Source organism: Chelonia mydas, chromosome 2 (genome assembly GCF_015237465.2).
Source record: "Chelonia mydas isolate rCheMyd1 chromosome 2, rCheMyd1.pri.v2, whole genome shotgun sequence".
In the NCBI taxonomy this organism is placed as follows: domain Eukaryota; kingdom Metazoa; phylum Chordata; order Testudines; family Cheloniidae; genus Chelonia; species Chelonia mydas.
This window is the reverse complement of record NC_057850.1, coordinates 180,296,531-180,440,709: the sequence shown is the minus strand read 5'-3', so window position 1 is coordinate 180,440,709 and position 144,179 is coordinate 180,296,531. Positions and strand designations below refer to the sequence as shown.

General features: G+C 46.0%; 1 protein-coding gene and 2 long non-coding RNA genes across 7 annotated transcripts; 2 read left to right on the top strand and 1 right to left on the bottom strand.

Annotated features, from left to right (window-relative positions):
* Positions 1 to 36,154: 36,154 nt before the first annotated feature.
* On the bottom strand, positions 36,155 to 102,597 carry LOC102946590. Of its 5 annotated transcripts, XR_006288892.1 has the most exons (7): positions 101,012 to 102,597; positions 75,862 to 76,048; positions 74,738 to 74,893; positions 68,086 to 68,260; positions 45,068 to 45,546; positions 39,550 to 40,858; positions 36,155 to 37,338 (listed from the first exon to the last, which is right to left on the bottom strand). It is a non-coding gene; the product is annotated as an uncharacterized LOC102946590 (long non-coding RNA). The 5 variants fall into 5 exon arrangements; XR_005223967.1 differs by lacking the exons at positions 68,086 to 68,260; positions 74,738 to 74,893; positions 75,862 to 76,048; positions 101,012 to 102,597 and adding exons at positions 51,465 to 51,501; positions 58,390 to 58,444 and having other exon boundaries at positions 37,005 to 37,338; XR_006288890.1 differs by lacking the exons at positions 36,155 to 37,338; positions 68,086 to 68,260 and having other exon boundaries at positions 39,582 to 40,858.
* Positions 76,399 to 78,315, top strand: CX3CR1 (C-X3-C motif chemokine receptor 1). Its single transcript, XM_007070684.4, has one exon. The coding sequence runs from the start codon at positions 76,399 to 76,401 to the stop codon at positions 77,455 to 77,457; it is 1,059 nt and encodes a 352-aa protein (XP_007070746.1). The 3' UTR covers positions 77,458 to 78,315.
* On the top strand, positions 94,583 to 97,344 carry LOC119565374. The gene is made up of 2 exons (XR_005223965.2): positions 94,583 to 96,043; positions 96,748 to 97,344. It is a non-coding gene; the product is annotated as an uncharacterized LOC119565374 (long non-coding RNA).
* Positions 102,598 to 144,179: the final 41,582 nt, after the last annotated feature.

Genomic DNA, 144,179 nt, shown 5'->3' with positions numbered 1-144,179 from the left:
ACTGGTTTATGAATGTTATAATTCTTGACATCTGATTTGTGTCCATTTATTCTTTTACGTAGAGATTGTCCAGTTTGACCAATGTACATGGCAGAGGGGCATTGCTGGCACATGATGGCATATATCACATTGGTGGATGTGCAGGTGAACGAGCCTCTGATAGTGTGGCTGATGTTGTTAGGCCCTGTGATGGTGTCCCCTGAATAGATATGTGGGCACAGTTGGCAACGGGCTTTGTTGCAAGGATAGGTTCCTGGGCTAGTGGTTCTGTTGTGTGGTATGTGGTTGTTGGTGAGTATTCGCTTCAGGTTGGGGGGCTGTCTGTAGGCAAGGACTGGCCTTTCTCCCAAGATTTGTGAGAGTGTTGGGTCATCCTTCAGGATAGGTTGTAGATCCTTAATAATGCGTAGGAGGGGTTTTAGTTGGGGGCTGAAGGTGACGGCTAGTGGCGTTCTGTTATTTTCTTTGTTAGGCCTGTCCTGTAGTAGGTGACTTCTGGGAACTCTTCTGGCTCTATCAATCTGTTTCTTCACTTCCGCAGGTGGGTATTGTAGTTGTAAGAATGCTTGATAGAGATCTTGTAGGTGTTTGTCTCTGTCTGAGGGGTTGGAGCAAATGCGGTTGTATCGCAGAGCTTGGCTGTAGACGATGGATCGTGTGGTGTGGTCAGGGTGAAAGCTGGAGGCATGTAGGTAGGAATAGCGGTCAGTAGGTTTCCGGTATAGGGTGGTGTTGATCAAGAACAAGCCATCAAGAACACTATCCCCGATAATGTCACGGCTAACCTGGTGGCTGAACTTTGTGACTTTGTCCTTACCCATAACTATTTTACATTTGGGGACAATGTATACCTTCAGATCAGCGGCACTGCTATGGGTACCCGCATGGCCCCACAGTATGCCAACATTTTTATGGCTGATTTAGAACAACGCTTCCTCAGCTCTCGTCCCCTAACGCCCCTACTTTACTTGCGCTATATTGATGACATCTTCATCATCTGGACCCATGGAAAAGAAGCCCTTGAGGAATTCCACCATGATTTCAACAATTTCCATCCCACCATCAACCTCAGCCTGGTCCAGTCCACACAAGAGATCCACTTCCTGGACACTACAGTGCTAATAAACGATGGTCACATCAACACCACCCTATGCCAGCAGGAGAGTGAGTTTGTATGTGTGTGTGGGGGGGGGGGGAAGGGTGAGAAAACCTGGATTTGTGCTGGAAATGGCTCTACTTGAGGATCACTTTAGATAAGCTGTTGCCAGCGGGGGAGTGAGGTGGGAGGAAGTTTTGTTTCATGGTCTCTGTGTGTATATAATGTCTTCTGCAGTTTCCACGATATGCTATGCATCCGATGAAGTGAGCTGTAGCTCACGAAAGCTCATGCTCAAATAAACTGGTTAGTCTCTAAGGTGCCACAAGTACTCCTTTTCTTTTTACGAATACAGACTAACACGGCTGTTACTCTGAAACTTATAAAGAGTGTAACACATGGCCGGAAAGGGTTAAGCATCCTGCAGGCTAATTAACCCAACATCAGCCTGTAGAGACATGTTAGAAATGATAATTAAGGCCATTGGATGCTAGATAGGCTAGAACTTTGCAATGCAAACCTATCTTGTTAAAGTTAGGGGTGATACTAATTGTATATGTGTACTCATAAATGTTAGCCATGTAAACGGACAGTTTCTGTCTGTCACTATAGCTATGGATTCAGAGATCAAAAGGGAATATGAACATTTAGATGAATCTTGGGTGAAGTAATGTCATTGTCTATATGTCTCTGAAGTTTGTGATAGACTGTCTAAATGACTAAATTGCCCTATGTTAATTTGTGTAACTAATTACTGGTGGTGTTTGGGAAGCAGAAGGTTACATCAAAAGCCTATTGTTTGCCCAGGACTGTATGGTCAAATGGATGCTAGAACACTGTATAAAAAGACCCTTGAGTCCTGATCATGTCATCTCAGATCTGCTTGATGCTTGAACGCAGGGAAAGCTTAAACCACAAGATTGAGATCCCAGTGCTGACTGGTCCGCCCTGAATATAATATTGGACATTGGACTATAACCTGTGGACTAAAATCTAAAAGAACGCTTTGCTACTATAAAGCTTACCATCTCTGCTATGACTCTGAACTTCATGTATATTGATCTTTTAACCAAACTCTCTTTTCATTTTAAATAAATTTTACTTTATTTAATAAGAATTAGTTGTAAGCATGTTTTTGGGTAAGATCTGGAATATTCATTAACCTGGGAGGCAATGTGTCCGATCCTTTGGGATTGGTAGAACTTTTTCACATGATGAAATAAGTAGGGCTGTCAATTAATCGCAGTTAACTCATGCGATTAACTAAAAGAAATTAATCGTGATTAATTGCACTGTTAAACAATAGAATACCAATTGAAATGTATTAAATATTTTTTGGATATTTTTCTACATTTTCAAATATATTGATTTCTATTACAACACAGAATACAAAGTGTACATTGCTCACTTTCTATTATTCTTTTTATTACAAATATTTGAACTGTAAAAATGATAAAAGAAATAGTATTTTTCAATTCACCTCATACAAGTACTCTAGTGCATTCTCTTTATCATGAAAGTGCAACTTACAAATGTAGATTTTTTTTTTGTTACATAACTGCTTTCAAAAACAAAATAATGTAAAACTTTAGAGCCTAGAAGTGCACTCAGTCCTACTTCTTGTTCAGCCAATCCCTAAGACAAACAAGTTTGTTTACATTTACAGGAGATGCTGCTGTCTGTTTCTTATTTACAATGTCACCTGAAAGTGAGAACAGGTATTCGCATGGCATTTTTGTCACCGGCATTACCAAGTGTGAAATACCTAGTTCACCACTAGAGGTGTTATTTCCTCCCCAACAAAAGAAGGTTTACAGGCATCAGACAAGCCGGTGTGGACAAAAGACTTTGGGCTTGTCTACGCTGCAAAGTTTTGTCAACAAAAGTTATGTCTACGCTGCAAAGTTTTGTCAACAAAAGTTATGTCGACACTCAAAAAGCGCTATAATAAAAATTGGTATTGCATGTTCACACTCGCTCCCTCTGTCAGCAGAGCACATCCACACTTGGGGCCCTAGCATCAACAGTGTGAGCAATGCACTGTGGGTACCTATCCCACAGTCCAACTCTACACCTTCTGCCACTAGGTCTTGTGGGAAGGTGAAGCAGATCGCGGCGCATCTTGGGAGTGGGATCAATGTCCTGGGATGCACTGCTTTCTCTCCCAACATTCCATGGGCTTCTGGTTTTCTTCTGCAGCATTTTTCAATGGCCCTTCTTTGCTATGCACCCCGGCATCTTCGTGAGAAGGGATGGACCCCATACTGCTCTCCTATGCTCTGATAACTGTCATGAAGACATCGCAGATGGCAGGGCAGTTAATCGCGAAGTTCCTAACTGAAGAAGACTTCCAGTTGCCTGACATGCTGTGTGATTAGGATAGGAGCAACTTTAGATTACATTTGACATTCACAGAACAGCTGCAGAGGGTGGACCATCGCCTTTGGGCTCAGAAAACAAGCACTGAATGGTGGGTACCTGTCGTCATACAGGTCTGGGATGACGAGCAGTGGCTACAGAATTTTCAGATGTGGAAAGCCAACTTCTTGGAACTGTGTGCGGAGCTTGCCCCAGAACTGCGGCACAAGAACACCAGAATGAGAGCTGCCCTATCGGTAGAGAAGCTTGTGGCAATTGCTGTGTGGAAGATGCCGACTCCAGACTGCTACCAGTTAGTCGCGAATCAATTTGGAGTTGGGAAGTTAAATGTTGGGGCTGCGTTAATGCAAGCATGCAAGGCAATTAATTGCATCCTGCTACGAAGGACCTTGACTCTGGGAAATGTGTGTGAAATAGTGGATGGCTTTGCAGAAATGGGTTTTCCTAACTGTGGAGGGGCGATAGATGGCATACATATTCCAATTTTGGCACCAGACCACCTTGCGACAGAGAACGTCAATAGAAGGGGTACTTCTCCATGGTGTTGCAGGCACTTGTGGATCACCACGGGTGTTTCACTGACATCAACGCAGGGTGGTCTGGGAAGGTGCATGACACATGCATGTTCAGGAATACTGGCTTGTATAGAAAGCTACGAACGGCGACTTTCTTTCCAGACCAGAAGATTACAGTAGGGGATGTTGAAATGCCCATAGTGATCCTGGGAGACCCGGCGCACCCCTGACAGCCATGGCTCGTGAAACTTTACATGGGAAACCTGGACAACAGTAAGGAGTGGTTCAACAACATGCTGAGTAGGTGACAGATGAGTGTGGAATGTGCCTTTGGCAGATTAAAGGCACACTGGCGATGCCTTTATGGCAAGTTACACCTCAGTGAGGAAAATATTCTCATGGTCATAGCCGCGTGTTGTACGTTGCATAACCTTTGTGAAGCTAAGGATGAAAGGTTTGCTCAGGGGCGGAGTGTTGAGGCAGACTGCTTGGCTGCTGATTTTGGCAAGCCAGATACCAGGACTATCAGAGGAGCTGAGAGGGGAGCAATTTGAATCAGGGAGGCTTTGAGGCAACACTTTGAAAATGAGAACCAGTAAGTATATCTCTGTGATTGGTGCTGCAATGTTACATTACATTTAGTTTTCCTAGGAAGCGATGGTGACATCTGGGGCCTTACATTCCAGTAAGCAAACGATTAAACTGCCTGTGTATGTATTGATAGTGCCTGCTATCTCAATGTATAGGAAACAAATAAAGATGAGTTACCATTTGGAATCTTTGCTTTTATTGCACAAGAAACAACACACACACATGCACACACAAAGATGCTTGGTGGGAAAGGAGGCATCAAGGAAGAGCAGACTTTCAGAGCTGTGTGTAGGTCCAGCTATCATTTGGAAAGTTGTCCGAGGGGGTGGAGTGAAAGGGAAATCGAGAAGTCCCGGAAAGCGGAAAGGACTGTGCGGGTGGAGTTTGGGGGAAGGGCAGGCAAAAGAGTTCTGAATGTGCTGCAGGGAAGGGCGGGCACACATCTGGTCAGTCTGCAGCATTATTAAGGACTTCAGTATCTGTCTTTGCTCCTCCATGACTTTAATCATCCGCTCAGTAGCATTCTTAACAAACTACTGATTTTCTATTCTGTCCTGCCTTTCAGCTTCCCTCCACTCCTTGCACTCCCTTTTCTCTGCATTGGAGAAGTGCAGTACCTCCTGGAACATGTCTTCTTTGCTCCATCTTGGGCGCTTTCTTATCTGGCAGAGACACTCGGCCGGTGTGTGTGGGGTGTTCCTGAAGGCTACATCTGCTGGAGCAGAAGGAACAATGCACAGAAGCATGATGGTAAAATTCAAGCACACCATTGAAATATTTCAGTAAAATATACCTTTTGTAAGATAACAATCACTTTCTCACTGACCCTTGGCAGGCGCACATCTCAGCAAAGACCCAGAGTATGGTGAGTGTTGGCGGGGGTGGTGGGGTTGCTCTACATGGGGAAAAGAACACTCTGCAAGGGTTGTGGTGCAGCTGACTAGGGGAAAAATTCTAGAATTCTCCCACACTTTTCCACAGGTAGGGGTCATTCTAGCAGATATCTCACTGCTAAGGGTAAGCAGGGAAACAAGGGTACATCTGCTACATGCTTGTGGCTTCTGCCCTGCTCTGTATGTTGCTCACCTGTGTGCACTTTGGTCCCTGCACAAGTGATTGCCGAATGGCACAGAAAAGTTTCCTACATTGGGGGGAGGAACAAAGCAGCACTGCCAAGGAACCTTCGGCAGAGGATTAGCTAGTACCTCCAGGAAGCTTTTCTGGAGATCTCTTTGGAGGATTCCTGTGAGCTCTTACTGATCAGCTACACAGGGAAATGTCAGAACCACAGCCAGCCTTCTACATTTCTATACTCTGAACCCACCTCTGCACTACACAAACCACAGCCATTTACCAGACATCTCCTCTCCTGCTTCTTGCTCACCAGAGAGCAACTGCTGAGACTGGCTAGACACCTCTGGAGTGGTGACCAGTTCTTGGTTGCCTACCCCACTGGAAGACTCCCCCAGGAGCTCCACATCGTCGTCTAATTCCACCTCTTCATCAATGACTTCGCCCTCCAGGTTAGGTCCTCTTTCCACCGCCTCCAGGCCTGTCAAAATCTCCACGGGGCTTTTGGCGATGGAGGTGGGGTCACCACCAAGGATAGCATTCTGCTCCGTATAGCAGGTCTGAGGTGCAGCACCAGAGCGATGGTACACATGCCTTGCCTTATGGTACATATGCCTCAGCTCCTTTATCTTCGCTCTGCACTGCGGTGTGTCCTGATCATAGCCCCTTTTGCACAAGCCTTGAGAAATCTGCCTGTAGGTATCAAAATTCCTATGGCTCAAGCACAGATGGGACTGCACAGCTCCTCTTCAGCAGATCTGCAGCTGTCCACACAGGACAGCGTTTGCTGCAATAGCCTGCCATGGTTACCTGGGAAGATGTGATGAGACCTCTCCATGCTGAGCAAACACAAAATGGAATTTCAAAAATTCCAGGGGCTTCTAAAGGGGAAGGGCAGATGGTTGTTTACCTGGCTGCAGGGCAGTGGAGTTCAAACTCCGCACACACCCCTGAAGAGGGTATGTGGCTCAAGCCCTCTTCCCATCATAGCTTCAATGTTGGGGGAAGAGAATAAAAATGCCTGTTAAGGAGAAATGTTATTCATATGCTGCTTGAACTCTGAGGGACGAGGATTTCTAAGCATAAGCAAGGAGTCCCCAGCTGTTTAGCTTGGGTTAGCCTTAAGAGACTTATAAAGCATGAATGTTATAGCAGCTACTATCATCTTTTGGCACCTAAGACCATATCTCTTTTGTGTGTGTATCTTTACCTGCTTTAAACTTGTCAATAACTCTAGTATTTCTTTTTTTCTGGTTAATAAACCTTTAGTTATTTTATTACAGGACTGGCTACAAGCATTGTCTTTGGTTCGAGATCTACAGTATAGCCAACCTGGGATAAGTAACTGGCCCTTTAGGACTGGAAGTAACCTGAATATTGTTGTGGTTTTTGGTGTAAGCGACCATCTGTCACAAAGTCCAGCTTGCCTGGGAGGCAAAATAGATGGAAGTGCCCAAGGGGAGTGTCTGTGACTCTATGGTAAGACTGTTATAGTGCTTTAGGTGTTCACACTTGTCACTGGACTGGTGAAATATAATTATAGAACATACAACCGTTAAATGTTAAAGATTAGCCACAATGGGTGAATCACAGTCATATGATTGTCTTGAGAAAAAAAGCCCTTGAAAAGTTATGTAAGGACAGGGGAATATCCCATAAAAAGAAAACCCCATATCTGGAACTGAGAGCTTTGCTCATAAGTTCTGACCAGGTGTCCAAGGACCTTCCTGCCCTGGTGACACAGAGACCACTGCAATGGAACTGGCCCAACTGCAGCACCTGAGAGCCTGAGAGGACCAGGATCACAAGAGCCTGATGGCAGAAGGTCGGATCACAGAGACCAAAGAAATCAAGGCAGCAGAAGAGAGATCCCAGAGGATGCTTATGGAAGCTCAAACAATACAGCTCAAAATACTGGAGCAGCAAATACTCTCCATCCAGTGAGTACACCCCCCCACACACTTTCTCCCCAGCCCACAACACACAAAGGTATGGGAGAAAGTGTGCCCAATTTGCCAAGAGACTGACAATATAGAAATGTTCCTGTTCTCCTTTGAGACACTGTATGGGATCCACAAGATCCCAGAGGGTAAGTGGATGCCTATCCTCTTGGTCAGATTTAAGGGGAAGGTGGGACAAGTTTTTAATTATATGGAGGAGGGTGATGCTATGGTGTATAAGAAATTTAAAGAAAATGTACTGGAAAGGTTTACCATTACCCCTGAAACCTATCGATTGAAGTATAGAGATCCTAAAATGTTTGACCACATCACGCATGTTGAATGTGTGGATAAGAAGTGTAATTTTACGAGAAAATGGATAATGGGGATAGGGGCTGAAGGTGATTATGAAAAACTGTTTGATCTGATGGCCCAGGAGCAATTGTTATGGATAGTTACAGATGAGGTACAAGCAGCCATCTGTGACAAAAAACCTTCCACCCTTTTGGAGGCTGCAGAAATTGCTGATGAATATGTTGAATCAAGGATTAATGGAGGGCACAAATCCCAGGGGAAGGGAAGTCTCCCTATCCCCCAGGTTAAGAGGGAAGAGAGGTCTGGGCATAAACTTAATCCCAACTTTGATTTAAAAAAAAAAACAAAACCCAAGGGAGCCCAGGTTTTAAAACCCCCTACCCTAAAGGAAGGCAGGTAGTCTGCTATCACTGTAGGGCTCCCAGCCATATAAAATCCAAATTGCCCAAAATTTAGAGGAACCCCACAATTCACCCCCGAGTGTGAGTGCTGCTACCATAGCCACAAACATACCAGCAGAGAAGGTGGAAGACCCAGTGAACTATATTAAGAATGAGTCTTGGGAAGGTGGTGAAGAATTTATTAAGGCTACTGAAGTAAATGGCATAGATTGTAAGAAGGGACACAGTGTCCCAACTCATTTAGGTCAAGGAAAGTTTGGTAAGGAAGGAAGATAAACTCCTTAGAAAGAGTTCAAATATTTCAGCTTTGGCTGAATTCGGTGTAACTGTACTTCTGGGTGAGGTTCACCTCAAGAGGGAGGATTTTAAGGGAGATGTAGGCATCAGAAATCTGGTTCCTATGGATATTTTAATGGGCAACAATATTTTAGCCATGTGTAAACAGGCTAACGTCATAACTCATAGCCAGAAAGAGGCTAGATCGGCCTCACCTGCTTTATCTGTGGACAGCAGGGAGGGCTGTGAGGGGGAGGGAAATGCCCACAGTCCTTTGTCAGCTGAAGGTAGCAGCCTGTTCTCAGAGGAGAGGTTTGAAAATTCCACTGTCTTACCAGAGTCTGCTCTGAACTTAAGTGAAACTTAAAAGGAGTTTCAGGCTCAACGTGCTGATTGTTCCTTGCACCAGGAGAGAGTTGCTGCTTAGAATACTACCTGGTGGGGGAAGGGAAGGGTAGATTTTTTTCTTGGAGGTTTGTTGTACTGAGCTGCTCCCAGAGGTAAAAAGAGGCATTCTGGTGAGATTTGCAAGTAGGTGCTTGTGCCTGATAAATACAGAACAGAGTTGCTGCAGTTAGCCCATGAGTGCCCATTTACTGGACGTTTAGGAGTAGAAAGAACCTGTGACAGGTTTAAATAGAATTTCTATTGGCCTCACATGTTTGAGACAGTAAAAAATTACTGTAAGAGTTGTGACTTATGTCAGAAGCGTGAGAGGTTAAAAGGACCCTACAAATCACCTTTGCAGCTATTGCCCATCATTAAGGCAGTGTTTGCCAGAGCATCTTTAGCTATTGTAGGGCACCTCTCCAAACCTTCCAGGACTGGAAAGAAATATATACTTGTGGATTCTGCCACGAGGTACCCTGAAGCCACAGCGCCATGTAATATAGCAGCTGAGACTGTGGCTACTGCCCTATCCATCGTTTTTAGCAGAGTAGGTTTCCCAGAGAAATCATGTTAGTAGTTTTCAAAAGTTATTGGAGTTGTGCGGAGTAAGGCACATAAAGGCTGCCCCATATATTTTAAGGTTGCAGACGCAAAGTTAATTCAAAATAAACATTTAAAATTAGACAGTCATCAATTAGTGTTATAAAATCTGCATGACAATCAGTCTATAGAAATCAGTGTCACACTGGTGCTACTTTCTGCATCAAGCATGGGGAAATCCTGAAGCAAATTCGGTAAATTCTGTGACATTTAAGCCGCAGCGACTAAAAATATATTGACTTATTTTTAATATGCCCATAATCAACCAGAAGAAGGTCCCAGATCACTGCTTTAACATAACGCTATCAGATGCCTGAAATCTCATTTTTTCCAAAACTTTTTGGTGTGTTTTATAAAATAAAATTGGGAATGACCACAAGATTTATTATTATTATTATTAATAATAATAATTTGTATTGCAGTAGCCTCTAGGAGCTTCAGTCATTAACCAAACTCAGTTGTTCCCGGCACTGAACAAACAGAACAAAATAACAGTCCCTGTGGAAAAGAGATTTCAATCATACCTTGGCTGGTTTCTTCTTTTTTACTTGATATTTAATGCCAAGATCTTCAAAAGCAGGTGCCTAAACTTAGGTTTCCAAATCCATAGTTAGGCCCAGTGTAAGAGGCCCGATTTTCAAAGCTGTTGAACCATCCAGAACTTCCACTGAATTCAGTGGGAGTTTCTGAGTGCTCAGCATTTTTGAAAAATCAGCCTATTTATTTAGGTATCTAGGAAAATGCCAGCCTAGAAGTCTCACTTTTGGAAAATCTTGGCCTAGCAAGCTTAAGCATGCGCTTTAATCACTGTGCTTTTTAAGAAGCGAACTTTACATTAGCAGACTCTGCATTTACTGGGCCCAAGTCCTGACCGCAATATGCAGACGTTCAGTTCCACTGACTTCATTGCAGTTGCCTGGGTCATACTGCAAGCTTTTGCTGATGCTGTGCTACACCAGTGACATAGGGCTTTGGTTCTAGTTGGCTGTGCACATTTGTACATTCTAGAATAAATGTACATTTCTCTTTACCGCTGTTACGTCACAAAATGTACTGAGATGTGCAGCAGAAATCCCCAACTTTTGACTCAGAAGCCAGCATTGATGTGGCACTGATTCCACAACCTCTGCTGATTATAGATTAGAGGCTACTCCTGGCCCAGAAGTTTCCTTGGTGGCTGGTGACAGAATTTGCCATCTTGGTTCATCTCTCCTCTGAGTCAGTGGCGTCAATGGAACAAAACAGGTGTTAGAGGACACTCTGTTCCACTGGCCTTAACATATAGTACAGCACAATACAAGAATGATACTGCTGAATACCATGCAGCGTTTGAAGTATTCTCTTGGCACAATTTGTATTTCATGACTATGGTCTCATGCTGTTCTTATTAATCAGGCAAACTCCTGTTGAAGCTCTGGTCTACACTACAGAATTTCTTTGTTATAACTACATTGCTCAGGGGTGGGAATGATCCACACCCCTAAGCAAACTAGTTATGCCAACCTAATCCACTCCCACTCCACCCCGCGTGTAGACAGTGCTATGTCAACAGGAGAGCTTCTCCTGCCCACATAACTACCGCCTCTCAGAGAGGTGGATTAACTATGCTGATGGAAAAGCTCTCTCCCATTGGCGTAGAGTGTCTTCATTAAAGCGCTACAGTGGCTTAAAACATTTTAAGTGTAGACCTGCCCTGAGAAAAGCCTCAGTTGCTAAATTTGATTCACAGAGTGTTGATGGTTTTGTCACCCCGTCACTCCCAAGCATCATTTCAACATTAATTAGTAACACCATAGCTCTCCATAGGCCCAATCAATGAATGTGACATCAATGGGAATCTTTGCCCACTCCTCTGCTGCTGTTTCTTGCCACAATGCCAAATCCCCAAATCCTTTGGAATGTCTTTGGAGTTGCCGTGCATGTCTGCTTCCTCCCCACCCGCATCTCGCTTCTCCTCATCCCACCCCAACACACACGATGCTCAGTCACATGGGAAGCAGTGGTGCTGCAGTCTTCTTAGCAAATGCGCAACGTGCCTCAGGTGGTATGTGACCAGGATTAATCCCTGCATTTGGTCTGCTGGTTGGATCACTAGCTTCACCGGGCCAGGCTGGGTACTGATGGGGAGTGCAATGTGAACGCTGACCCATGCCCTCCATGTGCAGCAGTCAAGGTAGGGTGTGGATCAGACGATCCAGTACTGAGCTGGGAAAGCAGCAGCACAGAGGAAGGGAGCTTCTACTTCTCTCATTCCTACTGGGTCCTACCACTTTCAGGTTTTGCTGAGGTTATTTGATTCTGAACCAGTGGGATGTGACCAGTGGGATGTGACCCAATGACCACCTCCTTGAGCCACCTTTGTGTGGCATCCCACTTGTGGGGAAATAGCCGGTACCAAGCAAGGCCACAGTCTAGTGTTAGTGGGTCCCAGAAAGTGGGAGGTTCTTCCTGTCATACAAAAGATACAAAACCAAGGTCCTAGCCTTTAACATTGGTCCTTTTCTCCAGAAGAGAGATATCAACCCTGGAGTTCTGTCCAGGTTCTCTTCTGTGTAATCACATTTTGCCTCCCTAAAGTTCTCCAGGATGTTGTAATTGGATACAGTATATAATGCTTCATTTTCTGTTCTAAACTACTGCTTAGAGTTTCTGTGGGCTGTTAACCCTTGAGCAAGTCACTTTATCTCTCTGTGCCTCAGTTCCCCATCTGTAAAAATGGGACTATTATAATGCTACCTTTCTTGCTTTATTTTATTTCCCTTCTCCCATTCTTTGTCTGCCTTGTGCAGGGCAGGGATGGTCTCTTCCTTGTGCAGTGCCTAGCACAATGGAGCCCCAATCTCACTGAGGACCCAGAGGCCCTACTGTAATAATAATCATAAACAACTGCCATGTTCCACACCAGAAGTGACTGCATTTCAGAAGTGGGTGAAATGAATCACTTATGTGTATACATGACCCTTTTTCAAGCATAGACGCCTTAAAGGACATCAACACTCTGCAGGCAGCTGCTATTCAAAACTGACTCTGTAGGCATGTAAAATAGACATTTAAGCTCTTGCTAAGTGTTGATCAGTCCAAGCGCAGAATCTGGAAATCCTACTGAGACGTTCCCATTGAAAACTGAGCTAATGGCTTGTAAAACACTGCTTGGAATTCTTCATAATTAAAGGCAATATAAGACATTAAGATGGGGGTGAAAAGAATTGGTTTATTCTGATGAGAGCTCCTGAAAAAGAGACATTACCCATTCCAAAGATTTTAACCAATTTGAAGAACATGGAGATTGACACCAAGAAAGAAATAGTGTGACATTTATTAATAGTAAACGCTAGCAGGAAATCAGGCAGCAGACAACAATGGTTTTTCTTTACTGCTTATCTACCTTTACATCTTTCACTGCAACTATCATCAAGAACACCTCATAACGAAGACCTTTGCAGAAGACAGCAAAAAGAACTCAGGTTTAATTTTAGCAGGCAAGGCTAACTTAAAATTTTCAAGGACTGACCAAAGAAAATCTATCTTCTCGACTCATTAGTTTTGGCAGAATGGAAAAACATACCTATCCTGGAATGGCACTAGTTGGTGTTATTTTCCCCATCTTCTACTTGTTCTATTGGGAATGTTGTGTTACAAAGGTGAGCTATAGCATTTGCTGAACTGTAGCAGGGAATAAAATAAGCAAATATGGCTAGCATTTTGGTTGAATATAGTGCCTGATTTCTGGTGATGCTTTGTACACTATACCACAGATAATCACACCCAGAGAGCAATAGGCAGAAGGACAACATTACTGAAACCTGCAAAGACATAGTTCACCAAGAACACCCAATAAATAAATTAACTAAATAAAACCAACACAGTAGCTTCAGAAAATAGAGCAGTACAAGAGAGGCACATAAGTAACTAATCAGAACTATTACCTAGGTCATCTGTGGGAACATGAGCTGGTAAGATCACACTGTTCACAATGACAGGTTTCAGAGTAACAGCCGTGTTAGTCTATATTCGCAAAAAGAAAAGGAGTACTTGTGGCACCTTAGAGACTAACCAATTTATTTGAGCATGAGCTTTCGTGAGCTACAGCTCACTTCATCAGATGCATCCGATGCTCAAATAAATTGGTTAGTCTCTAAGGTGCCACAAGTACTCCTTTTCTTTTTACTGTTCTCAATAAAAACTAACCAAAATCCCTTTACAAGCAGGTGTGATGTTGCCTCTCAAAAAACCAAAGGTAGTTGTCATCCTGAACAGAGATACTAAAGGGATTGGTATTCTAAGCAGAGGCCATTTCAATGACTATAAAAGAGCCTGTAGTAGGAAGAGAGCCTGAGACTTAAGCCCTTGTATCAGAGGCCTGGTCTGAGGCCTGGGCTAAAGTAGTAGTCAAAGCTTCACTGATATAAAGCAAAGACAAGCTGTGAGTAAGAGGCAGGACCTGCTCACAGGATCTGGCAAGAACAAGGCCGATATTGCAGAAATACACATTCCTAAGAAGTACTAGGCACAGAGTACTCATGCAAACACATCCTGATATCAAGTGGTATTAGAACATCCTGATATCAAGGATGGTACAAAAACATTCCCCAAGGATAACAGGAACACTCTGACTCCTCCTAAAAGATAAGTGTAAGCAGAGTCAGGATGAGCTCCACCCTGACATCTGATGGTGAGTTGTGGCAAGTTGTGGAAAAGAACTTCAGGGGCTGATCTCATTTGCATAGGCACACCCACCCTGCCTAGAATGAGCCCATAGCTGCCCAAATGGTCACTTTGGCTGCTGTGGGATCCCCAGTGTCTCTGTTATTGGGGCAGGAAGAATAAATTGTTATTGTCCTGATTATGTGAATCAAGGACAGTGGAACTGTACTTGGCCTTTTGTTATGATGGAGGGACTCGCCATCATCTAAATAGCACTCGCTAGGCAAGGGACATGCGTTCCAAAACTCAGTGAATTGAGGGGGGTGGGGGTTAGTTCCAGTTCCAGTTCCAGTTCCAGTTCCAGTTCCAGTTCCAGTTCCAGTTCCAGTTCCAGTTCCAGTTCCAGTTCCAGTTCCAGTTCCAGTTCCAGTTCCAGTTCCAGTTCCAGTTCCAGTTCCAGTTCCAGTTCCAGTTCCAGTTCCAGTTCCAGTTCCAGTTCCAGTTCCAGTTCCAGTTCCAGTTCCAGTTCCAGGGGTCCTTTTGTGGGGGCTTGAAACATCAATTGCACCTCTGTCTCTCTCCACTGTAGAATATCAGAGCTAATTTTGGGTCTATTAGGAGTCTAGCTACAGGTACTGAGCTGAATTTGCTTTGGGTTTATGAGGCACCAGCACTGAGGCTCCCACTACTACAAGCTGAAAGCACTGTGTTAAGTAGTGGGGAGCCTGAAGATCTATTGCTGGGCAGTGAGGGAGCTGAGCAGAGCAGTTTGCAGGATGGCTGGAGTGGCGAGCAGAGCGGAGCAGTTTGTGGGATGGCTGGAGAGGCTTGCGGACTGGCTGGTAGAGCAGTTTTTGGGGTGGCGGGAGCTGCTTGTGTAGCAGAGCAGCTCACAGCAGCTCGTGGGATGGTGAGCGGAGCATCGTGAAGCCCTGTGGAGCTGTGGGGCAGTCAGCTTCGGATCATGTAAGGTGCCCCTTACCTCTTTCCCCCCCCCCCCCCCACACACATTTTCACCCAGATTTGGGAGTAACATTCTGCAGATGAACTTTTGAACTCTGGGGCTGGGCTTTTGGGTTGTTGGACTTTTGGGACTTTGGGTGATTTTTGGGTTGCTAGACTCAAGACATTTGGGTTGTTGGACTCAGGAACCAGAGGGAAAGGACATGGCCCAATTTGCTGGGGTGGGTCTTTGCTCATGGTTTGGATGATGAACCCTAGTTGTGGTGTTTTCCCAATTTAATGCTGATGTCGTTTACCTCATGTTATTAAAGATTCTCTGCTACACCGAGACTCTGTGCTTGTGAGAGAGGAAGTATTGCCTCTTTGAGGCACCCAGGGGTGTGTGTAAGATTCTCCCAGGTCACTGGGTGGGGGCTCGAGCCGGTTTTGCATTTGCTTTGATAGGGAACCCCCTGTGTACTGAACCCAGCCCTTGCTGCTATCAACTCGGCCTGGCAGAAGGGTTGCATAAGGATGACAGTACATAATAGAGATGTTTTGATCAAACCAACATGTACAAGGAGATGAGTGATAACTAGCCACGTCAGGGGGCAGTAACTAGCTATGTCTGAGGAGCAGTACGTAACTTGTTTGTATTGGGGTATAAAGATGTATCTCAGAGAGAGTGTCTTTGTCTAGCCTAGGGAGGAACGGGAAGTCCTGCTGTTCACAGAGTGGGTCCATTGTTACTTGTATTAGTGGTCCAGTAGAGTCTACAGGATACAAGTACCATGCTTTGTTGACAATAAACCTGGCCTTTGTACCTTTACGAATCTTGTGGTCATTGGGCGGTTTGCTTGAGGTCTGCTGTGCCGGCTGTCTGTACAGAGCTGAGGCAGCACACAGGCGAGTACAGAGAGAACACATCACATGCAGCCGAATATCTATCAACAGAGCCCTCTCCCTTTTTCAGATATTAGGTCTGCTTCAGCCCAAGAACTTCTATGGAGTTGTACCTGCATACACGTGTACTGAATTTGGCCTGTTCTTTGCAGTTTACTGAGTAAACAAGTACATTAATGGAAATAACTTCAAGTGACTAGATGAGAAGTGGGCAGGAAAAAAACTACCTACTGATTATCAGAGGAATTTTCAGTTTTTATTTAAGGAAACAAGTGTAGGAGCTTGGTGCAGAGCAAGAAAGAAAGCTGTTACCAAGTCACTAGGCAGCATTATGGAGATTTTAAGTATCTTTCACAGTGGGCAACTTCAAGCTACCATCATGCAGCTCAACGTTACACCGCAATCTTCCTAACTCTGACCTGTCATGGTATTGCGTTCAAATGTACTGAATAATGTATACTATTATGTATTAATTGATTAGAAGGAAATGGAGACAATAAGATCATTTGAGGATTTGGTTGTTACTCAATTTGCCAGCATGGCCTACTTATCATTAGCACATGTGTCACTAGCACCTCTTCTTAAATAAGATTTCTGCTGCTGGATTTCTGGAAACATGCAGCTTAAATATGTCTAACGTTTCTGTGTGCTCTTGACTACAGTGTGCCATTTTCCACAAGAGACCAGTGTCAGTTCTTGGAGAAGTGATTTCTGCATATAGTTTGGGGTCTTTCTGGATGAAAGATGCTACCTAAATGTGAGATATTATCTTCAGTAATTATTAAAGTACACTTCAGTCCTGCATAGGGTAGTAGTGTAGCAATAGGAAGAGATCTGGATCAGCAGCTTGTGATATCCATGGTACTGGAGAATTCAAGAGGGGACAATAGGCAGGGAGTAAGTACATGGATTAGCAAAGCAAATTTAAGGCTTGATCCAAAGCCTATCAAAATGGATGGGAGTCTTTCCATTAACTTCAATGGGTTTTGGATCAGACCCTGAGAGATGATAACCCTGCTTCAAAATAACTTCCAATCGGTCTGATCTCTAACTTCAGCTCATGATGTGACAAAGTGAAGATATTATTTCTAGTGCTCACTGGATAAAGTCACTACCCCCTCATTTCTGACACCTTAAATGTTTGACTGTTGCGGTTATTCTCAGTCAGGAAGTCTGGTAAGTGGTAGGAAATATGTATATTAGTGCACTGGTAGTACATGCACATGGGTGATAAGAGTGTTAAATCTATTTGCTGTATTGTGATTCAAGAGGGGTGCCATCTGGAACCTCAACTCTGAACCCATTTCCCACCTGTGAAGTTCAGGAGAGAAGCATGATTCAGCTCCCTGTATTCTAGCTAGCCCATACAATTTAAAGTTCTGGTTTTGAAATCTGCATTCAAATCAACATTTTCTCACTTCTGTTTCCATTTTAACACATCTGCAGTTAAAAACAGGCTTGACATGCTGGTACTGCCTGGTTTCTATGGAGATGCTTCATAACAGGACAAATTCTGCTCGAAGGTGCATCAGTGAAACTCTGGTGAAGGTTACACTGATATAAACTGAGAACAGAGTTGGACTTACTGACCAGCCACATTATAGGGTCTCTTTCCTTTCAGGCATCAGTAATAACTCTCTATGTGTGTATGGAGCAGTGCCTTTCTCCTAAGGAGTTCAAAACAGTTTACCAATATCAATTAACCCTTACAAGACTCCTATAGAGGTAGGGATTGTTATCATCATTTTACAATAGGGATAAAATGACTTGCTCAAGGAGATCAGTGAGTTCATGGTAAACTTGAAACAGAACTCTAGATTCCTCATCCCCTGCTCATACCATTAGACCACAGAAGGAAAGGCCTGAAGACATTGTTCAAGCTAACTCTGTCCTTTGTATACATCATCAAGTAGAGAAGGAAAGTTCATTACTTGTACCTGTCTGTTATGTGCCTCTCTCTGCCTGATGTGCAAATGACCAGAAACTTGAGTAGAGAAAGGAGCAATGTCAGAGAAAAAATGGCTGTAGCATCTCCAAGGGAATCTAACAAGGGGACAGAGTTAAGTAGAGCTTGTGAAGATGTAAAGTATTATTTATGGTCCATTTACTGAAAAGTCTGCGAAATCTAGTGAAGTAGATTTGGGGGAAAAAGAGATCCAAGTGGATGGACCCTGAAGGAAACTTGGGCCAGTGAATGTTATAAATTTCTATAAAGTCCCAAATAGTCTAAGATCCAGCAGTCTCAGAAACCATCTTTCTCCTCCTTTGGCCCCTGACAGCTGCAGGACTCTGGCTGTTAGTCCCCTTGATTTAGTTTGTGTTCTTATAGATTGGGTTATGCTCACCAGTTTCAATGAGGTTTAATAGCTGCCCTTCATTCGGGATAAATGTGAAAAACAATTTAGGGACCTCAGACCACAAGCCGGGAGAATGTCACTGCCCAAAACCAAGGCAGATGTGAGTCTGTTCAGGATTTAGAACTCTGTGGGTGGAGGATTTTTTGCTGGGTATTTTTTGGCGCAGGTGTCTGCGTGGGGGAGAGAATCACCAGAGAAATGTCAAGGAAACTCCAAACAGCGTGAGCAAGCACCAGTAATGTGGCTCTGAGAAAACCCTAGAGAAAGAACCGTTTTGGGCTGAGTGCTGACTGAAAGGCGCTTGGAACTGTGAGCAAAGAAACTGTCACCTGCTGTTTGGTTCCTGCTGTGTTCAGTGAAACAGGACTTTGGACATTCTTTGTAAACAGGATTGCACCAAAGACACCTGGCTGCATCATCAGTTTCTCCTCCTAATGGAAACAACCTGCAGGGCCCCAAACTTTGACTAACCACTTGGGTCAAAAAGGGGTTAAAGGATTTTTTTTTCTGCTCCGTAACTTGTTTCCTATCTGTGCCTCAGAGCTCATACAAGGGCAATTTTAGGGGGCTGGCAAGATGCATCTTTTTCAATTGTTTCCTCTTGGATTGTTGTTTTCGGTTGAATGAGTATAGTCTGTCAGTGACATTCACTGTGCAGAAAGCCAATACAAGGCCTTGGTGCCACTTTAAGACCTTTGGATTTGCTGAAAAATTATATGGAATTTAAGTATCAGAGGGGTAGCCATGTTAGTCTGTATCCACAAAAGTAATGAGGAGTCCGGTGGCACCTTAAAGACTAACAGATTTGTTTGGGCATAAGCTTTCATGGGAAAAAAACCCTTTCAGATGCATGGAGTGAAAATTACAGATACAGGCATAAATATACTGGCACATGAAGAGAAGGGAGTTACCTTACAAGTAGAGAACTAGTGTTGACAAGGCCAATTCAGTCAGGGTGGATGTAGTCCACTCCCAATAATTGATGAGAGAGTGTCAATGCCAAAAAAGGGAAAATTGCTTTTCTAGTGAGCCAGCCACTCCCAGTCCCTATTCAAGCCCAAATTAATGGTGTTAAGTTTGCAAATGAATTGTAACTCTGTGGTTTCTCTTTGAAGTCTGTTTTTGAAGTTTTTTTGTTGAAGGATGGCTACTTTTAAATCTGTTATTGAATGTCCAGGGAGATTGAAGTGTTCTCCCACTGGCTTTTGTATGTTACCATTCCTGATGTCTGATTTGTGTCCATTTATTCTTTCACACAGAGACTGTCTGGTTTGGCCAATGTACATGGCAGAGGGGCACTGCTGGCACAAGATGGCATATCACATTAGTAGACGTGCAGGTAAATGCGCCTCTGGTGTCACTAGAGTAGATATGGGGACAGAGAAGGCAACGGGGTTTGTTATAGGGTTTGGTTCCTGGGCTACTGTTTCTGTGGTGTGGTGTGTAGTTGCTGGTGAGTATTTGCTTCAGGTTGGGGGGCTGTCTGTAAGCGAGGACTGGCCTGCCTCCCAAGGTCTGTGAGAGTGGGGGATCATTTTCCAGGATAGGTTGTAGATCATTGATGTGCTGGAGAGGTTTTAGCTGGGCGCTGTATGTGATGTAATAGAACAGTGGTGTTCTATTATTTTCCTTGTTGGGCCTGTCCTGTACTAGGTGACTTCTGGGTACCCTTCTCGCTACGTCAGTCTGTTTCCTCACTTTCCCAGGTGGGTATTGCAGTTTTAAGAATGCTTGGTAGAGATCTTGTCGGTGTTTGTCTCTGTCGGATCAGAGCAAATGTGGTTGTATCTTAGGGCTTGGCTGTAGACAATGGATCATGTGATGTGTCCTGAATGGAAGCTGGAGGCATGTAGGTAAGTATAGTGGTCAGTAGGTTTCTGGTATGGGGTGGTGGTACATTTTTTCCCCAGCTGCATCTCTGTGCTTTAGTCTCCTTATCTGTAAAATGGGGCTAATGCTTTTTACTGCATCACAGTGTTCTTTTGTGATTTAATTTGTTCATGTTTGGTAAGCTCATTGGTATTCTCAGATCAGATGGCAGGTGTTATACTTTGTGAGTGAACTGAACCTAATGCAGCACAAAGCAGGATCCAGGGAGAGGGAAATGCACCCGTGACCCATGCTGCTCCACTCTTAATGACATGACCCAAGTGAAATGCATTAACGGCCGAAAACCGCAGCTGGGAGTCATGGAACCCCAACTACTGCATGCAGCACATACAGTGCTTAATTAGTGCCAGGGCTGAGCCCCAGCATCTCTAAGCTTGGCAGTTCATCGCCCCGGCAACTCTGGCGTGAAATATGAAAATAAAAAAACTGCTTGAGCCCCAGCACCTTTTTCATTACAAATTAAGCCCTGAGCACCCAGGGTGCAGAGAGAGTTCTGCAGGGGGGAAGTTGTGTTCGATATGGGCCGACTAAATCCTAAGCTGAGCTGTGGCAATAGCAGCCTGGGAAGCAGTGTGGCTCAGTCAATAAGGCCTTTGATTAGCACGCAAGAGGCCTGGGTTTTAGTCCTAGTACTGCCCATGGCCTTCTGGGCAATTGAGACCTTGAGCAAGTCACCTCACTTCCCTGGAGCTCCATCTGTAAAATAGGGTAATGATACTTACCTCCTTTGAGATAAACAGGTTCCAAAAGCACTGCACAGGAGCTAGGCATGTGTTTGGAGGGGTTTTCAAATGTGAGTGATTTGAAGATACAAAAGTTTTGTGGACCTGGCCCTTGTATATATTTAACCCTTTGAGCCTTTTTACTGTGGATTCTCTCTTGAGAGAGAGAGAGAGCATTAAGGGTTGCATTTTCTGCATTATACAGAGTTGTACCCTACAAGCGTCTGCTCTTTTCAGCCTGATGCCTGTGGAGTAAAATGCCTTCTCACCATTTAAGGTTATAAGATAAGAAAACAAGAGGAGTCGGAAGGCTGCTTTCCACTTTTACCAGGCACAGAGATAGAGCAGTATCGATAGCACGCTGCTTCCATCCAGGCAGGAAGTGACCACTCAGACCCATTCTTGTTAACATTTTTAGATATTCTGGGCCAATTTCAGCCATCCCTGTGGTGTAGATCTGGAGTAACTCACCCCTCTGGAGTTACTCCAGATGTACAGTGGTGGAAGTGATGGGAGAATCTGGCCCTGTGTCTTTGGTTCTGACTTGGAGGTGATATTAATGGCACTGTATCAGTGGAAATAATCTTTCCCCTTGATATATTTTGTCTATCACCCACTGGTGCTTCTGTTGTATCGACATCTAGACGTATGGGGACATTTTCCTACCACAGTAGAATTAGTGACACATTGCCGTAGGTTGGTGTCTAACATGGATACCTCATTTAGATGCAGCTGGATGAATTTATCCCTGTGGCATAGTGTCAGTGTAGTGGGTGGCTTTAACATAAAGATGAATTTAGCCTATTAGCATAGAAATTCTATGATACTTAAAGAACAATTGATTATTATAAACTAGAGGTGGGCCTGAACCCCACAGATATAAACATCCCTGGATTGGGCCAATGAGCTGAACCAAACCCTCCATCTGATTACCCTCTACATTTGGAGTGTTTGCAATCCACGCTGGGATTTAATCTTTCTGTCGTGATCTGTCAGCAATTTCATTGACTTTAGTGGTATGACAACTATTTACTGTACACTAGATGCCTAGGGCACTTTTGAAAATCCCTCTAGGTGCCTATCTGCGTCTTTAGGAACCTAAATACCTTTTAAAAACTTTTTTCAGAGGCATTGAGCAGACAGAATTCTAACGGAAGCCAGTGGGAACTGTAGGTGCTCAGCCCCTCTGAAAATTACGTCCAAGATGTATCTGTTCAGGCACTCCAATATAGGGGTACATAAAATTAGAGTAATTAGGAAGAAAGGACAATATTCTTTGATTATCCCAGCATTTCAAATAACATCCTCCAGATGCCTTCAAAGTTACTATCAGCCTATGAATGCCTTTGTCATATTTGAATGATTCTGCAAGGAGATAAAAGCTATTTTTGAACTATTGGCTGTCTGATCATTTTCTCGTGTTTTATTATTATTTTCTTAGCAACCAACATGATGAGAACCACCCAGGTAATGCTGTCTTTTGTTAACCATTATATTTTAGTTAGATTCTGAAACAGGCAGACATAAGCAATACCAAAATATATGTACTCGCTTGCAAGATCTCTGTAAACTTTGCATTTCTATAGTACCTCCCATCCGAGGACTCTGGGCACTTTACAAAGATTAATGATTAATCCTCACAACCCCACTCCCCACCCCTGAGGTAAAAAAATGATCCCCATTTTTTCAGATGGGGAAACTGAGGCACACAGTCACACATGGAGTCTGTTAGCGAGCCAAAACAAGAGCCCAGGTCTCACCTCTCCTAGTCCTTTGACCCAACCTATTACTATCCCAGGATCTTCCATCACCCAGGCATTCCCAGATTTTGGTTGATTTTTCAGATGACTCCTGGATTTCTGCATGGGAGTCGCTATTCATACATTCCCCGACTGTGCCTGAGCTCAGCCACTAGGGGCAGGGAAATCAACAGCTAATGGCACCTTCCAAGCTCACAGATCCCTGCTGTTGTCCCTCTCTCCCTGAAGGTGGTGCTGAAACACTGTGCTTTGGCGCTAACATCATGAGTGAGGACATTAGACTCATTTCCGAGTAGCAGCTGTGTTAGTCTGTATTCGCAAAAAGAAAAGGAGTACTAGTGGCACCTTAGAGACTAACCAATTTATTTGAGCATAAGCTTTCGTGAGCTACAGCTCACTTCATCGGATGCATTCAGTGGAAAATACAGTGAGGAGATTTAAATACACAGAACATGAAAAAATGGGTGTTACCATACACACTGTAAGGAGAGTGATCACTTAAGATGAGCTTTTACAAGCAGGAGAGCGGGGGTGAGGGGGAGAACCTTTTGTAGTGATAATCTAACATGGATACCTCATTTAGATGCAGCTGGATGAATTTATCATTTCCAGCGGTTAACAGAAAGGTCCGAGAAGCAGTGGTGGGGTGGGGGAAATGAACATGGGGAAATAGTTTTACTTTGTGTAATGACACATCCACTCCCAGTCTCTATTCAAGCCTAAGTTAATTGTATCCAGTTTGCAAATTAATTCCAATTCAGCAGTCTCTCCTTGGAGTCTCTTTTTGAAGTCTTTTTGTTCTAATATTGCGACCTTTAGGTCTGTAATCGAGTGACCAGAGAGATTGAAGTGTTCTCCGACTGGTTTATGAATGTTATAATTCTTAACGTCTGATTTGTGTCCATTTATTCTTTTACGTAGAGACTGCCCAGTTTGACCAATGTACATGGCAGAGGGGCATTGCTGGCACATGATGGCATACATCACATTGGTAGATGTGCAGGTGAACGAGCCTCTGATAGTGTGGCTGATGTGATTAGGCCCTATGATGATGTCCCCTGAATAGATATGTGGGCACAGTTGGCAACGGGCTTTGTTGCAAGGATAGGTTCCTGGGTTAGTGGTTCTGTTGTGTGGTGTGTGGTTGCTGGTGAGTATTTGCTTCAGGTTGGGGGGCTGTCTGTAGGCAAGGACTGGCCTGTCCCCCAAGATTTGTGAGAGTGATGGGTCATCCTTCAGGATAGGTTGTAGATCCTTGATGCTTTGGAGAGGTTTTAGTTGGGGGCTGAAGGTGATGGCTAGTGGCGTTCTGTTATTATATTTGTTGGGCCTGTCCTGTAGTAGGTGACTTCTGGGTACTCTTCTGGCTCTGTCAATCTGTTTCTTCACTTCAGCAGGTGGGTATTGTAGTTGTAAGAATGCTTGATAGAGATCTTATAGGTGTTTGTCTCTGTCTGAGGGGTTGGAGCAAATGCGGTTGTATCTTAAAGCTTGGCTGTAGACGATGGATCATGTGGTGGGTGTGGTGTGGTCTGGGTGAAAGCTGGAGGCATGTAGGTAGACTCAGCAATTCATTTCGTGTCACCACAGTGTGACAGAGTCAGAGAAGACATACATATGAGCCCTACACAAAAAAAGGGAAAACGAAGGCATGAACCAAACAACACTGTGGTGAAATGAAAAGGCTCGAGGTTTTTCTTAAGAACAACACCAAAGAAAAACAAGCACCTTAAAAGAAACACATTCCAGCACCCAAACTCCCATAGCCTGAGCATACGCACAGGCATGTGACTATAGAAGGCACATGTTCAGCTCATTTTCAATGTCTGTCAATACCTGATTGTGCTCAGGCTTACAGAGTTTCTTACAGGCTTACAGCAAAACTATCGGACTGTTGCGGATTCAATAGTTTGCATGAAATAAACACGGCCCCAATTCAACCACAGGTCGCTGGTCTCAGTGCAAGAAATACTGGAACAATAGTCGTTTACACAGGTGGTCAGCTGACAGAAATAAAGCCCCAGTATCATTAGCCTGGGGAGCCCTACATTTTGTGACCCTAATGTTAAGGTCCCAGCTGGTAGGGATCCCAGGCAAGGGTTAGGGTTGCACAAAGTAGGGCTAGGCTTGGGCTGGTATTTTTCCCTGTGTTGCCGGCACAGAGTGCCCGAGGCAAACAGCTGGGTTCGTTGCCTGGTGTGCGTCGCGGCAATGACCACAACGGGGTGGAGAAGCAGAGAGATTTATTTGGAGCTCCAAATAGGGCGCAGGGAGACCGAGCTGTTTCAAATCCTGCAGCAATGCAGCAGATTCCAGTATACATTTTATACCTTTTCCTACTTCACTACACAAGCTTATGCAACCAATTACCTGTTGCCCCGTACAATACCGTAGCCAATCAGCTAAAGCAGCCAGTTGTGTTTTTCCTCAGTAGCATTGCCCGAGCCTTGCCTTATTTGGTCCTATTTGTTACCAGTTTTTGCTAAACATTTCTGCCTTATCTATCTGTTTCCCAGGCCGAAGCTGGCCTTGGCTGGCGAGCCGTGTGCAAACCTGTCTGTCTGTGTGCTAGCTTCCTCAGTGTTATGCAGGATCACAGAGCGTTCGAGAAGCAAAGGGGCCTTGGTTTATCCAGGCCTAGAGCAGGAGGGCTTCATCGACACTCGTGGTCTTCCACCCTCCTGAGTTACCTAGTGCCCAGTGTCCCCAACACCTGGGCTAGGCTTAAAGAAGGTGCGATGCCCTGGACTTAGGTTAGGGTGAAACAGGATGGGATCCAAGTCTGGGGTTAGGGTTAGAGACCAAGCACTCCTGAACAAATTAATTGCTTCCAAATGCATGTACAGATACGTCTACACTTTGAACTGGAGGGGCCATTGCCAGCTTGGGTAGACATGCATGCTTTAGCCTTGATCAAGCTATCTTGCTAAAAACAATGTAGCCACAGTGGCATGAGGGGTTAGCTACCACCCCAACCCAGGAAAGGTCAATCCTGTCCGAAACCCTAGGTATGAATTTGGGTAGCAGGCCCCTCCTGTGGCTGCAGCTATGCTTCTATTTTTAGCAGGCAAGCTTGAACAAAATTAGCATGTGTATGGCTACCCAAGCTGGAAATGGCACTTCCAGCTCAAAGCATAGACAAAATGCACCTTGGGTCTGATCTAAAGTCCATCAAAGTAAATTGAAAAGATCCTATGGACTTCAGTGCTATCCCATGGACCAAATACAATACAGCCCTGTGAGGCTGTGCGTCCGTGCAATTGCACCCCCTCTGGACAGGCATGGCACGTCCCCTGGGCTCACGTGGCCTAGTGGGGCTGTCAGTCTATTCCTGGTGCCCAGAAGTCTGAAAAACCCTTTCTTCACTCCCAAGTCCATCAGGTGGTTGGCAGGGAAATCCAGGCCCACCCACTCCACTGGATTCCAGCTCAGGGCCTCGAGCTAGATAAGCATGATCATGGTCTTCGACTCTGACAGTGCCCTGTGCTTCTTCCTCCCTACCCCTGGGTCTTTGCAGGCTCTCCAGCCTATCAGGCAATTCATCCCCTCCTGGGCTGTTGTCTCTGGGCAGCTCTTTCATAGCTTGCTGGCAGGAGCTCCTTTCTCCAGACTGCTCACTCCTCTGGTGGCCACCACCCCCATACCCCGCTTCCCAGCCCTTTTATCCTCCCAGCTATGAGGCTTACAGTCAGCAGTGGCCAGCAGTGCCTGTATTAACCCTTTGGTCGCTGGGCCAGCATGGGGTTCATACAGCCCAGGACAATCCCCTTTGAAGTTCTGGACATTCCAAAGGGCCATCTCAGAATTCCACAGACAGCCCGCAACACAGTCCAGCACTAAAGGAGTTAATTGTAGTGTAGGCCTTTCCTCCCTCAGATTGCGCTACATTGGGAGAGAATCCTAAATCAGAAATGCTCATCAGGCCAGATTCTCTATCTAGTAATAGGTCTATTCCAACTATTAATATTTCATGATTTTCAAAAACTAAAAATGGTAAGAATGAAAATAGAGATCATTATATGTAAGAGCTAACCTTGAACAAAGGCATGTTAATGAAGTAGTCATGTATCAGAGGCCAGAATAATGTTTGAAGAACAAGTCTGTTTCAGTGTGCATCAGAAAAAAGGGCCGGATCAACCCTTCCAGCAGGAAAGCCTACAGTAGATGGTTTGAAGGGGAAGGAAGACTTGCTGCCATTCCTCACGGCCTCACCAGCCACTCGTTCTGCTCACGGCCTCACCAGCCACTCGTTCGCCAGCTGACTGTCAGTCACCTTCTGCTGCCACCTGCCTCTCTGCTGTGACTCTGCACATCAGTCTCTTAGTGATTTTCAGCTTTTTGCAGGTAGGGCAGAAACACTGCCCCACCTCAAGTGATTTCAGCGCTCAGTGATTGTTAGCTTTTAGCAGGCTGGGCAGAAACATAATCCCAGCACGAATGATTTCAGCTCTGATTGAGCACTTAAAATAACAGAGGCTCTTAATGGAGCCTATTTAGCTCTTTCTTTGAACAGTGGGGAGAAACAGGTTAAACCAGATCAGGGATGCTTTGGGAGAGTCAGCATCTGCTAGCTGGGACACCTGTCCTCACCCCTCTTACCTTCTCGAATGCCAGAGCCTTGTGTCCTTGGCTTAACGAGGTCTTTTCAGCTGCTCATTTGGGGCAGGTTAAGCAGAGTTTTGCTCCCCTTTATTCATACAATAATGACAACAACATTGATAACAGCATTTCACTACCCCTGCATTCAGTACTAAAGTGATTTGTAACCCAACACCAGCCAAAGTTGATTACTTTGAGCAACACTGCTCTATCAGCTGGATATCTAAGCAGAGTAGGTGTGTTCATGTAAATACAGTTTTGCTCCTCAAGTCTTTCCCCGTCCCAGCTAGCTGGCAGGAGAGAATTCATTCAGACCCTGCTTACGTCCTCCCACCAGCTGAGAATTTGTCATCCTGGCAAATCACGCTCCAGATTATACAAACTACATGAGTTCTTCTCAAAGGGTCTGAGGAAACCCACTATGGCTGCCACAAGTCTGTGAGCTAAGTGTATCACTTCTTCACTAACTACTCCAGGTGCATTGTAAGTTAGCCTGTGTCATAAATATAAAGGGAAGGGTAACCACCTTTCTGTATACAGTGCTATAAAATCCTTCCTGGCCAGAGACAAAGTCCTTTTACCTGTAAAGGGTTAAGAAGCTCAGGTAACCTGGCTGGCACCTGACCCAAATGACCAACGAGGGGATAAGATACTTTCAAATCTAAAGGGGGGAAAAAGGCTTTTGTCTGTCTGTGTGATACCTTTGCCGGGAACAGATCAAGGATGCAAGCCCTCCAACTACTGTAAAGTTAGTAAGTAATCTAGCTAGAAAATGCGTTAGGTTTTCTTTGTTTTGGCTTGTGAAATTCACTGTGCTGGAGGAAATGTGTATTCCTGGTTTTGAATCTTTCTGTAATTTAAGGTTTTGCCTAGAGGGATTCTCTGTTTTGAATCTGACTGCCTGTAAGATTGTCTTCCATTCTGATCTTACAGAGTTGTTCTCTTATCTTTTTTTGTTCTTTTAATAAAGTTCTGCTTTTTAAGAATCTGATTGGGTTTTTTGGGTCTTAAAAATCTAAGGCTGGTCTGTGCTCATCTTGTTTATTCTCAAGCCTCCCCAGGAAAGGGGTTGTGGGGCTTGGGGGGAATATTTGGGGGGAATAGGACTCCAAGTGGTCCTTTCCCTGTTCTTTGTTTAAATCACTTGGTGGTGGCAGCATACTGTTCAAGGACAAGGCGGAATTTGTGCCCTGGGAAAGCTTTTAACCTAAGCTGGTAAAAATAAGCTTAGGGGGTCTTTCATGCGGGTCTCCACATCGGTACCGTAGAGTTCAGAGTGGGGAGGGAACCCTGACAGCCTGTTTACTGTCCTTATAATCCTGTCATGCTTATTGAGAGTGGGCATGGCAGGGGTGGAAGGGACTTCTTCTTGGGTGGAGACATGTGAAGACGGGTGGATGCCTAGCTAGTGCCACCCTAGTTATTCTCTGCCACCACCTTTCCCACACACAGATGCACCCGCTTCTGTATTTTTCTAACTACACCCATCCTCCTCTTGCCTGCCTGAGAACAGCTTGCAGGTCTGATGTGTGTTTCTCTTTCACTACTTGATAAAGTTCTATGGCTTCTGGTGATGCCAGCAGGCCAGGTGACAGCTCTTGCCAAGGCTGCAGGCACTATCTAAGAATGAACAAACTCCTAGCTGGAGACCAGATCAGTTCACTTGTGTGTTTTGAGTTGCTCAAAATAAGTATCAGTCTTATAAGAATGTATGTAGTATTTAGAGTCTATACAATGCTTGTCAGTTGCATGCATTAATCTCACTTGTACTGTCTGTATTCCATGCTAGAAGGAAATATGTAAGTTTTGCTATATAGCTTTTTGAAAATGTTTGTTTTAAACCTGTGAACTCGGATGGGAAGAGTGATTCCCCTTGCCTGTCCAGAAGAACTATCAACATCAGGTGGGCCATCAAGGACCAGCACAATACAAAGGATTGGTTAACGGCCTATCACACCTTGGAAATGCTACATGCAAGGAAGCTTGTCCTATGGACTTAGAGACTGAATGAAGGAAATAAAACAAAGACACAGGAAAATTTTCCATCTCTTTGCTATTTGAACTCTCACAGGGCCAGAGACACTAAACTGAAATCAGAGATCCCCAGGGGTTACCCCTGGGAGCTGCTCTGAAAGACACTTTGATTTGATAAATCATTACAACTGTGTCACTCTTAGGATTTAGATTGCACTCATTTGTGTGTATATGTTTGCTTGCTTTAACTTTATTTCCTTTCCCTAGTTAATAAACCTTTAGATAGTTTATTACAGGACTGGATTCAGGAGTTGCTTTTGATATGAGATCTATGGTACCAATTGATCTGAGGTAAGTGACTGGTCTGTAGTGTTGCCAACCCTCCCAGATTGGCCAAGAGTCTCCCAGAATTGGCATCCATCTCCCGGTGGCTACTGAAACCAATTCAGGAGATTTTAGGCTGCTAAAAGTCCAGTGGGCGGCACAGCAGGGCTAAGGCAGGCTCCCAAGTACCTATGTGGCTGCGTGGCTCCTGGAAGTGACTGGCATGTCCCTCTGGATCCTAGGTGCAGGGGCAGCCAAGGGGTCTCTGCATCCTGCCCCTGCCCCAAGTGCTGACTCCACAGCTCCCACTGGCTGGGAACTATGGCCAATGGGAGCTGCGGGGGTGGTGCCTGCAGGCAGGGGAGCACGCAGAGGCCCCCTGGTTGCCCCTGCACCTAAGAGCCAGACATGCCAGTCACTTTCAGGAGCCATCTGAGGTATGTGCCGCCCAGCAGAAGCCTGCACTGCCTCTCGCACCCCAACCCCGAGCCCCCTCCTGCACCCCTCACCTCCTCCCAACCCCCTACCCCAGCCCTGAGCCCCCTCCTGCACCCTAACTCCCTCCCAGAGCTGGCACTCCAAACCTCTCCGCCCCCACCCCCCAGCCCAGAGCCTGCACCCCCTCCCATACCCCAACCCCCTGCCCCAGCCCGGTGAAAGTGAGTGAGGGTGGGGGAGAGCGAGCCAACAGAGGGAGGGGGGATGGAGTGAGCAGGGGCGGGGCCTCGGGGAAGGGAGTGGGACACGGGTGTTTGGGTTTGTGAGATTAGACAGTTGGCAACCCTAGTTGGGATGAAAAGCAACATGAATATTTTGGGGGTGGGTTGTTTTTGTTTTGTTTTTGGTGTAAGTGACCATTTATCACTAAATCCAGCTTGCCTGGGTGGCAAGATAGACTGGAGAGTCTAAGGGGATTGTCTGTTTATAGTGATCCAGGAGCTCTCATTTGTCCCTAACTTAGTGACACCTAATTATAAGACACACCACCAGTTTGGGGGTGTCTGCCCTGTTTTTGACAATCTGCCCTGAGGCAGGCAGTCATGATCGTAAGCACCTTCAGACAGCGTGATAACCCCCGTCCCCCCTGCCACCACCACCACCAGCAAACACCACACATGGACATCATTCGATGCAACCGCAGGGCAAGCAATTCAAGGAACTGAACCAGGATTGGGATGAGAGGAAGCATCTAGATCCTGTGTTTCTGAGTGCTCTCTGAGGGTATAGCTACACCATAATAAAAAACCCTGGCACTGAGCCTCACAGCCCATGTCAGCCGGGGGTCTTTTATTGCAGTGTCAACATACCTTTGGGGTCTAATTCAGCTCATGTTGAAATCAAGAGACAGGCTCGTTGACTTCAGTGGGAAGCGACTTGGAGCCTAAATGTCTGAGAGAGGGAAATAAAGAGGAGAATGAGGCAAGAGAATAAATGAGCCCAGAAAGTGCAAGTGGCACTGTGGCTGACAGACTGATGATATCAGTGCACAGGGACCTTGGGTGACTCTGGCCCCATGCAACTGCATTTGTAGCATAGTCACAAAGTGGCTGCTGCACCACTGGCCCAGGCCCACCTTATACCATTACGTGTACTATGATCACGGATTCAGCAGGTGCAGTTAGAACAATCTAGTTTTTAATAAATCTTGGGAACAGTATGGAAATTGTCAATGTGAAAATGTTCATTTATAGCCTGTGATATACAGGAGATCAGTTAGTTTAAAAATTCTAGATGGGCTAAAAGTGTACATTATAATATTGTAAAGTGTACATTGAAGTTGTAATATTGAATCTGGGACACCCATGTTGTTCCCCTTAGCACTAATATAGAATTGTGACTTCAGTGCAGGATCAAGAAGCTAGATTGTGAAGGAAGAGGGATCTTAAACACACACCCCCACCTTCAGTAATAGGAGGAGAACTTCTGGTAAAAGGCAACTTATGTTGATTTTTTTTAGATTTTTCTTTCTAGTTTGCCAGAGTATGAAATGTCCTCTTTTAAATTTATGTAATTTGGGAGACTTGTTTTATTTTAATACTTCCACTTTCAAACAGGAAATTCAAAACAAGCAGAAGATGGGTCCCACAGATGAGTCTCTACTAGTTGGACACCATAATATCATCACAGATATCGCTACTTTCCAGACTACTCAAGGGTTTATAGTAACCTCATCAAGAGCTGGAATTGTTAAAGTGTGGAAGTAAAAGTTGCACTAATGTATAGTATGTAAATATTTGTAATAAAGAATGTTATACTGACTTTGAAGAACATGAAGGTGACCACACATCAGTCACTATGATTATTATAAGCTTGTTTAAAGGCCCTTTCAGTTATTTTATTACAGCTGCATGGTTTCTGTAGCACTTTCTGAAAGTAACAAGCAGAAGCAGTTTATGAAGAAATTGTGTTTAGCCGAGTGGTAACTATACTAGTCTTCAGGAACCTATAAGAAAATAGTTTATAAAATCTCATGTTGCAAATTATAAACATAATGAAAGCTGCTAACTCCTACATAGACAGTATTTATGAAGTCTGACTTTTATTACATTGTATCTGAGAAGGGGAGTGAAAGAATTTGTTGCACTCATGTCCATGTATACTCTGCTAAATATAGTTAATACCAGAGAATGAACTCCGTTTGAGCTTACTTGTACAGTAGTTTTGTCTGCAATATCTATTGTCTCTTTATGTCTATGATGTGCTGAACCTTGAAACCTGCCAGGCTTCTGCTTTACTGTGTCACACTTGCAGGCAAATGTCATATTTATTTGAGCATGTTATAGAAAAGAGGATTGAAAGCTCAATTGTACGGGGGGGGCGAAATACCTTTTAAGCACTTCTTGCTACTTCCCCACACTCTCTTTGGCTGTAATGAATGTGTAAGCCACAGAATGAGTGCTGCATAATGTTTTCTTATTCCATTATACGCTTTTTCTTGCACAAAGTTGGTGTTTTACCATCTAAAGGGGAGGGGGTGGGGGTGCTGCCTGAGCCTGCTTTGTGTAAAAGGGGGCTTCACGCACAGGGCTGCCCCTTCTAAACCCTCCCACCCATCCAGTTCCCAAGGAATGAGTCAGTGTCGCCACACTGGCCTCTTGGCCCCTTTTACAGCAGTTTGCCTCTCCCCCCCCCCCCCCCCCCCGCCCCCTTCTCCCTAGCCATAAAGCACCGTTCACTTCATTTGGCCAGCCAAACAAATTCCCCCCCTCCCCCCGCCACTTAAAGATGCAGCAAGGTTATTTTTAAAAAAACCTGAGACAAGTGTGAAACCACTAAGCAGATCTGAATTATTGTATTCAGTGCAATATGTGTAGGTGGCTCTCAGAACTAATGCATAGTATTTTGTAATATATAAAACAACTGCAAGCCTAAATTTATGTGCTTCATACTCCTGTGAGAAGTCTTGTTGTCTTCAACAGTGCTATTTGGAGTGACATGGGGATCTGAATTTTGGCTCACCTCTAACAGTTTGGTGTTGCCTGACAAGGCTGACAGTTTCAGCAATTCTCTTTTTCAATTCCTGATTTCATGGCACTGTTATTTATAGATGTAACCCTTCTGCCAAGCTGAGTTGACAGCAGCGAGGGCCAGGTTCCGTACATAGGGGTTCCCTTTCAACAATACAATGCAAAACCCGCTCAAGCCCCCACCCAGTGACCTGGGAAAATTACACACACACCCCTGGGCACCTCAAAGAGGCAATACTTCCTCTCTCACAAGCACAGAGTCGCAGTGTAGCAAAAATCTTTAATAACATGAGGTAAACAACACAGCATTAAATTGGGAAAACACCACAACTAGGGTTCATAAACACAAACCAAGAACCAGAAGACCCACCCCCAGCCAGATTGGGGCATGTCCCTTCCCTTTGGTTCTTGAGTCCAGCAACCCAAAGTCACTCCTCCCACAGTTTCTGCCCTTAGTCAATGCAGGCCCCCGGCAGAGTTCAGAAGTTCCTCTGCAGAGTTTACTTCCCACCATGGGCGGAAGGGGGGGAGGTATGGGGGCACCTTACGTGCTCTGCTGCTCGTGTTGACAGCCGATTGCCATGCCTCTCCATGGGGTTCTGCTGCAGACTTCACCGCGAGCTGCTCCTCTCCGCCAGCCGTCCTGCTAGGCCCTGTCCCCCCACTTAACACAGCTCTTAGTAACTTCAGCTCTTTAGTGATTTCAGCTGGTAGTATGGGAGCCTCAGTGCTGGTGCACCATTAGCCCAAAGTAGGTCTAATGCTTAGACCTAGGTATCATGATTTCAGCTCTGCAGCATGTAACAAGACTCCTAATGGAGTAAAAATTAGCTCTGTGATTACACGCTCTACCACTGGAGTTGGGGCAAATGGTGCTTTGCACAAATGAGCTCTGCAAGACAGGCAGAAATCAGGCAGGAGGGGAATTCTGCATCTGGTTTTAATTATAAATTTTAAAATCTTTGTTGCAGTTCTATATGGTTTTCTTTTCTTTCTTTTTTTTTTTTTTTTTATAATGGCATGTTTGGCTGATACCTTTGATGACAGAAAATGAAATTATTACCCAACACTAAGGTCCCAGTGCAACTACTCACATGCATAAAGTGAAGCACATATGTGTTCACAGGTTCAGGGCCTTTGATAGGAATCCATACCAAGGAGAACTTCTAGGCGCTCTCATCAATTTGCCCATATGTAACAAGAAGTCATCATAAAATAAGTATCTATACTCAGAGAGGTCATTAGCCCCTTGGCACACATACTCGTTTCTAAGGGCATGGCTACACTTGCAGATGTAGAGTGCTATGAGTTAAACCAGCCTTCGGAGAGCGCAGTAGGGAAAGAGCTGCAGTGTGTCCACACTGACAGCTGCAAGCGCACTGGCGTGGCCACATTTGCTGCACTTGCAGCAGCATTGGGAGCGGTGCATTATGAGAGGCTATCCCACAGAGCCCCTCCTCCCATTCTGGCGCTGTGGCTTGTGCGTGGCATTCTGGGTCCTGTCCCAAAGCCCCGTGATGCATCGGTTTGCATCCCAGCAATCCCTGTGCTTCTGTCCACATTTGGCGCCATCTTTCAATGTTTTTTGTACTGAGCGCTCTGTCTTCCTTTTCTGTCTGCGGGACTGGAGCCTGAACTGCTGAGGAATACGCTGACAAGTCTCGCCAGCATGTCACGTTTGGCAGTTGAGTTACTCCTTAAGATCCAAAGTGACAGTGAGGATTCCGACAACGATATCGAATCGAGTAACATGTATGACACAAGATTGCTTGTGACATTCACGGACATGCTCACCACCGTGGAACGCTGCTTTTGGGCTCGGGAAACAAGCACTGAGTGGTGGGATCACATCGTCATGCAAGTCTGGGATGACGAGCAGTGGCTACAGAACTTTTGCATGAGAAAAGCCACTTTCATGGGACTGTGTGAGGAGCTCGCCCCAACCCTGCAGCGCAAGGACACGAGATTGAGAGCTGCCCTGACGGTGGAGAAGTGGGTGGCTATTGCAATCTGGAAGCTGGCAACTCCAGACAGCTACCGATCGGTCGCTAACCAGTTTGGAGTGGGAAAGTCGACCATTGGAATCGTGTTGATGCAAGTTTGCAGGGCCATTAATCGCATCCTGCTCAGAAGAACCATGACTCTGGGTAACGTGCATGACATTGTGGCTGGCTTTGCACAAATGGGTTTCCCTAACTGTGGAGGGGTGATAGATGGTACGCATATTCCAATTCTGGCACCAACCCACCCAGCCTCCGAGTACGTTAACCAAAAGGGGTATTTCTCCATGGTTCTCCAGGCGCTTGTGGATCACCGTGGGCATTTCATTGACATTAACGCAGGCTGGCCCAGAAAGGTGCATGACACATGCATCTTTCGGAACAGTGGCCTGTTCAGGAAGCTGCAAGCCAGGACGTTTTTCCCAGACCAGAAGATCACAGTAGGGGAAGTCGAAATGCCCATTGTGATCCTTGGAGACCCAGCTTACCCTTTAATGCTGTGGCTCATGAAACCCTACACAGGAAGCCTTGACAGCAGCAAGGAGCGGTTCAGCAACAGGCTGAGCCAGTGCAGAATGACTGTGGGGTGTGCTTTTGGCCGTTTAAAGGGCCACTGGCAGTCTCTGTATAGGAAGCTGGACCTGGCCCATGACAGCATCCCCCCGGTTATATCCGCGTGCTGTACCCTCCATAACATTTGTGAAGGGAAGGGTGAAAGCTTCACTCAGGCATGGAACTCGGAACTCTGGAGGCTGAATTTGAACAGCCAGAGAGCAGGGCTATTAGAGGGGCCTAGCGTGGGGCTGCAAGGAGAAGGGATGCCTTGAGGGAGCAATTTGAGGCTGAAAGCCACTAGTAATATTTGGTGCCCTGCAAGGGAGTGAAGTGCAGTGGTTCCAATGTTAGCTGGAATCTGTGTTTGATACGCTGACTTGCAGTGCCTGTTGCTTTCCTGGGCTAAGGTATCTTTTACTTTATGCAATAATAAAGAATGTTTTCAAAGCCAAAAAATCCATTTATTGAAAATAAAATTCATTTATTGAAAAGAAACACAACTGCTTGGGAAACAGAAAGGGCAAGGGGGTGGGGCAGGGAAAGGTTCAATCACAGGTTTGCGTATGTCCTGTTACCATACTCAGGCTTCCTGTCTGGAGTGCTGTGCAATGAGTGCTGCACTTCAGGATGGCTCTACTGCATGGTGATGGGGGTTGAGCGCAGTGGGTAAGGGTCGTAGTTTTCAGGGCTCGGTGGTGAAGCTACAGGTGTCGGAGGCAGCTGGTGGCTGCATGCAGCTAGGGATTCTGGGGTTTCTTCCTCCTCAGCACCCTTGCTCCTGCTTTCCTCCTCCTCCTCCTGCCTTGTTGAACTTGACCATGTTGAACTCGGCTCTGAAGTATCCATGGTGGTACTAGGAGTGGAGGTGGGGTCACCCCCAAGTATCGCGTCCAGCTCTTTGTAGAACCGGCAGGTCGCGGGGGCAGCACCGGAGCAGCTGTTTGCCTCGCAGGCTTTGCAGTAGGCATTCCGCAGCTCCTTCATTCCACAGCATCCCAGTCATGGCCCCTTTCCATCATGTCCCTTGATATCTGCTCGAAGGTATCGTAATTCCTACGGCTGGAGCGCAGCTGGGACTGGACAGCTTCCTCCCCCCAAACACTGATAAGGTCCAGCACCTCGCCATTGCTCCATACTGGGGATCGCCTGGTGCATGGAGGCATGGTCACCTGGAAAGATTCGCTGAGAGCACTCCACGCCGGCTGAGCAAACAGGAAGGGGAATTTCAAAATTCCCAGAGAATTTAAAGAGTGGGTCTGATGGTTGGTCACCTGAGGGCAGGGCAGTAGAGTTCAAAAAGTGATGACCAGAGTGGCTAGAACAGGCACTGTGGGACACTTCTGGAGGCCGATCACAGCGCACTAACAGAGCAGGGCGTCCACACTGGCGCCCCGGCGCTCCAGCGGGGGCGCATCAAGCGTTATTCCACTGGCCGAGGTGGATCACCAGAAGTGCTCTAGCTGCGGAGTCCGGGTGCTCTATGTGACTTGCCAGTGTGGACACATCATGAGTTAGGGCGCCCGGAGCTGCTTTAATGCGCTCTAACTCACAAGTGTAGCCAAGCCCTAAGAGCTGATTCTGTTACAATTTCTCCTGAGTGCTAATGGGGGATATTTGTTGATTGCACCTATCAAGAAAACAAGACATAGTAATTAAATGTATCAACTCAAATGCAATTTGAAACCGTTTTCACACTTTTCCTCTTCTGCCCCCAGGTATCTTTTTACCAAGACAGACTTCATTCAGCCAGCATGGTTGTACTAAACACTGAAACCAGTAAGAAGCATTACTGGTAAAGCCTGCAAGATCTTATACTCCGCTTGTATTTCTGTTTGGATGTAACACAATAATTTTTGGATGTCACATCCAAGCGATTCCAAAATCTCCAGGAATATTCTAGACATCAATGGGCAGAACCCTGTTGATTTTGGTGAAAATTGGAAGCGGGAAAATGGGGGCAGAGGGAATGCCACATAGTTCCTGACATCTTATTGCAGACCTAGCAGCTTCAGGCACCTCTGTAATTGTCTACAAATCAAAGAACTACTTGATGGCCAGCATTAACAGTTTCCATCATAATAACAATACCCCCACCCCACCCTCACCTCAGCTCTGCCCATCTTCCCAATACAGTTTTAAAATGCTGACTCCTTGAAAGAGAGAGAGAAATAGAATCAGAATGAGGGGGAGGGGGAAGAATGGGGGACCCTGGAATGGGGACACAGGCGGCCCCTGAGATGGGGCAAATTAGAGCTCCTGGTATGAAGAAGGGGACTTGCAGGGAGTTTCTGAAATAGGAGATAGGATGGTGGCACACAAGGATCCTGTGTGGAGGGGAGGGGGAATGGAGGGATACAAGGAGCTCCTGGTGTGAGTTGTGTGCCTGGACTATAGAAGTAACAAGTGCAACTCTCTAGTATGCTTAAGCTTTAACAGTAATGTTGGTACATTAATTATAACATTTCTTATAGCACACTGCTCTAATAAGAGAATGAGAGCAGGGCCATCGGCAAACTCAGTTTAAATACCTGCTGTTTCTTTATGCATTGGCACCATTTTTTAGACACATTCACACCATAATACTATTACAAGCTATGAGTAATTTATAGTACATTTGTTCTCTCACCCTTGCAATTCGGTCTCTCAAAAGCTTACTTTTGCCTTGGGAATCTAAAAATAATTCAATTTGTCTACGTTAAGGTGAGGACTTCAGGATGATTGTCCAATTATACTTTGCAGCCTCCTCCAGTATCATTCCATCAGCAAGTCTGCAAGGTCTGATGTGATGTTTAAGCAGTATATATTGTACTAAATCTGCAGGTTCTTCTGATGTGTAATCAAGTGACCCAAGAACACCACAACTTTTCTGACATATTACTAGGTTGATCTACTACTAGGTCAGCATTTTCTCTGTTTATTCAATACATGGAAGGCCCAGGGAACTGATAATAGGACATCAAGCCCTCAGCCTAGGTCACTGGTTCAAGCAGCGGCAGAAGCTAGAGGTGACCTAAAGGCACTGCCATATGATAGTTGATAGGAGGTCTATGTGCAATAAAGTTGGTGGCCTTCGTTCAATTCCTAGTAGAGAGGTTTCCCATCATAAAACCTATTGAGAGCCCCGGTGTTGATAGTAGTCTCATTAGAGAGCCCTAGGAATGAACAAGCATGGAATTGAACCACCCTTTCACCCCTGGAGGATTTAAATTGTTCCACTGAAGACAGAACTGAGAGACTTTGGAATAGAAAACTTGCACTGAAGTCTCCAAGCTTAACACATTTGTGGATCTAATTCACTGAAGAACAATGAAACAGCTTTAACATAATAACTTACGCCTGAGGAGACGCACAAATGGTTTCATAAACCTCACTACATATTCAAGTTCAGGCTTGTGAACTCTGCCCAGCTGAACCAAATGATGTTCAAGGGGAATACTACCCAGCTCTTCCAATTCTTTGTCATTATATGCATGTCTTAATGAAATTACAAACAGAGCGTATCCTTGGCACTTGGCTCTTTTGTTACCTACACACATTAGGGCACCCCACCTTTTCCCATTGTGTAGGGTTCCAGGTGAAAATCACCTACCCTTACCCAATTTGTAGGGCTAAGGGCCACCCGTACCCAGTTCATAGGGCTCAGGGTTTAACTAACCTGGTCAATTTAAGAAGCCACATCCTTTCCCAATATATAGGGCTCTGGGTGTATACTACTTCTGCAGGTGTGCAGGACCTTTTACCAGTGAAAGAGCCTTACACAGTAATATCCTACGTTTATAAGGTCTATTTATTAACAATCACCAAAACAGACTGCACACGCTACACATACAGTGCTCACCACTCCCAATAAGACAGACAGATGAACTTTTCTTGATGGCCAGTCAGGATTAGGTCCATCTTGGGGGCTCCAGTTTCTGCACAGTGTCATTGGCAGAGTGCTGAGGTCTGGCAGCGCTGATCTTTGGGGCTGTGTCCTGGAGTTGGTTCTCAAAGAACTTCCTTTTGGACCCCAGTTTATATACTGAAATTTGAGTCCTTTTTAGCTGTACCTTAAACAATCATTATACTAAAATTTTACTAAGCAATCCTAACATAGTGTAACAAAATTCTTTAACCAATCCTACCCCACCACCTTAATTAATTTACACCTAGCAAAATTAATTATGTAACAGACAGAAACAATTAAAGAACCAGACAGAGACCATACAGATAAACAATAGGGAAGTGGGGACCATAATGACAAAACAATAAAGAGATGAGGATTTCACAACCACAACTATAGATAAGTGATATCTTGACAGACCATACAGATAAACAATAGCAAACTGGGGACCATAATGACAAAACAATAAAGAGATGAGGATTTCACAACCACAACTATAGATAAGTGATATCTTGACAGACAGGATGCTATCAGACTAAGTTTTCTTTAACCATCTTAAGATCTGTATCTTTATCTGATGATAGTGGGTGCTATTAGGACAGGGTCTCCTTCTTAACAGCCTGATATCACATTTTTTTAATGTAATTTAGATGGAATGTGAGGATGTGACTTCCTGCTTCTCAGCTAATGGTGCTGCTCGGCTGCTCTTTTAATCTGGCTGCAGATGAAGGCCTTAGCCTTTAGGCCTTACAATATGGCTGCTGACAAAGGCCTTATCCTTACGTATTCTTTAATGTTTCTTTGTCCCACTGACTTGTTTCTCCAGCAGATATAACAATAATAGCCTTGTGTTATCTTGGGTGGTGTGCAGTTAAGAAAATATTATCAACTGTCCTCTGTATGGCATGGCCAAGAGCAGCTGCTCCATTCAGCTGTTGAACATAGATCATTGGATATGTCTTTTCATTAACTGTCTACTGCTGTAGGTGACAAAGTCAAACTCTGCCTTTACACGGCTCCTCCCTGTGTGGGGTTTGAAACCTGGTGGAGCATGGCTCACCAGAGTCACCCTATCACCTGTGGAAGAAATCACAGGCTCAGAGGAAATGTCAAAGTTATCAAGTACTCTACCCAGGAAGTCTTTCACTTTCTCAAATTTGGCACCACTCATTTTCTGTGAGCTATCCAAAATGAAAGCAGCATCCACATATGCCGGTGGTGATCGGGATCTGCGGCGTTCACAAGTCATCTGGTCTACATTTGTCTGCAAATAAACAGAAAATTAGTTTGTACTTCCCTTTTGAAGTAACTGAAAGTGTGACAAGAGAAATGTCATCTGAGCTCTCAGTTCTGGAGAGGATGAAAGAGCATAACCTTAATCTATTAACAACAATCTTCTACCTCTGTGAAAGTTAATGTATAATTAAAATCAGAAAGTTAAGGGCCTGATCCTGTGAAATAATCCTCTCCTCACAAAATTAGGCCTTATTACATTAAAATTCCCTCCCATTCACTTGTTCTAGGAGACTGGTGACATTTGTGGCAATATTTACTTTGATGCAAATTTAGAGCCAGAAGCCACTTTGTAATACATATAAATACCCTAAAACACAATACTCTAAAAACAACATTTATCTCAGCACTGAGAAGTATGTAAGGAACTGTTCAGAGTTCATTGTAGCAAAATATACATTGGAATTCTACTAGAAATTATCACTGAATTGTTATTTGGGAAAAACGTGTAAATTTATTGAATGAGAAATAACTAAAAGGAGAAATTTCTTTGTTCAAAGAATACCACACTGAGTGTTCCAATAAGCACTCTGGGTGCAATTTTCCATGTAGATTCCCACATTTTGATCATGCAGGATGCTGCACACCACACCTCCTGTAGAGCTAAAGGTGCTCAGTACCTTACCGAATTACATACTAAATTCCAAAAAAATCATCACCAAGAAATCTAAAGTGCCTCTTAATCAGTCTTCTTTCCAGTGGAATAAGAAGTCACTCCACTGACAAGGCATGCACATTGAAAACTGCTGTAACATATACCTCCTAATCTTATTATTATAGAAAACATTATAAAATACCACACGAAGTGTGAAGGCAGGTGTGTTGCCTGAGTCACACTGAGTCACGTGTGTCAGCTCTGCTGATATTTCATGCACTTTACATTTCTCAAGGACCATTCTAGGACCAGATTTTCAGATTTGTAATCAATAAATTTATTTTAATGTTTATCCTTACCAGTGAGTTTGACTGAAGTGCTGAGTAAATCTGCTCAGCTTACAAAGGCTGGTGTATGTCCACTTTCCATTGATGAAGTGGTGAACCAATAAACTTACCTTGCTCAAGAAAGGGTCTTGAGCAGTGCAAGAGGGTATATTCCTAGGGTACAAGGCTGGGACCTGGGGGGATTTGGCTAGTGCCTTTCTTTGTGTGATCGTGAGTGGCTCTGGGAGCATTCATGCAATCCACTGGGTGTGGGATTCCACATGTGGTTGTACTGAGTGGCAACAGCACTTGGAGGGATTTGCTGCTTGCCACCAGTAAAGCATTGTCAGAGACAACCCAGAATAGTGAGTAAAGGGGGCACAGTGGTCCCACGGTCCCATGTTGCACCCTGGGGGGTCCCGTCACAGTAATATAACACAAGTTAGGATTTATTATGTGAAGGGACAGTGACAAAAATGGGGAGAAGTGATAGAGAAATGGGTGAGTCAGAAAAATTCTATGCCCACTTTCTGGGATTGCTTAGGAATTTTTATTCTTAGCCAAAGCTGATTTGTCAGATTATTGGGTCTGACAAATTAAAGAACGTCATGTATCCCTGAACTACCAATTTCTTACTCCATGCTCCCATCTCTCACCCTTTAAACTACTCTTAAGCTAAAACCTGTAGGTTTAAAAAATAAAACAAAACACCCTGTCACAGGGTAACACTGGCTCTTTACTAGTGAAGAGGCCAGTGCACCTGTGACTGGTCAGTTAACCCCCCAATTAGGCTTAAAAGAGGGCACCTCAGCTTTGGCCTTAGAGGGGAGAGAGACCCGGTGACTCAGAGCTACTCAAGAGCACTGACTGAAAAGGACAGAGAAGGGCAGGTGCGAGCTGCCTGAGGAGGAGAGGAGAGAGACAGGGAGAAACAGCAGAAATGGAGAGCTGTACAGAGAGCCACTGGAAGGAGCAAAAGGTCAGTGGTGGGGCCTGGCCAGAGCTGGGGAACTCTGTGGAGCTAAAGGAGAGCTCATGCAGAAGCCCCTATGAAGAAGGGGAAGAACCAGGCTGGTTGGGAGAAGCCGAACGCAAAACAAGAAGGGTTGATGCTGGGTCTTGGATCCTGGGAGTAGGGGTAGAGGTCACAGTCAGAGAGGCCTGTGTGAGTAGAACACTAAGGGAAGCCCCCTTGCAGCAAGCCTGAGAGGAGGGCTGCAGGAAGCAGAGCCCAAAACAAGGGGGTTGTCCTGGAGGGACATTCCCTGAGCAGGGGTAGGACTCTCAGGGAGGGAAGCCTGGCTTAGTGGAACATGACTGAGAGTTCTGTCCCAGGAGACCTGCCTTGGGGCTATGGGAGAAGAGTTGTGGGTCTTGGAACACCCAGGTAGATGCCCCGGAGAGTGGGGCCCTGGAACAGGGGCTAAGGGAACTGGGACAGAGTGGTTAGGGACTCTCGGCTGTGTGACTGGGGAATGGTGACCTTCGCATGGGATTGACGAGCTGCTGCATTGTAACCTTGTTTAACTTCGGGGATTTGAGAAGAACTATTTTACTATAAGGGATCTGTGGACTGTGCCTCTTTATATTAATAAAAGGATTTGAATTTGCCACTGAGACAATGTTCCTTTGCACAGGTTGATTCCAAGGGGAAACTGAGGCACATGCAGCATCCTGCTGGATGGCTCCCGAAGTGCAGGCTGTCCTACCCCACATCCATTTGTTAAACTGATTTCTCTTAATAGTGTCTTCAACTATATCTTTGTTTAGCTTCTAGTCTTTCTCCTTAATAGAGATTACTGGGTTTCCAAGGAAATCCATGACAACATGCTTTATTGTAAAGTAATTTTTACCATAACATCAAAGCACAGAATGGCGAAGCTGTAAAATTCCAACTGATTTTTCTCCCTTCCAACAGAAAATGCTGCAAAAAACCAATCTCTTCATAGAACATACTGCAGCACAACTAAGCACAGAACACACTTTTAGACACCGAGTAATGAGTGCTGTAAGAGGTCGAATCCTGCTCATCTTGCTCATGTGATCAGCATTTGGGCCAAGAAAGTGTTATCTTATAATCGTACTGTGGTAACTGGAAGTGTCATCACAGAACAAGTTAGATAGCTCGACAGGAACTGTACCTAATATTAGGCGCCCCAAACCACGTTAGAGCAACATTAAAGTTGCACTGACTGTTAAAATAAGAAAAAAATATAGAAAACCAAAACTTATTTGCCTATAGCTATGCAAACTTTGCCACATTGCACAGATCTGCTCTTTGATTTTTGTTGTTGCTAAATCCAGAGCTTAAATTGCTCTGCTACCCTAAAAAATGACTAACAAGTGGGTTTCCATATTCAGTGTGCCTCAGTGATTTTCATACCAAGTCTGCACAGTTTGCAAGAAGATACTTTTTCTGTCTGGCCTCCCACCAACTCAGTTTAGTTGTTGACAGTCAACTTGGGTTCTTTCCATTTCACACACCATCAGCGTTAATCAAGATTCTGCAGGGTAAATTATTCCCTCAGTTACAACTATGCAACCCCACTGTCATTAGATTATGTAATCAGTGATACCTCTGCAAGCCACCATATAATTAAGACTCCATTTTTTCTTCATAAGCTACCCGACTCTTGCTACCATTTCTTGAGTCAACCACTGTTATTTGGAGTGTTTTCTTGTCACAAATGCTAATAGTTCCACAAAGACATTGCTTTGGTAGTGAACTCTACAGTTCTCAAGCACACTGGGTTTGACTCTCCACTGCCTTGCCCCTTGTGTAGTCGTCATTTAGCTCCCCCAAGCAGAGTGAGTGGAAAACACCACTGTTCTGGTTTGGTACTGTTTTACTGCCATTCCGCGCTCACTTTGCACGGGAGTAAATGACAGACAATGTAAGGTGTAAGGCAGTGGAGAATCAGGCCGGTTTTCTTGAATTTAAGTTTATAAAATACTCCGATTAAGCACCAAGTCCTAGAATCCTTACTCACAGGATGCACAGCTCTTATACAAGTAGTTCTACTGACTTGAATGGGATGACTAGCATTAATAAGAACTATTCATGTAAGTGCTGCAGGATTTGGCCCCATATATAATCTCAAATAGCCAATCCAATGAGCCAGATCTGTCCTGGGTGTAACTCCACTGAAGATAATGGAGTTACACCAAAGGATGAATGTGGCACACTGTGTTTTGAAGGCTGTGAAATACAAAGTCTTGTTTCTCAACATCAGAATGAAAATGTTAGTGGACTTCTTACCGCGAAAGCATAACTGATGTGGGGAACTTCATTAAAAGCGAGAACGACTGAAACAATGTCAAATGCAGTGTACTCCAGAACTGCTGTGTTAATAGAAAATTCATCTGCAGACAGTCATTGCTGAAAAACACTGCTACTTTTCTCACATTAGGACCTTGGAGAGTTTGCTTGAAAACATTCCTGGCAATGAATCACATCACTCTGCAATATCCCATTCACTTGAGGATCTCTCATAAGCCAGATTTTTAAGTTTGTTGAGGAGCTGATTCTTCTTGTAGAACTCGGAGAAGCGAATCAGATAACGAGTATTGGAACAGTGACTCTAGCTCCCACTGGGCAGTTGCTGTCTCTAATTTTGGTGGCATTCACTACTGATATTGCAAGCTCTCTCATTCTTTCAAGTAACTGGGGTGTGACATCCTGGGATATGTCCAAAGCAAACACTAGTTCTGTTGGATATACTGGGCATTCCGGTTCTCCTAGAAGATAAAAACAGTTGTTATACAAATCACACAAGATAAAAAAATGCAAGCTATTTTGCAGTGATTAATAACTATTTAATTTTGCTTTCCCTAGATAGCATGCAATATTATATCGGGCTATCTAGGGACTCACTATGCAGAAAATGATACAAGGGGAGGTCGTGCTGAGGCACAGTAAAGGAACGCAATGAGACTTTTTCAGACACTGCACTGAGGAGTGCATGTGCTGGACACAACTCTAGTTCCTGTACTCCTTCGAACAGGGGGGAAGGGAGCGGCAGGCAGGGGGAAGCCAGAGTCATACTCTTGCCCCCTACCATGCCATATACAGGCTTGCAAAGCTGGCGGGGTGCAGAGGGGGGATTATGGAGCACTTCCCTTCCTGTCTGGAAGGTCCAGAAGGGATTGCGTTTCCTGAGGCACAATCACTCCTGGAGCGCTCCCGGTGGTAACGTGGTTCTGTACTGCCCCCAGCTCCATGCTCATCAGGCACAATGGGTCCTACCATGTCTATTGTACTTTACTTAAATGCAACACTAAGCCTTGGAAAAGCATGGGGTGCATCTATGATTAAATACATTTCAGTGCTTTTAGTGACTCCAAATGGTAATAGAGGCACATGATGTTCGGAAAGACAGCTGAAAATAAAGCCAGTGAATGGGAAAGGAATTGTAATCTAAGCTCATGGTACAGGCCATAAAGAGGACCATGATGGGACCCAGACAAAGGTTGTTATAACATAAGAGGAAACTCTGAGAAAAGAGAAACACCAACATGACTTTAACAAACTAAGAGAACTGGTAGATAAGGTCCCATGGGAAAAAAAAATCTAAGGACTAAAAGAAGTTCACAAAACAGTTGGAAGTTTCTCAAAGAGATAGTACTAAAAGCACAACAGCAAACTAGCCTCATGCGAAGGAAAGATAGGAAGAATAGTAAGAGGACAGCATGACTCCATGAGGAGCTCTTTAATAGCCTGACAGTCAAAAAGGAATCCTACAAAAAATGGAAATATGGAGAAATTATTAAGGATGAATAGAAAAGAATAGCACAAGCATGTAGGGACAAAATTAGAAAGGCTAAGGCCATAGGCACTGACTCCATGGGTGCTCCAGGGCTGGAGCACCCATGGAAAAAAAATTAGTAGGTGACTACCACCTACCAGCAGCCAAGCTTCCCCCCTCCCCTCAGAATCTCATGCCCACCGGCAGCCCTGCCTCTCAACTTCTCGCCACCTTCCAGCGCCTCCTGCACGCTGGGGAACAGCTGTTCACTGGCGTACAGGAGGCACTGAGAGGGAGGGGGAGGAGCGGGGATGGGGCGTGCTTTGGGGGAGGGAGTGGGGAGAGGCAGGGAAGAGATGGGGCAGGGGTGGAGCAGGGTGAGAAGAGGCAGGGTGGGGTGGGGCTTTGGGGAAAGGGTGGAGTAGGTGGAGCCCGTTTTGCTTCAATATTCACTAAAGAGGTAAACTGTGACCAGATACTTAACACAATTAATATTAACAACAAGGAGAAAGAAACAGAGGCCAAAATAGGAAAAGAACAAGTTAAAGAAGATTTAGATAAGTAAAATGTATTCAAGTCAGCAAGGCCTGATGAAATTCACCCTATAGTACTTAAAGAACAAGGCTGAAGCAATCTTGGAACCATTCGTGATTACCTTTGAGAATTCATGGAGGTTGGATGAGGTCCTAGAGGACTGGAGAAGGGCAAGCACAGTGCCTATCTTTAAAAAGGGGAACAAAGAGGACCCGGGGAATTGTAGACTAGTCTAGTGGTTATTGGACTAATTGGATCTGAACTTATTGGATTGCCCCTCCTCCTTTGTGTCTGCAGTAGTTTACACCCCCCACTCCTGCCAAACAAGTACATATACCAATTAGAAAACTCAACATGCAGCTCTCACTAAATATCAAAAACAGTAAAGCATTGATTCAAACAGCCAATGATCGACTGTAATAAGAGCAAAGGCAAAACTGTGATTGTGATCGATGATTACAATTAAATGTGCACACCATGTCCGAGCAAACGGATTAATATACAGAGGGCAACAACTTTTGTATACTGCAATGCAAACTTAACATAAATCCATTAAAATGCACAGATGGGGGGAAGCAATACACGTGATATATCTTGATTTTAGTAAGGCTTAGTCCCACATGACATTCTCATAAGCAAGCTAGGGAAATATGGTCTAAATGAAATTACTATAAGGAGGGTATATAACTAGTTGAAAGATTATAGTCAAAGAACAGTTATCAATGGTTTGCTGTGAAACTGGGGAGATATATCTAGTTGGGTCATGCAGGGGTCTGTCCTAGGTCTGGTACTATTCAACATTTTCATTAATAACTTGAAAATGGAGTGAAGAGTATGCTTATAAAATTTGCAGATGACACCAGCTGGGTGGCGATGCTAGCACTTTGGGGGACAGGATTAGAATTCAAAATGGCCTTGATAAATTGGAGAATTGGTCTGAAATCAACAAGATGAAATACAATAAAGACAAGTGCAAAATACTACCCTTAGGAAGGAAAAATCAAATGCACAGCTACAAAATGGGGAATAACTGGCTAGGTGGTGGTACTGCTGAAAAGGATTTGGGGGTTATAGTGGATTACAAATTGAATATGAATCAACAATGTGATGCAGTTGCAAAAGAGGTTAATATCATGGTTTTTTGGGAGTGGAATGTAAAGCAGCAAGGAGACGTGGAAGCAGGTGAAGATAAGAACAAATAAGGAGGGTTGGAAAAGGAGAGTGTGACAGAATGTACCCTTGTGTCCACACACAATACTGTATTGTAATAATCTTTGTACAAAGTATGCTGTGTGAGGTATCATTTGAAAACTCATAATTTGCTGGTCATTATTGTCCTGATTAAATGTGTGTGGCAACATTGTATGTCACTGTATGTTATAAGATTCCTCTGTATGGTGTTAACACATGTTCCAAACTGAGATTGGCATACAGGTCTGTCTCAAACAAAGGAATCTGTGCTCTGCTTAATTTGCGTTTAAGCAGTAATCAGAGTCATCACGCAGGAAGGGAAACAAAGGGCGCTAAAAAAGGTGACTAAGGTGCAGCAGGGAACATCCTTCCCTATAGACTCTGTCTCCTGAATATCAGCTGGAAATGTTTTCCAAGAGGGGGGCTAACACTATAAAAAAGAGGGACAAACACCCCAAGACCTCCCCCATCCCTGTTCATCACATTCATGGCAACAGAAACAACAAAAGAAGCATTTGTGGGAGTGGAGAAGGGGTCCTGACCTAAGAAGTTTCATCAGTAAGACTGCTGAAAGCATGTGATGAGAAACTTTGCTTGAATCTGATATAGTTTGCAAAGTTAGGCACCAGTAGCATTTGAACTTTATGTTCTTATAACCATTTCTGACTTTTATGCCTCATTACTTGTACTCACTTAAAGTCTCTCTCTTTGTAGTTAATAAACTTGTTTTATTGTTTTATTTAATCCAGTGTTTTAAATTGAAGTGTCTGGGAAATGCCATTTAGGCATATTATTTGTATTAAAGCAATAACAGACTATATATAAATTTGGATTGTGCAGGAGACGGCTGTGCAGTACAAGACATACATTTCTGGGGGGGGAATATAAGACTGGGAGTATATTGGGGTCACTCTGAAGTATAAAACCAAGGCTGGTAAGAGCCAAGATGTGGCTGGCTGGCTGCAGCACACACACACAGCTGGGAGTGGCTGGCATGCTGGTGGCTGTTTGTGAAGAGTCCAGGCTGGAGGCTACAACAGTAAAATATTGCAAATGGCACTCCAGGTTAGAGGGCAGGGGTGACACAGCTACTCAATCTGGATTGTAACCTGGGTATGTCACAGAGTCAGAGAACAAAATTCATCAGCAGTTTGAGGAAGTGAGGCACTGTTGGAATGTGTAGGGTCAGGGAGTGTAGCCCTGTCTGTGTCCCTGTCTGAGAGATTAGAAAAAGAAAAAAAGGAGAGAGAACAGCACAGGATAGCAATATGACAAAAGATACAAGAGAAAGAAAAGATACAAAAGAAGACTATATACGGCTTTGGAACTGGTAATAGTAACATTCCCAGAGATTAGCTATACAGGGCTTTAACAATATCAAAGACGAATGATGCAAAGGCTTGAGGATGCTAAAACACCAAGAAGCAAGTCGGAAACATGCAAGAAAAGGCCAAGAAAATATAAGCTGAAAACATTCATACAATGGGAATCAGTGATACACTGGACCATAAACTTAAAAGATTTGTGGAAATTAAACTAAAAGAAGAATATATCCTTCTTTTTGATTCAGTGCATGATCCTACCAACTCCAATGCATCTGAAACTGCAAATATATGCAGACTGTGAGGACAACAAAGTCTTAAGTGTGAATAGTTGTGAAGGCTAACATTCGACGTGAAGAAATTCTTGATTAAAGGAAGAATATTGGTTTCTCACTCCTGCTGTGGACACAGAGATTTCAGGGCCTTGGGAATATCACAACACATACCAATCATTCTGACCAGTTAAAGAGAAGCACTGATGGTGCCTTTCTGATCACACGTCCAATCCCCTTTATCCCACAGTGCAGGACTCAACGTAGGGCCTTGAAAATTGTGACTATAAAAGCAGCACTCTGAGAAGGTCAACGGGAACTTCTGGGAGTGAGAGGAAAAGAAAACAGTGGGGCAGGTTTGCCCCCCAAGGGACCTGATGATCATCTCCAAGTATATTTGTTTGCAAAGTTGCCTCAGATGCTAGATACTTCATCAGATATTGAGGAGGACGAATGGAGTTTTAAGGCCAAATCATCCTGCAATTCTCACAAACATGAATAAAAGTTTTACCTCTGTTGTTCTAAAGTCAGTTGGACGGCTCCCATGACAAAAGTTACTCATGTGAGGACTGCAGGGTAAGTGACATAATTCGCAGTTTTAATTGTTAAAAGGCAAGTAATCCAGAGAGATGCGCCCTAAGTATCTTTACAGTAATGACCTAAATTTCAGAGATGCTGATCATCCGCATCTCCCACTGCCTTGAATGGAAATGCAGAATGTTCAGCACCTCTCATTGGTTTCAGTGGAAGTTGTTAGGTGCCCGGGGAGTTCAGCTTCTGTTCCTTAATTTGCATTGTATGTTCTTATTGTAGATTTCTATGGCCTTGAACTTTCTAACAGAGTTTAGGGAAATAGATGTAACTCAGCAAATTATCCAAACTCCTGAGTTTTGGCAAATTTCATGGTTCAAGACACTGGACTGAAACATTCTAATATTGTCCCAAATATTCTCTGCTTAGACAAGTTCAGCTGAAGATCAAGACTAGTCACATGAGTAAGGGTCCATAATCTGTATTTAAGACTGATTTACAGAAAATAATGTAATTTACTCACTTATCTTCCCTTAAGGACACTCAGGGAATCTTCATTATTCATACAGACACTAGCCATTTCCAAGTACCCCATGCACCTAATTTCCATGAAGGTTATTATATACACAACAAAGGGAACACAGATCCCAATACAGCTATTGCCATTTAAAATAGTCTTATATTTCAAAAGAGGGTTTTTTGTTTGTTTTGTAATTTGTGGACTTGCAAAGGAAATCAAAGAAGCATGTTAGAGATGATCATGCAGAGTTACCAACTGATTACTAGAATCAACAGACATTTGCCCATTTGCTTTGTACACTCTATAAACACAGCTAAAGCAGCACCATAAAAAGGATCTTCCGTGAGCAAAATATACTCTTTCTGAAATGAAGTCTGTTTAGTTGTCAAGCAGTTACTCTCTTTTTTGCATGTACATGGCAGATAAGTCTGGATATTGAAAAGTAAGTGATAGGTAGAACTTGATTTTCTTCCCCTAAAATATCACTTTAACTGCTGACCCTGTGGTGATGCAATTTTATAAAGCAAGATATAGAACTTACATTCGTGGTTGTGCACATAGTTAATGAGTTCACATGGCTGCAGAGCAGAAACAAGAAAAGGAGAAAGAAAGGAATTCTTAGTTGATGAAGTGTTTTATTTCTAAATGTATATAGAATATAGAATATGCCAGAGATACATATGGAAAAAGGTGCTTTCCCTTTGTTCCTTTAGCACCCTAGAAGAACAGGATTGCAGATTACTAGATAATTTCAAGCTTTCAACTGTGTGGATAATTATGATAATTAAAATGCAAGAAGAAAAGGAGGACTTGTGGCACCTTAGAGACTAATAAATTTATTTGAGCATAAGCTTTCGTGAGCTACAGCTCACTTCATCGGATGCATTCAGTGGAAAATACAGTGGGGAGATTTATATACACGGAGAACATGAAACAATGGGTGTTACCATACACACTGTAACGAGAGTGATCAGGTAAGGTGAGCTATTACCAGCAGGAGAGCTCTGGTCAGGGGCCAATGGGGGGAGAGGGAGGAGCTGGGCCCTCTAGACATCCCCCCGACCATTGAGCCACTGAAATAGAGAACACATTTTCAAAAAAGAAAAGCGGAGTGAGTCATCCTGTAAGGCTAACAACAAAACACCAACCACCTTAATGGAATTATCAAGCAATCAATGGAAATTAGGTGCATGTGTGCTTGTAAAAGTCCCATCAGGAGCCTATCTGCATCTTTAGGCACCTAAATACCTTTAAATCTGGTCCTTTGGGACTTAGGAGTCTAAGTCCCACTGACTGTCAATGAGACACAAGAGAGACTACAGACCTATATCAGGATAACTATGCCACTCGCTGTGAAAAATCCACATCGCTGAACGATGTAATTAGGTCGACCTTCTCCCATTAGGTCGTGCTTAGATGTAATTAGGTCGTGCTTCTCCCATTGACATAGCTACCACCTCTTAGGGAGGGGGATTAAGTACACCAATGGGAGAAGCATCGTCACTTAAGAACTACAGCGGCACACCGGCGTCAATGCAGCATTTTAAGTGTAGACCTGCCCTAAGTTACTTCTGAAAATGGGACTTTGACATCTAAAACTCTGCGAGCCTTTTAGCGAAATGGTGGTAGAGGCACAGCCGTGTCACTAAAAGCTGCATAGTGTAGCCATAGCCTAAATCCTAAAAGTGACAGTTGTAGTGATTTATCAAGTCAAAGTGTCTTTCACAGTGGATCCAGGGGGTAACCCCTGGGGATCTTTGACTTCAGTTTAGTGTCTCTGGCCTTGTGAGAGTTCAAACAGCAAAGAGATGGAAAACTTTCCTGTGTCTTTGTTTTAGTCCTTCATTCAGTCTCTCAGGCTACGTCTACACTACACAGCTTTTAGCGACATGGCTGTTTGTCGGCTCTCCTGCCGACAAAAAACTTCTACCCCCAACGAGTGGCGTTCGCATTGTTGGCAAGAGACCGCTCCTGCCGACAATGCACGGTTCACACTGGTACTTGCCGCGGCAAAACTTTTGTCTTGGGCGGGGTTTAACACCTCTGGAAGACAAAAGTTTTATCGTTCAATTGCCAGTGTAGACATAGCCTAAGTCCAAAGGACGAGCTTCCTTGCATGTAGCATTTCCAAGGTGCGATAGGCCATTAACCAATCCTTTGTATTGTGCTGGTCCTTGACGGCCCACCTGATTTTGACAGTTCTTCTGGACAGGCAAAGGGAATCACTCTTCCCATCTGAGTTCACAGGTTTAAAACAAACATTTTCAAAAAGCTATATAGCAAAACTTACATATTTCCTTCTAGCATGGCATACAGACAGTACAAGTGAGATTACTGCATGCAGCAACTGACAAGCATTGGATAGAGTCTAAATACTACATACATTCTTATAAGACTGATACCTATTTTGAGCAACTCAACACACACAAGTGAACTGGTCTGGTCTCCAACTAGGAGTTTGTCCATTCTTAGATAGTGCCTGCAGCCTTGGCAAGAGATGGGACCTGACCTGCCAGCATCACAGAGGTGTCACCAGAAACCATATCATCAAGTAGTGAAAGAGAAACACACACCAGACCTGCAAGCTGTTCTCAGGCAGGCAAGAGGAGGATGGGTGTAGTTAGGAGAATACAGAAGCGGGTGCATCTGTGTGTGGGAAGGGTGGTGGCAGAGAATAACTAGGGTGGGATTGGCTAGGCATCCGTATGTCTTCACATACGTCTCCACTATAAGTTAAGGCTTGTTCAGGGCCAGTGCATGCATAAATTATTTGGCATTATCTAAATATACCTCCCTGCTGTGAAACCCGGTCTCAGGGAGAAAACCCATATCTGTTCTGGGTGCACTGAAGCCATGGTTTGTTTAGATGAGCAAATCAAACAAGAGTGTGAAGGGTGTGACTGAGGTGTGAAAAATCCTTTAGGGTTACATTTCTGAGTGCTACACTCGCTGTCTCAGCAGGGTGTTAGATTAGCACCCGACTGAGGACATCTAAAATAGACCTTTGGCTAAAAGGTCTGCTTTTGACTTGTCAGCAGTAATGCCTGTAACTCAGGGCACCTCTACATAGAGGGATAATGTGCTCTCCAGAGCTGTGATTTCTAAAGCACACTAACATTTTGCTCATTAATTGATCTGTAGTCCCCTTGTGCATTTTAACACAGTACCACAGCACTTCATTAAAGAGCACTAAGGAACTTTTAGTGCACACCAGCATGGTCTACATGGACCAATTAATGCCTATCACGTTAGTGAGATGTAGAAATCATGCCCCCGTATTGCACATTTCTGTACCATAGAGACAACCCCTGCAGGCTCTTAGCATGGTCTAAAAGTGGTTAGCATGAGTGTTTGTAACATCATGTTGAAATGAGTGAGCAATTTGACTGGAAAGATGAGAAATAAAAACTGGGTTTACTCTTTTCACCAGGCTCTTAGCATGGTCTAAAAGTGGTTAGCATGAGTGTTTGCAACATCATGTTGAAATGAGCAAGCAATTTGACTGGAAGGATGAGAAATATAAACTGGGTTTGCTCACAGGCGTGTGGTTCATGGCCACTACTGATTGCAAAACAATTTATATATGTATGTGTGTATATTTACATTTATACACATACACACTACAGCAGTGGTCACCAACCAGTCAATAGCCATCTCCGGTGCGGCTGCCGCTAAGACAGGCTCTCTGACTGCCCCGGCCCCACGCCGCTCCCAGAAGTGGCCAGCATGGCCCCGCGGACGGGGGGCAGGGGTCTCCCTCCGCACGCTGCTCCTGCCTGGAAGCACTGCCCCCGCACATCCCATTGGCCAGGAACGGGGAGCTGTGGCCAATCGGAGCTGCAGAGCCATGTGCAGAGCTATGTGCCACCCGCCCCCCACCTCCGCCAGGGGCCGCAGGGGCGCATTGGCCCCTTCCAGGAGTGGCGTGGGGACGGGCAGGCAGGGAGCCTGCCTTAGCAGCAGCCATGCTGCACAGCCAACTGGGAGCTGCCGGAGGTAAATTCTGCCTGGTGGGAGGCTGCACCCCAACCCCCAGCCCTGAGCCCCCTCCAGGAGCCAGCACCCCAAACTCTCTCCTGCATCCCAACACTCTGCACCCAGACTCCCTTCCAGAGCCCTCACTCCCTACCTCCTGCACCCCAACCCCCTGCCCCAGGCTCAGCCCAGAGCTTCCTCCCACACTGCAAACCCCTCGGCCCCAGCCCAGAGCCCACAACCCCTCCCCAACCCCAGCCCCAACCCCCTACCCCAGCCTGGTGAAAATGAATGAGGGTGGGGGAGAGTGAGTGGGGCGGGGCTTTGGGGAAGAGGCAGGGCCTCAGGGAAGGGGCAAGGTAGATCCTGGGTTGCTCTTAAATTAAAAAAGTGATCTTGGGCATAAAAAGGTTGGAGACCACTGCACTATAGGACAGAATGCTTGATAATCACTGATGTGAGAAAGAGCGTGTTCCCAGCAGGGCCGGATGAACTCTCCTGTGGGCCCGGGGCTATTAGACTTTGTGGGGCCCCTGTATACAAGTCGTTTTCCTGGGCCGGGAGTTTGGTGCAGGAGAGGGCTGGGGCAGGGAATTGGGATGCAGGAGGGGGTGTGGGGTCTGAGAGGGAGTTTGGGTGCAGGAGGAGATTCTGACCTGGGGCATGGGATTGGGGTGCAGAAGGGGGTGCGAGGTGCAGGCTCTGGTTGGGAGGTGCTTACCAGAGGCGGCTCCCAGGCAGCAGCGCAGCAGACCTCAGGCAAGCTGCCTGCCAGAGCTCCACGCTGCTACTGGAAGCGGCCGGCTGCTAGCACTTCTCTGCAGCCTCTGGCGGGGAGGGGGACAGCATATCTCCGTGCGCTGCCCACGCCCGCAAGCGCAGCCCCCGTAGCTCCCATGGGCTGGGAACCAGCCTATGGGAGATGCGGGGACGGTGCTGGGGGCAGGGGCAGTACGTGGAGTGGCCTCCTCCTGCCCCCTGCCAGGGGCCGCAGAGACATGCTAGCAGCTGGCCGCTTCCGGGAGTAGAGTGGGGCCACAGCATGCAGGCAGCCTGCCTGAGCGCCCCACTGCACTGCGGGACTTTTAGCAGCTTCAGGATAGGTTGTAGATCCTTGATGAGCTTTCATCCAGACCACACCACACGATCCATTGTCTACAGCCAACCACCACACGATCCATTGTCTACAGTCTACGATACAATCACATTTGCTCCAACCCCTCAGACAGAGACAAACACCTATAAGATCTCTATCAAGCGTTCTTACAATTACAATACCCACCTGCTGAAGTGAAGAAACAGATGGACAGAGCCAGAAGAGTACCCAGAAGTTACCTACTACAGGACAGGCCCAACAAAGAAAATAACAGAACACCACTAGCCGTCACCTTCAGCCCCCAACTAAAACCTCTCCAACGCATCGTCAAGGATCTACAACCTATCCTGAAGGATGACCCATCACTCTCACAGATCTTGGGAGACAAGGCCAGTCCTTGCTTACAGACAGCCCCCCAACCTGAAGCAAATACTCACCAGCAAGCACACACCACACAACAGAACCATTAACCCAGGAACCTATCCTTGCAACAAAGCCCGTTGCCAACTGTGTCCACATATCTATTCAGGGGACACCATCATAGGGCCTAATCACATCAGCCACGCTATCAGAGGCTCGTTCACCTGCACATTTACCAATGTGATATATGCCATCATGTGCCAGCAATGCCCCTCTGCCATGTACATTGGTCAAACTGGACAGTCTCTACGTAAAAGAATAAATGGACACAAATCAGATGTCAAGAATTATAACATTCATAAACCAGTCGGAGAACACTTCAATCTCTCTGGACACTCGATTTCAGACCTAAAGGTCGCAATATTAGAACAAAAAGACTTCAAAAAGAGACTCCAAGGAGAGACTGCTGAATTGGAATTAATTTGCAAACTGGATACAATTAACTTAGGCTTGAATAAAGACTGGGAGTGGATGTGTCATTACACAAAGTAAAACTATTTCCCCATGTTTATTCCTTTCCCCCCCGCCCCCCCCCCCCCCCCCCCCCCCCCCCCCCCCCCCCGCTGTTCCTCAGACGTTCTTGTCAACTGCTGGAAATGGCCCACCTTGATTATCACCACAAAAGGTTTCCCCTCCCCACCCCACTCTCCTGCTTGTAATAGCTCACCTTACCTGATCACTCTTGTTACAGTGTGTATGGTAACACCCATTGTTTCATGTTCTCTGTGTATATAAATCTCTCCACTGTATTTTCCACTGAATGCATCCAATGAAGTGAGCTGTAGCTCACGAAAGCTTATGCTCAAATAAATTTGTTAGTCTCTAAGGTGCCACAAAAGTACTCTTTTTCTTTTTGTGGATACAGACTAACACGGCTGCTACTCTGAAACCTGTTAAAATGCAAGAATGGCTTGTAAGACAAGACAATCATAGCAGAACTTCATTGTACTATGTATTTTATCTCTTTTCATTTAATATGTATTGTTCTATTGTGGCAATTTAAGTTCCAGAATGGTGGGAGCATGATAACTGTTACTGATTCTGTTTGGGTGTTTTATTTAAATGGGGTCTGGGAAGAGAGAAAAGAATAAATAATTAACATATATGGGAATCAAAGTGCTCAGCACCTTTGAAAAGCAGGTGTAATGTTGCTGCCCCTAAGCATCACTCCAATGTATCTTTGTACGACACTACTGGGACATAAGCTGCAAACAAGATTACAAACAAGAATTAGATTTGAGTGGAGTCCAAGTTTAATTTCTGAAACGAGTGACATCTCAGCTCACTTTTATTGTGATATTTTAATTCCAGCCTATGATTACAAAACTATCTGAAAACAGCCGTAAGCTGCAAACTTCAAACATAAATAATTAACATATAGACATAATTCCAAAATCAGATATACGTTCCTAATTTTTTTAAAAATATTGCAACACAGAATGCCAAACACGTACTGTTCTTTAATTGTCAATTTTCAGGAAAGGCCCAAGGTCCAAATGAAAAATGTGCACCTATATTTTAAGTACAATTAGGTATTTAAACAAATGTGTAAATTGGCATGAAAAATTAGATTTGGGCATCTAAATAGTCATTTGAACATGCAAATACCTGATTGTGCTCGCAGCTGTAGTAATGTGGAAATGTAGACACACAATTACATGCTTGGACTTTGGCTCTCTATTTTTCTGAAAATCTGACCCTTAGAATTTTAGTTCAAAGTATTTGTAAGATACTTTGATATGCATACTAACACAAAAACTTATTTTCATATTGCTGGCAAAAATACAGAAGTAGCATTTTCAAAGTGACATAATCAAGCAGCTTACACACCCCCAGGCCTCCAAAATGTATTGATGATTTAGACAATTGAACATACACTGTAGCCTGAGACAGGAAAAAAATCACCTTCAAATTTAAAGTGAGTAGCTTTTCATGCAAATAAAATTACATACCACTTTTTGTGGTCAATTCCTACCTTGTGTCCTTGATGTCACTGGGTACCCTTCTGACCAAGATAACCTGCATCACCCCGGAAACATTGGCATACATTACAGACAGACAATCTACAAATGGCATATAGAGCAGTTTTGATACTATTGCGTACTTCTCTACTCTAGGGCCCAATTCTCCATCTCATTAATGCCAGTTTTACACTAGTTTAATTCCAGTCAATTCAGTGGATATACTCCTGATTTATAGTTGGGTGAGAAGAGAATCAGGCCCCATATATTTTCACACATAACCATTTTTAAAAGAAGAAAAATAGACAGGATGGCATCATACTCCTGCTTTTCTTTGTGCGGTTCAGCTGAATGCTAGCAATGCTTACTGCACAGTGACTCAGGAGTTAGGGATTCTACTCCCACCTCTACTATGGACCCTGGGTTACCCTGGGAAAGTCACTTAACTTCTCTGTGACTCAGTATCCTCGTGGTAAAATGGAAACAACAACACTTGCCTGCCTGCCTACCACAAAGACACCATGAGGCTAAATTCATTCAGATTTGAAAAGTGCTTTGATATCCTTGGATAGGAGGTGCTACAGAAGTGTCCCACCCCTTCTATCCCTAGCTATGCACCCCTAACCAATTTCAGCTATCCCTGACACAACCTCTGCATGGGGGCGGGGGGGGGGGGGCAGTGCAGCGGAAGTAAAGCCAGCTATGCTGGTTCAAGGTTCTCCTCCCATGCTGGCACACCATTTGAACATCGTTTTAAGGTCATATTGCACAGCTCCAGCAGTGCACAGTGACCTTAGCATGACCAATGACCTGGCCCTTGGCAAGAATTGACCGTACTTCAAAAAAGCTTCTTCTGCCTTAGAAGTGAGAGTGTTACCAATTAAACTGTCCTAACACAGTGCATAACACAATTTATAACCCCAATGGCATACCTAGCCTTTCCTGCCTAGCCTAGTTTATTAATGTCTGGTGGCAAAATTTTTATAAGGCTCTATGTTCTTTGGGAGCATATATTTAATTGACTTTCAAGGGACTGAGGTTCCTAAATCGCTCTCGCGATTTTGAATATTTTATCATGTGTTAGAAATTAATGGATAATGGGTACCATGTCATGTGTAATATAGTAGAACATATCTAATCAATAACATTTTACATGTACAAAAAAGAGTCAAGGACCCAATCCGGCTTCCATTGAAGTTAAAGGCAAAACTCTCCTTGATTTCAGAAGGAGCAAGATCAGGCTGAAGTGAGAAAAAAATAGGTCATAGTGTAATAATTACAAAAACAAGAGCTGAAAATATGACTGGCTAACTTATAATACAAAACTGCTACTAATCCTAAGCCTGTGTCTACACAGCACACCTTACAATGGCACACCTGTGGCATGGCAGCTGCGCTGTTGTAAAGTGCGCTGTGTGGCTGCTCTTTATTGCTGGGAGAGAGCTCTCCTGGCAACAAAATAAAAACACCCCTGCCCATAAAGGGCGGTAGCTTTGTTGACAGGAACACAGCTCCCGACAACGAAGCGCTGCCCACACTGGCATTTTTCATCACTAAAACTTTTGTCGTTCCTGGAAGTGTTTATTCACACCCCTGAGCGATAAAAGTGCGAGCGCCAGTGTAGACATAGCCTAAGACTTTGTCCTTCCTTTGTCAGAGGAGCTGAAAACACAGTTCAACCGGAAACAATTACCACAAAAGCAGTGTTTTGTTTACCTTGGCCTATTAAATGAAGAAGACTTGGCCATCTATCAGACTCTTTCAAACTAGTAACTATGAGGTAACTTATTTATCATTTCAACTTAAAATATAAAATCACTTATAAGAGATAAGAGAAAAATTAAACTTACTATTCATAAGGAGCAAAATACAACATCTCAGCCAGTAAAAACAGCAACAAAAATACCCTCGCCCACTCCACCGACTTCCCCATAATCTCAGCCCTCCACAGGATTTCTATCAAATAGACTTTGTGTTTCCCTGATCTGGAGCCAGCTCTGTGCCACACGAGTCTTTCAGTGTAAACTATTCAGGCTGCCATTGGTACCAAGAGAGATAAGGTGGGTGAGGTAATATCTTTCATTGGACCAATGAAAGATAGTCTGCTGGTGAGAGAGAGACAGAACTCTTCTTCAGGTCTGGGAAAGATACTCCCTGTGTCACAGCAAAATTCACGGTGGAACAGCTTGTTTAGCATAAGTAGTTAGCACATATTGTAACGGACCGTTCAAGGTAGTAGCCCATTACATTGGTCCCAAGAGATAGACATGGCATCCAGCTATAGGCCACTGGAGGCTGCTTCTTGTACTAGGTTGATCTTCCATAGCTGGCTACACCAGTTTTAGACATACTAGTGGTGTACAAAGCAACTGCAACAGAGTGCAGGATCTGGACTATTGTGCTTACAATAGATGTAATACACATATATTCAGCATGTTAAAAGATATCCATTCAAAACAGATTTCTATCACCTGAGGATGTAAAAGGACGTGATTTCTGCAATATATTAACAAGCCAAGCTCAAGAAAAATCAATATTCATAAAAGACTATAAAAGGGTGCTTGCCATTTTTCCTCTGTTCTCTTTGGATCCAGATTCCCCTGGAACACCTGTTTCTCCGATTTCACCCGAATTAATTGGATACAGCAAAAGCAAAATGTGAAAATGGGCTGTTATATTAAAACAAAAATGTGAATAACTCAAGAAATGACTATTGCTGTTTATTCTTCCATTCATACATCTCGCTTTTAAGGACAGAAAACCTGGTATGAAATAGGTATATACAAAAAATACATATACATACAAGTATCACTATATGTTGTGTGTGGTTATTCTCTCTCTCTCTCAAACCCAAACACACACACACACACAGAATGATTCTTTCAGAACATACACATTTTGCTGAGTCAATGGGAAACATTTAAGTTCTTGTTCCTTCCTTCCTCTTTAGTCTGCCAACACTCTACAACTCATGTTTTTTGATGTTATTTAATAATGTAAATCATTTTTGCTTGACTCTCCATAATTTCTTGCAACTGTGAAAATTCAAATTGATAACAATAGAAAAAATTCTTTAAAATAAACATTGATATTATCAGTGGAAATTATAAAAAAATAAAAATTTAATTCTGCCAACCCTATCCATAACTACACCCAGGGACAGCTCAGTGTTGTGATGCAAACCCCCAGCATACAGTCCCCATATCCCGTCATAACCCCTGTGCAGTGGACCCTTATTGGTCTGGCTGTAGTCACGGCCCCTGTGCCTGCAGAAGAGCAAGGGGAGATTTGCCCCTAACCTAAGTGCTCTGGAAAAATATTGATTTTTAGAGATGGACCCAAACTAAAAGTCTGAATCTGAACATGTCTGAACTTTGAATGGGAGGAGGCAGGTTCACAATCCAAACTCAGATAAGGATCAAAATTTCACAGCTGGTCCCTATCTCTACTATTGGCTGAACCAGTGTTTCCCAAACTTGGGACGCTGCTTGTGCGGGGAAAGCCCCTGGGGGGCCGGGCTGGTTTGTTTACCTGCCGTGTCCGCAGGTTCAGCCGATCGCGGCTCCCACTGGCTGCGGTTCGCCTCTCCAGGCCAATGAGGGCTGCGGGAAGTGGCGCGAGCCGAGGGATGTACCGGCCGCCGCTTCCCGCAGCCCCCATTGGCCTGGAGCAGCGAACCACGGCCAGTGGGAGCCGCGATCGGCCGAACCTGCGGACACGGCAGGTAAACAAACCAGCCCGGCCTGCCAGGGGCTTTCCCTGCACAAGCGGCGTCCCAAGTTTGGGAAACACTGGGCTGAACCAAAACCTGAGATCCTGTTCTGAATTTTTTAGCTTAGGCCTTTCTCTAACTTAATTGGATGTTGGCCCAATACTGTCTTTATTTTAGTTAAGTTTTAATTAAATCAAGCAAATGCTCCATATTGCATGTTATTACTGTATAAAAGTCATAGAGGAGATATAAGAACTTTTTATCTTTTTTTAACATTATTTTTCATTGGCACTTCCATTGAAAATTCTCTTTGTTTCGCACTAAGATTAAAAAAAAAAGACAATATCAAAATACTCTTCATGTCAGGTTTATGTTGGCATCTACCTGTGAGAGTGTTTACAAAGTACAGCATACCATGTTGAATATTTCACTGTGTTAACTCCCAGCTGTGTAAGATTATTGGCATGGACCAACTATCTCCTTAATAGATTTAGGGGCATGGCTACACTTTCAGATGTAGAGTGCTGTGTGTTAAACCAGCCCTCGGAGAGCACAGTAGGGAAAGAGCTGCAGTCTGTCCACACTGTCAGATTCAAGCGCACTGGCGTGGCCACATTAGCAGCTCTTGCAATGGCCACAGAGAGCAGTGCATTGTGATAGCTATCCCAGCATGCAAGTGGCTGCCATGTGCTTTTCAAATGTAGAGTGTGGGGTGGAGTGTGACAGGGAGTGTGTTGTGTGTATGTGGGGGGAGAGAGAGTGGGTTTTTGGGGGGCTGAGAGCATGTCAGCATGATGTCTTGTAAGTTCAGACAGCAGCAGACCCCCCCTCCCCTCGCCTCTCAAGCAACATTCCACACGAATGGTTGCTTTGTCCCAGAGCAGATAAGCAGCCAGCTGTCAGAAACGGAGCTTTGAAAGGGCATATCCGCATTCCTACAGCCGATTCCAAACAATGACAAGAGTGGCCATTTGACTTAAGGGGATTATGGGACGTGTCCGGTGGCCGATCAGAGCACAGTAATGCAATACCTTGTGCACACTGACACTGGGGCGTTTCAGCCGAGGCGCACCAAGCGTTATGCTTCTTGTGGAGGTGGATTCCCTGCAGAGTCCAGGTGCTCTAAGTGCCTTGCCAGTGTGGACGGGTCGTGAGTTAGGGCACCCGGGACTGCTTTAATGTGCTCTAATTCGCAAGTGTAGCCATGCCCTTAGACTCCCAGAGCCAGACACTCAGCCCTCTTCTGGCGTCTTTGAGCTGCTCAAAGACAATCAACTAGCTGGAGAGCTACCCTAATGGGGCTGATGGGCGATACCCCTAGTGCAGAAGAATCCCCTGGTGGTGTAAAGCTGAAGTAACTAGTGCTATATCAGCTACTTCCCCCAGGATAGCGTGTTTGTCAGGGGAGAGCTAGAAGTAGGGTGGATTATGACTAGAGTGTGTCATGTTCTGGTGATCTCTGTCTGAGGAGATTATTACTGTCAGTGCAGCAGAGGATAAGACAATCTGGCACCACTGAAGTCAATGGAAGCAAGATTGAAACCTTAGGGCTTGGCTACACTTGCGAGTTACAGCGCAATAAAGGAGCCCCGGGTGCACTAGCTCACTACCCGTCCACACTGGCAAGGCACGTAGAGTGCTCTGACTCTGCAGCTAGAGCGCTCCTGGTGATCCACCTCGGCAAGTGGAATAAAGTTTTGTGCACCCCTGCTGGAGCACTGCGGCGCCAGTGTGGACACCCTGGTCTGTTAGTGTGCTCTGATCGGTCTCCAGAAGTGTCCCACAATGCCTGTTCTAGCCACTCTGGTCATCACTTTGAACTCTACTGCCCTGCCCTGAGCTGACCAAAGTCAGACACGCCATTTAAATTCTCTGGGAATTTTGAAATTCCCCTTCCTGTTTGCTCAGCCAGGCATGGAGCACTCTCAGCAAATCTTTCCAGGTGACCATGCCTCCACACACCAGGCGATCCCCAGTATAGAGCAATGGCAAGGTGCTGGACCTTATCAGTGTTTGTGGGGAGGAAGCTGTCCAGTCCCAGCTGCGCTCCAGCCATAGGAATTATGATATCTTCGGGCAGATATCAAGGGACATGATGGAACGGGGCCATGACCGGGACACACAGCAGTGCAGGATTAAAGTGAAGGAGCTGCAGAATGCCTACCACAAAGCCTGCGAGGCAAACAGCCACTCCGGTGCTGCCCCCACGACCTGCCGTTTCTACAAAGAGCTGGACATGATACTTGGGGGCAATTAAATGATTAAGGCAAATCAGACAGATTGCAACCACTTGTCTCTCCAGCGAGAGAGTTTCCATCCCCTGGGGAAGCTCGCATATCCTAGTTCAGACTTGATTCTCCAGAGACCAACAGACACAGAAAGATCTTTTGGCTAAATAGCCTGAGTTCAACCTGACTCAGGGCCTTTGTTCTGATCCAGCAAACAGACAGGAATTCCTGGCCAACGCGGGAGGAAGGGGCAATCTGTAGGGAAGTGGTGGAGGGCTTGACATCGACCAGAGCCCTTGTGGAGATGGGGTGGGATGATCTCTGGTAAGCTTATTAGCATGTGTGCAGCAGGTTGTTTTATTGTTTTTAATATGTTTTCTCTAGAATATGTTCCCCTCTATTCGACACTGGTGAGGCCTCATCTGGAGTACTGTGTCCAGTTTTGGGCTCCACACTACAAGAAGAATGTGGAAAAATTGGAAAGAGTCCAGCGGAGGGCAACAAAAATGATTAAGGGACTGGAACACATGAGTTATGAGGAGAAGCTGAGGGAACTGGGGATGTTTAGTCTGCAGAAGAGAAGAATGAGGGGGGATTTGATAGCTGCTTTCAACTACCTGAAAGGGGGTTCCAAAGAGGATGGCTCTAGACTATTCTCAGTGGTAGCAGATGACAGAACTAAGGAGTAATGGTCTCAAGTTGCAGTGGGGGAGGTTTAGGTTGGATATTAGGAAAAACTTTTTCACTAGGAGGGTGGTGAAGCACTGGAATGCGTTACCGGGGGGTGGTGGTGGTGGAATCTTCCTTTGAGGTTTTTAAAGTCAGGCTTAACAAAGCCCTGGCTGGGATGATTTAATTGGGGATCGGTCCTGCTTTGAGCAGGGGGTTGGACTAGATGACCTCCTGAGGTCCCTTCCAACCCTGATATTCTATGATTCTATGATAATGCTTTTACCTTAAAAATAAATGTGCTTGCTTAGAAAGAGTTGGGTGATAACTTACAACTGTGGCAGTTATGCTGTTTGTAGCCTTCCAAGAGAAAGCAAAGCAGAGACATTGCCTGTGTGTGCCATCTGTCTTGCTGGAGAACTCACAGTGCAATCAGGGAACTGTGCAGCCTGGAAATACCCTGGTCAGAAGGGAGAGAGATGTGGGTCTCCACCCAAGAGAGGTGATGGCTGGGGAGCTGGAAGCCTGAGAGCAGGTGCCCTTGCTGGACCGCAGAGGGGGAACACAGCTGCAGTTGTCCTGAACTGTGACAGTTTGTACCTGAGATTACTTCAGGTGACTTTGAACAAGATACCATACAGTCCAGGGCTTAGATGATTGCAGTATGCAAAAGAAAGGAGGAAAGCAGTGCCTATAAAATAGCTTACACATGGTCAGGGCACCATGCACTCTGCAACCTACCCCTTGCCAGAGAGTTGGGCAGCACTAAGCTTTCACTTAAAGAAAGTTTTCACTTAAAATTTTCACAATACGATTTTGCGTTTGCACTCCAGAGCGGGGGTGCACACAAGTGATGGGCAATTTCTTAGCTGAAGCCTTCCCATGCAGTGCTGATTTCAGTGTCTGTGTGTCTTTGTGCAGCTGGGTGCGTGTGCTGGAGGAGGCTTGATGGCCTGGTTCAGCAGGACAGTGTAAGGAAGCCCAGGCCGGTGGAACAGGTGGGCTCAGTGGTACCCCAGTACATCGGGTGGTACCCCAGAGGGGGGTCACTTGGCTAGTAATAACCAAGGCTGGTGAAGACCAGAGTATGGCTGTAGTGTAACAAGCCATGTTGGACTTATAATTATTGATGCAGGATATTATCATGACACTGATGTAACCATAAATTCTGTTATTAAATATGAAGTCTGAATGGTATTTACACAATTGCTCTAAACATGCCTAAAAAGCTGAACTTACAAGCAATTTACTACATCCGAACGGTAACAAAACGTTTATAAGCATTTGATAAGGTACTTACAAATTGGACTGTACCCAGGGGTTCTTAGACCCTTGTTGGTCAGCTCCAACCTGGTCAGGCAGGTATTAGCAATGAACCCTTTAAGAGTTTACTTTTTTATACCCTTTAACAAGCAATGATGTCACTGCCAATTACTGACTTCAGCTAAAAAACAATTGGAGAAAATTCACCTTTATTTTCAGTATTAATCCAGATAAAATTTATCATCTCCTTTTCTCCTCAAGGCCTTTCCTCCCTATCTCTTCCCTCCTCCTTGGTGACCAACAGTTTTCCCTTTGCACCCGGGTTCACATAGGCCCTAATATTGGAGATAACACTGTTAAATGGGGTGGGAAGGGCCATGTTGGCTCTTTTTAAGACAGATTCTCTGTCTTATTTAAAACCATCTTCAGTCACTGCTGTTGGTCAGAGGCCTTCTGTTTAGAAGCTTCCCTTTATTTCATTAGTCTTGGAACCAGACCTCCTCCATACTTCTTTCCTTCTGATCTTACAACTCATTACTTTCAAGGCCTTTTACTTGCTAATTAGGGCTTTTCTTTACAACACACATTTCTCTAACCAAGCTTAAGCTAATTCTAATGTTTTATATTTATTCTCTGAGCAGGCTGGTGGAGCCAGAGTTGCTGAACCAGGGCTGCTTAACACACGGACATTCGGTGCATGCTTGTATACTGGCTGGGAGCATCCAGACAGGGAGCTAGAGCAGCAGAGCATTTTAAGGCACGCGGGGTCACAGGACAAGTGGTGGCAGAACCTCTCACTGGTTTGGGTCACACCCCAAAACACGACACCCGCCTTGCGTCATTATTCCACCCTACTACCAGTGTGGGACCTGAGCAGAGAGCTGACTCTGCAATACATTATTGCATGAGTAGATGAATAGCCCAAGAACATTTTGCAGTTCAGCCCAGGAAATGTTCATTTCCCCTGCTGAGTGGCAGCTGGTTGTGTAGTTGCTGTGCAGTGCCAATACCACAAAAGGACAACAGAAGAAGTAGAAATCTTTTAAAGGAACAATCAGGGTCAGCTAGAAGAACATATTCACTTTCCATGGCAGCATACACTCAGGTAAGAGAGAATTATGCTTTATGCAGAATTTGAAGGCGACACCATAGAAGAGGGATATTTACTAATGGTCTCTTATGTATCTAAGGAACTCTGTAGGTACCAACCTCCTGGTATCGGAGTTGACATTTAAGGTTCTTAAAGGTGACAGTATAATGGGTAACAACCAAGAAACTAGAAAAGGGGAAGTTTAGGTTAGTCATTATGGAGGTGGAGGGGAGAAATCTTGCTGTGAGATCAGGTAGACAGTAGAATAATTTGCAGTGAGAAATAATTAAGCACCACCACCATAGATCTTTAAGGACACATTGAAACACTCATGGATTTAGTGTGTAGGACAGTCCAGCACTAGAGCAGAGGGATGGACTGAAGGACCCGTCTACCCTGTCATCTGACAGTCTCTGGGTATTGTTTTTATTTTAGATTTGTATTAAGATTTTACAAATACACAAGGTGCCAGGGTATATTATTGCCCAACATGGTCCAAAAAACAACCACCACACAACATCAATCTACGCAAGTCCCTTTAATACAGAGAAGATGGCAGAGGGGAGAAAGGAAGCGAGAAAGCATGGTGTGGAAGGATGATCTTATGGTATAGACACTGACCCAGAAGATCTGATTCATGGTTTGCCACAAACTTTCCATGTGACCCTGGGCAAATTGCTTGATCTATCTATGACTCAGCTTCCCATCTCTAAAAACTGGGATAATTAATAAATAAAGGCAGGCTTACCTCACAGGGGGTTGTGGAGATACATGTATTTATGTTTGTGATATGCTTCTCTAATATGATGATGTAGGTCAGATAGATGCACCTCCAGAAAGATGAATAAGTGCTTCCAAATATGTTCCCTTGCAACAAACCACCAATAAGCGAAGCACACCCCACTGGTAGTGAACTGGTTAAACTATAACGAAAGAGAAATACGGTCACTATCTACAAGTCTCTCATTAAAATACCAAGAAAGGAAAGGAGTTGTTTTAAGGAAAATTAAGGCTGAATACCAAGAAAGATTTCTCAATTCCTATTAGATGGTGGAATAATCCCTAAAAGGAAGGATTGGTTGGAATCCCCATTACCGAAAACTTGGGCAGACAGTTCTGGAAAAGACAGGCTGCAATGTACCTCACTGACAGGCAGATGAAGTAGCTGACTTAACAAGTCTTTCATCTCTAATTTCAAGGATGGCATCCTTCAAATGATCATACAAACAACAACAAGGGAAAGAGGGGCGAGGAAGTAAGTAGGTGCAGTATTAAGGAAGAATGAGAGGGTGGAATTAACAGTCTTGCAAAAGGGCAAGATAATGAATTCCATGTGAAAATTTGTCTTCAACAGAACATAGAAAAGAAAGCTGAATGATTAGAGAGGAGGGAAGACCCTGTAGAAAGAACTACTGACAAAGAGCAGGTAAGAGAAACTCAGGGAAAAAATTGAATCTGTATGAATTGGCCCATCCAGTCTACATCCATCTTAAAAGCATTCAAGGAATTATCCAACATACATATTTCCCACAGAAAATTAATTTCTAAAAAGTATGGACTGCTTGGGGGAGGTCAGCAGACTGGGGGAAACAAATGTAGCAGGGGCACAACCAGAAATTTCGTAAGGAGGGGGCCCAACAGTCTCCCCTCACTGCTCAGCCCAGAGCACTCCCCCTGCTCCCCCAGTCCTGAGCTCTCTCACACTGCCTCTGCAACCAGCCCGCACTCTCCGCCCTGCACCCAGCTCCACACACGATCCCCTCCTGCTGCCCCATACCTAGCTCCACACTCTTTCCCTCACATTGCCCTGCACCTAGCTCCGAGATCTCCCACCTGCACCCAGCCCAGTGGTCTCTCCACCCCCACACCCAAGCTCCTACCCAGAGGGGCAGTCAGGCTGAATAGCACCATCCCTACCAGGGGCCAGGCAGTTCTGGGAGACTTCTGTTTCTCTGCTTCCCTAGGAAGCACCAAAAGCCCAGATCCAACCCTTCCACCTGTCTGGGGTTTCCCAGTGATCCTGCTCCTCTTCTCCACAGAGACTGGGGGTGCCCAGTGCCCATAGGTGCAGGAAAGATGTCAAAGGTGTGGGGCCCAAGCAGGAGCACGAGCTCACAATGCCCCTCAAATTTAGCCTGGCTACCTGCTGTCATCCCAGCAGGGAAGGGGCTCTGCTGTTATGCCTCCCAGCTCTGGTCAGTGGCCCATAGGGGTAGAGGGGGAGCTGGGCCCTCTAGACATCCCCCTGACCATTGAACCACTGAAATAGAGTTCACATTTTCAAAAAAGAAAAGTGGAGTGAGCCTAGCAATTATCATCCTGTAAGGCTAACAACAAAACACCAACCACCTCAATGGAACTATCAAGCAATCAATGGAAATTAGGTGCAGGTGTGCTTGTAAAAATCCCATCAGGAGCCTATCTGTATCTTTAGGCACCTAAATACCTTTAAATTTGATCCTTTTGGACTTAGGAGTCTAAGTCCCACTGACTGTCAATGAGACACAAGAGAGACTACAGACCTATATCAGGATAACTACGCCACTCGTTATGAAAAATCCACATTGCTGAACGATGTAATTAGGTCGACCTAACCCCTCGTGCTTCTCCCATTGACATAGCTATCACCTCTTAGGGAGGGGGATTAAGTACACCAATGGGAGAAGCATCGTCACTTAAGAACTACAGCGGCACACCGGCGTCAACGCAGCATTTTAAGTGTAGACCTGCCCTAAGTTACTTCTGAAAATGGGACTTTGACATCTAAAACTCTGCGAGCCTTTTAGCGAAATGGTGGTAGCGGCACAGCCGTGTCACTAAAAGCTACATAGTGTAGCCATAGCCTAAATCCTAAAAGTGACAGTTGTAGTGATTTATCAAGTCGAAGTGTCTTTCACAGTGGATCCAGGGGGTAACCCCTGGGGATCTTTGACTTCAGTTTAGTGTCTCTGGCCTTGTGAGAGTTCAAACAGCAAAGAGATGGAAAACTTTCCTGTGTCTTTGTTTTAGTCCTTCATTCAGTCTCTCAGGCTACGTCTACACTACACAGCTTTTAGCGACATGGCTGTTTGTCGGCTCTCCTGCCGACAAAAAACTTCTACCCTCAACGAGTGGCGTTCGCATTGTTGGCAAGAGACCGCTCCTGCCGACAATGCACTGTTCACACTGGTACTTGCCGCGGCAAAACTTTTGTCTTGGGCGGGGTTTAACACCTCTGAAAGACAAAAGTTTTATCATTTAATTGCCAGTGTAGACATAGCCTAAGTCCAAAGGACGAGCTTCCTTCATGTAGCATTTCCAAGGTGCGATAGGCCATTAACCAATCCTTTGTATTGTGCTGGTCCTTAACGGCCCACCTGATTTTGACAGTTCTTCTGGATAGACAAAGGGAATCACTCTTCCCATCCGAGTTCACAGGTTTAAAACAAACATTTTCAAAAAGCTATATAGCAAAACTTACATATTTCCTTCTAGCATGGAATACAGACAGTACAAGTGAGATTACTGCATGCAGCAACTGACAAGCATTGGATAGAGTCACCAGAAGCCATATCATCAAGTAGTGAAAGAGAAACACACACCAGACCTGCAAGCTGTTCTCAGGCAGGCAAGAGGAGGATGGGTGTAGTTAGGAGAATACAGAAGCGGGTGCATCTGTGTGTGGGAAGGGTGGTGGCAGAGAATAACTAGGGTGGGACTGGCTAGGCATCCGTATGTCTTCACATACGTCTCCACTATAAGTTAAGGCTTGTTCAGGGCCAGTGCATGCATAAATTATTTGGCATTATCTAAATATACCTCCCTGCTGTGAAACCCGGTCTCAGGGAGAAAACCCATATCTGTTCTGGGTGCACTGAAGCCATGGTTTGTTTAGATGAGCAAATCAAACAAGAGTGTGAAGGGTGTGACTGAGGTGTGAAAAATCCTTTAGGGTTACATTTCTGAGTGCTACACTCGCTGTCTCAGCAGGGTGTTAGATTAGCACCCGACTGAGGACATCTAAAATAGACCTTTGGCTAAAAGGTCTGCTTTTGACTTGTCAGCAGTAATGCCTGTAACTCAGGGCACCTCTACATAGAGGGATAATGTGCTCTCCAGAGCTGTGATTTCTAAAGCACACTAACATTTTGCTCATTAATTGATCTGTAGTCCCCTTGTGCATTTTAACACAGTACCACAGCACTTCATTAAAGAGCACTAAGGAACTTTTAGTGCACACCAGCATGGTCTACATGGACCAATTAATGCCTATCACGTTAGTGAGATGTAGAAATCATGCCCCCGTATTGCACATTTCTGTACCATAGAGACAACCCCTGCAGGCTCTTAACATGGTCTAAAAGTGGTTAGCATGAGTGTTTGTAACATCATGTTGAAATGAGTGAGCAATTTGACTGGAAAGATGAGAAATAAAAACTGGGTTTACTCTTTTCACCAGGCTCTTAGCATGGTCTAAAAGTGGTTAGCATGAGTGTTTGCAACATCATGTTGAAATGAGCGAGCAATTTGACTGGAAAGATGAGAAATATAAACTGGGTTTGCTCTTTTCACCAGGCTTGTGGTTCATGGCCACTACTGATTGCAAAACTATTTATATATATATATGTATGTGTGTATATTTACATTTATACACATACACACTACAGCAGTGGTCACCAACAGGTCAATAGCCATCTTCGGTGCGGCTGCTGCTAAGACAGGCTCTCTGACTGCCCCGGCCCCACGCCGCTCCCAGAAGTGGCCAGCATGGCCCCGCGGACGGGGGGCAGGGGTCTCCCTCCGCACGCTGCTCCTGCCTGCAAGCACTGCCCCCGCACATCCCATTGGCCAGGAACGGGGAGCTGTGGCCAATCGGAGCTGCAGAGCCATGTGCAGAGCTATGTGCCACCCCACCCCCACCTCCCCCCAGGGGCCGCAGGGGCGCATTGGCCCCTTCCAGGAGTGGCGTGGGGACGGGCAGGCAGGGAGCCTGCCTTAGCGGCAGCCATGCTGCACAGCCAACTGGGAGCTGCCGGAGGTAAATTCTGCCTGGTGGGAGGCTGCACCCCAACCCCCAGCCCTGAGCCCCCTCCAGGAGCCAGCACCCCAAACTCTCTCCTGCACACCAACACTCTGCACCCAGACTCCCTTCCAGAGCCCTCACTCCCTACCTCCTGCACCCCAACCCCCTGCCCCAGGCTCAGCCCAGAGCTTCCTCCCACACTGCAAACCCCTCGGCCCCAGCCCAGAGCCCACAACCCCTCCCCAACCCCAGCCCCAACCCCCTACCCCAGCCTGGTGAAAATGAGTGAGGGTGGGGGAGAGTGAGTGGGGCGGGGCTTTGGGGAAGAGGCAGGGCCTCAGGGAAGGGGCAAGGTAGATCCTGGGTTGCTCTTAAATTAAAAAAGTGATCTTGGGCATAAAAAGGTTGGAGACCACTGCACTACAGGACAGAATGCTTGATAATCACTGATGTGAGAAAGAGCGTGTTCCCAGCAGGGCCGGATGAACTCTCCTGTGTGCCCGGGGCTATTAGACTTTGTGGGGACCCTGTATACTAGTCGTTTTCCTGGGAGGGAGTTTGGTGCAGGAGAGGGCTGGGGCAGGGAATTGGGATGCAGGAGGGGGTGTGGGGTCTGAGAGGGAGTTTGGGTGCAGGAGGAGATTCTGACCTGGGGCATGGGATTGGGGTGCAGAAGGGGTGCGAGGTGCAGGCTCTGGTTGGGAGGTGCTTACCAGAGGCGGCTCCCAGGCAGCAGCGCAGCAGGCCTCAGGCAAGCTGCCTGCCAGAGCCCCACGCTGCTCCTGGAAGTGGCCAGCTGCTAGCACTTCTCTGCAGCCTCTGGCGGGGAGGGGGACAGCATATCTCCGTGCACTGCCCACGCCTGCAAGCGCAGCCCCCATAGCTCCCATGGGCTGGGAACTAGCCTATGGGAGATGCGGGGACGGTGCTGGGGGCAGGGGCAGTACGTGGAGTGGCCTCCTCCTGCCCCCTGCCAGGGGCCGCAGAGACATGCTAGCAGCCTGCCGCTTCCAGGAGTGGAGTGGGGCCACGACATGCAGGCATCCTGCCTGAGCGCCCCACTGCACCGCGGGACTTTTAGCGGCAAAGAATTGGAGATCGCTGCCTTTGATTTATTTTTGCAGGGCCCCCCCTGAGCCAGGGCCCTTGGCTGCAGCCCCTAAAGCCCCTGCCTTAATCCGGCCCTGGTTGGCAGGGCAGTATATCATCTGTTACCTGCAACCAAAAGCAGAATATACTCTACAGCTATGTTTCTGGAAGCTTGGTAGGCACAAAATAGAGCAGAGCTGTGGTTGGGACCAGAGGAAGTAGACTATGATAAAATGAGCTGGAGAAAAAAAAAGGAAGAAAGATGGTTTGAGAAAGAAGCAGAAGCTGATTTAATGTTTCCTGTATTATACTGGGGCAAGTGTTTGCGTGAGGGGTTGTTACAAACATTTATAGCTAGTTCAGTGTTTCTCAGACTCTTCAAATTAGGGAGCCCTTACTAGGGATCAACATTTTTCAAAATGCCCTTACATTTGCAATAAATATAGCAATGATAAGCCTCTAGAATTTACCTGTGTGTGTTTCAAGGGGCTGACCGAGAATCCCAACTGCAAAGGGTCAGGGTGTGCAGGGAGAGGGAGATTCTCTTAGCTTTAGGCTGTAATAACATTTTCAACATCCTCCCTGATTGCCTTTCATAACACAAATAAATAAATACCTACTGGTACTACTAAAAAGAAAAGGAGTACTTGTGGCACCTTCGAGACTAACAAACTTAGAGACTGGTACTACTCATCATAATGAGCCTTCCTGGGCGGGTACGAACCACCAGTTGAGAGGCACTGGCCTAATTGAATACAATGTTACCATAAGAGCCAATTTTTCAAAAAAGAGGCGCCTACGTTATGTACACAAAATAGGAAGCTGTGGGAGGACACAAGGAGGTGACTACATACACACACATTCCAATTGCATGTGCAATATGGGTAAGTGAGTGTACAACCATCCGCCTGGGTCTGCAATTCCCCCCAAGACTCAGCATGCCCTATGGTGTGAAAGCCACTGTCTGTCAAACACAGCTGTTCATGCGGTATGGTATTGAAACTTTCCAAAGGAACCCACAAGCAGAGTGGTTAAGCTTGTATCATTAAGAGAGGGTCAGCACAGCTGAGGCCCATAAAGGGGGAGAGAAAGTTAAAAAAACCCACAAGTTCCCTATCTCAAAATAGTGAATGTCAAACGACATACCTGGGGATCAAATGCAGCATAGAGATGAGGGGGTAGCCAGCAGGTGCTGTTAAACCTCAAGATTCAGCTTCAGGAGTTAGCCGTATTTACAAGTCCTACTGATCATATATTTGGGAATAGCTGGATGAACTTACCCCATAGATCAGAGTAATAGGTGACTTACTGTGTGATGGGCAGACGTCCGAGAGAAGCCTCAGCATCATGAGACCGGGCAGAGCAGAGAAAAGATCACTTTTCCTATGGTGTCAGAGAGAATGATTTGAGCATTACAGCTGTTGTTCACCCTGCCATCCAGGATGTTGCAGTGTTCATCACAGAGCTGTGTATCCAAATAAAAAAAATCAGATCAGAGAAGGGCCCATCATGATTACCTAGTCTAACCTCCTGCATACAGAGGCCATTGATTTCTCTCAGTAATTTCTACAGCATCCCCGTACCTGGTGGCTGAACTAGTGCATACACATGCAGTAAGGAAGAATGTATCATATCCCTTTAGTAAACTGTTCCAATAATTACTCCCACTGGTAAAGATTTACAGCGCATCTCCAGTTGGAATTTTTCTAACTTCATTGGCGCTTACTATGCCTTTGCTAGCAACAGATTTCTTCTCCCCATTTAAGTTTTCATAGAATGATCAATGCATAGAGACTATGGAATTTAAATACAGCGACACAGATGCGGCTGCTGTTTGGGCTCTGCAGGCCAGCCCATTGATTTAAGTGAGAATGCTGCCTGCATTGGCACCGCAAGAGCAGGCTAAGGGTGATTTCTGCTTATTACTAACATTGCCTCACCTACTCCCAGCTCTAGCTTTGCAGCTAGCAGCCGTCAGAGAACCCTTCGTCATTAGCTTTTCTCCAGCCTGCTTTCCTGTGTCAAAACCCCAAAGAGGTTTTAAATGTGTAAGAGGACTTTTCATGTCAAATGTTTTGGAGTAGAGCAGGTTTGAACTTTGCACAGTGAGATGTTGTAAAACAAAGCCACAGCTTCCAGGTAGCACAGAAAATAGCTGATAAATTATTACAAAATAAGAGCTAAACCTCCCGCTGCATGGCAGAAATCAATCACCAATGACTTGGCATTACAAGGAAACATCCTCTGTGGGCAAATGAATTCCTAATGGTCAATAGTGCAGTTTCTTGTGACTTCTACTGAACTATCTGAAGCCTTTGTCTTTTACTACACTTGCACAGCACCTAACACAACGTGACCTGATCTAAACTGGGGCCTCTGGGCAACACTGCTATACAAATGAACAACAATGAAGCATGCAAATTTCCAATCTACCTTTTCTTTTTGTTTGTCAGAGGATGGTGGGAGCATGATTCAGGGGGTAGCTCCTCTGAGCTGGAGATTGGTTTGAACACCAGTAAATTGCCCCTTCATCATGGGCTTTCACAGGCCATTCTTTCTGTGCTATGTTACCAGGCTTCTGTGTCATGTATTCTTGGTATACAAAATTCCTGTGAGTTTCCTACATTTTAAAAAAATGGTTATTTGCAATCAAACAAAGGCACCAATCCATTAAAATAACACATGCTTTATGCAAGCAGCGTGGGCACCTCACTGGTTTTTAATCATTCCCCACAAACAGAACTGGTTGTAGAAATCCTTAAATGCTACATCTACCAGTGTGTCCTACGTTTTATGCTGACAAACAGATTTATTTAAGGCATTATTTGTGGGGGCCAACTCTTGATTCACTGTCTCCAGGAAGAGAACTTGCCTTGCTCACTTAACTGTATTTTGAAGGTTGCTAGATTTACCTCTCTGATAACTATTTTTCCTCCTTTTATATTTTCTTTTGCAAGGCAATCACTCGTCATGACCCAGGAATTTCCTGAGGTGACGACTGAATTTACCTATGATGAAGCAGCTGCTGTTTGTGACCAAGTAAACATCCAGGAGTTCGGGAAAGTATTTCTGCCAGCCTTATATGCCCCTGTGTTTGTTCTTGGCCTGGTGGGGAATCTCCTGGTGGTTTTTGCCATCGTGAAGGGCAGCCGACAGAAGAGCATCACAGACATTTTTCTCTTGAACTTGGCTATCTCGGACCTGCTCTTCGTGATCTCGCTTCCTTTCTGGACTTTCTATGTGATGCGTGGATGGACGCTTGGGAACATTCCATGCAAAATCATCTCCTCACTTTATTATGTGGGTTTCTTTGGCGGCATGTTTTTCATCACTGTCATAAGCATTGATAGATACCTGGCCATAGTTCGGGCAGCATTTTCTCTGAAAGCCAGAACAGTCAGCCATGGCTCTCTTACCACTCTTGGGGTGTGGGTGGTGGCCATTTTAGTCTCAGTGCCACAATTTGTGTTCACCCAGGAGACAGAGGAACAATGCACCGCTAGGTACCCTGATGATCTTAAGGAAATCTGGCCTATTTTCTGCAATGTGGTAATGAATGTCTTAGGGTTCCTTATCCCAGCCTGTGTCATAAGCTTTTGCTATTTTGGGATCATCAGGACATTGCTCTCCTGCAAAAATCACAAAAAAAAAAGAGCCATCAAACTAATTTTAGTGGTGGTGGTTGTGTTTTTCCTCTTTTGGACCCCATACAATGTACTGATTTTTCTGGAAACTTTAAGACACTATAAATTGGTTAACCAATGCCACGAATTTATGGACTATGCAATGCATGCGACTGAAACACTAGCATTCAGTCACTGTTGTCTCAATCCACTTATCTATGCTTTTGCTGGGGAAAAATTCAGGAAGTACCTTTGTCATTTGTTTCTAAAGTGTTGCTCATTCATGTGCCCCTGTGGGCCCTGCCACCAATACCAGGCTAGCCCTCTAACTACCACTCCAGAAAGCATGCTAAGCAGCAACCAGACCCAGAATACCAGTGACCAGGATGCCTCTGCCCTTCTGTGAAAGGTTTTGTTAGCATACCTTTAGAAATACACCTTCTCCAGGCTTCAGAGGAGTAGCCATGTTAGTCTGTATCAATAAAAACAACGAGGAGTCCTTGTGGCACCTTAGAGACAAACACATTTATTTGGGCATAAGCTTGCGTGGGATATAACCCACTTCATCAGATGCATGGAGTGGAAAATACAGTAAGCAGGAATAAATATTCAGCACATGAAAAGATGGGAGTCAAATATAATATGTGAGTGTACTTGAATGCCAGGTATTTCTTTTGCTCAGCATTAATTATTTTTTAAAAGTACAGCTTTAATGATGACAACTGAACAACACGTAAAAACAATATTGCAGAGGAATTAAGAAAAAAAGAGAAAAACAGCACCAGGAAGAAAAGAGGAATTTAAGGACAGATAATTTGATAGAAATGTAGACAATAAAAGTGTGTTTGTGAATATAAATATACCGCTATGCATACACATGCACACTTTTAAGGAAAAAGCAATCTCTGTAAAGTCAATGGTCCAGCTGATTGATAGTAATGGGGAATATTTGATATACTGTATATTGGGTTACTCTTAGAGGCCAGTGTAAACTGAGGAATGCCTTTGTTTTTCCACTCTTTCTGATACAGCAGCATGTTCTGTTATACTGCATATAAGTATATTTTTGGTTTGAAAGCTCTTTGGGGCAAGAACCTCTTCTTATGTCTTATGGGAAGCACCCAGTACATTTCTAAAGTAGTGTGTAAAGAATTTTTTTTTTCTGGATTACTTATTACTGGTTGCTACAAGTTGCTGATTACTGGTTGCTACAAGTATTTTATTTGTTAATGCATAGCTAATAAAATACTAATGGTTTTAAAAAGTTCTTTTTAATTATTATTATTAGTTTTGTACCAACAATATGCTCAGCACTATACAATATGTAAAAATGAGGACAGAGACTGGCTTTAAGTTGTTTCCTGATCCAAAACCCACTAAAAATCAAAAGGAGTCCTTCCATCGACTTCAATGGCTGTGGATCACGGCCTTACAGCCCTAAGCCCCAATTCAGCCGAGCACTGCAGCACATGCTTAAACGCTTTGTTGAATAAAAGCTGACACACAGAAGACATACCTGGAGCAGGGATAAGTAGGTTGGGATATTTTTGAAAGCATCATCATTTAAGTTATAAACTTAATGATTGAGTTCACACCAGCTATTCAAGAGTAGAGGAAATGGGCCATATTCAGTGCATTGTAAATATATGACTCTTAATCATGTCCCGCTAATCACTTTAAATATCACATTGGACTGTTTTTAAGAGATTAAAGCAACTCCAGCACCACAGTTTTCTGGAACCAAGGATACATGTGAACCCTAAAGTATTTACAGATTTCAACTTTTCTGTCTAAAGTCTGAGTGTGTAAGGAGCATTTTAGATCTGCTGGATTTATGGCATGTACTACCTGCCCAAGAGTCAGCTAACATATTTTATACATTGCACTTATAAAAATGATCTGAATAAATGGCAACACAATAATATATGAACAGTATATAGGTAAATGTGATGAGTAACAAGAAGTAGTGCAATTAGAATCTTAATCTCTTCAGAGTTCCAATACAGTTCCAATACAGCTGAGCCAGTGTCTGACAAAACCAAGGATCCAGTCCTGCAAAATGAGCCCATGTCGGTGGACCCCTGCATTTTCATGGATCCTCGTTGATACAGCTGGTCCAAAAATATGTCTAATTTTGAACAGAAATTTTTTTTTCCACACAAAAAAAGTTCCCATTTTTCAACTAGCTGCATTCATTGGCTTTCATGGGGCTGTGGGAGGGCTCAGAGATCTGCCTATGCAGAGTCAGTTGGAGAACTGGGACCCAAAATTCTGGAGCTCATCACCGCTGAACTGCAAGGAAGTTAGGATCTGGACCCACTTATAAACATGATACTTTAAAGCCGCAGAACCACCTGGAATATTTTCTTCTTTACGTGTAATTTTACTAATATCCCATTTTTGCAATTGTGTAACCAGCACAGATGAATAATGAAATAAAAATTTCTAATTAAATGCACTAGATTTAATCAAAATATTACAGCTGATGTTTTAGACATTGACTAGAGCAGTGGTCTCCAAACTTTTTGGCTCGCGCCCCTCCCAGGATGAAGACCGGAAGACCTGCCGCAGACGTGCTGCTGATGGAAGAAGAATGGAAGACCTGCCGCAGGCGGGCCACCGGCGGGGAACACTATCTGTGGACGTGCAGAGCTGCCGCTGAAGAAAAAAAAAGGTGGAATGCCATCTGGCGGCACTCCTGCTGCTGTGCACCCCCTGGATCATCTCGCGCACCCCCTGGGGTGCGCGCACCCCAGTTTGGAGACCACTGGACTACAGGCATGTGGACACCCATTCTCCATTCATTCTAATGGGAATTGGGTGTCCAGATATCTTCGATTACTTTGAAAATTTTGGCCTAAATGTTTAAACAAGTCAGATAAGAGATCTCTGCCTTTTCCCCCAAAGCAAATAGTTCCTTTTTAAAACATGATGAATGTGCAGGAAAAAAGAGGAAACAACCAGGGGTAAAATGAGAAGTCTCTCCCAGACAAAGACAATTACACCAAAGTAAAGAGGTTAAAAATAAATGTTAGGAAAGCTCTGTGCACACGCATGAAATGTGGTTGGACATGAGCAAAGAAGACACACTTGATAATGCAATCACTTCCATTTTGCGTGTACACCCGACACACAGAGCCTGATTCTGTGCCTATTGAATCAATAGGAGTCTTCCCATTAAATGTCAATGGATATAGGCTCAGGCCCTCAGGGTATGTCTACACTACGAAGTTAGGTCGAATTTATAGAAGTCGTTTTTTTAGAAATCGTTTTTATATATTTGAGTGTGTGTGTCCCCACAGAAAATGCTCTAAGTGCATTAAGAACATTAACTCGGCGGAGCGCTTCCACAGTACCGAGGCAAGCGTCGACTTCCGGAGCATTGCACTGTGGGTAGCTATCCCACAGTTCCCGCAGTCTCCGCTGCCCATTGGAATTCTGGGTTGAGATCCCAATGCCTGATGGGGCTAAAACATTGTCACGGGTGGTTCTGGGTACATATCCTCAGGCCCCCGTTCCTTCCCTCCGTCCCTCCGTGAAAGCAAGGGCAGACAATCGTTTTGCGCCTTTTTTCTTGAGTTACCTGTGCAGACGCCATACCACGGCAAGCATGGAGCCCGCTCAGCTCACTGTCACCGTATGTCTCCTGGGTGCTGGCAGACGCGGTACTGCATTGCTACACAGCAGCATCAACCCATTGCCTTGTGGCAGCAGACGGTACAGTAGGACTGGTAGCCGTCATCGTCATGTCCGAGGTGCTCCTGGTCGCCTCTGTGAGGTCGATCAGGAGCGCGTGGGCAGACATGGGCGCAGAGACTAAATTTGGAGTGATTTGACCAGGTCATTCTCTTTAGTCCTGCAGTCAGTCCTATTGAACCATCTTATGGTGAGCAGGCAGGTAATATGGATTGCTAGCAGTCCTACTGCACCATCTTCTGCCGAGCAGCCATGAGATGTGGATGGCATGCAGTCCTTCTGCACCGTCTGCTGCCAGACAAAGATGTAAAAGATAGATGGAGTGGATCAAAACAAGAAATAGACCAGATTTGTTTTGTACTCATTTGCTTCCCCCCCTCAACCATCTAGGGGACTCATTCCTCTGGGTCACACTGCAGTCACTCACAGAGAAGGTGCAGTGAGGTAAATCTAGCCATGTATCAATCAGAGGCCAGACCAACCTGCTTGTTCCAATAAGAGCAATTACTTAGGTGCACCATTTCTTATTGGAACCCTCCGTGAAGTCCTGCCTGAAATACTCATTGATGTAAAGCAACCCCCTTTGTAGATTTTAATTCCCTGTAAGCCAGCCCTGTAAGCCATGTCATCAGTCGCCCCTCCCTCCATCAGAGCAACGGCAGACAATCGTTCCGCGCCTTTTTTCTGTGCGGACGCCATACCAAGGCAAGCATGGAGGCCGCTCAGCTCACTTCAGCAATTAGGAACACATTAAACACCACACGCATTATCCAGCAGTATATGCAGCACCAGAACCTGGCAGAGCGATACCGGGCGAGGAGGCGACGTCAGCGCGGTCACATGAGTGATCAGGATATGGACACAGATTTCTCTCAAGGCATGGGCCCTGCCAATGCATGCATCATGGTGCTAATGGGGCAGGTTCATGCGGTGGAACGCCGATTCTGGGCTCGGGAAACAAGCACAGACTGGTGGGACCGCATAGTGTTGCAGGTCTGGGATGATTCCCAGTGGCTGCGAAACTTTCGCATGCGTAAGGGCACTTTCATGGAACTTTGTGACTTGCTTTCCCCTGCCCTGAAGCGCATGAATACCAAGATGAGAGCAGCCCTCACAGTTGAGAAGCGTGTGGTGATAGCCCTGTGGAAGCTTGCGACGCCAGACAGCTACCGGTCAGTTGGGAATCAATTTGGAGTGGGCAAATCTACTGTGGGGGCTGCTGTGATGCAAGTAGCCCATGCAATCAAAGATCTGCTGATATCAAGGGTGGTGACCCTGGGAAATGTGCAGGTCATAGTGGATGGCTTTGCTGCAATGGAATTCCCTAACTGTGGTGGGGCCATAGATGGAACCCATATCCCTATCTTGGCATCGGAGCACCAAGCCGGCGAGTACATAAACCGCAAGGGGTACTTTTCAATAGTGCTGCAAGCTCTGGTGGAGCACAAGGGACGTTTCACCAAAATCAATGTGGGATCGCCGGGAAAGGTACATGACGCTCGCATCTTCAGGAACTCTGGTCTGTTTCAAAAGCTGCAGGAAGGGACATTATTCCCAGACCAGAAAATAACTGTTGGGGATGTTGAAATGCCTATAGTTATCCTTGGGGACCCAGCCTACCCCTTAATGCCATGGCTCATGAAGCCGTACACAGGCAGCCTGGACAGTAGTCAGGAGCTGATCAACTACAGGCTGAGCAAGTGCAGAATGGTGGTAGAATGTGCATTTGGACGTTTAAAGGCGCGCTGGCGCAGTTTACTGACTCACTTAGACCTCAGCGAAACCAATATTCCCACTGTTATTACTGCTTGCTGTGCGCTCCACAATATCTGTGAGAGTAAGGGGGAGACGTTTATGGCAGGGTGGGAGGTTGAGGCAAATCGCCTGGCTGCTGCTTACGTGCAGCCAGACACCAGGGCGGTTAGAAGAGCACAGGAGGGCGCGGTACGCATCAGAGAAGCTTTGAAAACCAGTTTCATGACTGGACAGGCTACAGTGTGAAAGTTCTGATTGTTTCTCCTTGATGTAACCCCCCGCCCCTTGGTTCACTCTACTTCCCTGTGAGCTAACCACCCTCCCCTCCTCCCTTCGATCACCGCTTGCAGAGGCAATAAAGTCATTGTTGCTTCACATTCATGCATTCTTTATTCATTCATCACACAAATAGGGGGATGACTACCAAGGTAGCCCAGGAGGGATGGTGGAGGAGGGAAGGAAAATGCCACACAGCACTTTAAAAGTTTACAACTTTAAAATTTATTGAATGCCAGCCTTCTGTTTTTTGGGCAATCCTCTGTGGTGGAGTGGCTGGTTGGCTGGAGGCCCCCCCACCGCGTTCTTGGGCGTCTGGGTGTGGAGGCTATGCAACTTGGGGAGGAGGGCGGTTGGTTACACAGGGGCTGTAGTGGCAGTCTGTGCTCCAGCTGCCTTTGCTGCAGCTCAACCATACACTGGAGCATATTGGTTTGATCCTCCAGCAGCCTCAGCATTGAATCCTGCCTCCTCTCATCATGCTGCCGCCACATTTGAGCTTCAGCCCTGTCTTCAGCCCGCCACTTACTCTCTTCAGCCCGCCACTTACTCTCTTCAGCCCGCCACCTCTCCTCCCGGTCATTTTGTGCTTTCCTGCACTCTGACATTATTTGCCTCCAAGCATTCGTCTGTGCTCTGTCAGTGTGGGAGGACAGCATGAGCTCAGAGAACATTTCATCACGAGTGCGTTTTTTTTTCTTTCTAATCTTCACTAGCCTCTGGGAAGGAGAAGATCCTGTGATCATTAAAACACATGCAGCTGGTGGAGAAATAAAAAGGGACAGCGGTATTTAAAAAGACACATTTTATAAAACAGTGGCTACACTCTTTCAGGGTAAACCTTGCTGTTAACATTACATACATAGCACATGTGCTTTCATTACAAGGTCGCATTTTGCCTCCCCCCACCGCGTGGCTAACCCCTCAACCCTCCCCCCTCGCCGTGGCTAACAGCGGGGAACATTTCTGTTCAGCCACAGGCAAACAGCCCAGCAGGAACGGGCACCTCTGAGTGTCCCCTGAAGAAAAGCACCCTATTTCAACCAGGTGACCATGAATGATATCTCACTCTCCTGAGGATAACACAGAGAGATAAAGAACGGATGTTGTTTGAACGCCAGCAAACATACACTGCAATGCTTTGTTGTACAATGATTCCCGAGTACGTGTTACTGGCCAGGAGTGGTAAAGTGTCCTACCATGGAGGACGCAATAAGGTTGCCCTCCCCAGAAACCTTTTGCAAAGGCTTTGGGAGTACATCCAGGAGAGCTGCAAATGCCAGGGCAAATTAATCCTTTCACATGCTTGCTTTTAAACCATGTATAGTATTTTAAAAGGTACACTCACCGGAAGTCCCTTCTCCGCCTGCCGGGTCCAGGAGGCAGCCTTGGGTGGGTTTGGGGGGTGCTGGCTCCAGGTCCAGGGTGAGAAACAGTTCCTGGCTGTCGGGAAAACCGGTTTCTCCGCTTGCTTGCTGTGAGCTATCTACAACCTCCTCATCATCATCATCTTCTTCGTCCCCAAAACCTGCTTCCGTGTTGCCTCCATCTCCATTGAAGGAGTCAAACAACACGGCTGGGGTAGTGATGGCTGAACCCCCTAAAATGGCATGCAGCTCATCATAGAAGTGGCATGTTTGGGGCTCTGACCCAGAGCGGCTGTTCGCCTCTCTGGTTTTCTGGTAGGCTTGCCTCAGCTCCTTAAGTTTCATGCGGCATTGCTTCGGTCCCTGTTATGGCCTCTGTCCTTCATGCCCTGGGAGATTTTGAGAAAGGTTTTGGCATTTCGAAAACTGGAACGGAGTCCTGATAGCACGGATTCCTCTCCCCATACAGCGATCAGATCCCGTACCTCCCGTTCAGTCCATGCTGGAGCTCTTTTGCGATTCTGGGACTCCATCATGGTCACCTCTGCTGATGAGCTCTGCATGGTCACCTCTGCTGATGAGCTCTGCATGGTCACCTGCAGCTTGCCATGCTGGCCAAACAGGAAATGAGATTCAAAAGTTCGCAGTTCTTTTCCTGTCTACCTGGCCAGTGCATCTGAGTTGAGAGTGCTGTCCAGAGCGATCACAATGGAGCACTCTGGGATAGCTCCCGGAGGCCAATACCATCGAATTGTGTCCACAGTACCCCAAATTCGACCCGGCAAGGCCGATTTAAGCGCTAATCCACTTGTCAGGGGTGGAGTAAGGAAATCGATTTTAAGAGCCCTTTAAGTCGAAAAAAAGGGCTTCATCGTGTAGACGGGTGCAGGTTTACATCGATTTAACGCTGCTAAATTCGACCTAAAGTCCTAGTGTAGACCAGGGCTCAGACTACAGCAGTGTGTGAACAGCAGTGCACACCGAAGTGCTGCACTGTAACTCCCTCTCATGGCTGCTCCAGGCATGAACTAAAAGGTTCCTCGTTCGCATTAATATAGTCCTCTTCTGATTATATTAACGTGAACTAGGAACCTTTTAATTCACACCTGCAATGTTCACATGAGGGAGTTATAGTGCAGCACTTTGGTGTGCATTGCTATTCACACACTCCTGTAGTCTGAGCTGTGGGGCTGTGTAGACATGCCCTTAGTTACACTTATCAGGGACGAATGATACTACCACCCTTCTATGTCTTCATTTACCTCTCTGTGAAACAGGAATCGCCCAGGGATTTTATGAAGCTAATTTCACCAAATTTTGTGTACCGTACTTGGAGAGCCTTGGAGGGAAGGTGCTACAAGAGGTCAAGTGTTCTGCTAGATTGAAAATGCTGGTTCCATTTACAGACACTCATTTTTACTACAGTGACGCTTGGTTGAAATCTCAGAAATGTCTCATACCAGGAGAAGTGGCGAACCCCCCACTTCCCCCAAAATAACCACATTTGCTTTGCTTGCACAATGTTCATGGCTCTAGCAGTAAAAGTGCTGCTGTTATCACCACTTTTCTAACACATCTCCACTATAAAGATAACCAATAACCAAAGGAGTTTGTTTACATTGCACGCTTACTTGCATTTCTGCTCATTCTGTATTCCGTGCTCCCATCTCCAATATGTTCTTTATGTATTTAGAGCCTTCTCCAAAGTCTTCTGAATTCATTTGAAATCTTTCCATTGACTTCAGTGAGCTTTGAATCATGCTCTCAATAACAAGCAACCCTCACGCAAAGAAGTTAGCTCTCTTTCAGAATCATCAGGATGCTAAAATGGTGGGTGATAATTCAGTTACTTAAAGCTTAAAACCTACCAACTGTGACACTCACACAGCAAATTTAAGGCAACGTGACTCACTAGCACAGATTCTCTCAACCCTGAGGACTAGCCAGGATCAACACTCACCCCACAGGACCAGGCCTAGCCAGTATCCAACCCACTACATACTGCAATGTGGAGTGTGAACGGATGAAGCACTCTGCCAGGATCAGATAAAGTACTTATTGCCTGCCATAGATTAAGGGCAGATTTTGGCACCCACTGTTGCCCTACAACAAGGGCTATAAAAGCTCTACAGCCAGCAGGGGGAGAACGCCCCACGTGCAGGCACTGCATCGGGCTATCCCAAGTGTCCTCATGCTGGAGCTGGTCGGATATGTTAAGGGCCACAGGGCACTTGCTGGGAGCAGGGCTGGGAACAGGAGGGGAGTCCCTGTAATATACACCCCATGGGGTGGGGGGGCAGGAGGAGGGAGATGGCAGCTCCTGGTTGCACTTTACCTTACACCAGGGGCCACATCAGCCTGTGGTAAGGTAAGAACAGAAGATTTCAAATGATGGCTTAAAGCCCCTTTTACCTGCTCACCTCCTCCCTGGAACCGCATGGACCAGGCTGCATTTCTTGGAGGTGCAACTCAGAATCCTGGCCTGAATATGTAACTCTCCTTCCATGTGAATGTATAATATCAAATCTAGTATTAACTGGGCCAGCTATTTCATGGCTATTAAACCCTTCCCTAGACCTTCTGTGATTCTTATTAAGGCACAATGAGCTTGTATTTGACAACTGCATTATTTTTATTTACACTTTACACAGTCGGGCAATCAGAGCCCACGGTAAGCTGCAGCTAGCACTGTATATTCCAAAATGGAAGACAGCCCTGAGTTTCTGCAGCCGCATCCCCACTACTTTCCACAACAATGGGAGCGATTCCACACATACTCTTTCTGATCTATGAAAGCTAAGTGCCAGTACGAAGCAGAGTAATGGGGGTAGTTGAAAGGTTTCCATTGACCCTGTTTGAGGGAAAATATGTTTTCAAATAAAGAAATTTTTCCATGGAAAGTGTGTGCTTTCCATGGAAATTTTTGATCTTTCATCAAAAACACTGAATGCCTGAGAACCAAAACATTTTCACTTTTCATCCAAAAACACATTACAGTCAACCCCCAAAATATTTTGATACTGAAATGCTGCCACAGTGCCTCATGCTGCCTCATGTAGTAGTAGGATTTTATGGTTGTATTTTGTATAATTCAGCATGAAGGATAAAGAATAATCATGTAATAATGTAATAATGTAGCATGTATTAAATGTATTGATGTATGATTTGACCATATCCTGCCAGCCACCCTTTTTGAATAGCAGAAAGGAATGGCCTAATGGGCCATTTGGTAAAGATGCATCAGCTGGAATCTGTGTCTAGGCTGATTTCAAGGCAGTAACAGACGTTTTAAGGTCACTATTTTGTTGTAGGTTTAGCATTTTAAAATAAGTAAAAGAATGCCATGATTGTTTTCTTGTGCATTGCAATTTGATGTTCCTGTTCAAAATATTCCGTGTAAATTAATTCTGTTTTGTGTGTGAATAAGGAATGTGTGTAAAGAGATAAGTGTGAAGGCCATCGCTGAGCCAGATGTACGAGGTAGGAGCCGGAGACAGACGCAAGGGCGCCAGGAGGCTGCAACACGCCCCTATTGAAATGTCAGAGGAAGGCAGATTGACGACTCTAAAGATGAGACAGGCACCTACCAGTAGAGACAAGATAGCTGTGATAAACAATGAGAAGGACAATTTAAGAAAACAAGCATTCATCAAACAACGATTGATTACAGCATGACGGTGCAAAACTCATTAGTCCCAATGAAGGAAAAATCACTATATAAATAGGGTGCCTTGCCATGAAATTTTGGGTTTGTCCTGCCAAGACTTCCCTGGAGCATCGTGCTGCGACCAACGGAACCCAGCTCCTACCTACCTGTGATCATCTAGCTGGCCACTAGATTGATCTGGACTCTGGACTGGTAACAATAACACTGACTGATGGGACAGCGTGTGTGTGTGTGTGTGTGTGTGTGTGTGGTGTGATTGAAGCACTTGGAGATTGAATGCATATACTAATTGTTGTATCTTCAATAAACGCAGCGTATAGCCTTTTCCCCTGAAAAAGATCCCGTATGCTTCTTATAAGCATAACACCATTGACCTCTATGGGCCAGGCTCCCTAATCTGACTACATCTTCCAGGATGTATTACGGCCATACAACTGCCATGATGCACTGACTCCCCTTACCAAGTGGGGGAAACTGTGGTACATCATGGGATACCAGGGGCGGATTTACCATGAAACATACCATGCCCTGGTACGGGGCCCCCAGTGACAGGGGTCCCCATGGCTGGGCACTTGGACAGCCTGCTCCATGGGTGAGGGGGGTGGACTACGGGGGCAGAATCTGTGGGGGACAGGAGAGCAGGGAGCAAGGCTCACCTGCAGCCTCAGGGGAGCAGGCGGGAGGTATGGGTGGTGGCAAGCAGCATGAACGCGGGCCAGAGGATGCAGGAGGAGCACAGAGCGGCCATGCAGCTGGCTGGAGAGAAGCGGTGCTTTGAAGGGGAAATTGCCTCTTCTCTCTGGCCACCAGCTGCGTGCCTTTCCCCTGCTCCTCCTGAGTCCTCCGGCCCGCGTTCGTCCTGCTCACCGCCACCTGTACCTCCCACCTGCTCTCCTGAGGCTGCAGGTGAGCCTCCCTTCCTGCTCTCCTGCCTGGTGAGTGGCTGCTGGGTGCCGCACATGCGGGGGGACGGAAATGGGGCTGGCCACCAGAACTGGCACAGAGCCCACGGGCAGGGGGGACCAGCCGGGGGAGGCGAACAGAGATGAGCACACAGAGGCAGCAGGACGCTCAGGTGGCCGCCGATGGAACTGTGCCCCCCCCCACCTTCAGGTGGGTGTTCAGCCCACACGGGTCTCTGCCTGCTTCTCTGGGCCAGCCCGCGTGGGGCCACCAGGGCACCCAAAGCTGTCCTTGGTGACCATGGAGTTCTTGGTTTCTCCTCTCCTGTCTTCTTCTCCAGCTCCATGGTGGCTCTGCTCATGTGCTGGGCCCCCAGCCCCGCCCCTTCCATCTGAGGCCCTACCCCTTCTGGGGGCCCAGAGCGAACCCCCGACACCTTGCCCAAGGGCCTGGCAATTCTGTCCTGCCCGCACCCCTAGTTCCTGTGCCTATCGTCCTGGCTGCCGCCCTGCGACCTCTGCCTTGGTCTGGACCCGTGCCTGGGAGGGACAGGGGCTGGCTTTCAGCACTCCACTATTAAAAACGTTCCAGTGCCACTGGTGTTAAACCTAATTGAGTGGTCCACGGCTGACCCAAGGTCCACCTATGGCTACACCTCTGCTCTTTCAGACATTCTTAATCTGCCTAAAATCAAGGTCAGTTTTTTAGCAATAATGAAGCAACACTGTGAGTCTGGCAGTCAAAAGCGCAAGAAAATGAAGGTGAGGCAAGAAGACAAAGCTAAGCAAAAAGACAGTTTGTCATCTTATTTTAAAAAGCTTGAAGAATTGACTAGTGGACATTCATCAAAATGTATGGGCGAGGGAATTACTTGATCACTTGCTGAGCTGTGGGGATACCACAATGACTGCAAAAGTTGAACAAGAGGACTCTGAAGTGTCAATGGAACTACAAAATATTGGTAATTTTGTCAAAGTAAGAGAAGAAACCTACCCTGAAGACATTGCATTATGGCCAAAATCTGTTTCATTGGATATGATAGAATTTTTCTTAGTAAATAAACCGAAAAACTTAGGTAATATGGAAAATTTGAGAAAAGAGTATGAGGTTAGAGGACGAAAGCAATTTAGAGGTCTTCATGAGTCCCATTTTCTGAGGATGAAGAAAAATGGGAAGACAGAAATGAGAAATTGGTTGATTTTTTCGGAAACCACCAAGGCAGTCTACTGTTATGTTTGCAAATTATTCCCTGACCATAGTAAAGGAAAATAAACATTTGTCAACGGGCACTCTAACTGGAGAAATATTGCAAGACATGTTGCTAATCATGAAACTTCCAAAGCTCAGATTAATGCCATGTGTAAGTTCATTCAAAAGTGTAAAGTATCTGGAAGAACTGATTCTGTGTTACCGGCTCAGTTTAATTCTGTTTTGTGTGTGAATAAGGAATGTGTGTAAAGAGATAAGTGTGAAGGCCATTGCTGAGCCAGATGTACGAGGTAGGAGCCAGAGACAGACGCAAGGGCGCCAGGAAGCTGCAACACGCCCCTATTGAAATGTCAGAGGAAGGCAGATTGACGACTCTAAAGATGAGACAGGCACCTACCAATAGAGACAAGATAGCTGTGATAAACAATGAGAAGGACAATTTAAGAAAACAAGCACTCATCAAACAACAATTGATTACAGCCTGACGGTATATAGCATATAGCCTTTTCCCCTGAAAAAGATCCCGTATGCTTCTTATAAGCATAACACCATTGACCTCTATGGGCCAGGCTCCCTAATCTGACTACATCTTCCAGGATGTATTACGGCCATACAACTGCCATGATGCATTGACTCCCCTTACCAAGTGGGGGAACTGTGGTACATCATGGGATACCAGGGGCGGATTTACCATGAAACATACCATGCCCTGGTAGGGGGCCCCAATGACAGGGGTCCCCATGGCTGGGCACTTGGACAGCCTGCTCCATCGGTGAGGGGGGTGGAGTGTTCTTATTAGAGGAAAGTGTTGAGACGTGTTGTTGCCACAGTCAAACTGCTGTCTTCTTTGGGACTATCTCTAAGAGAACATGATGATTCATCATTGTCAAATCGAAAAGGTAATATTTTAACCTGCCTTGAATATCTTAGTGAATTTGACCATTTTCTCAATGAACATTTGAAAAATTCTCAGTATCAGGGAAGACCAACTCTTTTAATGCACCAAACCTACAATGAATTCATCACTATAACTGCAGAACAGCTCAGAAACCAATTCACTGATGAAGTAAAGGATGCCAAGTACTATTCCATAAAAGTCAATTTAACAGCAGATGTGAGTCATGTAGACCAATTAACATTAATTTTAAGATATGTGACCAGCAATGGAGAAGTGGTAGAGTGATTTCTTTGTTTTGTCCGCTAAAATCCCACACTTCTGAAAGTCTAGAGACAACTGTTTTGGAAATCATTGCAAATTTAGGTTTGGACATCAAAAATTGCCATGGGCAGAGCTTTGATAATGCCGCAAATATGGCAGGAAAATATTCAGGCCTACAGGCAAGATTGAACAATGCAAATCCCTCCACTTTATTCATACCATGTTCCAGCCATTCCTTAAGTTTAATCTGCAACACTGCAGCCGAATCTTGTGAGGGAGCTACACATTTTTTTGACTTTGTTCAAAACATGTACGCCTTTTTTACAGTTTCCACACATCAGTGGAGTATGCTACAATCATGCTTGGAGCAGGCAAATGGAAAACATTTGACAGTCAAAAGAATTTGTGACACCAAGTAGTCTGCTCGTGAAGATGCTGTTTTGGCTTTAAATATGAGCTATGACGTTATAAAGAAAACCTTATTAGACATCGCCACATCACATTCTGAAAAACCACATGTGAAAACTGAAGCAAAATACTTAGCAGAAAAGTTTGAAAAGTATGATATTGCTGTTTTTACTCTTTTGTGGAACCGTTTACTTCAAAGAATTGATGCCATCAGCAAATCGCTGAAAAAGGTTGATACAAATTTATTGAATGCTGCACAATTGTTAGCCTCACTTACAAGAATTGTCATGGTAGTTCGAAATGACTACAGCTCGGTGGAAGCAGAGGTACTGACATTAACAGAAAATATAGGTTCCTCTGATATATCTGATGAGAAGTGTAAAAAAACCAGGAAGTTATTTTTCGATGAAACTAGAGACAGTGAAATCAATTTAAAAGGGAAAGAGAAGATCATCGTTGAGACAGTCGATGTTATTTGTGACACAATAATAGTTCAATTGCAGAGTTGAGGTGAATCTCTAAAGGAAACTGTTGATTTATTTTGTGTGTTTTTTGACAGAAGTATGGACAAAAATGCTAAAAGCCACTATAGTAAGAAATTAAGTGAATTCTACCCAGAGGACATAGACATAAATCTTTTTGAAGATGAAATGAAACATTTCATTCATTTTATCGAAAATGATGAGGTCTGTGCTTCAAGATCACCAGTTGATTGGTATAGACTTGTACGTGACAGTTTGCAGGCAACCTTTCCAAACGTAGAAACCTTTCTGAAAATATTTTTAACAATACCTGTCAAAAATGCTTCTGGTGAACATTCTTGTTCTGTACTGAAATGAGTTAAAAACTATGTGCGAAATATGATGAGTCAGGAACATTTGACAAGTTCAGCAATATTGACAACTGAAAGTGCCTCTTTACGAAATATTACTTATGATGACTTAATTGATGATTTTGTAAAGAAAAAGTGTAGAAAACAAGCTATCTGAATAAATATTTTTTTTCAAATTGAATAAGTTTCTTCAGAGGAAGTTAACTTTTATTTTTCCATTCATGCATCATCCTATACTTTTTATTTGTATGCATTTTTCATGTTAGTTTAATGCAAATACAAGCTTTCATCTAGACCAGAAGTTCTCAAACTGTGATCCGAGATTTCCATTCAGGTGGACCGAGGAAAGGTTGTTTTGGGGTTTTTTTTAATAAAGCGCTCTTATCCAAAGCACTTTAGAATAGTTAGCTAACAGTACAAACAATATTTGGAAAGATCATTAAGTGGTCCGCCGAGACCCTCAGCACTTTTCAAGTGGTCTGTGAAAAAAAAGTTAGACTACAAAAACAATTTATTTTCATTTACTTCCTATTACTTATAATATAGGAGGAGGGTGAAGAAAAAAAGAATGAAAAACAGAGGCGGGGGAGAGAAGAGAGAATGTTCTTTTTCTTGGCTGGGTCCCGTCAGGGGCTCCCAAAAATGAAGCTGAGCACAGGGCCCCACTAACTCTAAATCCGTCACTGTGGGATACGTAGTCCAGTCAGGGAGCCTGGCCTACAGATGACTATGGGAGCACAACACACCCAAACTGCAACTCCCTTGCAGCACCAGTGTTGATCTAGTTTGTCAGTTTTTCACTGAGAAACTGAAATTTTCCAGGGGGTGGGAAAAAACATTTTCCAACCAGCTCTAGCAAGTAAACTATAAATACACACCCTTCCTCTTCCCACCACAACTTTGATGTATATTAGTTGTTTTGTATTTGGGGAAAGGAAGACAGGCAATTAAGCAATTTTTTAAAAAAAGGGAAATACTATTGCAACTACATGGATTTTCTTCTTTAATCACCCATATGTGTTCCTGTTTCAAAGGTTGCTAGACTCTTATTTATATAACATTTTCCCAGCTAGTCTGTCTACAGCGCTGGGGCAGTAAGAGCACTTCTTCATTCTACTGTACTTGTAACTGGGGTGAGAAGCAGCAGCGTTGAATAATTGGGACCAGGGCACGCAGAGAGAAATGTGTGTTTTCAGCATTGCCAATCCCAAGCATTCAAAAATCATGTTTCAGGCCCCAAAACCATGATATTGGCTTTAAAATCATGAGATTGTAAACATAATAAATTTGGGATTATGTTCACAGCGTGCAAACAGAGAAGGGAGATAAAACCAAAGAACACTCTTGCTGGAAGGCCATAACACTAGATTTCTTAAAATCCAGAACCTCAGCACAAGAACCCAAAGCCAGACAAACACGAAGCTGGCTGCTCCCTAAAGCAGGGGCCATAACTCACCCCACCTTACTTAATGTTTTCAGGCCTTTACAAGGCAGCGAATCAGAGCTTTTGGGCATCACATGAGGGCTCGAGTTTCTCACCTTGGAAGACTTGCTCTGAGCAGGGGCCAACATCCAGTTACTCGTGATAACATGGTGGTGTTTTGCACATTTTAAATGCCTACTTTTTACCACAGACACAACCAGTGCTGCAGCTTACCACACCCTCTCACCAGCATGTTACCGCTAATGCCACCACTGAGCTCCATGCTCAGTAACCTCATTGTAAGCTGGGCATGGGCAGGGCTATATGCACATTCCAAAACTATTGTTAAAGTTTGTGTTGCCCAAATTTGCCCCAATGATCAGAGCAGACTCTTCCCCTCCCCCCCGCCCCCGCCCCCACCACTCCATTTGGACACCACTGAAGACTCACACTGTTTTAGTGGACAGAGTGCTGAAAGGGAGTAGGCACTTCTAGGTTCTGTTTCTGACACCGTGTGTCACTTAACTGCTGTCTCAACATGCCTGTCATTAAATGGGTCTAGCAATACTTACCCACTTCATAGAAGTGTTTTGGGGCTTGCTTAATTAATGTCTGTGAAGTGCTTTGAGACCTTTAGGCAAACAATGCTACAGAAATGCCAAGATTTCTACTTTCTATTCCGTTTTAGAGAGAGTCTTATACCATCTTCAGTGTAGTACTTGAGCACCTTCCAGTGGTGCATGAAGTGATATGACTAACATCTGTCTCATGCGGATCATTCTCGCAGTGGTAGAATTGTGTGCAGTGTAGTGTTTTTGCTGTTGGGGGGTGGGGGCTGTTTGTTTAAAATATGTGCACGCTGCTCTGTGTTTGTATTAGAGAAAACAGGTCGAAGACATGTACCTGGCACTTGGAATGATAATGAGGTTCATTCCACACAAACCCCAACAGCTCTGTCTCCTCAGAGATGAGCTTTACTCTTATGGTAGGAAGTGCCACTGTGACTAAGGAGAGAAGTTGTCAAGCATGGTCCTTAACCCAGAGCTTTAGGTGATCTTCTAGATAAGCTGGGCGTCAGCCACTGAGCACCTTGAAGGTAAGGACCAAGACGTTGAACTTGACTCAATACCGTATGAGAAGATAGTGTAGAGAAAAGAGGCCAGATGTGATATGCACACTATAGACAGTGCTGTTGAGGAGATGTGCTGATGGTTTCATTCCCAGGAATATTGCATTGCTGTAGTCTAAGGTGAGGTGACAAAGGCATGCATAGCCAAGGCCAGGTCATATTTCCCCAGGATAAGAGGGAATCTCCTCACCAACCGGAAATGGTAAAAAGCATTACTCCTGGATGCCACTGTGTGGGACATGGATGTCAGCAAGGAATCCAAGAGCACTCCTAAAGTACAGACTGAATTGTGGGTCTATGCCGTCACCAAAGGAGACTGCACTGTGTCTGTAAACTCTTCAAAATGCTTTCTTTTGCCCATTGTAGGCCTGGGTTGGCACGAGTATTAAACACAGGGAGGCCTTGTTTCTTGGAAGACAGGATTAGGGAGGTAGCGAGATCAGCAGCCTGAAAACAGAATGTTTGTGCTAGGATTAGTAAACAGGCCAGTGAGCTAAAAGACAGACTGTCTGTGCTAGCTAAGATAAGAGGGGGAGCACCCAGGGAACCGTTTACTAAGAACAAGATAACAGACAAGAGAGGTTGGGAGTGTAAAAATGAGGTAAAGTTGACCATGGACAGTGCATGGACAGAGCATGTTATACAGGAATTGATTCCTGCAAAGTAACCAAGCCAATCCCAAAACATGATGCAAGGTCTGTGGGGAGAATAGGCTGTACAGGCAAAGCTCCAATCGAGCCACAGAAATGTTGATATTTATGAGCAGACCGCTGGGGGCACAGAGGAGAAGGGCTATAAAAGGGACTTGCAGCAGCGCCATGTGAAAGCCAAGAAGCCGTAGCAGGCATACCAGAAGGTAAGGGAGGCTAACAATTGCTCTGGTGTGGACCTGCCACTTTTACAAAGAGCTGCATGTCATCCTGAGACAAGACCCTACCCCCAAGAACCCCAAGGATACTTCAGAGGAGCCTGCGTCGGCGGCCCCCTGCCATGAACAGCAAGGAGGAGTTGGTGGACGAGGAAGAGGAGGAGTATGGGGGACAGGTGACCAGGACATGTCTTGACTCCAGCTCAGCGAGCCAGGACATGTTTTGACTCCAACGCAGTCCAGCCAGTCACTACAGTCCAGTAGCAGTGATCCTGATGCAGGAGAAGCAACCTCTGGCAAGTATGCAGTTTGGTTTGAAATTACAGGGATGGAACCCCCTAGGTAGCAGGACACATCTGTTGATTTACACTATTTTACTTATGCGAGAAGAGACACTGAAATAACCAATAAAGGTTGCTATCTGCTTCTCATCCCCCTCTAGAGTTAGGCAGAGGAACACTCTGTTTATGTGCACCAGGATGTTTCCATGAATCCTCCGTAGATGTAAGTTTCCTGGAGGTAGCCTGCAATTCTGTGCCGAAGGTTCCTGGGGAGGGCAGCCTCATTTCTTCCGCCGCACTAGGACACTTTCCCAAGCCACTCATTGATTACTTCAGCGGGAACCATTGCAGCATACACAGGCTAGTAGCATATGGTCCTGAGCAGCATCCTGACACCTGCAGGAGCTGTTCCCTTTCAGTCTCCATTACCGTCAGGAGTAAGATAGCTAAAATCGCCACCATCTGTGAAAAATGGTGCCTGTATTCAGTTCAATTGCCCTGTACACATGTACTCATGCCCATGAGCTATCCCCCCCCCCATATCCCCAAGCCCCGCAATGTCCAGAGCCACACTCACCATGACAGGTGCTGTATAAATCCCAAGGAGAGGTGAGACTGTAGTGCTTACACCATGCATGGATCAAGGGGAGTGAGTTCAGTATCCTAAGTTTCGATTTATCTTATGACTACATTGACAATGGTATCTCTGTATTGTATCTTCAGGAGTTGTAGATGTGGCCTTGAGGGTCTCTCCATCCACACCAGTGGAATGGCGGAGCCAGATAAGGAGGAGGAAGAGGATTTGGGATGACGTGTTCCAAGAGAGCCTGCAAGGCTCTGCTGCTTCAGGTAACAAGCACGGGGCTTGGAGGATCACCCTCGCAGACAGCATGACCAGGGATAGAGTGGAGCAGAGAAAGGCACAGGAAAGGAAGAGGGAAGCGCAGCAGGAGATGCTTGCACTTCTCAGGTAGCAAACAGACATGCTGCAGACACTGGTGGACCTGCAGATTCAACAATCCCATGCTTGCCTCCCTCTGCAGCCCATAGAGAACTGCATATCGGGACCTCCCTACATACACCCCCTCCACAGTCAGCACGGCATCAGGGGCCACTGCACTACTCCTACCACTCCACCCCTGGGGACGTTAAAGACATTCACAGCCTCACACACACAGAACCGTGAAAAATATGGTTGGTGTATGTGTATCTGAAATGGAAATGACTGTTCGTTCCCCTTCATAAGTTCTTGTCTCTTAAGTTATAAATGTTTTTCTATTTGCATTACTATGGCATAAAAGTCTGTTTTTGGAAACATAATTCATTTTTATTAGTTCACAAGGTATGGTAGCTGGTGCTAACATCAGTCACAAGCAATATTAATAGGTGCATTGGCAATGTTATATTACTACATACACAGCATTCACCACTGGGTTCATACAGGGCTGCAAACGAGCAAAGATAGGCAGAGCACACTACATCAACACACACTACGCTTGCTCACTATTAAAATGGTCTTTCAAAACCCCCCTATGCCATATAGCTCCGTGCTGAGTTCTTCTTACAGTCCTGGTAACTGGCAGCTCAAAATCAGCAAGCAGCTGCTCCACCTCTGCTCTCCACCTCAGCAGAAACTTTCCCCCTTTGCTTCACAGATATTATGCAGGACATAGCAGACAGCTAACCATTTGGATATTTTTTTCAATGAGGTCCAGTCTCATGAGTGGACAGCACAGCAAGCCTTCAAACAACCGAAGGCACATTCAACTGTCGTTTTGTACCTCCTCAGCGTCTAGTTGAAGCGCTCCTTGGTGCTGTCGAGGTGGCCTGTGTACGGCTTCATGAGCCCTGCAAGCTGGGTCTCCCAGGATCGCTATTGGCATTTCAACATCACCAATGGTAATCTGCCAGTCTGTTACCCGCACACTCGGGGGCACCCCACCTTTACCCTTCTGTGGGCTCAAGGTGTGTAACACAGTTAATTTGGGCACCCCCACCCTTTCCCAATTCCTAGGGCTCAGGGACAACCATACCCAGTTCCTAGGGCTCAGGGTGTAACCTGGTTAATTTAAGTACCGACCCTTACCCAGTTCCTTGGGCTCAGGTCATAATCTTCTGTGGGTTTGTGGGGCCTTTTACCAGTGAAAGAGCCTCACACCGTAATATCCTTAACCTCTACCTATTAACAGTCATCGAAACAGAATACACACGCTAAGTATACAATGCTCCCCACTCCCAATAAGGCAGACAAACTTTTCCTGGTGGCCAGTCAGGATCAGGTCATCTGTGGTTCCTCCAACTTCTGCACAATAAGGTTGGCAGGGTGTTGAGGTCTGGTAGCTTTGATCTTGTGTCCTGGAATTTGGTTTCAAAGAACTTCCTTTCAGACCCCAGGTTATTTAGTCAAACTTGAGTCCTGCTTAGCTGTACCTTAACCAATCATTTTAAACTAAAGTGCTACAAAACAGTATTTTTCACCAATCCTAGCCCATCACAAAACAATTCTTTAACCAATCAGACCCCACCACCTTGGTTGATTTAAATCTTGTAAAATTAGTTATGCAACAGACAGAAAACTCAAAGAATCAGACAGAGACCATACAGATAAACAGTAGAGAAGTGGGGAACCATAACGGCAAAACAATAAAAATATAGATTTGACAATCACAACTGTTGATAAGAGGTTTCTTGCCAGGCAGAATGCTATCAGACAAAGTTTTCTTTAAAGATCTTAAGCTCTGTTTCTTTATCTGGGGATGGCGTACACAATTAGGACAGGATCACCTTCTTAACAGTCTGATATTCCATTGTTTCAATGTAATTTAGATGGAATGTGAAGATGTGACTTTCTGCTTCTTAGCTCATGGCTGCTGCTGCCCTAATGTGGCTGTGGCTGTTTACTAAAGAAAAAGACCTCAGACCTCACAGTCAGTAAAGAAAGCCCTTGCTTGTGGCTTTCTGAACAGTCCTGTGTTCTCAAAGTTGCACGCATCATGCATCTTCCCGTACCAGCCCATACTGACATCAGTAAAGCATCCCTGATGATCCACCAGCACTTGCATTATCATAGAACATGGTATCTGGCTGCTAATCTGGCACTCCCATGAAAAAGTAGCCCTTTTTGTTGATGTACTCTGCCCCAAAATGGGGATGTGCATGCCATCTATCGCCCCACTGCAGTTTGGGAACCCCACGTTGCTGCAAAACCATCCACTGTGTCCTGCATATCAGGATGCAATTAATGGTCCTAAACACTTGCATCACAACAGCCCACGTGGTGAATTTTCCAAATCCAAATTGATTCTCGACTGATCAGTAGCACTTGTCAGGGCAGATCTCGTTTTGGTGTCGCTGCACTGGAAGGGGTGGGGCGATTTCAACACACAGGTCCGGGAATGTGGCCTTACACATCCAAAAGTTCTGCAGCCACTGCTCATCATCCCACACCTGTGTGACAATGCGATCCCACTAGTCAGTGCTTGTTTCCCAGGCCCAGAACCGGCACTGTACCATCTGAAGCTGCTTGTGAATACCGCCAACAACCCTGAATTGTTTCTTTCTATGTCCAACCGCAATCTAGCCTCTAAGGAATCGACATGTTTCCCGCGGCTCCTCTTGCAGGTCTGTAAATATTGCAGGATCAGGGGGCCCATGCTCGCAACACTTATGACAATAGTGCAGAGCTGTGCAGGCTCCATGCTTCTTTTGGAGACAACAAACAGTGAGGAGAGACATGTGGGTGTGTGGGATTTTGAAAAGAAGTGAGAAGTATTATGTGGGGCATATTATGGGATGGAGAACACTGTATTATGGGAAGTTAAACCCATGCTCCCAGTCATCCCTGCGCTACTTGTTTCAGCCCCATGAGGCCTTGCAAAAACTTCCCAAAACACCCTGCTCTGGATGGGAGCAAGCTGCACAGGTGGGATAGCTACTCATGGTGCACTGCACTCTACATTGACACAAGCACTCCTGGTGAGGACATGCACCACCAACACAAGAAGTGTAGTGTGGACATGTACAAGTGATGTAATAACTGTGGCAGCTGAATGGCAACGTAACTTGGGTTGACATAATTTTGTAATGCAGATATTGCCTAAGTTTGGGATGACCGAGGACTAGAGTAGTCAGGTGCGGCAGCCTTCTGTCAGGAAACACATCAAAGCTCCACTCCACCGGGACTAAACCTCATAGCCGAGCCACTGGAAACACATGGGAGCCAAGGGTGACAACTCACTGTGGCCAGCAGAAGAGACTCCAGAGATGGAACAGAGGAGGGACCCCAAGTCCAACCCGTGACGATGTTTGAATGACTGGAACAAAGCTAGGAAGTGACCCAGGCAACGCACTTAGGGTTATCAGGTCCTGAGCAAGGGGCCACTGTTTCAAAGGGCCCTGGGTTGGAAGCTGGTGGAGTAGGGTGAGCCCGGGGTTCCCCTACCTCCTCCCCACCCCACCAGTGGGTGACACCTCCCAGAACTGCAACTGCCAGCGAAATTGACCTTTGGACTCTCGCTGTAAGGCATTACATGGCTCTGCCTCTCCAAACAGCCCTGCGTGGCCCCGTCCATGCTCCACCCTGAAGTCCCCTCCTGCTGCTAGTTGGCCCCAGCCCAGGCAGACTGCTCTTCTTCCGGAAAGCCTGCTGGGGCTGGGGCTGGGGCTATGACTAGGGTGGCTCGGACTTGGGGCAGCCGGGGCCGCCCAGCACTCCAGGCCTAGGGGGAAGGAGGGCCACCTGCTGGGTGTTCCAGTGAGCTGCCTACCAACCCGGTGCTCTCAGGTTTGGGGTGGGGGGGCGTATGCACTGCCCGTAAGGTGCTCTGGGGCTGGAGGCACTGGAGTGACCTGGGGCTGCGGGGGAGAGCTGGTGGCCATGGGGAGGGGAACCTCTGGGATTCAGGGGGATGGGGAAAGGGGAGGGGCCTCAGGCAGAAGGGGTGGGCCGGGCTGGGGGCTAGCCTCCCCAAGCCAGTGATTCACTCACCTCTTTTGAGCGCCTCCTGTCAGCTGGGTGCAAACCTGCACTCTCTGCTCGCATGCCAGCTGTTGCACTTGTCAGATAAGTCTTCAGTGGCTCAGCCTCTGGCTGAGTCATGGGCAGTCTAAAATGGATGAACCCCTTCCAAGGGAACAAAGGTCAACAAGGACTACCACCATGCCCTGGTTGGTGTCTGCAGTTGTGTTTCTGGGCTTAGTTCTCAGCCACTTCTGGGCTAGCTTTAAGTCTCTCACTGCTCTGTTTTAAGCACTGTCCCCAGGGCTTTCTCCCTGGAGGTTCTTTGTCCTCAGTGGTTCTCTGATGTCATGTTTAAGTTCCAGCCCCTTTCTTGGGCTTTTAATACTGAGTCTTATCCCCTTTTTGGGGCTTAGGTCACTTCCACAGTGGCCTGGGGGGTGCGTACAGGTGAGGCACAGCAGCAGGTGTGCAGGGGGCAGCCCCGTCCTGGGCAGTGCGTTGCGTCTGGGGGTGGTGGTGTGTGGGGTTTTGTGTCGGGGGTGGGTGTGGTGGCCTTGTGAGGGTCCCGTCTCAGGAGAGAGTGCGTGGTGAGGGAGTAGCCGGGGGGGGGGGCGGTGTATTTGTGAGGGGGGGTGGGGAGAAGGCTTAGGTGCGGTGCGTGCGGACCAGGGGTCGGGGGCTGCGGATGGTGTTGCGGGGCGTGAGCCTTGGTGTGGCGAGGCTGGGGTGTGAGGCTGGTGGTGCGTGCGTGAGCGCGTTGTGGGTCTGGGGGGGGGCGCGGGAATCAGCAGTATGGAGCAGGCAGGGAGCATCTGTGGGCTCGCTTAAAGGCAGGCAAAGCAGCTAACACTAGCATCTAGAGTTATAATACCCTGAACACACCTGACCTTGTTTGTTCTCAGAAGCTAAACAGGGATGGGCCTGGGTGCTGCAGGTCTCCCTTTGGCAGAGGCTTTTGCCACCTTGTCCTCGCTTGCTTCCGCAAAGGTCTCCCAGGCTGTAGCCGCCTCGCCCGCCGCAGCCCAGGGCGAGGGCTTTGGGCGCCCGGCCCCGTGGCGTCTTTGTTTTTCTTACCAGCCGGTGCTCTTGCCCCCTTGGCAGCAGGTGTGGGAGGCCAGCTGGCCGAAGCGGCGGCAGGCGCCCCAAGGCCTGTCTGCCCTCGCGCTCCCTGCCCGCCGCTTCAGCTCTGCCGCTGGGAGCAGGAGGCTGGGAGAAAGGAAAGCCACAAGCCTTGCCATGCAACATTGCCAGGGCCGCTGCAACCATTAGGCGAATTAGGCGGTCGCCTAGAGCACCAAGTGGTTGGGGGCGCCAAAAAGTGGTGCCCTGGCTCGGCAGGGAGAAGCCGCCTTCCGGAGGCAACAGAGAGCCAGAGCGTCCGCTTGCGGGGGTGGCGAGCCCCAGCCATGGAGGAGCCGCAGCGGCACAGGGGGGGCAGCAGCCCTGCAAAGGCCACGGCACCGCTAATGGGGAGCAGCTGCGACCCCTGCCCCGGCTTCGGCCCGGTGCTTTCCACTCCCCCCCCTCAGCCCCTGCGGCTCCTGCAGGCTGCAGCAGATACATGCAGGTGGTGGCCTCCGTGCACTCCCCGGCTCCGCCCTCGCCACGCTCGGGCTCTGCAGCTCCCGGGCATGTGAGCTGCCGCCGGGGCCCTGAGCCTGCTCTGGGCGGGGCAGTGGCGGCTCACACTCCCTGTTGCCGCAGAGCCTGAGCATGGTGAGGGGGGATCCAGGAGGCGCATGTGCGTGGCCCGGCGACCCCCCCTCGGGGGGTCCTTCAGCGGATGCCTGCAGGCGGCGGCCTGCGTACACCCCCAAGTTCCCCCCTCACCGCGCTCGGGCTCTGCGGCTCCCGGGAGTGTGAGCCGCCACTGCCCCTCCTGGAGCAGGCTCAGGGCCCCGGCGGCAGCTCACATGCCCAGGAACCGCAGAGCCCCAGCATGGCGAGGCGAGAGCCGGGGCGGGGGGGGCGCGGTGCACGGGGGCCGGCGCATAAATGCATATTTAGGGTTCTTCAATAACTTGATATCCCATAACATTGCATTTTTGGCCTTTTGTGTTTTGTGTTTGAAAAGCAGATTCTGTGTTCACCATTGAAAATCTTGGTTACATTCCAGAACAATGGTACAGAACTCAAAAGAAGCCCTAGATTATAGCTTATCATGCAAAATGGGAATATTCTTCAGCTTTCAGATAAAAGAAGACCAATTACATGGTTGAGAAGTGAATATAAAGTATTTTAACGTGTTTATACAAAGTGAGTTTGTTTATACTTGGACCATCACATCTTAAAAAAAGTCATTTTACTAACTTTAATATTGTTAAAAATTCACAAAGAAAGAAAATGATTTTGAAAGTTGAGCATGGAAAAACAACCTGTTTTTTTTTTTTTGCCCTTTTCTGCCTTTTGAGGTACTGTTACTCAAATATTTGCACAGCATATTTTGAAAGTCAAATGAAAAACAATGAACTCATATCAACTAAGCCACCAAGTACTTAAGTTTCCAGAGGATGGGGAGAGAGAAATACATTTTTTATCTAAGAGATAAAGAGCCTACATTTTCATGAAAGTTAGATGAGCAATTAACAGTGGGATTTGTCAACTGCAAAGTTGATTCTTGGTAGGCTATGCCAAGTGACTTTATTTATTAATTTGGATTTCATTCTAAAAGAAACATCCCATAGCCATACGCACCACTGACAACCTGCCCAGTTGTTTGTCTATGCACCTGTTATGTCTTTAGACTGTAAACACCTGGGGACTATCATTTACTATGTATCAATTTAGTTCCTAGCATAATGGGGCCCCAACTTGGTTGACTCCTCTGGAAATATACAACTTTAATATGAATATTTTTAAAACACAGCGCCATGGGAAGGGTAATACATAACTCCACCCAGAGTAGCAGCATTTTTCCAGCCCCCATGCTACACGCACTGAAGCATGTGGGTAACTTTAAACATAGCAGGACTATTCACATGGTTGAAGTTATGCAAGCGCTTCAGTGCTGTATTGTCTAATCATCAGTTAGTAAATGCAATGGCATTTGAAGTGCTCTTTAACCATAAACAGACAGATTCGTGTTGTCCTGCACCCTAGGACACATAGTACATGGTTGCAAGTAGTCCTGCTTCAGGGACTCACTCTGGGGACCCTTGGTGCACTAGTTCCCTCAAAAGGTGCTGGGGGGCAGACTTGGTCATGTTCCCCTTACACCTCTCTCCACATTGGTTGCAAATATGGTAGCATGTCTTCTAGGGATGGTGTGCCATGCACATGCCCTATCCCTGCTCTCTGGAGTTCTTAGGAGGCAATGTGCCTATTCACTTGCAAATGAGGCATATGGGTGTCATGTTGGCCCAAGGATATGTCTAGGTAAGAGCTAGCTCTTCTAGATGTTCCTCTGAGTTGCCTTGCAAGGGAGAAGAATTTGTGTGTTGCAGGAATTCTGAGGAAAAGCTGGGAATAGAACATGGATCTGCTCACTCCTAGGCATGTGACGAACACACAAGACCTTCCTTCTTAGCAGTCTGTATGATTTATATTATAAGAGAAAAAGATTTATAATCCAATAATAAAATATTCCCTCTGCCCATGTATTGTATGATTTTATTCATCACGGATCATTAAGAAATATCTTTTGAATAATCAAGAGGTAACAGGTGCAGTTACAGCTATAAAGGCTTGTAGGGATTTGCCCCTCAATGAACCAATGTGCAGGGGGACAGGGCGCAAGGTGGAAGCTTCACCTAGGGCGCAAAATATCCTTGCACCGGCCCTGGGCACAGCCTGGGCCTTTGGGGCGGCTGCTTTAGGGAAGCCCTTTGCCAGCATGCCTCCTTGGCAGCTGGCCCTTTAAAAGTGAGGGGAGAGAGGCAGCTGCTGCCCTAAGGTGGCCCTTTGGCTCGGCTCAGGGCCGGTAAGTGGGAAGGTGGGTGCTGGTCGTCTCTGGGCTGGTCTCCCTGAGGAGGAGGCGGTGGCCCATCCTGCCTCCCCCGGGGCCTTGCGAAGCGGGAGACGGGGCAGGGCGAGGCCTCCGGGGGGCGCGTCCCGGGTTTCCCGGAGCGAGCAGAAGGCAGGCCAAGTGCGGGAGGGCGTCCCCAGGGAGGCGTGAGAGCTGTGGCGAGCACCGGGAGCTGTGAGCAAAGCAGAGCAGGTTGTGTGGGAGCTGCCCCTGCAGCAGGGCCGTCCCTAGCTATTCTGGGGCTCTAAGCAGGCCCCAGGCCTCCGCACTGGCAGGGGGGGCGCTGACTTGGGAGGCAGGGGAGAACCGACCCCCAGCACTCACCGGCGGCGTGGCTGGGGCCAGGTCGCTACACTTCCTGCTGCCGGTGAGTGCAGGCCCGGACCTGCTGCAGACCTCAGGGGTGGGAAGAGGCAGGGCTAGACGGAGCAAGGGCAGGAAGGGGTCAGAGCAGGGCGGGGGCTTTGGGGAAGGGTGGAGTGGGGGCTGGGCTGGGGCAGAGCAGGGGTGGGAAGAGGTGGGGCTGGGGGGAAGCAGGGGCCCTGGGGAAGAGGCGGGGCAGGAGCTGGAGTAGCACACAGCTGCGCAGGGCACCAGGAAATTTGGTGCAAATTTCCTGGTGCCCTACGCAGCTGCGTACTTTGTGTACGGGTAAGGACAGCCCTGCCGGTCAGGTAACATGGGCCTGGCCACTACTCTGGGTCCTGACCCAGGAACCCTACAAAGAGCAGTCCCATGCTGCTTCCCTTAAGTCCAATGCTGCTATTCCCTGGGCCACTTCACACATAGGCCTTTCCTCTTTACCCTTACTTCAGGGTTCTCTGTGTTTCCTGCTTGAGCCAGGTCTCTCTCAGGCCTCTTTACCTGTGGAGTTTTGCAGCCTTCCAGTCCTTCTTCCACCTTCTGGTCCCAGCCAGAAACTGACCTACTCAGCCCCTGCAGCAACTCTTATCTGAGCCTGGTGCGTGCTGACTGGCTGCTTCCCTGCACCCTTTCTAGGCAGGTCTGGCAGACCTACCTTTACTGCTCCTTTTCTGGGGTGGGCTGTGGTAGGACCACACGGCTTCCAGCAGGGGCCCTCAATGGTAGGGTTCCCAATTTTGGTTCGACGTATTCCTGGAGATTTCATTGTATGACATAATCTTTAAAGATTAATCTTTAATTCCTGGAAACTCCAGGACAATCCTGGAGGGTTGACAACCCTAAAGAGCCCAGTGCGACACTGTATGGAATATGGGAGACACTTGATGATATTGTTGATACCAATATTATAAAATTGCCAGGAATCTAAACAGATATGCCACGTGAGGTATCTGTGAAAACATTATAATTTGCCAAGTATTATGATCTTGTTTAAAAGTTTGTGTCACTTCTGTATTGTGAGTTATAGATATGTATGGTATATCCGTATTTCCAACCTTGTGCTGTGTTTCCGGGTGACACCCCCAGATGGATTAGCATCAGCACTGCCTAGCCTGTTCGATGGCCCATCAAGGGTCATCAACTGTACAACGAACCCATTGAAAGGAACCAGAAGTACACCGTATGACTCAGCAGGACTTGTAGGGGTATGCCTGTGGACAGCGAACTCCATGCCATGTGCTGTGAAGCTTGTGTTTGGGGCACAGGGAGAAGTGCAAGCCACACGGCAAAAGGAATATAAAGGGCAGCTGCATCATCTCCATTTTGTCTTAAATCCTGCTTCTTTACCTCTGGAGTGACTTTTCTACAAACTGAAGCTGTGAACAAAGGACTGAATGACCCATCCAAGCTGTGGATGTGTTTCAGAGAGACTTTCAAACCAGAAAACTCACCAATACTGCTAAGAACCTGATATATGGACTTTGAAGTTTATATATATATATGATTACTTTACTATTTAACAACTCTCTTTTTGTTCTTTTTTCTTTACAATAAACCTTTAGTTTTAGACACTAAAGAATTGGTTGTCAGCATGGTATTTTGGGTAAGATCCAAACTCATACTGACCTGGTAACATGGCTGGCCCTTTGGGTCAGAAGAACATTTTGTATATGTGAGCAGCCTTTTTAAATAACTTCTCGCTGTACTGGACCTAGGTGCAGATTAGGAGCCAGAGAACTGGAATGCAATAAAGTGGGCTGTGTGATTTCTTTTTCAGCTTCTCAATAAACAGCGTGGGGATCAGAAGCACAGTCTGTGACTGGTTGGTGAGTTTAACTTTAGTGTTGACTACCAGTTTTGGGAGTATCTACTCTCCTTTTTGCAGCCTACCCTGACCTTGGCATTTTCAGTGGGGGCTGCTCCACAACGCTGTACCACATCCGGTACAACCCGTCACAGTGGGAATCAACCAGGTCCTGTTAGAAGGGAAAAGAGTGAGTGCTGAGGAGATGGAGTGGCAAGGAAATCATTGACACACAAAAGCTGTTGAAGGGGTTGCTGGAGAGCCAGCAGCAACAGGCAGCCCAACAGCCACAGCAGGAGCTGCTACAACAGATTGCAGCCCAGCAGCAACAACAAGTGGCCCAGCAACAAGAACAGCAGCAACAGCTGATGTGCGAGCTAGTGGCCCAACACCAGCTGCAGCAAGAACATCTGATCCAACAGATATCAGCACTATAACCTCCACAAGGGAAATCCAACACTGCCAAGCCTGGGTCAATAGGAAACAACCTTTTTCCTAGGCTGCCCATATGGCTCATGAAGATGGGCCTGGGCTCATGACTCCAAGGCCTTCCTGGTCATCTATCAGAACGTAGACACTATGGAAGAGCTGGACTATGCCAAGCTGAAGGCAGTCATACTCAACCACCTAGGCATCAGTCCAGAAATATTCCAACAGAGGTTTTGTCAGGGGAAGTACCCCCTGGAGCTTGACCCATATGGTGGCCCAATGTCTGTGGGACCACTGCTGGTGCTGGCTAAACCCCAAGAGACAGACTGGGATGCAGGTAGCAGAGAGGATTGTGATAGAGCAGTTCGCCCAAATTCTCCCTACCAGAAGAAGGGAGTGGGTGAAATGTCATCAGCCAGTGACTTTGTCTGAGGCGGTGATATTCATGGTAGATTACGTGGCCACCAAGGACCCAGCCTTCAGCTCCCAAGGCCAGGAAGCCCTGGAGTAAGGCCACGAATTCCAGCAGAGGCCGGGTGAGGAGAGACCAATGGGAACCACTGACACAACCAATCCTGTGGGAGGTACCCTGAGCCAGAGGGAAGAATCTGAGTACTGAGGTGCTATGAAGGGGAGACCAAGAACCCTGGTAAGAGGAAAACACAACACCTGGGGGCTCACTGTCCCAGGAAGGAGCATGCTGATGGGGCCCCCAAGGGGCCAATGCTTCGAGTGCAGACAGGAGGGGCATTTCAGGAGGGAGTGCCCCTTTATGGATTGTAGCTATGTCCAGGCATGGGCTGCAGGACCCCAAGCTCGGAAGAGGGGCCCATCCAGGCTACTGTTCCCAGTATGGGTCAATGGCACAGTAGACTCCAGTTGCAGTCATACCATTCTCCGGTCCAGACTGGTGGGATCCCCTGACACAGTGAGTGCCCCCATCTACCTCCAGTGCACCCAAGGTGATGTATGGTCCTTCCTAGTGACCAAGGTACAGCTCGAAGTAGAAGGCCATGAGGAAACATGCTGGGTTGTCCTAGTGATCACCTTCGCCTATCCTGTAATCCTTGGAAGGGTCTGCAGGTGGTTTGGGGAGATCTTGAAGCAGCAACCACCCACACAGAAACAAACCCAGGCCCACCTGTGAGGGGGTTCATGAGCCAAGGGAAGATGGAGGTCCCAAGAGAGGGTCCCTCAGACCAGGTGGAGCTGCCGGTGTCATGCCTCATGGGCATAAAGGTATTAGACAAGACAGGCCAAGAATGATTGATGGACAATGCGTTCTTTGTGTGGGAGCAGCAAGAAGACCAGACTCTAAGTCACACCTGGAAACAGTTCCCCTGACAGGGAGGGGAGTGGGGCCCCTCAGATATCACAGGGACCCCACTTCAAAATCCACAACAAGTGACTGTATTGGGTAACAAAAGACCCCTAAACCCAGGAGACCCTGCAGGAGCTATGAGTTCTCAAGAGGTTCCAGTGGGGGCTATTTACACCTGGCCCACTTGGTGCCACATGCTGGACACTGAAGGAGGGAGGAGACTCTGCAATGGGTAGCCCTCAAGGTTTTTTGGCCAGGCATCCACAAGGAGGTACACACTTTTCATGTCTTATGCCCTAAGTGCTAGCTGATGGAGTCCAAAAGGATGCATAAGGCACCCCGATCCCACTTTCCCTAGTGGGGGTACAGTTTGAGTGAATAGGAATGGACCTGGTGGGATTCCTGGAGGAGCATGTGTCTGGGTTCTGGTCTATACTGGTGATCATAGGCTACACTACCTAGTATCCAGAGGCCAGCCCACTCAGCATGATGAAGGTGCCTGCCATAGTGGGTGAGCAAATGAAGGTCTTCACAAGGGATGGAATTCTGACGGACAGAGGGTCCAACATCTCGTCTCAGCTGATGAAAGAGTTGTGCGAATTACTGAAAATCCAGGACCTCAAATGTCAATCTACCATCCACAGACCGACAGGCTGGTGGAACGATTTAATGGCACCCTGAAAGTCCATGCTAAGGAAATTCGTTGACACTGACCCACGACACTGGGATAGGCTACTACCAGTGTCATTATTTGCCGTACACGAGGTACCCCAAGCCCCTATGAGGTTTTCTCTTTTCGAGTTCCTGTATGGGCAGCAGCCCAGGGGGATTCTGGACCTCCTCCAGCAGACTTGGGAGGAGCAAGAGTCCCAGGTCATAGGTTTGGTACAATATATACTCCAACTACAGGAATGACACAAGATGTTTGGACTGTTCACTAGGGAGAACCTACCGACAGCCCAAGAAACCCAAGAACACCTATACAATCAGAGGACCCGACTGCGGCCATTTGAACCAGGTGACTGGGTATTACTGTTACTCCCATCCTTGGAATCAAAGCTCCTGGACCAGTGGCAAGGGCCATTTGAAGTGATCCAGAGGCTGGGCACATGGACTATGAAATCATCCTGCCAGGGCGACGGAAGGAGACGCGGATTTATCACATCAACCTCCTGAAGGCCTGGAAAGCCCAGGAAGGTTTGTTGATAACCCCATACCACCCAGAACTGGAACTGGGACATCAAGCATTGGCCCTACCAGACATAACCTCCTTACCAGTGCATCCGGAACTCAGCCCAAAACAACAAGCCCAACTGAGTCCTCTGTACCAGGCCTTCCCTGTGGTATTCTCAACACAACCAGGGAGGACGAGCCTGACTCACCATCAGATTGCCACCACTCCGGGACAGAAGGTCTGGGACCACCATCGTCCCTTGCCGAAGAAAATGTGGGGAGCAGTCCGTGGGTAATTTAAGGCAATGCTAGCCCTGGGGTCCTTGAAGAATCCCAGAGCAAGTGGAGAAGCTCATCCTAGTACCAAAACCAGACAGCTTAACAAAATTTTCCATTGACTTCAGGAAAGTTAATGCTATATCTCGCTTTGATGCCTACCCTATGCCCCAGGTAGATGAACTGTTAGACAGGATGGGCTATGCCAAATATATATCCACGCTGGACCTGATGAAAGGGTACCGGCAAATCTCCCTGACAAGGGTATCCAGGGAGAAGACAGTTTTTTCTATGCCCTACAGGCACTACCGGTTCATGACAATGCCATTCAGCCTGCATGGAGCAGCTGTCACCTTCCAGAACCTAACAGATCAACTGCTATGACCCATGGCCAGTATGCAGCCGCATATATTGATGACATAGTTGTTTACAGCCAGCTGAGAGCCCTTGAGGAGGCAAGACTAACGGTGAACCCAGCCAAACATTGCTTGGGGCAAAGAGAGATAATGTACATTGGGTGCGGACAACTACGTCCCCTCATGGACAAACTGCAAGCATTGAGTGACTGCCCAGCCCCCACAACCAAGAAACAAGTACAGCAGTTTCTTGGACTGGCAGGCTATTTTAGGCATTTCATACCCGATTTCACCATGATAGCCATCCCCCTCTCAGGTCTCATAAAAGGTACTAGACCACAGAAGGTGCAATGGATGGAAGACTGCGAAAGAGCCTTCCAGACCTTGAAGGACCGATTAAGTTGGGGGCCCGTTCTCTTCCACCCTGATTTTACAAAGCAGTTCCTCCTCCGGATAGATGCCTCAGGGCCGTATTGTCCTAGGAGGCAGACAGCAAGGAACACCCAGTGCTGCACCAGAACAGGAAGCTGTTCCCTCTGGAAACCAAATGCTCAACAATCAAAAAGGAGGCTCTAGTCATGAAGTGGGCAGTGGAGGCCCTGCAGTACTACCTTCTAGGAAACCCCTTCCAGCTCATTACAGACCAGGCCCCCCCTTCACTGGCTCAATTCAATGAAAGACACCAATGCCCAGATCTTGAGATGGTATCTCTCCCTCTAGCCATACAACTTTCAAGTATTCCACCACCCGGGGAAGGTGCAGGCTGACACCAATTTCTTCTCATAAGTGGGAGGGGAAGAGCAGGGACCAGGACCACCACTGGGTCCTAAACTGAGTTGGAGGCTGTGTGATGGGGTGTCCCAACCCCACACTGGTGAGGCGAGGGTTAAAGAGCTACTCTGGGCCCAAGAGGCCTGCCTCTGCTGAGTATGCTCCCTGAGGAGGGAGCATTTAAAAGGGAGCAATTCAGCTCTGTCTGGGCTGAGTGAGGATGAGAGCAGTCGAGTGCAGCAGCCTCCTGCCGGGAAGCCATCTGAGCTCCACACCACTGGGACCAAGCCTCATAGAGGACTCACTGGAATCTTGTAGACTGTGGGAGCTGAGGGTGATAACTCACTGTGGTCAATGGAAGAGAATCCGGGGATGAATCAGAGGGGAGACCCCAAGTCCAATGTCAGAATGACTGGAACAAAGGTAGGAAGCGACTCAATGAGTGCAGTTAGGGGAATCAGGCCCGGAGTCCTGTGCAAGAGCTACTCTTTCCAAGGGCACAGAACCTGGTAGAGTACAGTGGGTCTGGGTTCCCCAATCCTCCCCCCTCTCACCAGTGGGCAACACTACCACAACTGCCAGGGAAATCAACCCTTGGATTCTTGCCATTAGGTGTTACACCCCCAGAGTATCACCATTAAGCAATACTGCTGGCCTGGAATACAGTCAACTCCACAACAGGGTACCACAACAGCCAACAGAATCACTTCTGTCTTGCTTGGGTTTAGCTTCAGCCAGCTGTTCTTCACCCATAAGCTGATCTTGTCCAAACACTGGGCCAACTTGGTCTCAGAGGTATGGTTGTATGTGATAAATCATCTGCATATTATTGGCACTTGAGTCCCTGTTGTTTGACCAGATCAACTAGTGGCTGCAGCATGAAGCTGTTGAATCGAACTGGAGAAAGAATTGATCCTTGTGGGACTGAACAAGTGAGAGGTCTAGTGGTGATGTATTTTCCCGTCACTACTCTTTGGATGTGCGCCCCTCCAGGAAGGATTTGAACCATTTCAGTGCATTACCCGGAACCTTTGTCACTACTCTCAAGCAAGACAGCAGTGTCACATGGTTGATTGTGTTGGATGCTGCAGAGGTGTCCAGGAGAAAAATGGATGGCAGGCAGACAGCCATCGACCACAGGAGACTGAAGCTGTTTTTATCATCCAGGATAACAACTTCCAATACATGGACCTGTAGTCACAGCCTTTAACTAGCTTCTCTATGAGCTTGCTCAAGAAAAGAAGGTTTGACACAGGGCAGTGGTTGACTAGAACCAAAGTATCCAGGGTGGGTTTTTTCAGTGTTCCTCAGCCTATTGCATATTTCAGGGAAGGAATCTTCCTAACCTTCATCCAAGGGTAGGATTTTGGAGACAAGGAATAGATGAGAAAACTACTGGGTGGTCCTTGGTGTGTATCTTCTTTACACACATAGGGATGAATCCTACTAGGTGCTGAGAATTCTCAACTTGTTCCCATTAAAGTCAGTGGGAGCTGAGGGTATTCAGGATCTTCTCAGCGCCTTGCTCATTCATAACCGTATTCTGCAGGAATAGTACTTCTCTTCTTGGGGAACTTGAAGCCCAGCTACCTCAAAGACTTACCCACCCTGAGCCCTAAGGGAACTATGCTCTACAAGGACAAGGCAGCTGGACCAGATAAAAGGTGCCAGGTGCTAGTGGTGCTGGGGGGGGAAATATTCTCAGCAGCAAGTCTCCAGCTGTGGAACTCTTTGCCAGAGTCCAGAACTGTCAGAAGTCAGATCCAGGTGTAAGATAGAGTTTTCCCCCAAGAATAATGTTAAGGAGAAATATTTAACCAGCAAACAAAAAACATTTCTGGGGGGATTTTCCAAGGGCTCATAATCGCCCTAACTATGCTTCCACTGGAATCATTGGTAAAACTACCATCGACCTCACTGGGAGCAGCATTCAGCCAATGAGGAGTGCTTTGGAAAGTCCCACCCTTCCCTCGATAATATGGACATGGACGACACACCATCCTGCTGCAAGAGAGAGAGAGAAGAAAGTACCTTTATGATCTGAGATCTAAGTTTTGCTTTGTCACTTAGATCATTAAAATCTAAAGAATTCTTTTAAACTAATTTATATGTCATTGTTTTTTCACTTTGTTTACTTTTTGCATTTCTCTGTGCTTCAGCACTGAAATAAACTAATCAGTTTCACTTTTGTTCCTAAACCAGTTCATACTTTGATTCTCAAGCAAATACAATGTTTGGGTTGCAGTCAGTGTACTGTGGAAGGTTTATATAAGACAAACAGAAAACTGTCTTCCCAGACCTTTTTTTAAAAGATCTTTTTTCCTTAAGATATTTATATTAATATTTCATCTTGTAAAAACTAATTTTAATGGGATCTAAATTTTTAGCATAAGCACTTGCAGCATGAAAACTCCAAGCATGAAAATCATTAGTTAAAACCTCCAAAATCATGAGATTTTAAAAAATAATAAATGTTCGGGTCATTTTATTTTCCCTCTGGTTATTGAGCCTTTAGGGTTCATGATATCAAGCTTTTCTCTATAAGCATGACAGTTAGAAGCTTACTTTTTTATTTTTAGTAAAATATGAGATTCTCGTGTAATCACCTGACTCCAGGAGCTGGGACTTAAAGAAAAATAGTTGGCAACAGTGGGGCAGACCTAGCTCCCACTCAAATCCATTGATTTCAATGGGAGTAGGAACAGGCAGTGAACAAACAGCTTCATTCAGCCCCAAACTAATAAATAAACCTACAGGAAACTGATGTATGTGTTCTTCTTATGGCTCTGTATACAGCTTCATGATAATATTTTAGGTTTTAAAAGTTAGTTACATTGGAATAGAGCCAAAATTTAGATGGAAGGCAAGCAGGTCAAACGATGCATTCACTTCATTAAGTCTGAATTTGGCCCATATGTTTTCCATTTCTTGCTCTAAAGTAAAAATAAGTAATAGCACAATGCAAAAGGACCTGTTTCCTCTCGCTTACACTGGTTTTACACCTCTGTTTTTCACTGACTTCAGTGGAGTTGCTTGTGATTCACTGTTCACACCAGGACAAGAGACAAATCAGATCATCTATTTCCAAATGAGACAAAAAGAAATTTCACACTGCCGTTCTATCAGGAGCCACTAGGTGGCACCATTCTAACACTGATCAGGCACTATATTAATTCAAGGTTTCAGAGTAGCAGCCAGGTTAGTCTGTATTCGCAAAAAGAAAAGGAGTACTTGTGGCACCTTAGGGTATGTCTACACTACGGAATTAGGTCGAATTTATAGAAGTCGGTTTTTTAGAAATCGGTTTTATATATTCGAGTGTGCGTGTCCCCACAGAAAATGCTCTAAGTGCATTAAGTGCATTAACTCGGCGGAGCGCTTCCACAGTACCGAGGCAAGCGTCGACTTCCGGAGTGTTGCACTGTGGGTAGCTATCCCACAGTTCCCGCAGTCTCCGCTGCCCATTGGAATTCTGGATTGAGATCCCAATGCCTGATGGGGCTAAGACATTGTCGCGGGTGGTTCTGGGTACATATCCTCAGGCCCCTGTTCCCTCCCTCCCTCCGTGAAAGCAAGGGCAGACAATCGTTTTGCACCATTTTTCCTGAGTTACCTGTGCAGACGCCATACCACGGCAAGCATGGAGCCCGCTCAGGTAACCGTCAGCGTATGTCTCCTGGGTGCTGGCAGACGCGGTACTGCATTGCTACACAGTAGCAGCAACCCATTGCCTTGTGGCAGCAGACGGTGCAATATGACTGGTAGCCGTCATCGTCATGTCCGAGGTGCTCCTGGCCACGTCGGCCAGGAGCGCCTGGGCAGACATGGGCGCAGGGACTAAATTTGGAGTGACTTGACCAGGTCATTCTCTTTAGTCCTGCAGTCAGTCCTATTGAACCGTCTTATGGTGAGCAGGCAAGAGATGAGGATGGCTAGCAGTCGTATTGCACCATCTTCTGCCGAGCAGCCATGAGATGTGGATGGCATGCAGTCCTTCTGCACTGTCTGCTGCCAGCCAAAGATGTAAAAGATAGATGGAGTGGATCAAAACAAGAAATAGACCAGATTTGTTTTGTACTCATTTGCTTCCCCCCACCCCCTGTCTAGGGGACTCATTCCTCTAGGTCACACTGCAGTCACTCACAGAGAAGGTGCAGCGAGGTAAATCTAGCCGTGTATCAATCAGAGGCCAGACTAACCTCCTTGTTCCAATAAGAACAATAACTTAGGTGCACTATTTCTTACTGGAACCCTCCGTGAAGTCCTGCCTGAAATACTCATTGATGTAAAGCCACCCCCTTTGTTGATTTTAGCTCCCTGAAGCCAACCCTGTAAGCCGTGTCGTCAGTCGCCCCTCCCTCCGTCAGAGCAACGGCAGACAATCGTTCCGCGCCTTTTTTCTGTGCGGATGCCATACCAAGGCAAGCATGGAGGCCGTTCAGCTCACTTTGGCAATTAGGAGCACATTAAACACCACACGCATTATCCAGCAGTATATGCAGCACCAGAACCTGGCAGAGCGATACCGGGCGAGGAGGCGACGTCAGCGCGGTCACATGAGTGATCAGGACATGGACACAGATTTCTCTGAAAGCATGGGCCCTGCCAATGCATGCATCATGGTGCTAATGGGGCAGGTTCATGCTGTGGAACACCGATTCTGGGCTCGGGAAACAAGCACAGACTGGTGGGACCGCATAGTGTTGCGGGTCTGGGACGATTCCCAGTGACTGCGAAACTTTCGCATGCGTAAGGGCACTTTCATGTAACTTTGTGACTTGCTTTCCCCTGCCCTGAACTGCATGAATACCAAGATGAGAGCAGCCCTCACAGTTGAGAAGTGAGTGGCGATAGCCCTGTGGAAGCTTGCAACACCAGACAGCTACCGGTCAGTTGGGAATCAATTTGGAGTGGGCAAATCTACTGTGGGGGCTGCTGTGATGCAAGAAGCCCAAGCAATCAAAGATCTGCTGACATCAAGGGTAGTGACCCTGGGAAAGTCTGCTGCTTGCCGGGGGCTAAGATTCGCGATGTGACGGAGAGACTGCCGAGACTCATCAAGCCCTCGGATCGCTACCCCTTCCTGCTTCTCCACGTGGGCACCAATGATACTGCCAAGAATGACCTTGAGCGGATCACTGCGGACTACATGGCTCTGGGAAGAAGGATAAAGGAGTTGGAGGCGCAAGTGGTGTTCTCGTCCATCCTCCCCGTGGAAGGAAAAGGCCTGGGTAGGGACCGTCGAATCGTGGAAGTCAACGAATGGCTACGCAGGTGGTGTCGGAGAGAAGGCTTTGGATTCTTTGACCATGGGATGGTGTTCCATGAAGGAGGAGTGCTGGGCAGAGACGGGCTCCATCTTACGAAGAGAGGGAAGAGCATCTTTGCCAGCAGGCTGGCTAACCTAGTGAGGAGGGCTTTAAACTAGGTTCACCGGGGGACGGAGACCAAAGCCCTGAGGTAAGTGGGAAAGCGGGATTCCGGGAGGAAGCACAGGCAGGAATGTCTGTGAGGGGAGGGCTCCTGCCTCATACTGGGAATGAGGGGCGATCAACAGGTTATCTCAAGTGCTTATATACGAATGCACAAAGCCTTGGAAACAAGCAGGGAGAACTGGAGGTCCTGGTGATGTCAAGGAACTATGACGTGATTGGAATAACAGAGACTTGGTGGGATAACTCACATGACTGGAGTACAGTCATGGATGGTTATAAACTGTTTAGGAAGGACAGGCAGGGCAGAAAAGGTGGGGGAGTAGCACTGTATGTAAGGGAGCAGTATGACTGCTCAGAGCTCCGGTACGAAACTGTGGAAAAACCTGAGTGTCTCTGGATTAAGTTTAGAAGTGTGTGCAACAAGAGTGATGTAGTGGTGGGAGTCTGCTATAGACCACCGGACCAGGGGGATGAGGTGGATGAGGCTTTCTTCCGGCAACTCACGGAAGCTACTAGATCGCATGCCCTGATTCTCATGGGTGACTTTAATTTTCCTGATATCTGCTGGGAGAGCAATACAGCGGTGCATAGACAATCCAGGAAGTTTTTGGAAAGCGTAGGGGACAATTTCCTGGTGCAAGTGCTAGGGGAGCCAACTAGGGGGGGCGCTTTTCTTGACCTGCTGCTCACAAACCAGGTAGAATTAGTGGGGGAAGCAAAAGTGGATGGGAATCTGGGAGGCAGTGACCATGAGTTGGTTGAGTTCAGGATCCTGACGCAGGGAAGGAAGGTAAGCAGCAGGATACGGACCCTGGACTTCAGGAAAGCAGACTTCGACTCCCTCAGGGAACAGATGGCCAGGATCCCCTGGGGGACTAACATGAAGGGGAAGGGAGTCCAGGAGAGCTGGCTGTATTTCAAGGAATCCCTGTTGAGGTTACAGGGACAAACCATCCCGATGAGTCGAAAGAATAGTAAATATGGCAGGCGACCAGCTTGGCTTAATGGTGAAATCCTAGCGGATCTTAAACATAAAAAAGAAGCTTACAAGAAGTGGAAGGTTGGACATATGACCAGGGAAGAGTATAAAAATATTGCTCGGGCATGTAGGAAAGATATCAGGAGGGCCAAATCGCACCTGGAGCTGCAGCTAGCAAGAGATGTCAAGAGTAACAAGAAGGGTTTCTTCAGGTATGTTGGCAACAAGAAGAAAGCCAAGGAAAGTGTGGGCCCCTTACTGAATGAGGGAGGCAACCTAGTGACAGAGGATGTGGAAAAAGCTAATGTACTCAATGCTTTTTTTGCCTCTGTTTTCACTAACAAGGTCAGCTCCCAGACTGCTGCGCTGGGCATCACAAAATGGGGAAGAGATGGCCAGCCCTCTGTAGAGATAGAGGTGGTTAGGGACTACTTAGAAAAGCTGGATGTGCACAAGTCCATGGGGCCGGACGAATTGCATCCGAGAGTGCTGAAGGAATTGGCGGCTGTGATTGCAGAGCCCTTGGCCATTATCTTTGAAAACTCGTGGCGAACGGGGGAAGTCCCGGATGACTGGAAAAAGGCTAATGTAGTGCCCATCTTTAAAAAAGGGAAGAAGGAGGATCCTGGGAACTACAGGCCAGTCAGCCTCACCTCAGTCCCTGGAAAAATCATGGAGCAGGTCCTCAAAGAATCAATCCTGAAGCACTTAGAGGAGAGGAAAGTGATCAGGAACAGTCAGCATGGATTCACCAAGGGAAGGTCATGCCTGACTAATCTAATCGCCTTTTATGATGAGATTACTAGTTCTGTGGATGAAGGGAAAGCAGTGGATGTATTGTTTCTTGACTTTAGCAAAGCTTTTGACACGGTCTCCCACAGCATTCTTGTCAGCAAGTTAAGGAAGTATGGGCTGGATGAATGCACTATAAGGTGGGTAGAAAGCTGGCTAGATTGTCGGGCTCAACGGGTAGTGATCAATGGCTCCATGTCTAGTTGGCAGCCGGTGTCAAGTGGAGTGCCCCAGGGGTCGGTCCTGGGGCCGGTTTTGTTCAATATCTTCATAAATGATCTGGAGGATGGTGTGGATTGCACTCTCAGCAAATTTGCGGATGATACTAAACTGGGAGGAGTGGTAGATACGCTGGAGGGGAGGGATAGGATACAGAAGGACCTAGACAAATTGGAGGATTGGGCCAAAAGAAATCTGATGAGGTTCAATAAGGATAAGTGCAGGGTCCTGCACTTAGGACGGAAGAACCCAATGCACCGCTACAGACTAGGGACCGAATGGCTAGGCAGCAGTTCTGCGGAAAAGGACCTAGGGGTGACAGTGGACGAGAAGCTGGATATGAGTCAGCAGTGTGCCCTTGTTGCCAAGAAGGCCAATGGCATTTTGGGATGTATAAGTAGGGGCATAGCGAGCAGATCGAGGGACGTGATCGTTCCCCTCTATTCGACACTGGTGAGGCCTCATCTGGAGTACTGTGTCCAGTTTTGGGCCCCACACTACAAGAAGGATGTGGATAAATTGGAGAGAGTCCAGCGAAGGGCAACAAAAATGATTAGGGGTCTAGAGCACATGACTTATGAGGAGAGGCTGAGGGAGCTGGGATTGTTTAGTCTGCAGAAGAGAAGAATGAGGGGGGATTTGATAGCTGCTTTCAACTACCTGAAAGGGGGTTCCAAAGAGGATGGCTCTAGACTGTTCTCAATGGTAGCAGATGACAGAACGAGGAGTAATGGTCTCAAGTTGCAATGGGGGAGGTTTAGATTGGATATTAGGAAAAACTTTTTCACTAAGAGGGTGGTGAAACACTGGAATGCGTTACCTAGGGAGGTGGTAGAATCTCCTTCCTTACAGGTTTTTAAGGTCAGGCTTGACAAAGCCCTGGCTGGGATGATTTAACTGGGACTTGGTCCTGCTTTGAGCAGGGGGTTGGACTAGATGACCTTCTGGGGTCCCTTCCAACCCTGATATTCTATGATTCTATGATTCTATGATTCTAAATGTGCAGGTCATAGTGGATGGCTTTGCTGCAATGGAATTCCCTAACTGTGGTGGGGCCATAGACAGAACCCATATCCCTATCTTGGCACCGGAGCACCAAGCCGGCGAGTACATAAACCGCAAGGGGTACTTTTCAATAGTGCTGCAAGCTCTGGTGGAGCACAAGGGACGTTTCACCAACATCAACGTGGGATGGCCGGGAAAGGTACATGATGCTCGCATCTTCAGGAACTCTGGTCTGTTTCAAAAGCTGCAGGAAGGGACTTTATTCCCAGACCAGAAAATAACTGTTGGGGATGTTGAAATGCCTATATGTATCCTTGGGGACCCAGCCTACCCTTTAATGCCATGGCTCATGAAGCCGTACACAGGCAGCCTGGACAGTAGTCAGGAGCTCTTCAACTACAGGCTGAGCAAGTGCAGAATGGTGGTAGAATGTGCATTTGGACGTTTAAAGGCGCGCTGGTGCAGTTTACTGACTCGCTTAGACCTCAGCGAAACCAGTATTCCCACTGTTATTACTGCTTGCTGTGCGCTCCACAATATCTGTGAGAGTAAGGGGGAAACGTTTATGGCGGGGTGGGAGGTTGAGGCAAATTGCCTGGCTGCTGGTTACGCGCAGCCAGACACCAGGGCAGTTAGAAGAGCACAGGAGGGCGCGGTACGCATCAGAGAATCTTTAAAAACCAGTTTCATGACTGGCCAGGCTACAGTGTGAAAGTTCTCTTTGTTTCTCCTTGATGAAACCCCCCGCCCCTTGGTTCACTCTACTTCCCTGTAAGCTAACCACCCTCCCCTCCTCCCTTCGATCATTGCTTGCAGAGGCAATAAAGTCATTGTTGCTTCACATTCATGCATTCTTTATCAATTCATCACACAAATAGGGGGATGACTACCAAGGTAGCCCAGGAGGGGTGGTGAAGGAGGGAAGGAAAATGCCACATAGCACTTTAAAAGTTTACAACTTTAAAATTTATTGAATGCCAGCCTTCTTTTTTGGGGGCAATCCTCTGTGGCGGAGTGGCTGGTTGGCCGGTGGCCCCCCCACCGCATTCTTGGGCGTCTGGGTGTGGAGGCTATGGAACTTGGGGAGGAGGGCGGTTGGTTACACAGGGGCTGTAGTGGCAGTCTGTGCTCCAGCTGCCTTTGCTGCAGCTCAACCATACACTGGAGCATACTGGTTTGGTCCTCCAGCAGCCTCAGCATTGAATCCCGCCTCCTCTCATCACGCTGCCACCACATTTGAACTTCAGCCCTGTCTTCAGCCCGCCACTTACTCTCTTCAGCCCGCCACTTACTCTCTTCAGCCCGCCACCTCTCCTCCCAGTCATTTTGTGCTTTCCTGCACTCTGACATTATTTGCCTCCATGCATTCGTCTGTGCTCTGTCAGTGTGGGAGGACAGCATGAGCTCAGAGAACATTTAATCATGAGTGCGTTTTTTTTTTCTTTTTAATCTTCACTAGCCTCTGGGAAGGAGAAGATCCTGTGATCATTGAAACACATGCAGCTGGTGGAGAAAAAAAAAGGGACAGCGGTATTTAAAAAGACACATTTTATAAAACAGTGGCTACACTCTTTCAGTGTAAACCTTGCTGTTAACATTACATACATAGCACATGTGCTTTCGTTACAAGGTCGCATTTTGCCTCCCCCCCACCGCGTGGCTACCCCCTCAACCCTCCCCTCTCCCCGTGGCTAACAGCGGGGAACATTTCTGTTCAGCCGCAGGCAAACAGCCAAGCAGGAACGAGCTCCTCTGAGTGTCCCCTGAAGAAAAGCACCCTATTTCAACCAGGTGACCATGAATGATATCTCACTCTGCTGAGGATAACACAGAGAGATAAAGAACGGATGTTGTTTGAACGCCAGCAAACATACACTGCAATGCTTTGTTGTACAATGATTCCCGAGTACATGTTACTGGCCTGGAGTGGTAAAGTGTCCTACCATGAAGGACACAATAAGGCTGCCCTCCCCAGAAACCTTTTGCAAAGGCTTTGGGAGTACATCCAGGAGAGCTGCGAATGCCAGGGCAAAGTAATCCTTTCACATGCTTGCTTTTAAACCATGTATAGTATTTTAAAAGGTACACGCACCGGAGGTCTCTTCTGGACCCGGCAGGTGGAGGAGGCAGCCTTGGGTGGTTTCGGGGGGTACTAGCTCCAGGTCCAGGGTGAGAAACAGTTCCTGGCTGTCGGGAAAACCGGTTTCTCCGCTTGCTTGCTGTGAGCTATCTACAACTTCATCATCATCATCATCATCATCTTCCTTGTCCCCAAAACCTGCTTCCGTGTTGCCTCCATCTCCATTGAAGGAGTCAAACAACATGGCTGGGGTAGTGATGGCTGAACCCCCTAAAATGGCATGCAGCTCATCATAGAAGCGGCATGTTTGGGACTCTGACCCGGAGCGGCCGTTCGCCCCTCTGGTTTTCTGGTAGGCTTGCCTCAGCTCCTTAAGTTTCACGCGGCACTGCTTCGGATCCTTGTTATGGCCTCTGTCCTTCATGCCCTGGGAGATTTTGAGAAAGGTTTTGGCATTTCGAAAACTGGAACGGAGTTCTGATAGCACGGATTCCTCTCCCCATACAGCGATCAGATCCCGTACCTCCCGTTCAATCCATGCTGGAGCTCTTTTGCGATTCTGGGACTCCATCATGGTCACCTCTGCTGATGAGCTCTGCATGGTCACCTGCAGCTTTCGCAGTTCTTTTCCTGTCTACCTGGCCAGTGCATCTGAGTTGAGAGTGCTGTCCAGAGCGGTCACAATGGAGCACTCTGGGATAGCTCCCGGAGGCCAATACCGTCGAATTGTGTCCACAGTACCCCAAATTCGACCCGGCAAGGCCGATTTAAGCGCTAATCCACTTGTCAGGGGTGGAGTACGGAAATCGATTTTAAGAGTCCTTTAAGTCGAAATAAAGGGCTTCATCGTGTGGACGGGTGCAGGTTTACATTGATTTAACGCTGCTAAATTCGACCTAAAGTCCTAGTGTAGACCAGGGCATAGGGAGGTTGTGGAATCCCTGTCACTGAAGGTTTTAAAGAACAGATTAGGCAAACGTCTGTCCAGATTTACTAGTTCTTGCCTCTCAGGGGGGATGGACTAGGGGACCTCTCAAGGTCCTTCCAGCCCTACATTTCTATGATTCTATGAATTAACTAGAGAGGGGTGAGCTAAAGCAAGGCTGCTGCCAGTGCGGAGAACATGGGAGATGGAGCCAGAAGAGGGAAATATGAAATGAATGAAAGCTCCTGGTTTGAGGGAGTGGAAGAAGTGATGCAGCCTCAGAGCAGCAGAGAGGCCAGGGGCTGACACTAGTGCATCCCATCAAAAGCACCCTTTTGATCTAATGCTAAAGATGAAGGGAGCTGTAGCCCACGAAAGCTTATGCTCTAATAAATTTGTTAGTCTCTAAGGTGCCACAAGTCCTCCTTTTCTTTTCACTTTAGAGCCAAAGAGTTCAAGCCATTACAGGCCCTCCAGCATTAACACCTACTTTCATTAATCTCACCTCATTCTTGGAGTTCATCTTGCTCATTTCACCACCCTTTGTTTCAAGTTTGCTCAAACCACATCTTTGCTGTGTTGAGGGTTCACCGTGGTCACCTCTAGTGCTGCTATTTTCTGTGCTTTTCCACAAGATGGTGCTGCTAAACTCCGGCAGACCTGACTGTGTTCTTACCCAACTACAACAGTAGTTAATAGGTTTCAGAGTAACAGCCGTGTTAGTCTGTATTCGTAAAAAGAAAAGGAGTACTTGTGGCAACTTAGAGACTAACCAGTTTATTTGAGCATGAGCTTTCGTGAGCTACAGCTCACTTCATCGGATGCATATGCTATGCATCCGATGAAGTGAGCTGTAGCTCACGAAAGCTCATGCTCAAATAAACTGGTTAGTCTCTAAGGTGCCACAAGTACTCCTTTTCTTTTTAGTAGTTAACAGTAATCCCTTAACAAACAGGACAGCTGGATTTGGAGTGTCTTATGGTGAGAGTAATTTTTGCACAGCTTTATTATTTTTAAAAATATTTGTCTTTATACAAGTAGGAAGAATTAATCTATAAATCTCACCAATGGAAGAAAAAGTTGTTACAATTGTACTTGAATTAATATTTCTAACAGATTTAAAGTGGTCATTGTCATTCACTCGTGTAGTCTTTGGTTACTAACCAAGGCGAGAGGGCTCACTATAAATGCCAGGCTGGATAGGTAGAAAATTTCTATTGTTCTGCAGATGACTGGGGAGTCCACTTGCAGCTAATTTAGCACTTGAAAATTCCTAGGAATTACAAACTAATTAAGTTGCATTAAAAGGCAACACATTCATACAAAGCATTTCCCTTTGTTCCTACCAGATTCCACAGTTATGCAATACAGTACTGTGTGGTTTGCTTCTTCTATAGTAAAGTGAAATAAACTGGTGTGCATATTATCTATCCCATTTTGACACTAGTAGAGCTCAGACTGAAATGGTTTTTAGCACATTATATTACAGTAATTAGGTCTGCATTACCACATACCAAAGTGTTCCACCAATAACTGGCATCGCCAAGGTGATGCCCTGGGATCCCCATCAGTTTTGATTCAGTACAAATATTCACAGTAGTTACTTTTTTGAAATCTTGGCTCAAGTCCCCACTGAACATCGGGTACATGGAGTTAATACAGACACCTATTGTGCAGCTATTTAGAGCAGACACTGTCTTTTTGTACAATGCCTAGCACTATCAGGTCCTGCTCCATGCCTAGGATTCCTACTCAATACTGCAAAATAATAAAAAAACCACCACACCCTGAGCCCCACCTGTTTTTTTTTTGTTGTTGTTGTTTTTTGTTTGGGGTTTTTTTTGTTTGTTTTTTTAACACCAGCAGCCTATTCTACCCAAAAAAATTTCAGCTCCCCTCCTGACAAAGAATTAAACTCTTCTGTAGAAAAAGAGAAAGGAAACAGCGAATGAAGTAGACTTCCCTCAGACCTAAATAGTAGCTTTTGGGCAGTGTCTAGTGAGGCAAAGAGCCTGTATCTCAGGTGTTTATTGTCAATAGTTTGTCGGGGTGGGAGATAGTGTAGCTTTTATCTTTCTGTAGATACAGCCTCAGTGAGCAACCACAAATAAAGATCTTAATGTGGTTAAAAGGCATTTCACAAGAGTACAGCTTGTGTTTTTGCATCAGTGAATTTGTATGTTTAGTAAAATTTGGCAAAAACAAACACTGTTTACATCTTGTGTAGGACATTACGTTTCAGGGGAGTTGGCGGGGAGGGGCGTTTTGTTTCTTTGAAGAGTTCTGAATACACACCCACAGGCTTATCATCTCTTATCAAAGGTCACGGACATCTTTAGTATCTATTTCTATGGAGGATTTCCATATCTGGGTGAGCCTCTCTCACTACTTTTGCCACCTGGCTTATCTTCCACAGCCCAGTGGTGGCTGGTGCTAAAATAAGTGGTGGAACTGGGACGGATGACAAGAGACCCTTCCCTCCTCCAAATCCCTACCCCACAGAAATTACATCTGACACCACTGCCACCAAATACAATCAGCCAACCAACTAAACAATTCTGGGGAAGTTCCAGAACACTGGAAGAGAAGTAATGCTGTGCCAAATGTTCTAAACGGGCAAGTGGGATACAACAGGCCAGTTAGCCTGACATCAGACCAGGACAAAATAATGGAAAAGCTGAGACAGGATTCAATCCATAAAGTACTAAAGGATGGAAATATAATTAGTGCCAGTCAACCTGGTTTTACGGAAAATAGGTCTTCTTGGACAACCCTGATTTCTTTCTTTGATGAGATTACAAGTTAGCTGACAAAGGCAACTGCGTAGGTGTAATATACTTAATATTTGTAAGACATTTGGCTTCAGTACCGCATGGGATTCTGATTCAAAATTAGTACTATGAAATAAAGCATGTTAAATGGATTAAGAACTGGCTGACAGCTCAGAAAGTAGTAGTCAGTGGAGAATCAGCAATGAATGGGGTTGTTTCTACTGGGGTTCCACAGTAATGAGCTCTAAGCCCAACTCTATTCCATATTTTCTTCAGTGATCTGGAAGGAAATATAAAATTACTGCTTACAAACTGGTGTAGAGCTGAAGAATGAAATTGTTCCTTTTTAATTACTATTATTATTAAGACTTTATTAATATGACTTTATTTTGTATCAAATGAACAAACAGAACTTCATGAGTAAAGTTTTATGAATGAAACAGCGTTCATTCATAAAACCGGCTATTGCAATAAGCCAGCTAAATGGCAATAAAGCCGCTCATTAAGTCCCCACTGTTCACTCTTATTGAAAGTTTCCACGATATGCTATGCATCCGATGAAGTGAGCTGTAGCTCACGAAAGCTCATGCTCAAATAAACTGGTTAGTCTCTAAGGTGCCACAAGTACTCCTTTTCTTTTTACGAATACAGACTAACACGGCTGTTACTCTGAAACCTTATTGAAACATTGTAACCCATTTATTGTTTGCCTCCCAACATTGTAAATTGTTCATTACACTTGTTTTAATAAGACTCTATATTGTAACTAAAACACCATTTTGAAATACTTTCTCCATTTTGCAAAGCCCTGCTGTAACCTTATTAACTTAGTTCAGATGTGTGAATGAGGTATGCATGGATAATGGAATCAACCTCCAGCCCCAGCCTGTCCTGATAAAGTGAAGTGCAAACACCAATGGCTGAAGATGCAGACAACAGCCCTGACAAAGTGAGAAGAGTCCACCCTAAAAGAAAAGAACAAAGGTGCAATTGAAAAAAGATCAAAGTCAGATCCAAGGCTGAAAGTCACAGCTGCAATTGACGGGTGATCAATCACACAGTACCCAGAAGCAGTGTGACACAGCAAGACCCATAGACTCTTGTTCAAACTAAAGCCTATAAAAAGAATGGGTGAGATGGAAGATTTTGGGTAATGTTCTGCTGCCAAAATGGAAGGGCATTGATGCACGCCCAACAGAGTCCTGGCTCTTCCTTGTGCCCGGCTGTCCTGGCCAGTTAGCCACCACGAACTGCGAACCCAAGCTACGGACTCAAACTACATTCAGGACTAGTACCTATACAGCAGCTGCACAACATTTGATGTGTTTGTGTGTGTGCAGGTAGGTAGGTATTAGGTATTAGCTATTGGTTATAAATCAAATTGTGTTCTCATAATAAACGTGGCATATTGCCTTGTCCCTGAAAAGATCCTGTATATTTTTATCAGCAGAACACTGGTGGATAACAAAGATTAGCAGAGTGATAAATAATTATGAGAACTGGGCAGTCATACAGAGTGATGCGGATCTCTTGGTAAACCGGGCTCATTCAAACAAAATGTGAGTTAATGTAGCCAACTGCAAGATCATACACCCAAGAACAAAGAAAGACCATACCTACAGAATGAAAGACTGTCTCCTGGAAAGTCGGACTTTGGAAAGGAATTAGGGGGTCATAGTGGACAAGCAACTGCGCATGAGCCCCCAGTGTGATGCTGTAGCAAGAAGGGCTAATGTGATCCTGGGGTGTATAAACAGGGCCTGCTCTAGGCACCAGCAAAACAAGAAGGTGCTTGGAGCGGCACATTTCTGGGGGCGGCATTCTGGCGCCAGCCATACTGCTCCTAGAAATGTGCCCCCGCCACCCTAGGTCGCCTCCGCTCCACCTCCGCCTTCTCCCCTGAGCACACCGCCGCCACTCGGCTTCTCCCCCGCTCCCTCCTAGGCTTGCCACATGCGAAACAGCTGTTTCCTGCGCAGCAAGCCTGGGAGGGAGGGAAGGAGGGAGAAGCCGACTGGCGGCGCGCTTGGGGGAGTCGGCGGTGGTGGAGCGTAGGTGAGCTGGGGTGGGGAGCGGTTCCTCTCCTCCTCCCCCCCGTTACTTCATGCCTCCCCCCCCCACCCTTGCTCACCTCCGCTCCGCCTGCTCCCCTGAACGCGCTGCCTCTCCCTCGCCTGAGAGGGAGGGAGGAAGAAGCGGAGCGGCACCACGTTCAGGGGAGCAGGTGGAGCGGATTGGGGGGTTACAGGGGGGAGCTCCAGGAAGCAATGCGCGGGGGGGGGGGGAAATGTAGTATGCCTGGGGGAGGAGGCGGGGCTGGGGATTTGGGGAAGGGGTTGGGAAGGGGTGGAGCCGGGGGGGGGGCATAAAAAAAAAAGCGGGGGCGGCCAAAAAATTTTTTGCTTGGGGCGGCAAAAATCCTAGAGCCGGCCCTGTGTATAAACAGGGAAGTAGTGAATAGGAGTAGGCAGATGATTTTACCTCTGTATGTGGCACTGGTGAGACTGAGATTAAAATACTGTGTACAGCTCTGTTGTCCATAAATTTGAAAAGAAGAGTGAACAATTGGAGATGGTGAAGAGAAGAGCCACAAAAATGATATGAGGGCTGGAAAAAATGCCTTGCAGTGAGAAACCTAAAGGACTCAGTCTGCATAGTTTGTCAAAAAGAAGATTAAGAGGTGTCTTGATTAGAGTTCACAAGAATCTTCATGGGGAGAAAATACCAGGTACTAAAGGGCTCTTTTAATCTAGTGGGGAAAAGGCATAACAAGAAGGAGTTGGACTTCTTCCCAGAGAAATTTCAATTAGAAACAAAGCACAAATTTCTAGCAATAAAGGTGATTAAGCACAGTACAAACTACTTAAGGAAGTGATGGATCCTTTATCTCTTGCTGACTTCACATGAAGACAGGATGCTATCGAGTTCACTAACTGGATGAAATTCTATGGCCTGTGTTATACGGGAGCTCTAGCTAGATGATCTAATAGTCCCTTTTGCCCCTAAAATCTATTAATCCCAGGCTCCTCCCCTCCCCCAACAGGACCACCACCCCATGGCTCCTGAAAATGAACAAGCAGTTTCCCCTTGCTGGGTCATGCACACTACCCCTCTCTACCCCTTTCACCCCCGTGCCACTCTACTACCCAATGTAGTGACCTTGGGGGTCATTAAACAACAACCCCCTCAGCTTCCAGAGCACATCTCTAAATTCCTATATTCATAATACTATCCCTTTTGAGGGAGTGTCTCTAAATTATAATCTTCCACAAACATCTCTCTACATCCTCCCTGTTATAGAAAAACCAACTAGCTCTTATATACACACACATATATAATATTATATATAAAAGAGCTAACAAGTATCTAACAACACATAAGTGAAATTTTCAACCCATCCAGTACATTTCCATGAACCCGATGTGCCAACTACCTAGAGAGCAGAGGTTACCAGCACGTCACTCTGGAGCGAGGGCTAGTCTACACCGGCAGCACTTTAACGTGGCTTGTGTAGTCACGGCAGAGCGCTGGAAAGAGCTCTCCCAGAGCTCTAAAAAAAAAAACACCCACCTCCACGAGAAGACTAGCTACTACCCCTGGGGCACTGTCTACACTGGCTCTTTACAGCACTGAAACTTGCTGCGCTCACGGGCATGTTTTTTCACCCCCGAGCGAGAAAGTTGCAGTGCTGTAAATTGCCAATGTAGACAAGCCCTGAGCCTTTACCACTCACATTCTTCAATACTCCTTCTCTAGGCAGGTTAGCAAGTCTCTATGAATCTTTCAGGATGTTTAATCTTCCACTCTGATTGTCTCAGTATCAGCCTTTCATTAGAGTCAGAGGCCTGGTCTACACTATGGGGCTAAATTGACCTAAATTGTTACGCAACTCCAGTTACGTGAATAACGTAGCTGGAGTTGTGAATAATGTAGCTGGAGTTGACGTAGCTTAGGTCGACTTATTGCGGTGTCTACACAGCACTGGGTCGACAGGAGAAACTCTCCCATTGCTTATGCACCTTATGCTTCTCGTTCTGATGGAGAACCTTATGCTTCTCGTTCTGATGGAGTACCGGAGTTGACGGGAGAGCAATCTGCGGTCGATTTAGCGGGTCTACTGAAGACCCGCTAAATCGACCCCCGGTGGATCGATCACCACAGCATGGATCCCCGGTAAGTTTAGACATACCCTGAGTTTTTCTCTTGTTCCTCGATGGTTTCTCCTTTGTGTCTCGATGATAAAGGATCAGTCAAATGAGAAATGCCACAGTCTACTCTGGGATTATTCTTAGACTCCTTTAATGTGTCCTCCTGATCTGTCTCTACTACATAAGACCTTAGATGTCGCTGTTCTTTAATGGTACCCTTTTGGCCCCGAATATTAGACAAGATATTCCTCAGGCACACTATCTCCTTGGGTAAGAGGTGGGGAAATCATGGACCCCTTTGTCAAAATAATATTTCTGCTTTCACTTCTAATTTTCTTTCATCTTCCACATGGTTTCATTGTCATGAAATTTCAGCAAGTTACCAGTGATTGGTAAATTAGATCTGATCCTTCTGCCCATTAACAGCTGAGCTGGAGAAAAGCTCTTCTCCAGAAGTGTACTTCAGTAAACCAATAAAGCCTTATACAAATCATGTCCCCTGTCAAAAATATTTTTCATAAGGTTCTTTGCTGTCTGAATAGACCTTTCCACAAGTCCATTTGATTGAGGATAATTTGGATTTGATGTTTTATGAAAATCCCAATCTATGGCAAATTGCCTAAAATCTGCACTGGAAAATTGCGTCCCGCAATCACTAAAGACTTCATCTGGAATTCCATGTCTGGAGAAGATTCCTTTCATGCCGGCGATCACTGACTTACTACTAGTACTGAGCAGTGTGCAAACTTCTGGATACAGAAAATAGTAATCTGTGACTACTAAATAATCCTTTGATTGCCAGGTAAATAAGTTAGCACCTTGTAAGGCCTTTGTAGAACTGGATGATGTCTCAGTGGCTCTGCTTTTTGGCATGGCTGGTATTTCAAGCATGAAAAGCAGTTTCCTACCACATTAGTAATGTTAGGTTTCAGAGTAGCAGCCGTGTTAGTCTGTATCCGCAAAAAGAACAGGAGTATTTGTGGCATGTTAGAGACTAACAAATTTATTTGAGCATAAGCTTTCGTGGGCTAAAACCCACTTCATCGGATGCATGCAGTGGAAAATACAGTAGGAAGAAAGATGTATATATATATATATACACACACACACAAACACACACACACAGAGAGAGAGAGAGAACATGAAACAATGGGTGTTATCATACACACTATAACGAGAGTGATCTGTTAAGGTGAGCTATTACCAGCAGGAGAGAAAAAAATACCTTTTGTAGTGATAATCAAGATGGGCCATTTCCAGCAGTTGACAAGAACGTGTAAGGAACAGTAGGGGTGGGGGAAAATAATCATGGAGAAATAGTTTTACTTTGTGGAATGACACATCCACTCCCAGTCTTTATTCAAGCCTAATTTAATGGTGTCCAGTTTGCAAATTAATTCCAAATCAGCAGTCTCTCATTGGAGTCTGTTTTTGAAGTTTTTTTGTTGTAATATTGCGACTTTTAAGTCTGTAATTCAGTGACCAGAGAGATTAAAGTGTTCTCAGACTGGTTTTTGAATGTTATAATTCTTGAGATCTGATTTGTGTCCATTTATTCTTTTATGTAGAGACTGTCCGGTTTGGCCAATGTACATGGCAGAGGAGCATTGCTGGCACATGATGGCATATAACACATTGGTAGATGTGCAGATGAATGAGCCTCTGATAGTGTGGCTGATGTGATTAGGCCATATGATGGTGTCCTCTGAATAGATATGTGGGCACAGTTGGCAACGGGCTTTGTTGCAAGGATAGGTTCCTGGGTTAGTGTTCTTGTTGTGTGGCATGTGGTTGCTGTTGAGTATTTGCTTCAGGTTGGGGGGCTTTCTGTAAGCAAGGACTGGCCTGTCTCCCAAGATCTGTAAGAGTGATGGGTCGTCCTTCAGGATAGGTTGTAAATCCTTGACGATGCGCAGGAGAGGTTTTAGTTGGGGCTGAAGGTGACGGCTAGTGGCGTTCTGTTACTTTCTTTGTTGGACCTGTCCTGTAGTAGGTGACTTCTGGGTACTCTTCTGGCTCTGTCAATCTGTTTCTTCACTTCAGCAGGTGGGTATTGTAATTGTAAGAACGCTTGATAGAGATCTTGTAGGTGTTTGTCTGTCTGAGGGGTTGGAGCAAATGCGGTTGTATCGTAGATCTTGCTGTAGACAATGGATCGTGTGGTGTGGTCTGGGTGAAAGCTGGAGGCATGTAAATAAGTATAGCGGTCAGTAGGTTTCCGGTATAGGGTGGTGTTTATGTGACCATCGCTTATTAGCACCGTAGTGTCCAGGAAGTGGATCTCTTGTGTGGACGGGTCCAGGCTGAGGTTGATGGTGGGATGGAAATTGTTGAAATCATGGTGGAATTCCTCAAGGGCTTCTTTTCCATGGGTCCAGATGATGAAGATGTCATCAATATAGCGCAAGTAGAGTAGGGGCACTAGGGGACGAGAGCTGAGGAAGCACTGTTTAAGTCAGCCATAAAAATGTTGGCATACTGTGGGGCCATGCGAGTACCTATAGCAGTGCCGCTGATGTTGTGATTGATCTGCGGCCAATACCACACCTCTCATACTCGTTGTTTGCACTTCCCAATTCCTAAGGGTATGTCTACACTACGGAATAAGGTCGAATTTATAGAAGTCGGTTTTTTAGAAATCGGTTTTATATATTCGAGTGTGTGTGTCCCCACAGAAAATGCTCTAAGTGCATTAATTGCATTAACTCGGCGGAGCGCTTCCACAGTACCGAGGCAAGTGTCGACTTCTGGAGTGTTGCACTGTGGGTAGCTATCCCACAGTTCCCGCAGTCTCTGCTGCCCATTGGAATTCTGGGTTGAGATCCCAATGCCTGATGGGGCTAAAACATTGTCACGGGTGGTTCTGGGTACATATCGTCAGGCCCCCGTTCCCTCCCCCCCTCCGTGAAAGCAAGGGCAGACAATCGTTTCGCGCCTTTTTTCCTGAGTTACCTGTGCAGACGCCATACCATGGCAAGCCTGGAGCTCAGGTAACCGTCACCGTATGTCTCCTGGGTGCTGGCAGACGCGGTACTGCATTGCTACACAGTAGCAGCAACCCATTGCCTTGTGGCAGCAGACAGTGCAATATGACTGGTAGCCGTCATCGTCATGTCCGAGGTGCTCCTGGCCACGTCGGCCAGGAGCGCCTGGGCAGACATGGGCACAGGGACTAAATTTGGAGTGACTTGACCAGGTCATTCTCTTTAGTCCTGCAGTCAGTCCTATTGAATCGTCTTATGGTGAGCAGGCAGGCGATACGGATTGCTAGCAGTCGTACTGTACCATCTTCTGCCGGGCAGGCAAGAGATGAGGATGGATAGCAGTCATATTGCACCATCTTCTGCCGGGCAGGCAAGAGATGAGGATGGCTAGCAGTCGTATTGCACCATCTTCTGCCGAGCAGCCATGAGATGTGGATGGCATGCAGTCCTTTTGCACCATCCGCTGCCAGCCAAAGATGTAAAAGATAGATGGAGTGGATCAAAACAAGAAATAGACCAGATTTGTTTTGTACTCATTTGCTTCCCCCCCTCCCCCCCCGTGAAGTCCTGCCTGAAATACTCCTTGATGTAAAGCCACCCCCTTTGTTGATTTTAGCTCCCTGAAGCCAACCCTGTAAGTCGTGTCGTCAGTCGCCCCTCCCTGCGTCAGAGCAACGGCAAACAATCGTGCATCTGAGTTGAGAGTGCTGTCCAGAGCAGTCACAATGGAGCACTCTGATGGGGCTAAAACATTGTCGCAGGTGGTTCTGGGTACATATCGTCAAGCCCCCGTTCCCTCCCTCCCTTCCTCCGTGAAAGCAAGGGCAGACAATCGTTTCGCGCCTTTTTCCTGAGTTACCTGTGCAGACGCCATACCACGGCAAGCCTGGAGCTATGTCTCCTGGGTGCTGGCAGACGTGGTACTGCATTGCTACACAGCAGCATCAACCCCTTGCCTTGTGGCAGCAGACGGTGCAATAGGACTGGTAGCCGTCATCGTCATGTCCGAGGTGCTCCTGGCCACGTCAGCCAGGAGCGCCTGGGCAGACATGGGCGCAGGCACTAAATTTGGAGTGACTTGACCAGGTCATTCTCTTTAGTCCTGCAGTCAGTCCTATTGAACCATCTTATGGTGAGCAGGCAGGCAATACGGATTGCTAGCAGTCCTATTGCATCATCTTCTGCCGAGCAGCCATGAGATGTGGATGGCATGCAGTCCTTCTGCACCGTCTGCTGCCAGACAAAGATGTAAAAGATAGATGGAGTGGATCAAAACAAGAAATAGACCAGATTTGTTTTGTACTCATTTGCTTCCCCCCCCCCCCCCGTCTAAGGAACTCATTCCTCTAGGTCACACTGCAGTCACTCACAGAGAAGGTGCAGCGAGGTAAATCCAGCCATGTATCAATCAGAGGCCAGACTAACCTCCTTGTTCCAATAAGAACAATAACTTAGGTGCACCATTTCTTATTGGAACCCTCCGTGAAGTCCTGCCTGAAATACTCCTTGATGTAAAGCCACCCTCTTTGTTGATTTTAGCTCCATGAAGCCAACCCTGTAAGCCGTGTCGTCAGTCGCCCCTCCCTCCGTCAGAGCAACGGCAGACAATCGTTCCGCGCTTTTTTTCTGTTCAGACGCCATACCAAGGCAAGCATGGAGGCCGTTCAGCTCACTTTGGCAATTAGGAGCACATTAAACACCACACGCATTATCCAGCAGTATATGCAGCACCAGAACCTGGCAGAGCGATACCGGGCGAGGAGGCGACGTCAGTGCGGTCACATGAGTGATCAGGACATGGACACAGATTTCTCTGAAAGCATGGGCCCTGCCAATGCATGCATCATGGTGCTAATGGGGCAGGTTCATGCGGTGGAACGCCGATTCTGGGCTCGGGAAACAAGCACAGACTGGTGGGACCACATAGTGTTGCAGGTCTGGGACGATTCCCAGAGGCTGCAAAACTTTCGCATGCGTAAGGGCACTTTTATGGAACTTTGTGACTTGCTTTCCCCTGCCCTGAAGCGCAAGTATACCAAGATGAGAGCAGCCCTCACAGTTGAGAAGCGAGTGGCGATAGCCCTGTGGAAGCTTGCAACGCCAGACAGCTACCGGTCAGTTGGGAATCAATTTGGAGTGGGCAAATCTACTGTTGGGGCTGCTGTGATGCAAGAAGCCCACGCAATCAAAGATCTGCTGATATCAAGGGTAATGACCCTGGGAAATGTGCAGGTCATAGTGGATGGCTTTGCTGCAATGGGATTCCCTAACTGTGGTGGGGCCATAGACGGAACCCATATCCCTATCTTGGCACCGGAGCACCAAGCCGGCGAGTACATAAACCGCAAGGGTTACTTTTCAATAGTGCTGCAAGCTCTGGTGGAGCACAAGGGACGTTTCACCAACATCAACGTGGGATGGCCTGGAAAGGTACATGACGCTCGCATCTTCAGGAACTCTGGTCTGTTTCAAAAGCTGCAGGAAGGGACTTTATTCCCAGACCAGAAAATAACTGTTGGGGATGTTGAAATGCCTATAGTTATCCTTGGGGACCCAGCCTACCCCTTAATGCCATGGCTCATGAAGCCGTACACAGGCAGCCTGGACAGTAGTCAGGAGCTCTTCAACTACAGGCTGAGCAAGTGCAGAATGGTGGTAGAATGTGCATTTGGATGTTAAAAGGCGCGCTGGCGCAGTTTACTGACTCGCTTAGACCTCAGCGAAACCAATATTCCCACTGTTATTACTGTGTGCTCCACAATATCTGTGAGAGTAAGGGGGAAACGTTTATGGCGGGGTGGGAGGTTGAGGCAAATTGCCTGGCTGCTGGTTACGCGCAGCCAGACACCAGGGCGGTTAGAAGACTACTGGAGGGCGCGGTACGCATCAGAGAATCTTTGAAAACCAGTTTCATGACTGGCCAGGCTACGGTGTGAAAGTTCTGTTTGTTTCTCCTTGATGAAACCCCCCGCCCCTTGGTTCACTCTACTTCCGTGCAAGCTAACCACCCTCCCCGCCTCCCTTTAATCATTGCTTGCAGAGGCAATAAAGTCATTGTTGCTTCACATTCATGCATTCTTTATTCATTCATCACACAAATAGGGGGATGACTACCAAGGTAGCCCAGGAGGGGTGGTGGAGGAGGGAAGGAAAATGCCACACAGCACTTTAAAAGTTTACAACTTTAAAATTTATTGAATGCCAGCCTTCTTTTTTTGGGGCAATCCTCTGTGGCGGAGTGGCTGGTTGGCCGGTGGCCCCCCCACCGCATTCTTGGGCGTCTAGGTGTGGAGGCTATGGAACTTGGGGAGGAGGGCGGTTGGTTACACAGGGGCTGTAGTGGCAGTCTGTGCTCCAGCTGCCTTTGCTGCAGCTCAACCATACACTGGAGCATACTGGTTTGGTCCTCCAGCAGCCTCAGCATTGAATCCTGCCTCCTCTCATCATGCTGCCGCCACATTTGAGCTTCAGCCCTGTCTTCAGCCGGCCACTTACTCTCTTCAGCCCGCCACTTACTCTCTTCAGCCCGCCACCTCTCCTCCCGGTCATTTTGTGCTTTCCTGCACTCTGACAATATTTGCCTCCACGCATTCGGCTGTGCTCTGTCAGTGTGGGAGGACAGCATGAGCTCAGAGAACATTTAATCACGAGTGCGTTTTTTTTTTCTTTCTAATCTTCACTAGCCTCTGGGAAGGAGAAGATCCTGTGATCATTAAAACACATGCAGCTGGTGGAGAAAAAAAAAGGGACAGCAATATTTTAAAAGACACATTTTATAAAACAGTGGCTACACTCTTTCAGGGTAAACTTTGCTGTTAACATTACATACATAGCAAATGTGCTTTCATTACAAGGTCGCATTTTGCCTCCCTCCACTGCGTGGATAACCCCTCAGCCCTCCCCTCTCCCCGTGGCTAACAGCGGGGAACATTTCTGTTCAGCCGCAGGCAAACAGCTCAGCAGGAACGGGCTCCTCTGAATGTCCCCTGAAGAAAAGCACCCTATTTCAACCAGGTGACCATGAATGATATCTCACTCTGCTGAGGATAACACAGAGAGATAAAGAACGGATGTTGTTTGAACGCCAGCAAACATACACTGCAATGCTTTGTTGTACAATGATTCCCGAGTACATGTTACTGGCCTGGAGTGGTAAAGTGTCCTACCATGAAGGACGCAATAAGGCTGCCCTCCCCAGAAACCTTTTGCAAAGGCTTTGGGAGTACATCCAGGAGAGCTGCGAATGCCAGGGCAAATTAATCCTTTCACATGCTTGCTTTTAAACCATGTATAGTATTTTTAAAAGGTACACGCACCGGAGGTCCCTTCTGGACCCGGCAGGCGGAGGAGGCAGCCTTGGGTGGTTTTGGGGGGTACTAGCTCCAGGTCCAGGGTGAGAAACAGTTCCTGGCTGTCGGGAAAACTGGTTTCTCCGCTTGCTTGCTGTGAGCTATCTACAACTTCATCATCATCATCATCTTCCTTGTCCCCAAAACCTGCTTCCGTGTTGCCTCCATCTCCATTGAAGGAGTCAAACAACACGGCTGGGGTAGTGGTGGCTGAACCCCCTAAAATGGCATGCAGCTCATCATAGAAGCGGCATGTTTGGGGCTCTGACCCGGAGCGGCCGTTCGCCCCTCTGGTTTTCTGGTAGGCTTGCCTCAGCTCCTTAAGTTTCACACGGCACTGCTTCGGATCCTTGTTATGGCCTCTGTCCTTCATGCCCTGGGAGATTTTGAGAAAGAGTTTGGCATTTCGAAAACTGGAATGGAGTTCTGATAGCACGGATTCCTCTCCCCATACAGCGATCAGATCCCGTACCTCCCGTTCAGTCCATGCTGGAGCTCTTTTGCGATTCTGGAACTCCATCATGGTCATCTCTGCTGATGAGCTCTGCATGGTCACCTGCAGCTTGCCACGCTGGCCAAACAGGAAATGAGATTCAAAAGTTCGCAGTTCTTTTCCTGTCTACCTGGCCAGTGCATCTGAGTTGAGAGTGCTGTCCAGAGAGGTCACAATGGAGCACTCTGGGATAGCTCCCAGAGGCCAATACTGTCGAATTGTGTCCACAGTACCCCAAATTCGACCCGGCAAGGCTGATTTAAGCGCTAATCCACTTGTCAGGGGTGGAGTATGGAAATCGATTTTAAGAGCCCTTTAAGTCGAAATAAAGGGCTTCATCGTGTGGACGGGTGCAGGTTTACATCTATTTAACGCTGCTAAATTCAACCTAAAGTCCTAGTGTAGACCAGGGCTTTATGACCCTCATGAATCTTCTGGAGCATTTCTTTTTTGGAGGTTCATTGAAATTACAACCTTGTTGCCCTTGAAAATCACCCTATTTATCACAGTAAGTTCATGTCTGCAGGTCAATAGTCTCTTATACTTGGACAGCAACTGCTTATTTCTTCAGGCCACTCTTTAATTATCACTTCTTCAATGATCCCCAAAGAGTCATCTGTCTTCATTTCCCCTCTTATTTGTTTCCGTTTCCTGTTAGCTACAGGAAATGACTTAACATAAGCTTGCATCTCTATCTCTAAAGTCTTCTCTGGTTTCATAGTGGGAGTCACTGCTCTGGAAAGTGCCTCTGCAGTGAGCATGAATTTACTGGGCGTGTAGGTCACAACCAAATCATACTTTTGCAGCTTTATCATAATTCTCTGAATCTTTAAGTTACAGTCATTGAACAGTTTGCTAAATAACACTATCAGGGGCTTGCAGTCCATTTCAGCTGCCACTGTCTGGCCATAAATATAGTGATTGAATCTCTCACAGGCAAATATTCCCAAAAGCTCCTTCTCAATCTGTGAATACCTGGTTTCTCCCTCAGTCAGTGATTTGGATGCATATGCTACTGGTTGCCAACAATCCTCATGCTTCTATAAAATCACTGCATCTAACCCAAACTGTGAAGCATCTGCTGAGACTTTAATAGGCCTTCCTGGTGCGTAGAACTTCAACACTGGTTCTTGTATCAGTTGTTGCTTTAAGCCTTCCCATGATTCCTCCTGTTCTGCACCCCACTACCATTCATTTTTATTCTCTAAAAGTTTTCTCAAAGCCGCTGCTTTGGTAGATAGCTTGGGTATGAATTTTGCAAGATAATTAACCATTCCCAGTAACTGTTGGACATCTTTCTTTGACTGGGGAGGTAGCATCATTTCAATGGCTGAAATCTTCCTTATTGGGTTTTGTACCTTTGTTGGAAATAATGTCCCCAACAAAAGTCAGTTCTATAATTACTTTGAGGTTTGCAGCTTTAGTTGCATCCAGGACTTCCCAAAGTCTACAATCATGCTCCTCTTTTGTTGAGCCTCAGATGATGATGTCATCCATTGTGGCATCAAAAACATTCATTTGGTCATAGATCATATGTATGGTTTTGTGGTACACTTCTGGTGCTGAAGCTATGCTGAAGGGTAAGCCTAATAATCTGTGCCTTCCAAATGGTATCAAACATGCATAGTTTTGAGCTTTCTTCAGTTAATTTTAGCTACCAAAAACCCAAAGATGCATCCAATTTACTAAAATATTGTGAATTTGCAAATTGAGCCATAGTCTTTTCTCTGGTTGGTATTTTGAAACATCTCTTTTTATAGGCTTGTTGAGGTCTTCTGGATCTAAACATATGTGTAGCTGGCCATTACTTTTCTCCACAATGACTAGGGAGCTCACCCATTCCGTTGGCTCCTCAATTTTTTTGTATTACTTGCATCGCTTCCATCCTTGTAAACTCAGCCTTGAGTTTATCTCTGAGTGCATATGGGGCCTTTCTACATGGATGGATAACTGGAGGGACCTGCTTGTTTACCTGGATTTTATGTTCACCCTGCAAGCAACCCAACACTTGAAACAGATCATGATATTCCCGAATGAGTGCCTCATAGCCAGATTCAATATGACCTTGTAGTGAGAGCACCTGTTTTACCAGACTGAGTTTTTCCCACACGCAAGCAGGCAGGCCTGAAACTGGTGTCACCTCCTTTAGCACTATAATGAACAGGAACCTGTACATAGTGTCTTTATGGTGGATGCTAGCAATGCACCTCCCCCTGACTGGTACATTTATTCCAGAATAACCAGTTACTTTTATTTTTGTTGGTCCCAGTTTTGGTCTTATTTTCAGTCTCTCATAATCTTGTTCAGTCAGAATATTAACCTGAGTTCCTGTGTCCAGTTTCAGTGGAATAATTGTTTCATTTACTTTCATGGGCAGTATCCTGTTCCTCTCACCAGGACTGCTTGATCCCAGTAAGTCTATGAAAAACTCCTCAGCCAGGTTGTCTTCAACTGAATACACTTATCTTTTCTGCATTTGGGATCTGCAGCATTTTGAAAATTGATTATTTCCCCCACATTTATGACAGAGTTTCCCAAAGGCAACACACTGTTTGGGGCCATGCTGTGATCCACACCTTCCACATAACCCTAGCAGTTGTTTTAGTAGCAAGTGGTTGGACTTTTTGATTTGACCTATTCTGGCTATATTTTTCTGTACTCAGTACATGAATAAGTCCTTCTGGTGAATTCAGCTCTTTGGCTTGTGCTTTCACAGTTTCTGCTGCCCTGCATGTCTGGAAAGTTTTTTCTAAAATTAAATCTCCTTCACAGAGCAGTCTCTCTCTTAACACATTATCTTTAAGGCCACAAATGATTCTCTCTCTAACCTGAGACGGTCAACTCCCAAAGTCACAGGTTTTACTGAGTTTCCTTAATTCTGTGACTTGAAATGAGGGGCTAATGGGCCAGTGAACCACCAATACAATCTTCTCTTTTTTTAATGAAACAAAAACGTTTGGTCCTTGTTTTCACTGGGAAAAGGGTGTGCTCTTAACTTGTGTTAGCTAACACATGGTAAAATCCTAGTGAAGTCAGTTTGTAGTTTTAATAAACTCTGCCATTCCCGGAACAGACAGCCAACTGCAACCAGACATCGTCATCACCAACAAGGACCGGAAGAAGATCATCATGGTGGATGCCACAGTGCCCTTTGAAAGCAGGACCCCAGCTTTCCACGAGCCCAGTCTCAAAAGTTGGAGAAATACGCCACTCTGGCCGAAACCTTGAGACGTAAGAGTTACCAGGTTCAGACACATGCACTGATCGTCAGAGCCCTGGGTGCATGGCACTTTGGTAATGAGTGAGTGCTGAGAGAATGTGGAGTCAGTCAAAGCTATGCTTGGCTGATGCGGCAACTCATGATGTCGGACGCCATCACATGGTCAAGGGACATCTACATAGAACACATCACCAGACATTGGCAACACCAGCAGGGATAAGCTGGAATGCCAATGAGAAGCGCACTTGGGAAAGTAACTCAAATACTTTCCTGACAGATTGTATTTTCTAAATGGACAACCAACCCTAAATTCTCAATTACTGAGGGACAATCTTCACTCATTGATATATGTGCTTTCCACAACCAACTCTCTGTATAACCTTTTTCATGAGTAATGTACCCAAATGCATGGATGCTAAATATCTAAACTGTATTCTTAAATTCATTCACCTACATCTGGGTCATTGCTGATTATGCACTATATGTATCTAATGACTTTAAAAACAAACTTTGTATTTGTGGATAATCTAAGCACTATACTCAGTGTACAGACACTTTTTTCTCAAACTATGTATAATTTTTTTTAACATTAGCTTTAATAAAAAATTTAAATATGAGTTACAAGGGTAAGATAAACCCTAAGCTCCTCCATAGTCTTCAACTTGATTTGTTAACTCGTGTGAAAACTGCAAGTTGCCTTATCTTCTCTAGGATTTTACCTTGTGTTAGGCTTGTCTTCACTGCAAAGTTAGCTCAGGTTTTAACTCAAGTGTTGCCCCTAACTTGAGTCCCATCCTCTTAACTTGAGTGTGGTAGTGCTTTTAACTCAAGTTAGCTGACCCATCCGGCTTATACTCTAAAGTTCAAATTAGCACAATTTATGAGCAGCTAACACAACCACTCTGTAGTGTGGACGCAAGCTAGCTCCACAACCAGTGCTGCTAGTCCTCCAGTGCCTTCCCACAATTCCCTCGTGTGCCCAGAAAGGACAGACAAGTTCCTTCATAATTTACTGGGAAATGAGTCATAGTGTAGTTCAGCTTACTGCAGTGCTAAGAATTGTGGGGTGTGTCCCCAGAAGTCTTAGTGCCACACACAAATGAATTCACTCAGTGCCAGCGTAAACACAGAAACCTGAGTGTTATGTCACAATGTGGCCACTCTCAGTGATGCTGGACTGACTTGAGAGGAGTAACTCCAGTGTAGATCATTCTAGTTAACTTTGCAGCAAAGATATAGCCCTAGTTATATTAATCTAACTCGAGTTAAGAACAAACCATTTTTCCTAGTGAAGTCACAGCCAGAGTATAACTGGAGGAGAAGGGATTGATAGCCTCCTGCTCCTAAAAGAGGTCCTCCCTTTATTGAAACTATACCTCTCATGCCCCCATGTACAGTAGCTTCTAAACTCAGTTAATCATCTGCACATACATTAAAGCTATACACAACGATGAATACCACAGTGTACATAGACCCATTGGATGGGTTTAGGTTACAGCTCACTTTAGAGCACAGTTTCCCAAACCATGGTCCGCGGATCATTTGTTGGTAGTCTGTGGAGGTCTACCACAGGGTCTGTCTGTCTGTGCGATGCTTTTGCCGGAAACAGATTTCCTTTTGTTAAATGGCTGGTAAAATAGGTTGTGCTGAATGGAATGTATATTCCTGTTTTTGTGTCTTTTTGTAACTTAAGGTTTTGCCTAGAGGGATTCTCTATGTTTTCAAACTGATTACCCTGTAAAGTATTTTCCATCCTGATTTTACAGAGGTGATTCTTTTACCTTTTCTTTAAATAAAATTCTTCTTTTAAGAACCTGATTGATTTCTTATTGTTCTTAAGATCCAAGGGTTTGGGTCTGTGTTCACCTGTACCAATTGGTGAGGATTATCATCAAGCCTTCCCCAGGAAAGGGGGTGTAGGGCTTGGGCGGAGGGGATATTTTGGGGGAAGACATCTCCAAGTGGTCTCTTTCCCTGTTCTTTGTTTAAAACGCTTGGTGGTGGCAGCATACTGTTCAAGGACAAGGCAAAGTTTGTAGCTCGGGAAAGTTTTTAACCTAAGTTGGCAAGAATAAGCTTAGGGGGTCTTTCATGCAGGTCCCCACATCTGTACCCTAGAGTTCAGAGGGGGAAGGAACCTTGACAGCTTCTATTTCAACTTTACATATAGTGTTGATCACAGTGAGCTCAGTTTTGAAGTCAAAACAGGAATACATCACGGCTGTATCATGTCTGCAATCCTCTTCAACATTGCCATCAATTGGGTAATGCAACTGTGATGCTCTGTACCTCGTGGGAACATCCTACATCCCCATGTTCATCTTTATAAAATGATTGTATGGTATCCAATGCAAAGTTTATCATGCTGGGTGTCTTCAGAAGGCTTATAATGCACTGAGCATGTTTTTATAGTGATGTTATAGTAATTGTTACAGTAAGGTTATAATTTCATATATATAGTTACGAGGCTGAAAATGTATCCTCATGGCTTAAAGCAAGCCCATGCAAAAACTCTCCAAGAAAAGAGGCAGTTCACACCTCATCAGGGCATAGATGGGACAAACCCAGCCCAACCTCACAGGAACAATGGACACTGGCTTAGGCAGCAACAAAAGAATCTGTTAGACCCTTGAGGGAGTCACCCCCTTCCTTTGGTCGTTTGGGACTGTGATGAGGTAATGCTCACTTGACTCTGAAGGTGAGGGTGGGGGCAAAGCCAAGAGGAAAGAAAGGACATAATAAAGGGAGAGACATTTTGTCATGCTCTCTCTCTTCCACCTAGATCTACAGGCACCACCACCAAGCAACTGAAACTCTGATCAAAGGGGAAAGCCTGACTGAAAAGTAACCAGCCAGCCTGTGGTGAGAAGCATCTAAGTTTTTAAGGACACTGAAAGTGTGAAGAGCAGCTTAGAATGCGTTTTGCTTTTATTTCATTTGACCAAATCTGACTTGTTATGCTTTGACTTATAATCACTTAAAATCTATCTTTACAGTTAATACATTTGTTTTTTATTCTACCTGAAGCAGTGCATTTGGTTTGAAGTGTGCCAGAGGCTCCCCTTAGGGTAACAAGCCTGGTATATATCAATTTCTTCATTAAATTGACAAACTCATAAGCTTGCAGCGTCCAGCAGGCATAACTGGATTGTGTCTGGAACCGGAGATATTGGCTAGCGTCGTTTGCAAGTAGCTGGGAGCAGCTTATATGCCAGAGGCTGTGTGTGAACAGCCCAGGAGTGGGAGTTCTCACAGCAAAGCAGGGTAAGGCTGGCTCCCAGAGTCAAGGATTGCAGAGGTATAGTAGATCACCGGACCAGATAACATCAAAGGTGAAC

Bases quoted from the DNA above. Each gene is read 5' to 3' on its own strand.
- CX3CR1 (XM_007070684.4), top strand. From the start codon at position 76,399: ATGACCCAGGAATTTCCTGAGGTGACGACTGAATTTACCTATGATGAA.